Here is a 144,179-nt window from a genome sequence, read left to right as displayed (position 1 = left end):
AAAGAGAAAATTGTTTAATGATCTGGACAAACGATAAATTGGGGTCCCAAATAAAGGCCATTATTGCAATTTGATTACCGCCCAATTGAGTGCAATCACTGTTTCTATATATCATTACATTGCAACATTATACAGCCGTATTCTATGCTCCCAGCTATAAGTGACAAACATGGTTTCTATGAAAGGTAGTTCAGTAAATCTGAGAGGGGAGGGGCGATGGGTTTCATTTAGGATCCTAAACTGCCAAGTCTCCCAGAAGTACAATGCCAAATCTGTATGTAAATGTTACTGAGCAGGAGTTTTTCTTACAGTCGTCTTACGTTGCCATACCTCCAAAATCACGTCGCTGTCAAGAAATCTGGAGAATTTTTGTATCGCAAAAATGGTGCTATGCTTTATGTTCGTCACTGTTTTCAGACCAGGAAGGACACATTTTCCAGAGATTTGTTTTTCCGAACACTAGTTTGCAACATTGCAGAAAACCTGAAGGAAAAACAGAATTCTGTTTTGCCAGAAGTGTGCTCTATACACAGAATCGATATACATCAACATACAGTATTTTGATGGGGTTTAAACCTGCAATTTCCCGGCTAACCTCACCCACTGTTGCACCTACGACACTAATCTAGTGAGCACTACAACCAGGGCGTTTGATTGGTTTGACGTGTTGCGAGGTGACCCTGATTTACACCGGGTGCCAACAGAGCTATTTTTACAGCGGTGACTGCTCTACGTCCGAGGTAACTGTAATATACCTCAAAACGCTCATACGGTTTAGAATTGGTAAGGGAACAGAAGGCATGACAAAAGTTTGAATGAGCTTTCTGTTTAATGCAGAGGAGTTGTTTCACACTGGCTAAGGTATTAGGCAGAACGACTGATTTTGACCTTGTCAGCTCAGGGATTTGATCTTGCAACCTTTCGGTTACAAGCCCATAGCTCTAACCACTAGGCTACCTGCCAACGCCACATTACATCATGTAGCGGTAAGGGTATAGGTCTATCCCAGGGTATCTCGTTAAAGCTGTTCTGAAACGATGGAGTTAAACAAGCTTACATTTTGGGTTCTGATGGCGTAGGACGGTTGAACTAAGCCGATGAGACATTTATAAGTTCTATTCTTCAAGACTCAATGGGTACACATCATTCATTCCTAAGTTCAAAAATGTATGTAGCGACTAACGATTCTAGCTTTAACAAAATAGGCCCCAGTCATAGATTTGAATACGTAAATATCTATGTAGCCCTTTTCTAACTGGTTCTTCTGAAGGCTAGCAAAGAGCTGTGGGTGCTCTTAGTCTATAATATACCTCAAAACGCTCATATGGTTTACAACTGGTAACAGAACAGAAGGCATGACAAACGTGTGAATGAGCTTTCCCTTTAATGCCTCTCTCAAAAGTACCTGTGGACATGAAATGGCATGCAACACTCCACTCATTGCTACGTGCACTAGTAACAACACACTTGTCACCAAAGAGAGACTTTTTCTTCTCATTTCCCTGAGGCCTCCTGGGATTCGTCATCGTTCGGCGTTCATCTACCGTGACATCCATGACAATCGTCCAGATGTCTTAGCTGAGAGATGACAGGGAGGACTGGAGTGTCCCCTCATTTGATGAGTGCTGGGCATCTCATGAGCGGGGGATCCTGGAGTAACTGTGTTGTTAATGTTGGTAAGCGGCGTTCCAGTACAGTCCATGGTTCTAGGGACGGGAGGATGGATGTTGGAGTTACCAACACCCCGTAAAGACAGCAGATGTGAGGGTTTGTATTAGCCACACGTACAGTAAAGACACGGATCATGTGGAACTAACACTGGTCAATTTGCTGTTGCTCACCATTCCATGTTTGTTGTAAACATGCCATAAAGCTTCTTAGTACCAGATGCTGCTGAAACTTCACCTTTCAAGTAGATGGAAGAAGCCTAACTACCACCACACTCAAGAGCTTCTTAACCTTAGGACTACTGCCAACAAGCTAAAGGTGAACTATTCATTCATCCATGTTGACGTCATTATAGTCAATGCACTTATTGTCAATGCACTTCTCCAGCTCATTTGTGGCCATGGCGGTGGCGGGCATGGATCCAGCTGGCTTTAAAAGTGTCAGGCTGTTTTCTTAAGAGCAGTGGAAGTGCGAGAGCCTACTGTACCAATCAGACTGCTGATTGACTCAATTGGCTAATTAAGGCTCATTTGGAGCAACCTCCTGACACCTGTGTGCCCTTCCAAAACCAGTGGGGAGGAGCCTTGTTGTTGTGGAGGACTGGGGGGCCCTGGCCCAGAGTACACTGCAGAGTACACTGCTGTTCTCTTGTTGTCTGAGGCCTATAGATTTGTCTGACAATGGACACACATATACATAATAATCTTTTGAATAAGATGCAGAATCAACAGTGGCCAGCTGAATGAATATGTCATATATGATCAAGTATCAGGGACATAAAGTTCTAGATACAGTTGAAGTCGGAAAATGTACATACACCTTAGCCAAATACATTTAAACTCAGTTTTTCACAATTCCTGACATTTAATCAGAGTAAAAAATCCCTGTCTTAGGTCAGTTAGGATCACCAATTTATTTTAAGAATGTGAAATGTCAGAATAATAGTAGAGAGAATGATTTATTTCAGCTTTTTTCACATTCCCAGTGGATCAGAAGTTTACATACACTCAATTAGTATTTGGTAGCATTGCGTTTAAATTGTTTAACTTGGGTCAAATGTTTCGAGGAGCTTCCACAAGCTTCCCACAATAAGTTGGGGGAATTTTGGCCCATTCCTCCTGACAGAGCTGGTGTAACTGAGTCAGGTTTGTAGGCCTCCTTGCTCGCACACAATTTTTCAGTTCTGCCCACACATATTCTATGGGATTGAGGTCAGGGCTTTGTGATGGCCGCACCAATACCTTGACTTTGTTGTCCTTAAGCCATTTTGCCACAACTTTGGAAGTATGTTTGGGGTCATTGTCCATTTGGAAGACCCATTTGCAACCAATCTTTAACTTCCTGACTGATGTCTTGAGATGTTGCTTCAATATATCCACATCATTTTCCTCCCTCATGAAGCCATCTATTTGGTGAAGTGCACCAGTCCCTCCTGTAGCAAAGCACAACCACAACATGATGCTGCCACCCCCATGCTTCACGGTTGGGATGGTGTTCTTTGGCTTGCAAGCCTCCCACTTTTTCCTCCAAACATAACAATGGACATTATGGCCAAACAGTTCTATTTTTGTTTCATCAGACCAGAGGACATTTCTCCAAAAAGTGCAATCTTTGTCCCCATGTGCAGTTGCAAACCTTAGCTGGGTTTTTTATGGTGGTTTTGGAGCAGTGGCTTCTTCCTTGCTGAGCGGCCTTTCAGGTTATGTCGATATAGGACTCGTTTTACTGTGGATATAGATACTTCTGTACCTGTTTCCTCCAGCATCTTCACAAGGTCCTTTGCTGTTGTTCTGGGATTGAGTTGCACTTTTCCCACCAAAGTACGTTCATCTCTAGGAGACAGAACTCATCTCCTTCCGGAGCGGTATGACGGCTGCGTGGTCCCATGGTGTTCATACTTTTGTACTATTGTTTGTACAGATGAATGTGGTACCTTCAGGTGTTTGGAAATTACTCCCAAGGATGAACCAGACTTGTGGAAGTTTACAATTTTTTTCTGAGGTCTTGGCTGATTTCTTTTGATTTTCCCATGATGTCAAGCAAAGAGACACTGAGTTTGAAGGTAGACCTTGAAATACATCCACATGTACTCCCCCAATTGACTCAAATGATGTCAATTTGCCTGACATAATTTTCTGGAATTTCCCAAGCTGTTTAAAGGCACAGTCAACTTAATGTGTGTAAACTTCTGACCCACTGAAATTGTGATACAGTGAATTATAATTGAAATAATCTGACTGTAAACAATTGTTGGAAAAATGACTTGTGTCATGCACAAGGTAGATGTCCTAACCGACTTTCCAAAACTATAGTTTGTTAACAAGACATTTGTGGAGTGGTTGAAAAACGAGTTTTAATAACTCTAAGTGTATGTAAACTTCCGACTTCAACTGTAGGTATGTCTTGCTGAGACAAATAATGCCTTATACATTGTTTTTTAAGAAATGAAACCTCAAAAATGCTGCACAATACTGTCTAACCACGCTACCAGAGCCACTCGGCAGCTACAGTGCTCAGGCCATAGGTGTTACCTTTGAAGAAAGTTAATGTCACTCTCCCTAAAAATCTATCCACAGTATCAGTTGCTTTGCCTATGATGACACTATAATACATATTTCAAGAGCAGCAACGATACAAAACAAAACAGGAAAATAAACACTGAGTTCTGTAAACCTCCTGCATTGGGGATAAGGCCCAAAATATGTTTAGGAAAAATAAACATCAGCATAACACACCAACGAGCTGTTTACATTGTGGCCGTGTCGCAGCTACCCGCATCCAACAAACAAGAGGATGGAAAAAACAGGAAATATCTTTTGCATATTATTTTAAGTAACTGTTCAAATTTCATTTCAGAATGGTAATCCACAAAACAAATATGTAGCGGCATATTTTAAAAAGGGAGGCTCCGCTTCAATTTCCTATTGTGGCGCGCCGCGTGTGTTTGCTCTTTGTGTCGGGTTTGAATTGATTTGCCCGGCTCGGCAGACAGAGGCTGAATGCTCAGACCAAGAAGCCATCATTTCATATGATCTGATAGTTCTGCAGTATTAGCTAGATTTTTTTTCTTCTCCCTTCTCCAATGCCGATGTCAACAAACAAGCTGACGTACCTGCACCCGCCACGTATCCAAAAGGAGAGCAAAATAGTTGTTTCATACTTGCTAAGATAATAACCTGGTAGGCTCTTGTGGAGAAGGGAGGATGCTGTGTGGTTCTGATGAGATGTTGACCATCTCGCCAGCAGGTCTTCTCTGATATGTGACAATGCATGATGTCGGTCAATACAGGCATGTGTGAAAAAGACCACAGTATGTCAGCACACACAGCAGAGGCCGGAAATAAGGAGAGGGATTTCCTGAAGGGGTAAGCTACACAGTGTGCCCACGTAAGAGGTGAACGTCCATTTCACATCCCATAATGCATTACATCATGTAGTGATAAGGGTTCTAGGTCTATTCCATGGTATCTCGTTAAAGCCATCCTGAAAACACACGTTCTCCAACATTGAAGGATAGGATAAAAAGGACTAGTATTGTTTTGTACATTTTCAGAAATGTAACTGACAAAAAGAACATTGTAATACAGTGTACTGCAACAAACCAGGTTTCACCCTCTACTGAGAAAACCAATGCTGTTACAAGGCATGCAGTGAGTATGCACGCTTCAGTACATAGTATTTGACACCACATTAACAAAATAAGCCACAAAGTCGTAGATGTGAATACAAAATACCTACGCAGCCTTTTTCAAACCCTAACACACGTCTCATTTCGGATTTCATTTGATTGGTGTGTTACCGTTAAGTGGTGGTAAACCCAAGTTGAGAGGCGGCTTACTCTCAAGACACCCACCACCTCCTTCTCCGAGATCCACAATCTCCCATCTCCTCGCTTAAACTCCCTCTCTCGTCGTCGGGGAAGCCACGTTTCAAACACCTGTCACAGATTCAAAGAAATACTTAGCAGTAGCCGGGCAGGCAATCACCTCCATGGCAGGACTACGGGTAGGAGAGAGTAAGAGAAGAATCTAAAACCTGTAAGATCCTCTAAGCGTTCTTTCCCTCAGCATCAGCAGAGCAAAGAGAAACCCAGGTATTAGCCCCACTCTGCCGTACCTGGGACTTCTATTTTAAGCCATCCCTTCAACGCTGCATGTCAGACAAGCCTGAAATCCCTGCTAATACTAGTTACCCCTGAAACATAGATCTTACTGTTTGGCTTTTAGCTTAGACAAGTTATTTTCTACTCCCTTTGAAAAAAAAAAAAAAAGTAAAGTGTTCTGACACTGACTTTACATTTTGAGCTCATTAAAGCTGGTGATCTGTCTCAATGCTACCTGGATTTTTATACTACAGATAAGCCAAATGAATATGAACTCGCCAGGGCCAGTTTAAAACGCTTCTTGTTATCCAGAGCCTTGAGCTCTCGCAACTTATCAAGCGGCCACTGATAGCCTTTAAACTACCTAGGTGCATCGCTTTAATTAAAACTTGTAACATTCCCAGAGAAAAGCAGGAGAAATAGAGAGAGTAGGGCTCAATAATTCATCAAACGGGGCCTTTCTGCCAACGGCTAAGGGAAGCACACAGCTAAATGTCCCTAAATACATGCATTAAAATTGGAAAGAGATATGCAGGCAGAAACAACACAACATGAAGACACCAATGACGTGATGTAGTGTTTTCTCTGAGACAGGACACATACTGTATATCACATGGTTTCTTTTCATATGGTGTATTTTGTATTGAGCCTTTCCAACCATCGTTACTCTTAAAAGTGACTCAAAATGAAAAGGAATGTGCATTCTTCTTTTGTGAATTTGAACACAGAGATATAATAATACCGTACATATATTATTGACAATAAAAAGCAGACCCCTCCCACCACACTTCCAATGGAACATTTAACGTGAGGTAGAAACTGCCAGGCCAGCCACGTAAATCAATCCGAGTGATATTGCTTTAAACTTTATGCAATATACCCTCAGCTTTCATAGCTACTAGAATGCACATTTACATACTTTCTACACAAACACGCACATGCATATGCACACATACACACACACACACACACACACACACACACATTCCAAAAATCTATTCAGTGTATTTCCCTTGCCAAGGATTTTTTTGGGGGGAGTCAAAGATAATACAATTCCCTTTTTTCTTATTTCCTTACAATATATCATTCAGTTCTGCCTGTTGCCTGCATGAAATTCATTTTCTAATGGAAATATTTGTTTTGTAAATCAAATATGTATTATGCACAGAATGCAAAGCACAAATTAAATTATGTTAATGAAATGAAAGAGATATGAAATGCATATTTCATGGACAAAACATAACCCCAGCGAACAGCCATTTCTTGATAAAAATCTTTCAACACAATCTCATTCGGAGAAAGACATATTGCTAAGGCAGATAGCACCTCATTAAACTGGTCTCCTTTAATATCAGTGCTTAGTATATATAGGATTGTAAATAACCACTGGGGGACGAGGAACCAATAATGAAATACTGTCTTTAATAGCTTGCCATTGATGTCAGCATAAAAAGTGTAGTCGAGGAATATTGGATATTGGGTGTGCACACACATATAGTCAAATGCTGTAAATGATTGCATATTTAAATAGAGCTGACTAAGGCAAAGATGATATAGATATTAGTAATAGGCATAAAATTATGCTGACCTTACATCATTTGACAACAAAAAAACACTGTTTTAAATGTTATATTGGTTACATTTGATGAATAATAGATTCTGCGGCTGTTGTTGTGCAGAACCGTGATGCTAATCAAAGGCTAAGAATAGGAGGCCTCTCTGCCCAACTGACTAGCAAATGAACTAGACTGGCTTTTCAGCAGAAATAAACACAGCAACAAATAGAAAAAGGATAGTGAGGAAGAGAGAGCCAGAGAGACAGAGGGGTGGGGGGGTGGAGAAAGAGAGAGGAAAATAGCAGCCAGGCTGATTTGATGGTGATGGGAGAGGCTTGGAGGGCTTGACCTGGCTTACACTGCTCGATGCTAAATATCTTAATTGTCCCGTAATATGCAATTAACAGCTGTTCCATATAAAGCAAGGACTTAGCTCTAAATATTGTCCAATTGAAAAGGACTCGTCCAATCTATAACAATTTACTCATTGTAGGCGCCTTCTGCATTCTTGGTAGAACTTTATTACCACTTAAGTTTGCCTATAGAGTAAAGTGCATCATGGTCCTTGGGATGTCACGTTGCAAAATATAACTTCTGATGGAGAAAGCAGTCAGTCCAACAAACTATCATCATTGGTCCTACTGAATTGTTATTTATGTTCTGACAAGGGCATGGATTTTTCTAAACACCTTTCACTGTCATTCAAGTGCTTTATCCTGTAGAAACAATCAGATTAACGTGTTTTAATTGTGTTTTAGATAATTGTCATTCCATGTCTCTCCAGCCAGAGGGTGTGGGGTGGGTGACACACGGGCAGAGAGAGAGAGAGAGAGAGAGAGAGAGAGAGAGAGAGAGAGAGAGAGAGAGAGAGAGAGAGAGAGAGACGAGAGAGAGAGAGACGGAGAGAGAGAGAGAGAGAGAGAGAGAGAGAGAGAGAGAGAGAGAGAGAGAGAGAGAGAGAGAGAGAGAGAGAGAGAGAGAGAGACGGAGAGAGAGAAAGAGAGAGAGAGTGAGAGAGAGAGAGAGAGAGAGAGAGAGAGAGAGAGAGAGAGAGAGAGAGAGAGAGAGAGACAGAGAGACAGAGAGACAGAGAGACAGAGAGAGAATGAGAATGAGGGTGAAAGAGAGAAAGAAGGAGAAAGAGAGAAAGAGACAGAGAGAAAGAGAGAGAGAGATGCTAGTTGCCATGTCTAGGCCCATGCTAAAGCCATGGTGTTTGGAGGAGAAGACAGATACCTGACAGGAGGTCACCACACTCAATCTCTACCCATCAACCTCACATTACACACCTAATTTACCCCTCAGGTTTCCTCCCCTCTCCTCCTACAGGCTGGCCACTCCTCCCCCATACACCTCACCACCACACAGTCAGACCTGGTACATTCTAATACATATTGTCACACCCTGATCTGTTTCACCTGTCTTTGTGATTGTCTCCACCACCCTCCAGGTGTTGCCCATCTTCCCCATTATCCCCTGTGTATTTGTACCTGTGCTCTCTGTTTGTCTGTTGCCAGTTCGTTTTGTTCGTGCAAACCTACCAGCGTTTTCTCCCTTGCTCCTGTCTTTGCTATAGTTCTTCTTTCCTAGTTTCCCTGTTTTGGCCATTCCTGCCTGCAATGACCCTGACCCTTCCCGCCGTCCTGTACCTTCACCCCACCTATCTGGATTACTGACCTCTGCCTGACCTGACCCTGACCCTGCCTGCCGTCCTGTACCTTTTCCCCACCTATCTGGATTACTGACCTCTGCCTGACCTGATCCTGACCCTGCCTGCCGTCCTGTACCTTTTCCCCAACTATCTGGATTACTGACCTCTGCCTGACCTGACCCTGACCCTGCCTGCTGTCCTGTACCTTTTCCCCACCTATCTGGATTACTGACCTCTGCCTGACCTGACCCTGACCCTGCGTGCCGTCCTGTACCTTTCCCCAACTATCTGGATTCTGACCTCTGCCTGACCTGACCCTGACCCTGCCTGCCGTCCTGTACCTTCACCCCAACTATCTGGATTCTGACCTCTGCCTGACCTGACCCTGACCCTGCCTGCCGTCCTGTACCTTCACCCCAACTATCTGGATTCTGACCTCTGCCTGACCTGACCCTGACCCTGCCTGCCGTCCTGTACCTTCACCCCAACTATCTGGATTACTGACCTCTGCCTGACCTGGCCCTGACCCTGCCTGCCGTCCTGTACCTTTTCCCCACCTATCTGGATTACTGACCTCTGCCTGACCTGACCCTGACCCTGCCTGCCGTCCTGTACCTTTTCCCCAACTATCTGGATTACTGACCTCTGCCTGACCTGACCCTGACCCTGCCTGCCATCCTGTACCTTTTCCCCAACTATCTGGATTCTGACCTCTGCCTGCCCTTGACCTGTCTTTTTGCCTGCCCCTGTTCGAGTAATAAAAGTTGTTACTTCGACACCTGGGTTTTCCCTTAAACCTGATATATACATAACTTCCAGAATGTTGTACCCTCTGAAAGTTACATTGAAGGCCAAATTCTGGTCAAGGCCCTTTGATGACACATGCTTATATAGCCTACTATGGTTATACAGAAGACACCGAGGTTAAGTCATAAAAACGAATGTAAAGTTCACTCCAGAAAGCCAAGTAATGTACTGTACTCTGTGCATAAAAGGTCCAAACAATAAAGTCTTCGTCTTCATAGATTAAACCCATTATGGATGGAAATCGTTGTCACTGATTCATGATCCATAGCTGTTCCCTTTTTAAAAAGATGAGCAATTGCCATTTGTCCTCCTCTCCTGCAGTATGTGAAACTTTGTGAGCTTTAACAAAGGCATATTGTGATGACTTGACACATCGTCTGTGAGGAGAGGACAAGGAAGGGTAGAACAATGACACAATAAGACTCCATTTGCCAGCTATATATGCCAACTCCTGCAGCAGAATAAGACACAAAGTTAAAATGGGATCTGGAATAGGCAATTAACACTATTCTTCAACTTTCTTTTTGAATCTGTGATAAATAGGAATAACAGTATATGAGACCAACAGTAAATTTGGTGGTAGAAAGAGGTGACCTTGTTAGGTAATTAACATCTTCTTCGGAGTTTAATTAGAAAGCTAAATCAATTCAAAATAAGTATAAAGGAAAGCATGCTATCACAAATGAAGGGGAAATGAAAATAAAATCTCTTTTAATTGTATGGAAGCATTAAAAATGCACCTGTTCCGTGAGTAAATTGCTTCACTCTCGGAAATCCACAGAGGCCCAGCGCTTTTCAAAATAGCGTCAAGTGTTAAGATAGCTATTTATGTACTTGGTTACAGAGAAAGAAAATGAGAATAAATCCAAATTATTTTCCTTGTTTCAGTCCCCTTGTTACGATTCAAAACAACGCCTCTAAACTTCTCAGATTTAGTGCTTCGTGTCTCTGTTGGCTCGTCTTTGCCAGCCAAACCCTGTCTTAAGCCCCTTTGGTGTTCAGCGAACATCCTCAACCTAACCATAATCACTTCCTGATGTTCTCATTTTTTCCTGCCCTTGAATCCCTGAGCCACATTTGCATCTCATCCAAAAATAAAAGCGCGGGTCTCGTCACCGCGTGAATGACAGCCGAGTGACAGTGCCTGCAGATGAATCATATATCCATCAGAGATTTAATTGAGATTGGGTACATAGGTCACAGAGTTAACGTAGCGGGGATGCGGCAGGATTCGTAATGATGATTGACGGCATGACAAGGCTAGGTTGACACTGGTCCTCACGTGGACATGTAGACGACTTCCTTCACCAAGCTACCTGTGGACATCTCAGCCACCTAGCAGACAAGTCGGTCCAACACATACAGATCTGGAGACTGTGTAGGCGGAGCATTGACCATCATATCGGTTCATTTAGTTTGACATTGAACAAAACAACACTCACCGGAAGCCTAGAATAGACGGAATGGCAGTTCTGAGAAAAAGAACTGTCAGTTCAAACAATTAGCAGAAGAGAAGAGGCCAAGAGGGTGAAGTCAAGTGGTGGTAATAGTAGGTGGAGATGTAAAGACTACCTTTAAAACATTCGGCCAGACACTTGTAGCTTCAGGACTCTTCACGTTGCAGCAGCAGACTGGCTGCAGAGCAGGATAAGAAGGGAAACAAGCCATGTAGACAGTTAGTCACTCAGTTGAACACAGATAAGGTTATCTATCTCCAGTAAGTAGCTAAGTACACAAACAACATCATACAGAGGTATCCTCACTCAATAGCAAAACCACGGTGCCTGGAAAAGGCTCTGGTCATGTCTATACTTGTCCCTCATAGACTATCATCCAGCAGGTACAGAGGATGTGGAGGGTCTTGTAATTGCCTAGAAGTGATGCTCTAATAACACGCCTGTAACCTCCAGACCTCTCGAGAGGGCCTTTTCTCTCGTTTTCAGAAAAAGGAAGAGTGAGAGAGAGAGAAAACCACCAATGAAAGAAGAAGAGAATAACACCACTCCACCTTGCATGAGACTGGCAGCGCTTCATCCGGCTGCAATTATATAGACTAATTAGAGTTTCACAATTTCTTGTTTGAAGTATAAAGAAACGACAATGGAGGGCATGTGAAAGGCTATAAAGCATAGCGTCTCGGCGTTAAAAATCCAGCCTAATCCAGCACTACCATGTGCCCCCATGATAACATACAGCAGTAGACGACAGTCCTCCATTCCATTTTTTAAATTATTTTATGCATTTTTTTTATTTTTTACCATCTGGCCCTCTCATCTCCAACATAAAAAAAAAGAAAACTAATTCATGTTCCGAGTCATCCGCATGATGAATAGTCTAGGTCCAGGTGCTACCAGAGTAAAAAAGAAAGAGAAATGGAGAGGGAAGAGGAATTATATATGTATATCATCTCCCATTGTAAACAAGGCCGCTTTTAAACTCCTCCAATGATTAGAGCAGAGGCCTTTACTACAATACATCCCTCTCCACAATGTTAATAATTAGATATTTAATTAGTTATTCTACATAGCCTTGTGATGCACAAGAAAGACAGAATCGGTGGCAGGAATATGAAGGGGAGGGCTGGAAATGAAGGATGGCGGGAGGGAGAGCGAGAGGGAAGGGGAAAAAAGAGAAAGCTTTCTTTATGGCTTCCTCTTTTTTTTGTATCATATGAAGGTCACAATGCGATGTGATTGTTTGGCTCAGCGGCAGTGAATTATGCCACCCAGACAAGCTTTTAACCCATGTTGCCTTCAGTTTCAGGGAGAGCAGAGCAAGACGAGATGTGCCGGCAGACTCTCTCTCTCTCTTTCTCTCTCTCTCCCTCTCTCTTGCTCTCTCTCTCTCTATCGCTCTCTCTCTCTCTCTTTCTCTCTCTCTCTCTCCCTCTCTCTTGCTCTCTCTCTATCGCTCTCTCTTTCTCTCTCTCTCCCTCTCTCTTGCTCTCTCTCTCTCTCTTTCTCTCTCTCTCCCTCTCTCTTGCTCTCTCTCTCTCTCTCTCTCTCTCTCTCTCTCTCTCTCTCTCTCTCTCTCTCTCTCTCTCTCTCTCTCTCTCTCTCCCTCTCTCTTGCTCTCTCTCTATCGCTCTCTACTCCCCCCCCTCTCTCTTTAAACAGTTTTCTATTGAAGAGGATTCAATCACCATAATGAATCTGAGGCCATGCGGCAATCTTCTCCACAAAAATAATTTCTAAAAGGTTATAGAATTTGTAAAATGAACAGCTTGGAGGAAGTAAATGGCCATGTGTGTGTTTGTGTGTGAGTGCGTGCGTGCGTGTGCTATGTGTGTGTGTGTGCATGCATGCTTGCATGGGGAGGAGGAATCAATTATCCCAGGACATAAGACAGTCATAATATTTAGTGCACATCATTCACTGTCGTCAGGTAGGCTTGTGGGAAGGCAATGTTTATTTTTGGGGGTCAGCATGTGCTATTACACCTCATGAAGGGAGAGGTGAGCGGAATGAAGTGTGAGGTGTTCTGCATGTAGGGACGTGACAAATGGAACAAAATTCTTAGCGTTTCAACAGCTCTTTTTGAATCAGTTTCCGGATAAAATGCTAAGAAAAAGTCATAAAATTCCACATGAATTCCAAAATGCAGATGGTCTACATCGCGCTTCCCGCGGAGAGATAGATTGCATTGTTGTGTTGCTGCTTGACCTTGCTTTTCACTAGAGTGGCACGTGTAGCTTGTTGTTGTTGTAATCCAATCACAAGTCATCAAACCAGCACAAGGATACAGTCATAGAGCTACAGCCTCCGTGTGACAAGTTATTAGGCGATATCTAGACCAATCAATGGAAGATGGAATTCAAAATGAAAGTATTAGAAGTTAAATGAGAACGACAGGCTAAAACACCAAGAGCCAACGGGTAGGCTGCTACTTAATAATCTGAATCGTGTTCTTATTTACTGTAGGAACGGGAGAAAGGGCACAGTTATAGTTATTTATTCGCAATTACCCTCGCTAACGTTAGCTAACTAGCTAGCTTAACTTTCTTCTATTGGTTTGACACAGTCATGATGGGTACTACACTGAACAAAAATATGAATGCAACACAACAATTTCAAAGATTTTACTGAGTTACAGTTCATACAAGGAGATCAGTCAATTGAAATAGATTCATTAGGCCCTTATCTATGGATTTCACATGACTTGGAATACAGATATGCATCTGTTGGTCACAGACACCGTAAAAAAAAGTTTACTTACGTGGATCAGAAAACCAGCCAGCATATGATTTGAACACCATTTACCTCAGGCCTTCATGGTCATCAGGCCTTCATCAGGCCTTCATGGTCGGATTTGCTGCAAAGAAACTACTACTAAAGGACACCAATAAGAACTTGCTTGGGCCAAGAAACATGAGCAATGGGCATTAGACCGGTGGAAATCTGTCCTTTGGTCTGAGTCCAAATTTGAGATTTTTGGTTTCAACCTCTGTGTATTTATGAGACGCAGAGTAGGTGAACGGATGATCTCCGAAAGTGTGGTTCCCACCGTGAAGCATGGAGGAGGAGGTGTGATGGTGTGGGTGTGCTTTGCTGGTCACACCGTCTGTGATTTATCTAGAATCCAAGGCACACTTAACCAGCATGCCTACTACAGCATTCTGCAGTGATACGCCTTCCCATCTGGTATGCGCTTAGTGGGACTTTCATTTGTTTTTCAACAGGTCAATGAACCAAAACACACCTACAGGCTGTGTAAGGGCTATTTGAACAAGAAGGAAAGGGATGGAGTGCTCCATCAGATGACCTGGCCTCCTAAATCACCTGATCTCAACCCAAATGAGATGGTTTGGGATGAGTTGGACCACAGAGTGAAGGAAAAGCAGCCAACAAGTGCTAAGCATATGTGGGAACTCCTTCAATACTTTTGGAAAAGCATTCTTCATGAAGCTGGTTGAGATAATACCAAGAGTGTGCAAAGCTGTTATCAAGGCAAAGGGTTGCTACTTTGAAGAAATATATTTTGATTTGTTTAACATGCTTTTGGTTACTACATGATTCCATGTGTTATTTCATAGTTTTGATGTCTTAAAAATAGTAAAAATAAAGAAAAAACCTTGAATAAGTAGGTGTTTCCAAACTTTTGACTTGTACAGTACATATCTTGATTACATAAGCATTCAAACCCCTGAGTCAGAAACCCCTTTGGCAGTGATTACAGCTGTGAGTCATTCTTAGTAAGTCACTAAGAGCTTTCCACACGTGGATTGTGAAACATTTACCGATTATTATTTTCAGAATTCTTCAAGCTCAGTCAAATTGGTTGTTGACCATTGCTAGACAATACTTTTTAGGTCTTGCCATAGATTTTCAAGCGGATTTAACTCGGCCACTCAGGACAATCCACTCTCTTCTAGGTAAGCAACTCCAGTGTAGATTTTGCCTTGTGTTTTAGGATATTGAAAGGCGAATTCATCTCCAATGTCTAGTGTCTAGTGGAAAGCAGACTAAATCTGGTTTTCCTCTAGGATTTTGCCTGCACTTAGCTTCATTCCGTTTTTTTTTATCCTGAAAAACTCCCCAGTACTTAAAGACTACAAGCATACCCATAACATGATGCAGCCCACCACTATGCTTGAAAATATGGACAGTGGTACTCAGTAATGTGTTGTATTGGATTTTCCCCAAACATAATACTTTGTATTCAGGACAAAAAGTGAATAGCTTTTTTACAGTATTACTTTAGGTGCCTTGTTGCAAACAGGATGCATGTTTTGGAATATTTTTATTCTGTAGAGTCTTCCTTCTTTTCACTCTGTCAATTGCGTAGAGTAACTACAATGTTGTTGATCCATCCGCAGTTTTCTCCTATCACAGCCATTAAACATTGTAACTGTTTTAAAGTCATTGGCTTCATGGAGAAATCACTGAGCGGTTTCCATCCTCTCCGGCAACTGAGTTAGGAAGGACGCCTGTATCTTTGTAGTGGTTGGGTGTATTGATACACCATCCAAAGTGTAATTAATAACTTGCTCAAAGAGATTCAATGCTTTTTTTATATACCCATCTACCAATATGTGCCCTCTTTTGCGAGGCATTGGAAAACCTCCCTGGTATTTTGGGTTGAATCTGTGTTAGAGATTCACTGCTCAATTGAGGGACCTTACAGATAATTGTACAATCTTTAAAAAAGGATTCCAAAGGGGTTCTTTGTCGGTTCCCTTGTAGGTTCCAGGTAGAACCAAATTGTTCTCCCATGGGGAAAGCCGCAGAACCCGTTTAGTTCTAAATAGCACCTTTTTTCCCCCAAAGAGTGTACAGTATGTGTGGGGTACAGATATGAGGTAGTCATTCAAAAAATCATTTTAAACACTGTTATTGCACACAGAGTCAGCCCATGCAATTTATTATGTGACTTGTTAAGCAAATGTTTACTCCTGAACTTATTTAGGCTTACCATAACACAGGGGTTGAAAACGTATTGGCTGAAGACATTTCAGTTTTTAATTATCAATAGATTTATTTCCTGTTCAACAAAAGTGGGGCTTGAAATGACTGAAATGCTTTTGAAATATAGTAACAATCAAATCATAAACAACTTACTGTAAGATTTCACCTTTCTTATAACGGTAAAATAATCATGATCACACTTAGTGACAGTATAATATTAGCACCATTTCATATAACTGATGACAGAGAATTTTCTCCTAAATATCCACTAAGTGGCGCAGAGACATCATCGAAATTCGAGCAGATTCGTTACAACTTCAGCTTTAAGCACAACGTGATTTCGTCCAACTGTGACCAAGAGAAAGTGGTATTGTTTAAATGTTTTGTCTGGATAGGCCAGCAAATGTGACACGTCACTCCCTATGCAAATGTAGGGTCTGAAACCTGACACTTGTGTAGCACATTTGCGCAATGGATCCTATTACTATAAAATATTTATGCCATGAGGCTGAGAGAAAATGTGTCACGACTTCCGCCGAGGTTGGCTCTCCTGCCCGTTCGGGCTGTGCTCGGTGGTCGTCGTCACCGTCCTATTAGCCACTACCGATCCCTTTTCGGTTATCTGTTGGTTTTGTCTGATTGTTTTCACCTGTGTGTTAGTTAATTAGTATCTGTATATAATGTAGGTTGTCCCGCCCTTGTTTTGTGCGGGATTGTTTGTTTTTGACATTTTCGTTTCGGCTGTCGGTGTTTTTGTGTTTTATTTCTCCGGTTTGTCTGTTAATTCCTGTTTTGGATATTTTTCACCCTGTTTGTATTTTGGGTTGTCCGTGTTTATTGTTGTTCACCGGAGAATAAACCTTTATTCATTATTTGCTCTCTGCGCCTGATTCCACCCACCTTGACTAGTCGTGACAAAATGTTCCTGTTCTAGAGTTCAGGGATTCATAAAAGACGGGACAATCAACTGTTTTCCACAAACGTTTGTCTTAATATTAGCAAAATTTGTAATATATATATTTTGATGTACAGAATATATATATATTTTTTTTGTTGGTAAAATGCAACTAACCGTACCTTACGCCATAAAAAGGCATTTAATTTTTACAAGTATTGTCTAACAAGTGTTTAAATACCTTGATTGTTTAATTCTAACATTAGATTATTCTAATATGCAATACAAATATCAACATTTATTTTTGTTTTGTTTCATAGCACTATTAAAAGCTACAAGGCTAATTTCACCAGCATTTTGGCATGTTTTTCTAGATTTTGAACATAAAACTACATTTATAAAGCAAACATTACCCTTGAGGTCTAGCACAGCAAAAGCTTAGCACATGTTACAAAACAATGATACAAATATTGGGTAACACTTTACCTGACACCTAGCATCACAACATGTTGTGATACAGTCATAACCATGTCATAATATGCAATAACAGTAGACATAACTCGTCATAATACACCTGTCATAATACAGTCATAACCATGTCATAATATGCAATAACAGTAGACATAACTCGTCATAATACAGACATAACATAATACAGTCATAACCATGTCATAATACACCTGTCATAATACAGTCATAACCATGTCATAATATGCAATAACAGTAGACATAACTCGTCATAATACACCTGTCATAATACAGTCATAACCATGTCATAATATGCAATAACAGTAGACATAACTCGTCATAATACACCTGTCATAATACAGTCATAACCATGTCATAATATGCAATAACAGTAGACATAAATGACTTAAATGTAAATGTAAATAATACACCTGTCATAATACAGTCATAACCATGTCATAATATGCAATAACAGTAGAATAATACACCTGTCATAATACAGTCAAATTACTGTCATGACCCATATATTTACACCTGTTGTGACATATAAGTGTGTTATTTTATGGCTGGTTATGACACGTCGTGGGCCCCCTCGCCTTGCGGGGGCTGTGCGGGTGTGTGCTACGCCGGTGCATTGCACTAAAATGTCATTCGGAACTGGTCCAGAACAGCTCAAAGTCCCCCATATAGGGGATTTAACATAATAAACAATACTCTTTCCTTTTGAGCATGGCGCTTGTAACGCCAGGGTAGTGGGTTCGATCCCCGGGACCACCCATACGTAGAATGTATGCACACATGACTGTAAGTCGCTTTGGATAAAAGCGTCTGCTAAATGGCATATATTATTATTATTATTATTTTTTCTCCTCTTACTAAAATTATAGCATTTTTGCATTAGGTATGGTGCGGCAGGTAGCCTAGTGGTTAGAGTGATTGTCACGACTTCCGCCGAAGTCGGTCCTTCTCCTTGTACGGGCTGCGTTCAACGTCACCGGCTTTCTAGCCACCGCCGATCCAGTTTTCATTTTCCATTTGTTCTGTCTTTGTCTTATCACACCTGGCTTCACTCAACCAATTACTTGTTTATTATTTAACCCTCTGTTCCCCACGTTGTATTTGTGAGTGATTGTTATTTATTACGTGGATATTTGTCAGGTGCCGCTGTTTTAGACCGTGCTTTGGCACTAGCATGTGTTATGTGCAGTCATTTGTTAACCGGTATTAAAGTGCGCCTGTTAATTATACTCCGCTCTCCTGCACTTGACTTTGCCTCCCATATACACGCCTTACAGTGTTGGACTAGTAACCGAAAGGTTGCAAGATCGAATCCCCAAGCTGACAAGGTAAAAATCTGTCGTTCTGCCCCTGAACAAAGCAGTTAACTCACTGTTCTTAGGCCGTCATTAAAAATAAGAATTTGTTCTTTAACTGAGTTGCCTAGTTAAATTAAGGTCAAATGTAAATGTTTCCCTTTATGATGATGATCGGGACCTGTTCGTGGTAGTTTTGTGATAACTGCACTGTGATTTAAATTTTGTGAAGAAGGGATTTGATTCTTTACGTTACCAATCTCAATTAAACGTTTAAACATTCACACTAGCTGCATCGTCTCCTCCCCTCCTCTCTTCCTGTGCCACACCTGGCAGGCGTGTTGGCGATGGTGCGTGAGAGGGAGCCGCCCCTCACTGAGACTTATAATCATATGCTAAATTAGGTAAAATTGTGCACAAACCCTTCAGTGATTCTGCTCAAAATCTCCATGGGAAACGGATTCATCCCTCTCTCAGTCCATGCTGCTGTTAAAGATGTACAAACACACACAACACAAGGCTGACTTTACATATGTCTTGATTGGCATCAATTCACTGTCGTTAATGAACTACCACAATTTAAACGTGGGGAAATGCATGGTATGGGATATTTATATTTTAGAAATAACGTTGTTTGTATCGTGGATGCTGATTGGTTGATAGCAGGGAGTTATCGCAATCCCAGCATTCCACAGCCCAGCCAGTTAAAAGTGTCAAAACAATATTTCCCCTTGCTACTAGCTTAGCATAATATAAGCCTTGCTGTGTGTCTATCCGACCTTTTGCTTTTTTTTGCAATCTCCACCATGCCATACATATGATCGTGATGAGCCTGACAGATTCCCTGACCCAGGCAAATGAATTGATCAAAATCATTATAATGAATATACGCAAAAATTGGCAATAGAAACAAAGGTAAATCAAACAAAAATGGTTTGTTGTCATTTGTTGTCATGGGTAGCTAGCAAGCAAAGGAGAAGTAACATTAGCCTAGCTATTATCTTATTGACTCAGCTCGTTGCTGTTATTTCTACATTATTTATTAAATCAATATTTAGTGAAGTTCTTGTCTCTAGTCATCATTGAACCTCTGCTAGCTAGCTCGATGCAAATGATTTGTTTAACTTCAGAACGTAGGAACTAACAACTGGATTTTGTCCGGACTATATTGTCTGGTGGAAGAATGAAATAAAACTAATTTACTCAATGAAATAACATTTTAAATGAAAGGCAACAAGGCCCTCGAACTCAGGAATTTGGGGTGTGAACTCCCTCCTAGGGGCTGTTTCCCTAGTCGGGAGTCAGGAGTTATAACACAATAATCCCGGGTTCTCAAGCCGTATTGCTTAACTATACTAATTCCTTCTACATTGGATGATCTTCGACTGAGCATCATTTCCTGATGAGGGCTACCTTGCCATCCATTGGGTCACCAGACATCTATTATGAGCGCACTCCCCTCTATAACCTGGTCACTGTAGCAAGGCCATTGACCAGTTGTCTTGAGTCTACTGGATGCATTACATGAGTAATAGATGACAGTCCATCCCACAAGGCACTATCAGACACATACAGAGACCATCATACATAATCACACATTGAATCATAGAGACGGCACTCAAAAGTACAGTAGGCCCACAGTAGACTAACACACCATCCAGGGTTTAGATTGATCTGTGTGGCTGTGTGAGTCATTTCTGTCTGACACTTCAGCTCATGTAGAACCTTCAGAAATCATAGGCACAACATTCTGACAACATCCTCCATTCTTTCATACCAAGCCATATGAAAGCCAGCTGTGGCAGGCCCATTATCTTACAACAATAAGTGACCTGAAACCTGAACATTCGGGGTCGATAAAATTGACGTTTTGAGGCGGGAGTAGGAATGCCTCCACTGTGAGTGTACTGTGGGGGGGATCCCCGTGGCCTGTATTTTAGGGAGCGAAGCTCCATTGGTTGTAATAAACTCTTAAAAACAGCAAGTAGTGTGGAGTGGCCTGCGTGTGGAGAGCAGAGATGGGCCCTGCAGCTCATCAGTGTCAGTCTTGAAAAGGTTCGGGGATGAATGAGTGCGGAGAATCAAAGGGAGATTACACGTCTGACCATGTATCATCCTCGATATATTGAACTCAGTCTTTGTGGAGACGGAGCGCTTATAAAAAGTGTCATTGTGCTCGGCTGAAAGACTGTGTGGGTTCTCTGCATGACTAATCTGTCCCCCGCATTATTTTATTCAATCTCCTCCGACTTTATGTCTTTGACATTTTTGTTACACTCGGTAACTTTGAGTTGAACGGACAATTTGAAAGATTTTTTAAAGGCATTTGCCAAGGCCCATGTGCAGGAGAACAAACAAAAAAAAGAGACCATCTATTTGTTTCAATGCATCATTTATGCCAAAAATGGTTTTCTGACAAATTCCAGTCCTCATTCCAATTCGAGTCTTGAGCGCTCTCTTTTTACACACAATATTGAAGAGAGCGTTGAATTTCTAATGGGAAACATTTGATAGCGCTTCAAAGTCTCTTCTTTCCGAACTCCCTTTACCTCCACACGCAAACAAACACAAACACACACACCTCACTTTACCTTCAGATGCTAGGGAATGGGATTCACCATGAATAAATACTATAAGTATGATATTTATATTCCTGCTTAACCAAACTGCTAACAAGAACAGTTCAGAGTCAATGAGCTACTTTTGCATTCATGAGGATTACTGACTGTCGCTTTGCATTCAATGCCAATCACAAATCACACACAAACAAAACACACACACACACACACACTTAAGTCTGATTATAATAAATGTGCTGCAGAACCTCATCATTCTCTCAGAGAAACCTTAAAATGAACACTGAGCACACACACACTGTTTGACACATGAGGATATAAAGACAGTGAAATATGATTACCCTACCCGCTTTTAGAGGTCAGTGGTATTAAGAGATTACTTAAAGTCGATAAGCAATCATCATTTGAATATTTGATTATGAAACGATCCTGTTAAATTGATTATAGTGGTGCTCGGGGCAGGCAGGGGTGAGACCAGCACCTGGCGACATATGGAGGTGTGTGGCATGGTTCTAACGGGACGCACCTGTCCTCCTCCGTCCTCCCCTCTGGACTCTGGAACATCACAACAGGCGTGGGGACCTGCCTGCCCCCTGCCTCTCTCTAGGCTAATCATCCCAGGTGTGAGCTCTGCTCCAACCCCCCCTCCACATCTCCACTACCCACCACCTCCCCTGCCTGCCTCCCAGCAGACCACAGGTCTACTCTGGAGCCCTGGATTCAGGTTCGAGTTTGAGCCACAGTGGTGCTCTTTGAAACACGCCACTAGTGCACATACAGTGGACCTAAAACCTACAACAGCCAGAGAGGTGCTGTAGAATCCATATGACTAAATGGTTGATCCTGTGGCCTGAAATCGACTTCAACTGTGCATTATAAAACATCTGTGTACTGTGAAAGACCATGTCTGTTTTACAAATGTGTAGGGATCCTAGGCAGTCCTCAACATTGTTTGTACAATGTGTTAAAGGGTCTCCTAGGGTCCTCTGTGCTGAGTGTTCCAACAACCAGGCATGAGATGCAGGGAAATGAAAACAGACCCTCAAGTCTTCAATGAAAACAAGACTTTTACCATCAGGCCATCCGTCCCTACTTTGTCTGACACGTGTTTAATAATGAGGCGGTGTAAAGTGACTAGTCAGAATACTGTGCACATCCAGAACTATTTCCCAAATCTCCACATTAGAAGCTCTGCCCTGATCCCAACACCCCCTGTCCTGTGTTCATAACCAGGCTCCTCATAGGCTCTGACTGAGTGATAGAGTGGGCTGACGGGGGGAGGGTGGGAGAGGGAGGACTCCTGTGTCAGGTAGAACGGGGAGTTGATGAGCTTGTCATAACTAATTATGTCACTGTGAGGGTGGCCTTCAGAGCTGACGCATGGTGTACAGGGACCCACTCACTTCTGTCAACACGGAGACTAGGAGAGAGCACAAACAGGGGGACTCCCTGGTGAAGAATGCATTAACCAGAGCCTGGCGTATAGGTAGAGTCTAGGCCTGTACTGTACTGCTGCATAGTGCGTACCGTTTCAGGGTCTTAATAAGATAGTGTATGAAAGGAACGGGGTGAATGCCTATGGACATACAAACAGAGGAGACTCTAATCACCCAGTGATCTTTTAAACACACTGTGCTATGTTCAACAGCAGCTTGAGAACTCATTTAGGGCCTCCAAGGAGTGAGGGAAAAAATGTACTGAAATTACCCAGAGCTAAACTGCTAAAGGAAGACTAAAACGCAGATTTATTCAACAGAAGCCAAAGACCAAGGGAGTTTTTTTAAGAGATTCATATCACCGCGAGAGATTCCTCGGAGGACCCGACGTGTGAACGTGTGTATGTGTGTGTACGTGTACGTGTGTGTGTGTGTGTGTGTGTGTGTGTGTGAGAGAGAGAGTTCGGGATTGAACACCCCACCTGCTTTTAAAACAGAATCTCCCAGGACTTTTATCCACATTAAACAGTGCTTTGAAAACAATAGAGCCGGGCTCAGCTGATCAAGCCCCCCGTTCCTCTCAGCGCATACATTATCAAAGGCTTTTTCACCATTAGTATCCTTATACAGTATGTATTATTATTATTTTGAAAATGCATCGCTGAGAGCACCATGAGACAGAGCTCCGTAAACAAATCTATTATTGGTGATGAATTGCATAATAACGTGGGCATAATGCCTTTCTCTCACAAAACTGTTTGAGGTGCTGAACTGGAAAAAGCACCCTGTCGGTAAAATTGGAATAAACACAAGCAAGAGACAGGAAGAATATCATCAGTAGCAGTAGGGTTTATTTGGCTCGAAAACCGAAGATGGTGACATTTTTTCCCCCTCTCTTTTAGCCAATAGTTAATGAAACACTTCCCATGACCCATCAATCATCCTTAGCCGCTCCCTCTCCACAGCACAGCACCAGAGTAGTTTACTCAATCTGGGTGGGCCACAACATTATTTAAGTCAGCTTGAGATGTGGACTAGAGTATAGTACAACCATCATTCAATGTTATCAAGTGCAGTTAACAAGAGGACATTTGCAACCCTTTTTCAATGTTATCCGAGCTGTGGAATGGATCTCACCAAGCAGATCTCTGCAGGGGGTCTGAACACACAAGCACATCCAGCCATGGGTTATCCCCCATGTCACTGAATATCGCTGTGATACACATCATGTTGATCCATCTCAGACCCAATATCACACCAGAGAGTTGTACTCTCGTCTCCGCGTCAGACAGCTGAAATATCGCTCATCTTTCCTTCTACAAACATGTCACCAAGCAGCACTGGCCTTCTGGGGAGGTCTTTAAATGGATAGGCCAAATCCATGTTCTCACCCACTCCCAGTCTGTGCAGACACTGTTTAGCTATGGTAATTTGAATATATTTTTGGGTCAATTGTGCGATCACGAGAGACGCCTCTATGTGCCGAACAATTTACATTTTTAATATGCCATTTAAATATATGGGCCACCTCTGAGGCAATTTCACAATGCCAAAAGCCCCTTGATTTATGTGCATGAAACAAAGGCCTTGCAGAACGTACCTCATATCTCCTCTTACCTCCCCCCTGCTATTGTTATCTTTAAACCATTTCACCTTAAGAAATAATCAATAAAAACAATTATAAGATCCCAACCAAGGACTGCATGATGCTAACAGTGTTTTTTCTCTCTCTGTCTCCTCTGTCTCATTCTCTCTCTTATTCTCTCCCGCTGTCTCTGTCTGTCTGTCTTCTTCTTCTCTCTGTCTCCTCTGTCTCATTCTCTCTCTTATTCTCTCCCACTGTCTCTGTCTGTCTGTCTGTCTGTCTTCTTCTCTCCTCGGCGACTCACAGGGTATAATATTTAATTACGCTTTATAATTTATGCAGGTTATCAAAACTCTGAGAGCATCATTTTATGTACATTGTGTAAATTGCTTTTCTTTTCTCCTCCTCTCTTTTTCTTGGAGGGGAAATTCTCTGCAGGCATAGACAAAGATATTGAAGCCGGGTGCAAATGTGAAATGAATAAACAGGCTGGATCTCTTCTTCAAGGGCCTAAATGAGATCTGTACGAAATCATTTAAACCAGCGATAGGACCATTCATCACAGGGAGGAGAGAGGAGAAGAGGGTGTGTGAGTGAGGCGCCCCTGGTCCTGGCTGCAGCATCCTGCCACCACACTGTGGGAGTGCCATTATAGAGGGAAAGTTTGGCAGCACGTTCCTGGGCAACGACAGATGTGGAGGGAGCCACTTAATACACAGCTACACTGGAAGTCATTAAAACACACACACACACACAAAAAAAAACACACACACACACACACACAGGTAAATAGGATGTTACACAGTAGCAGACTAGCACACAAATACATTTAAAAGAGTAGGCTACAAATGCTGTACATAGGGTGCAAGAAAGAAATCTGTAAACAGTAGCTAACCCAATGCTGGCAGAATTATACGCACAATCGGTTGCATTTAATAATCAACTCAAAGCACCTACATAGGGTTTGGTAGTAGTCAACACAGTTCATAGGTGGGATGAGGAATATTTTATACAATCCTATTTTTGAGCCCTGAGCCTAAGTGTCTGTGGGACTACTATGTTCCAGGCAGCACAGGCACAGGCACAGGCACACTCCTCAGGGCTTTAAATGTCAATGACCTGGGGGCACAGCCACCGCATCCCAAACGCATATCAGTCATTCAACAAAACACCTCCCTCTCAGTGACAACATTACCATAGGCCCTCCCAAAAACAAATCTGTTTTGGGCCGTAAATGATGTTGTCGTATAATTGTAATTCTGGTACTGCTCTGTGAGCTGGCTGCTGTCATGTGGAAGACTCGTGTTAGATGATGTCCATATGACAGTATTCAGCTCCTTGTCAGGACAATGTGAGAACGACAGTGAGAGGCTATTTCTATGTATTTCTGTCTTTCTCTACCTTTATCTGCCTGTCTGGGATCCATTTGTGCAGGAAATGCCACATGTCCTCAAAAGGAGCCTGAACCTTCTGTGAAACTTAATGATGTGAAATTTAAAAATAAGAATAAAATGAGACGAGGCCTTGCAAATTAGGAGGGGAGAGACATGAAACAGCATGTTCGCTCTGTCGGTGACGACATCATAGCAGGGCTTAAACAGCCCCCGTTCACCTTGATTTATAATCCTACACCTTCCCAGAGCTAAAGGGCTGCCTCAGAGAGCGAGAGCGAGAGGGAGAGAGGGAGAGAGGGAGAGAGAGAGAGAGAGAGAGAGAGAGAGAGAGAGAGAGAGAGAGAGAGAGAGAGAGAGAGAGAGAGAGAGAGAGAGAGGGGGAGAGAGAGAGGGGGAGAGAGAGGGGGAGAGAGGGGGAGAGAGAGAGAGGGGGAGAGAGGGGAGAGAGAGACAGAGAAACAGAGAAACAGAGAGAGACAGAGAGAGAGAGAGAGAAAGAGAGAGAGGGAGAGAGAGAGGGAGAGAGAGGGAGAGAGAGAGAGGGAGAGAGAGAGAAATAGAGAAACAGAGAGACAGAGAGGGAGAGAGAGAGAGGGGGAGAGAGAGAGAGGGAGAGAGAGAGAGGGGGGGAGAGAGAGAGAGGGAGAGAGAAGAGAGAGGGAGAGAGAGAGGGAGAGGGAGACAGAGAAATAGAGACACAGAGAGAGAGAGAGAGAGAGAGAGAGAGAGAGAGAGAGAGAGAGAGAGAGAGAGAGAGAGAGAGAGAGAGAGGTGGGGGGTGTTGAGGGAGAACGACAGAGGGAAAGTGACAGAGACAGATAGAAAGACACATAGAGATGGTTAAAACAAAACAAAAAAGTGTCAAACAAAGGAACAGAAAAGATGGCCAGATGAATGTAGAGGTGAGCTGCCAATACAAAGAGGAGACGTAGTGGATGGGACAGACAGATAAAAACATTCCATCTTGAAAACAGAGCAGTGACATAAAATGGGGTGAAGGAAGTCACAGAGGGGCTGGCCTGTCCCTGTCTCTGTCCCATCTCTGGTGTGTCTGTGTGAGAGGAAAGCAGACACAGTCCAGTTAGCCTGAGGGGGGTTCTGTCTGTGTCCATTCTCCCAGGCGGAGGGGAGCGAGGCAGAGGCCCAAATTCCTCATGTCTTCGACAGAACAGGCCGGCATTCCTCCACCCGCCCAGTACTGTGGCACCGTACCGCCACCACACAAAGGAACCATTCAGCCGGCTCTGGTTTAAAAGTTGAAGAGTATGTCTAATTTTGGTCAAAGTTCATTAGGGAACACAAAAGTGGGAGCTTGCTCAGAACATGAGGACAGTGACAGAGGCAAGTGCTTCATGGCAGAGCTGATAAGGAGAGGCAGAGACTACAAAAGCGCTCCTTAAGAAGGAGACCAAGAAGACAGAGAATATGAGGAAAGGGGAAAAAATGTAAAGAGAGCCAGAATTCTTAGATTGGAATGTGCCATGGTTTTAATGCATTCATGTCAATGTTTATTAATGTGCTGGCTAACCTTGCAGAGAGCAATATTTGAATTTAATATTGAGCTGCCCCCAAAAAAACTAATAGAGTAAAATAATGAATAAGAAATAATTGCACTGCATGTATTCTTTTGAAGTGTTAAGTTCTCATTGGGACTGATGTGTAAGAAAGCCTATACTACTATGTGACTTTGTGTCAATGTACAGGTTCTATCATGCGTCCTATTTTCAAAATGTTCTTATAATAGAAAATCAACAGAATCTTTAGTGAAAGTGTTTCAGAATCATTTCTTCAGGGTATAAAGGAAAACGTGCTGGTGGTACTGGCCTATAATTGCTAAAGCGTGCCCCAATGTTGTAAATGGATATTGGAGATTAGATCTCCCAACTGGAGAGGCATGTCATTTTCCTATTTTTCCCTCATATTGATTTTGCATCCTTTTATTCAGTCATGACCAAACCAGTTAACCCATTCCTACCAGTGGCCCATTATATCAACACCACGCCTAGCCTGAATATGTGACCCGTTTCAGGAAACTAGGCATATGCCGCATGTCACTACTTCACATGAGACGCATTTTTATGTTTTTTTTGGGGGGGGGAGCAGAAATGGCTTCTGGAACATATGAACTTTCATGTGCCTCGATAACAAACTTGTATGCCATCTGTAAGTACACATAAAATTGTTAAAGACTAGTTGGTTTCGCCAAGGAAAATGACAGAAACCTTCCCGCTAGCCATGATTGGATGAGATTATGGATGGGCTGGACATGCGAAGAGATAAATTATGGTCTGCCATATAGCACGCTTCTGTCTATGGCATGAGCTGCTCGGTATGAATAGATAATCTTGCTACCATGGCTATCGTAGCCATAGAGAATTGCAAAAGTACTGCTACTGCTCTCAACGTATTGCTACTGCTCTCAACGTATTGCTACTGCTCTCAACAACATTACTGCCCTGAATTTAGCAGGCACTATCAACAAAGATCAGTGGAAAATGAATCAGACATCAAGGAAATTCCGGACTTTTGTAAAAAAAAAACATTTGAATTGAACAAGACATTGTAGAGTCTCCTGATGACAGTGATGGGGAAGAAACAGCGATCAACGGTGTTGTTGTCACGGACAACGTTGACAGAGTTTTGACATCGGTGGAATGCCCATTGGAAGCAGAGTATGAGAAGGAGAAAAACATGGCGCATGATTGCATCCGTGACAGAGAGGAAGAAAGATCTGATGCATCTCAAATAGAATTACAAAGGTGTTGTCGGATATAATTTATCGTGATCAGACAGTTTTTTTTACATGGAAGATACATTGGAGATAATATAAGACAAGTAATTGAAACAATAGAAGACTATGAAAAATCTAGGAAACTAGGTCTGGTATTCACATCAGATTTAGATATACATTTAGATATAAATGCCTAAACGATTTTAATTTTGGAAAATCTCTAATACAATGGGTTAAAGTTATGTATAGTAACCCCAGTAGTAAAATAGTAAATAATGGCTACATCTCAGAAAGTATTAAACAGTCAAGAGGAGTAAAACAAAGTTGTCCACTGTCGGCATATTTTTTTATTATGGCCATCGAAACGTTAGCTATTAAAATCAGATGCAACAATAATATACAGTTGAAGTTGGAAGTTTAGCCAAATACATTTAAACTCATTTTTTTCACAATTCCTGACATTTAATCCTAGTAAATATTCCATATTTTAGGTCAGTTAGGATCACCACTGTATTTTAAGAATGTGAAAACTTGGGTCAGCTGTTTCGGGTAGCTTTCCACAAGCTTCCCACAATATGTTGGGTGAATTTTGGCTCATTCCTCCAGACAGAGCTGGTGTAACTGAGTCAGGTTTGTAGACCTCCTTGCTCACACATGCTTTTTCAGTTCTGCCCACACATTTTCTATAGGTTTGAGGTCAGAGCTTTGTGATGGCCACTCCAATACCTTGACGTTGTTGTCCTTAAGCCATTTTGCCACAACTTTGGAAGTATGCTTGGGGTCATTGTCCATTTGGAAGACCCATTTGCGACCAAGCTTTAACTTCCTGAAGTGAAATAATCTGTCTGTAAACAATTGTCAGAAAAATTACTTGTGTCATGCACAAAGGTAGATGTCCTAACCGACTTTCCAAATTTATATGAACAAGAACTGCTAGTTATAACCTAATGTTAGCTAGCTAACTAAAATTGAACCTAGTTGATTAGCTTTAGCTACCTGCAGATTCATACCACAGAATTTCATTGATGGTGGCTAGTGATGACAATTCGTTTGTTTTTCTAGTACTGTATGGGTTGGGATTTTTAAAAAATTATTTAGCTAGCTAGCTACCTACATGTCTAAAGAAAAGACTCCACTTCACCAGATGATGAAATGACTCATCAAGCTAGCCAGTTGTATCTGGGGGTGATTACAGCCATCTTTTGTATTTCATGGACATGTGAACTACACCACCTTACTCACTCTGTTTAGCACATGGCCTTACATGTGAATCCTTAAAGAGATGGGTGGGGCTTAAGAGGTGTGAACAATGCTGAAAGGGTATAGACAAAGAAGAGCTCCCCAGTAGCTGTACCAAAACATTCAAGCGCCATTTTCTCAAGTGGTGCAAAAAGCAGAATTACTTTCCCATTGTTCCTTAACTGCAGTGTATGAAATACCATTTATAGCTCTGCGTCTGTACTTTCATCCAATGTAAAAAAAAATATTTAAAAAACACAATTTCAAATTTTGCAACATAAGACTGAAAAGAGGTGAAAAGAGGTGGTCAGTCACATATATCATTCCTAATAAGCTCTCAAATATTCCCTGAGACCATTATACTGTATCTAAAGACAATTGACCCACTCGTCATTATCATAATCATCCTCATACAATAGATCCCTCATAGTGCCTTCTCTAGGAGAGCTACCAGATACAGTAGAGTAGGCCTAATCATATATCCTAATCCACAGTGAAAGCCACCAATTAGACAGGCCCTAGAAGTCTCCTATGGTCTACATGGTCCTGAGGCTCTGGATCCACAGCTCTAGCCCCATCTCCATCCTCAGCTCCTTCTGTCTCACTATGTCCTACAGCTCACACACTCATATTGTTTAGGCTACTCACAGTCTCTAGCCCTTTATTCAAGTGACTGAGTACCACAGGCTCATCTTGAATAGATATAGATATCTCACCCTAGAGTTCTGTAATGGGGTACATTAGTCTGGTGTCAGAGGATGGTGGCTGTCACTACTGTGTTTGGGTTGGATGGGAAAGAAGGAAACTGTACTGACTTCAACACCACAGAGAAAGGGGTTATCCTCCCATGGGAGCCGTGTAGAAATGCCTCACCCAATGATATCCCTAACAACACACCACCAGCCAAATTCTTTCAGGAGCAACAGATGCTGAGGTAAAGGTATGGTACTGAACTCACACAATGACTGCACTTAAACATTGCCTTGTGCTCCAAGACACTGACACCCAGACAGTGGTGAAAGTTCGGAGCCATACCAGTTTACCTATGCTCTTCCGGGGCATAAACACTGCAGACACCGCATAGAGAGGTAGATTATCCCATGATAAGCTGTAGACCACACTATCTACCTAGAGAGTTTTCACCTGTATTTTTCGTAGCTGTATACATACCACGACAGACCAATGCTGGCACTAAGACTGCACTCAATGAGCTGTACACCGCCATAAGCAAACAGGAAAACACTCATCCAGAGATGGCGGTCCTAGTGGCCAGGGACAATAATAAAGGGAAACTTAAATCCGTTTTACCTCATTTCCACCAGTATGTTAAATGTGCAACCAGAGGGGAAAATACTCTAGACCACCTTTACTCCCCACACAGAGATGCGTCCAAAGCTCTCCATTGACCTCCATTTGGCAAATCTGACCATAATTCTATCCTCCTTATTCCTGTTTACAAGCAAAAATTAAATCAGGAAGCACCAGTGACTCAGTCAATAAGCTACAGGACTGTTTTGCTAGCACAGACTGGAATATGCTCCCGGGATTCTTCAAATGGCATTGGGGAGTACACCACATCAGTCACTGGCTTCATCAATAAGTGCGTCGATGATGTCGTCCCCACAGTGACTGTACGTACAGTACATACCCCAATCAGAAGCCATGGATTACAAGCAACATCCACACTGAGCTAAAGGGTAGAGCTGCCGCTTTCAAGGAGCGGGACTCTAACCAGGAAGTTTATAAGAAATCCTGCAATGCCCAATGACAAACCATCAAACAGGCAAAGCGTCAATACAGGACTAAGATCGAATCGTATTACACCATCTCTGACGTTCGTCGGTTGTGGCAGGGCTTGCAAACTATTATGGACACAAAGGGAAGCACAGCCAAGAGATGCCCAGTGACAAGAGACTACCAGATGAGCTAAATTACTTCTATGCTTGCTTCGAGGCAAGTAACACTGAAACATGCATGAGAGCATCAGCTGTTCCGGACGACTGTGTGATCACGCTCTCCACAGCCGATGTAAGTAAGACCATTAAACAAGGTCAACATTCACAAGGCCGCAGGGTCAGACGGATTACCAGGACGTGTACTCCGAGCATGCGCTGACCAACTGGCAAGTGTCTTCACTGACATGTTCAACCTCTCCCTGTCTGAGTCTGCAATACCAACATATTTCAAGCAGACCACCATAGTCCCTGTGACCAAGGACACTAAGGTAACCTGCCTAAATGACTACCGACCTGTAGCACTCATGTCTGTAGCCATGAAGTGCTTTGAAAGGCTGGTCATGGATCACATCAACATCATTATCCCAGAAACCCTAGACCCTCTCCAATTTGCATACTGCCCCAACACATCCACAGATGAACCAATCTCTATTTTACTCCACACTACCCTTTCACACCTGGACAAAAGAAACACCTATGTGAGAATGCTATTCATTGACAACAGCTCAGCATTCGACACCATAGTGCCCTAAAAGGTCATCACTAAGCTAATGACCCTGGGACTAAACACCTCCTCTGCAACTGGATCGTGGACATTCTGACGGGCCATACCCAGGTGGTAATGATAGGTAACAACACATCCGCCACCGTGAACCTCAACATGGGGGCCCCTCAGGGGTGCGTGCTTAGTCTCCTCCTGTACTCCCTGTTCACTCATGACAGCATGGCGAGGCACGACTTCAACACCATCATGAAGTTTGTTGGTGACACAACAGTGGTAGGCCTGATCACGGACAATGACGAGACAGCCTATAGGGAGGAGGTCAGAGACCTGGCCATGTAGTGCCAGGACAACTACCACTCCCACAATGTGATCAAGACAAATGAGATGATTGTGGACTACGGGAAAAGGAGGATCGAGCATGCCCCCATTTTCATCGACGGGGCTGCAGTGGAGCAGGTTGAGAGCTTCAAGTTCCTCGGTGTCCACATCAGCAACAAACTATCATGGTTCAAGCACACCAAGGCAGTCGTGAAGAGGGCACAACAAAACCTATTCCCCCTCAAGAGACTGAAAAGATTTGGCATGGGTCCTCATATCCTCATTAGGTTCCACAGCTGCACCATCGTGAGCATCCTGACTGGTTGCATCTCACTGCCTGGTATGGCAACTGCTCTGCCTCCGACCGCATGGCACTACAGAGGGTAGTGCGTACGGCCCAGTACATCACTGGGGGCAAGCTTCCTGCCATCCAGGACCTCTATACCAGGCGGTGTCAGAGGAAGGCCCTAAAAATTGTTAAAGACTCCAGCCACCCTAGTCATAGACTGTTCTCTCTGCTACCGCATGGCAAGCGGTACCGGAGTGCTAAGTCTAGGTCCAAGAGGCTCCTAAACAGCTTCTACCCCAAACCATAAAACTCCTGAACATCTAATCAAATGGCTACCCAGACTATTTGCATTGCCCCCCCCCCTCTTTTACACTACTGCTACTCTAAGTTATTATCTATGCATATCCACTTTAATAACTCTACCTACATGTACATATTACCTCAATTACCTCGACTAACGGTTCCCCCAGACATTGACTCTGTACCGGTACCCCCTGTATATAGCCTCACTATTGTCATTTTACTGCTGCTCATTAATTATTTGTTACTTTTATTTCTTATTCTTCATTTTTGACTGCATTGTTGGTTATGACTTGTCAGTAAGCATTTCACTGTAAGGTCTACCACCACCTGTTGTATTCGGCGCATGTGACAAATACAATTTGATTTGATTTGATCTCTGGAAAAGGGTGTCAAACTCACATCCCACCTCCCCTCCTCCACACTGCGTTATTTCTACATCTCCGTTGCACTCTGAGATAACGCGTTGTCAATATTTAATGGACATGCTCCAATGAGAGCAGAGCGGCGACACAGAGTGAATGATATTTGAATGTCACCCTGTGTCTCTCCAAGGCCTGTCTGATTCACCTCTGGACCCAGGAGGAAGGCCACCGGGGAGTTAGAGAAGCCAGGATAAGGATGCTATGCTAATTCTGTTAGCAGGCCCATCTCTCGGCCCCCTACACCCAGCTACCCACCCCATTTCCCCTCTGACGACTTAGGCTAGCATCAGGCTAATGAAAACAAATGGCTTATCAACCTCCAGACAAACCTATTTCAAACATTCATCATCGGCCTCATAGATTTCTGAAATCCCATCAAGTCTGTCCCTATTCTATTCTCACACCAGCTCTGGATCCCACACTGCAGCTGCAAACTATGCTCTGGTTCCAGACATCGTTTATTCAAACCCCATGAAGAGTTCGCCATATGACAGTTATCCATATGTCAACACACTAATGACAGATAGATGTGGACAATACAATGCAATCTCCGCTAGATGGAATGGATGGGATTTTGCCGCTAACCCCCCCCCAATAAACATTATTTCAGCACAGCCCCGGGGAATCGCCTTGTTATACCAAACAATGAATACAATCTCATTTGAAATGAACATTGACCTCAGATACTGCAGTATATGAAGCCTTCACTATAAATACATAAAACAATGCTGTTTTAAGTCCAGTAGTTACGCCGCATCGTATATCTCAGAAGTGGAGCGGTGGTTGCCGTGGAGGCAGATTGAGTGACGGGTGAGAGGACGTGTAGCGGGGGTGTGCGCCCCCTCTGAAGTCATCATCCAGTGTCAGTCCTCATCAGGGGTGGTGGATCTCTGCCAGGTTCCGGGTGGTCAGGCCTAACAGATGCATCGTCATCGATGGAGATTGACATGGCAACGCCACCATTCAGCCCAGGGTAGTCACAGTGATGGAACATGACAGGCAGATAAACAGGTGCATCCAGCGGAGGTAGAGGAGGGGGTGGGGTGTATCTATGACAGATAGTGGCAGCACCGACACACACACACACACACACACACACACACACACACACACACACACACACACACACACACACACACACACACACACACACACACACACACACACACACACACACACACACACACACACACACACACACACACACACACACACACAAGAGAAGGTTCATCTTGACACACAGCTGTGTACAACCACACATCACAAGAAAATACAGAGAGCAGGAGAAAAAAAAACAAATAAGACTTAGACAGCCTCCCCCTTGATATCTCTCTTTGAAAACTAAGGCAATAACAGTCAACGTGTCGGAGGACTTCTCTTATTATTTATCTCCACTACTCCTCTAAACCCAAAGGCTGCTTGCTGCTGTCGCTGGATGTGGATGTGACATCCTCGTTTTCTAGGTCAGCCGTACCCAGAACTCGAGAAAGTTCCTGGCCCGAGAGAGACTGGGAAAAGTAGGGTGCTCTCTCTCTCTCATCCGTCATCATTAATACAAGAGGACTGCCATGCTGCCACTGGATCTCACAGGCTGGTGAATAGGAACCTAAGGGAGTTACTGGGCCAGGGTCTGCCATCATGAGCCTAACTATCCTCCACACACCCACTCTGCTGCCACACCTTGGACCCACCAAGCCACCACACAGCCCCGAACATAAGCTACACTCCCCAAAGACAACAGATACATCTGGCATCCTAAGCAGCCCTGAATTTGACACTCATCCTTCCCATAAAATGCTGCAATTTGTTTTAAAAACAGACCCGATATGTTCTGATGGGGTGTTAGAGCGTTGCACTTGTAACCGACAGGTTGCGAGATCAAATCCCCGAGCTGACAAGGTACAAATCTGTCGTTCTGCCCCTGAACAAGGCAGTTAACCCACTGTTCCTAGGCCGTCATTGTAAATAAGAATTTCTTCTTAACTGACTTGCCTAGTTAAATAAAGGTCAAATAAAAATAAAAGCATATGTTACAAAGCGGTGAGAAAGTGGTGCTAATGGGAAGCATGCTGGTGGTTATCATTATGGTTACCATTTTATCCACAGAGCCAGACTGGGCAGCGTAGAGGAGGGAAGCAGGGGAGAGAGGGACTGTCACTACACCACTGATCTAGTGGTGTGTATGGGAAGTAGGTTGGAGTGGTGGGATAGGACTCCAAGCCAGAAAGCCAGACTGGGAAGAGGAGAGGAGGGAAGCAGGGGAGACAGGGACTGTGTCACTATGGGGCGATGCTGGGAAGGAGCCCCAGTCTAAATGGTGTTCCACCTCCTGGTGGCATGGCCAGAGTGTTAGGAGGAAACAAAGACTAATTACAGAATAAGGTTAGTGAGAATGGGACGTCTGGGACCCCCCCTTCTCTCCTCTTAATGAGCTCTGGGTCTGACCTTGTGAAGCTTTTCTAACACGTCTCTCTCTCTCTCTCTCTCTCTCTCTCTCTCTCTCTCTCTCTCTCTCTCTCTCTCTCTCTCTCTCTCTCTCTCTCTCTCTCTCTCTCTCTCTCTCTCTCTCTCTCTCTCTCTCAGCAGTGCAGTGAGCAGCACACACACAACTATATCCACAGGGAAAAGCACATGCAGGATATCAAAGTTACATACTTTGTATTTTCATTTATTTAGAGCCAGCACATAATTATACACACACACACACACACACACACACACACACACACACACACACACACACACACACACACACACACACACACACACACACACACACACACACACACACACACACACACACACACACACACACACACACACACACACACACACACACACACCCTCTAAACAAGCTTAGGGATCATATGGACCCCATCACTCCAGACACAGCAGGGTGGGGGGTCAAAGACAACTGTCTGTCCAAATGCCTGGGAAGACCAACCTCTAGACTGTTACTGTTAACCAGTTTGAAAAATCTGTATTGTCGTCATATGTTGATACACCTTGCAAAAGGATGTGTGAACTGATAAGTCATACTACACAGAAAGGACAGGTCATCATTCAGTTAATTGGTTCATTCATGCTGCATCAACCTGATTGATTCGCCTTGATCAATCACATGATGTATTGGATTAAACCAGATGGATCACCTGCTTTGATATCAGTGCACAGGGCCATACAGTCATGGGTAAAATTTTTCACCACTAGCCAATCGTAAACTATCATATTCCGAGAGAGCAATGGTGTAGAGCTACGGTTGTACAAATTAAATTGTTTCTCTTCCTACAACATAATCTATACCAGGCCTTAAGAAATGACTACGCTGAGGATTCAAACATGTTAGGGGAGAGAGTAGGGTATGTTAAAAGACATTTCTTTTTTTACATTCTGCATGACTACCTCAAGGTAAATATAGTACTATTTTAACAAAGACATCTACACATACTTTATTTCAGGATGTTGTGTTTCCCTGGAAATAATATGAATTCCTGTAAACACAACCGTTTTGAAAACATAGCTTTGTGCAACGACAAAAAAAAGTGGTATCTTGGCACAACTTACCCCCGGTATGGGGTAAATTAAGTAAAGGGACAGGGTAAGTTGAGTCGCCTTGGGGTAATTGGGTGGGGGTGTCCTGTGACAGTAGGTGATGGTGCTGGTCGATCAAAGTTGAATTCATGGAATGTGGGTGTGGTATATATATCTTAAATGTCTTAGATGAAACCTTGTGTGCCTCTGCTACTCTGTCATAGCTTCTCTATCGCGCAGGTGCACGTTTTGTTTCCCCCTTTTTGTCAGCGTACCTCTTCAGTGTCATAAGGGTGATTTTTGTTCATACCTTGCTGCTGCTCGAACGGACTTCTTCCCTTCTCTCACTTCCTTGGCTGGTCTCGCAAGAAGACGGGCCGAGACCAATGACTGTACATATGAATGTACATAGCCATCGATCACGTCACACCATTCATTCCTATGTGAAGACTCAATTGAAGCCAAATGAAGCCGGTTAAGGTGGCGCCTGATGGAGACAAAGCATGCGTAGTTTGAGTTACTCCAGGAAATGACGTTGTAGGCCAACTCAGTGCTGCCCCCTCTCATTGAGTAACTCAAGTTGAAGGCTGAGCGTCCTAAATTATCTTCCTAACTTATTTTGTGTGCTATTTTAAAATAACCGGTTCAAGGACATAGACTGAGCGTACAAAACATTAGAAACACATTTTTAATGTTGAGTTGCACCCACTTTTGACCTCAGAACAGCCTCAATCCGTTGGGGCATCATGGAATTGAAAAGTTGACAAAGGTGTTCCACAGGGATGCTGGCCCACATTGACTCCAATGCTTCCCGAAAGTTGTGTCAAGTTGGCTGGATGTCCTTTGGATGGTGGACCATTCTTGATTCACACGGGAAACTATTGAGTGTGAAAAACCCAGCAGCGTAGCAGTTCTTGACACTCAACCTGGTGCACCTGGCACTTACTACCATACCCCGTTCAAAGACAATTAAATATTGTGTCTTGCCCTTTCACCCTCTGAATGCCACGTATACACAATCCATGTCTCAATTGTCTCAAGGCTTAAAAATCCATCTTTAACATGTCTCCTTCCCTTTGTCTACACTGATTGAAGCGACCTCAATAAGGGATCATAGCTTTCACCTGGATTCACCTAGTCAGTCTATGTCATGGAAAGAGCACTCAGTGTAAATATGGTTTATTATAAGCAATTATTGGTACCAGGATTGTCTTCAAAAATATATACATATATATTTACAGGAAGATTGACCACATTGGATTGTCATTTTTCCATTTACTATAATGGGGGATTCTGTTTTCTGCAAACAATGCCTGCAGTACCGCAGGCAGCCTTGAACTTCCATGGCCTCAATGAGAGGGGGCAGTCATTCTCCCCTGGGCGAGACCCCTGCTCTTTTTACATTTGTATACATGGGGCATGATGATGTCTTCTATGTAACAATAAAAATGCACTATATTGAGTTCATATGTCTGACACGTTGCAAAAACACTATGCATATTATGCATACAATGGACTAAATGTAATCATCATTTGTATGGGTTATGGTGGCCAGTGATGCACGGGTTGACTCATAACCCGCAGTCCCCGCGGTTATGTCCGCAGGGCGGGCGGGTTTAGGGTCATGAAATATTGTGTGGATGAAGGGCGGGTTGGTGGGGGGGCGGGATGAATAAAGAGAAAACAAAGCATTAAAAACCCATCCCTTTGTAATCATTGTGCAATTCATACCTAAGTTGGTTAAACCCGGAAGACACATTTCAGTTGAATGCATTCAGTTGTACAACTGACTGGGTATCCCCCTTTATAGGCCACATTGAGGTTTTTCTTTCATTGTTTTTGTCTGCCGTTAGCGCGTAGCCTAAGCATATAGGCTTCAGGGCCTAACTGTACACTCACCAAATACTGTACACACAAATTGCCAAAAGCGTTTGGGAACTTGGGCAGAAACAGTTAACGTCGATCCCCACTGAGGCAAAAAAAGGACAAAGTCAGAGTTGAATTCAAGAAGAGAAAAGCTGCGAAATGGAGAGTTGAAAATAAAGAGAAGGGATGGTCAGAACAGTAGCTTAATGTTTGGGAAAGATTTGGTGAAGTGAGGCACTATACAAACGTGACCGTCACAAGACGGGGATTTCAAAATGCAGGCTGGACGGGCTGGGCTGTCAAAATGGCACGTCAAGGGAACTGTAGGCTACTTCCTGTTCAGATGGGTTAAATGGTATAGCAGCCTGAAATCTGGACAACGACTGTAGGATTACCTCTAGCCTAATATAATATTAACTCCTGCAGAATTAAGCATTTCTCGCAGTAAACATAGACCAATCTAAAGAGGCCTGTCAAAAAAAATCGCTCCACCATCTCTGAGTGTACAGCACTTTTTCTATATTCGCGGGTTAGGGTCAGGATGGGCCTCAGATTTTCACTGTATCACATATAGTTGGGCAGTTGCGGATGGGTTATATTTATTGCGGAAGGTGCGGATGAACAAACAACTGCCCCGCTTACCCCATGACCATTGGCTCAACTTACCCCATGACCATTGGCTCAACTTACATTTACATTTAAGTCATTTAGCAGACGCTCTTATCCAGAGCGACTTACAAATGACCATTGGCTCAACTTACCCCATGACCATTGGCTCAACTTACCCCATGACCATTGGCTCAACTTACCCCATGACCATTGGCTCAACTTACCCCATGACCATTGGCTCAACTTACCCCATGACCATTGGCTCAACTTACCCCATGACCATTGGCTCAACTTACCCCATGACCATTGGCTCAACTTACCCCATGACCATTGGCTCAACTTACCCCATGACCATTGGCTCAACTTACCCCATGACCATTGGCTCAACTTACCCCATGACCATTGGCTCAACTTACACCATGACCATTGGCTCAACTTACCCCAAGTCAAACATTTTGACTATAGGATTCACTTTCATGCTAGGTTTAGGACCTCGTATTGTAGCTTACAGAGACCCCAATCTTAAAACTATCTAGTTTGGTTTCGATACAAGCATTGTGAAACCTAAAACACAATAAACTAATTTGACTTTGTGAAAAAAAAAAACATTTTGGGACATAACTTGCTTAATACTTTTTCTATGTGGTTTCTTCTCCTTCACAGACTGCATGAAATTGATGACCTCTTTCTAAATATTTGGTCACATGATTCATTTTGTGTACAGTTTCCTAGTAACAAGAGGCGGCTCTTCTAACCCTTTGGCTCAACTAACCCCACTACCACCATAAATATTTTAAAAAACACCACAGAAAATACAAATCAAAATAGCAATTTTATACTTAAATTAATCCGTTTTCTCTGTATCAAATCAGTGATGTGTTCAATTTGCTGTTTTCTTTTTTCTCTGTCGGTGCCTGGTGTATAGAGGTAAAAACCTCAGCGGAACTGGCAAACAGTTAATAGTAGCACTGCAATAACAATAAAATGTCATCAATCTGCGGTGCCTCCTGCTTCTGTCACACCAAGTTTGTACAGATTAATGACATTAGGCCCGAGTAGCAGGCAGCGCTCTTAAAGGCACAGTGTCCCTCACAAACAAACAATGCTCACGGACGGTACATAGGGAGGGAGGGGATGGAAGGGAGGGAGGGAGGAGGAGGGAAGGGAGAGAGGGATGGCAAGGAGAGAGGGATGGCAAGGCCCTCACCAGCCCCAGCACTACAAGCAGATGGCAGCGTGGAAGAAGAGGGAGAGGGCTGAAGCCATCGGATGGACGCTTCCCCGGATATAAGGGAGGGGTGTGGGGAGAAAAACAGCCGACAGATGACTGTTCAATTAAAGAGTGCACTTCCATTGTTGAAGAGAGAGAGCGAGAAAAGGAGGTAGAGTGAAAAACAGAGAGATGGACAGAGAGGGGGAGTGAGACAGAGAGGCAGAAAAGGAGACACTTGAGGATTCCGTGTGACACATTAGTGGAAGAATATCCCGGCAACACACAGCACAAACATCCAGAAGCCCTGACATTGCAACCTGAAACACTACCAAACACAGACACACACGTTAGCCTTCCGCCGGGTGCCAAAGGTGCTCATTGCAGTGTGTTTACTTGCATCCATCTGTGTGCCTGTTGGTGACAGATCAGCCAAGTGCCTCAATCAATGACAGACTCTAGGGGGGACGGCTCGACGGAGAGAAAGAGCACCCCAGCAGGTTTTAACCCTGTGTGGCACGAGGAGAGCAGAGCAGAGCTATGGATCCAGTTTCTAATTCAATCCAAGGGCCACTAATGCCAGCCACTACCAGCGCCACACAATCTGCTCTGCTCTGGGAGACACTCCCACGGCTTCTCATCTGCACCATTCATCGACTGAGTGCATTGGTGTTACTTACTACCAGCCTCTAATGTGCATGAACACAAGTCATGGGCATTGTGGGTTTTGTACTGCTTATAGGTACATCTATTCAAATCAAATCAAATCAAATCAAATTTTATTTGTCACATACACATGGTTAGCAGATGTTAATGCGAGTGTAGCGAAATGCTTGTGCTTCTAGTTCCGACAATGCAGTGATAACCAACAAGTAATCTAACTAACAATTCCAAAAAAAAACTACTGTCTTATACACAGTGTAAGGGGATAAGGAACATGTACATAAGGATATATGAATGAGTGATGGTACAGAGCAGCATACAGTAGATGGTATCGAGTACAGTATATACATATGAGATGAGTGTGTAGACAAAGTAAACAAAGTGGCATAGTTAAAGTGATATTGTACAGGCCAATGACAGTGGGTTCTGTAATGTATCAAGACGGTCTGTTCGGGGGGGAATTGTTTAGCGTTCAATAGTGAAAAGATTCCTTCTTTCCCCATTTGTCTCCTGTGAATAGGCCACAGTGTGTATTGTTTTCTTTCTCCCAACACAAGTAGACAGTGGTTTAGACGGGTAAAGAAGGAGATGTGAACTTGAATTCTCTCCTCCTGCTCTTACATTTTCCTATTGCTCTTCATTTCCTCCCTCGCCTTGATCCCTCCATTTTGTGCAGCCACAAAAAAAAAGAGAATTAACGAACACTTGAGCGCTAGCCTGCTGGGTTTAATGGCACACACAGTACAGTGTTTCCCCCTTTGTTTAGCCTCAACATGCCTATTGCTCCAACGGAAAGGCCATTAGATTTTTATGATAAGAAATTAGGGCTGTCTTATAATTGCAGCTGGGGGTTTATGCAAGGCCCAAGAGGATGTCAGGGTGGAGGTGAAAAGCGGGGGAACGTCCAATGCTGTTCCACCAGACGAACAGACAATAATAAACTGGCAAATCACCTTCAAAACCAACAATTGGTAGGCTACACGTTTTTTGGAGTGTTCCTTGGTGGTACAACATCAGTGTAGGCCTATGAGGCAATGCTGACAGTTTCAGTCTATGCGTGCTCATAGGCCAGCCGTAGTCTTCTACCATATGAAGCCAGTGCTAAAGCTAATCTGCCTCCCAGAGCAGCAGTGGCAACAGTAACAGAGACCTATGCTCCCCTGATCCAGCCATGTCATGCCACACAGACACTCTCCCCGCGAGAGCTTCAATGGGGAGAAAAATGCTGGTTGCCTTGGAAACACTTCAGTCCTGATAATTATTACTGTAACTATCTCTGCACACCCCACCTATAATAGAAATGGATCATAAATTATAATCACTGACTGGCAGCCTTCTGTTGATGATGCTGCTCACTGCTGCCACCTCCTGGTTGCTTGTCTTGTTACTGTAGAATTCACACTGCTGGCTTTTGGGGCTGCTATTTCATTTCTGTCTCCTTGTCTGAACTGCCTCATAAATGCAGTTCTCTTTTTAGTCATTTTCAGTCTGAATTCTGAGACTAATAATAATAATTTAAAAACAATAATGGGAAACGGAAATATGGCATCATTCTAAATCTCTTTAAATATTTATGACAGCAAATTCCCCTGGTCATATCCTAAGTAATCAAAAAACAATTAAATATTCTTCCAGTCTAACTAAAGTCGCTTTTTTGTTTGTTTATTTAAAAAAAAAAATTCAGCGCCTTTAAAAAAAAAAAAGTTGTTTGGGGTTGAGTAATAATTGCTTAGTGAGCGCCCTACTTTTAATTCTTCCCAAGGAAGTCAAAGGCAAGTAACAACGAAGAAGAAAAAAAAGAGAGGAAAAAACAAATAAACAAATAAAAACCATCATTAAGTACACACACTACCATCCACAGGAAGTAAAATAATTACCAGAGTGGGTATCAACTTCTTTGTTTACAAACATTCCACAAACTTCAGAATTTCTGCCTCTGACTGTGATAGATAAGGGGAGGAACATCTGACTGACTAGAAGACAGTCAAACATTCAGACTTTCACAATGATTCAGTGAAAGAGACTTGGAGAGCAAACTGGGCCTGGCAAACAGACGCTCGACTTGAGGTTAAAGCCATCTTATATGGGACTCAATGTAACAGAAGAACCGCCTTAAATCAACTACATACAGCTGATTTCAATTCCGCTTTCTTCTCTGAAGTGGAAATGCGTTTTTGAGTGTGCAACAAAGATCTTAACCGCCGTGCCAGCTTTCCCAATTACTAGCAAACCGCAACGTCTTAAACCGGCTATCACATGTAAACATTTTTCACCGCCACCCCCCTCCCTATCTGTGCCTTACCAGAGCTGTGAGTCTGGGTTCTGGCGAGCTCTACATTATGTTAAATGCTGGTCAAAACCATCTGATCTAGAGGTCTAACCTCAGCAGAGATGGTTGGGAAGTCGAAAACTCCACTAACCTCACATATTCACTGGAGGAAGTGAACCACGGCACTCTACACTTGCCTCAATAAAGTTTTCACTGTTAGAATGACGCTAATGTCACCATTAGAAATCTGTCAAACTCTAAGGACGGAAGCTTTTATCAAAACATTTGGTTCATCTCAATCTCAGTCCATGTCAATATCAAGGCAGACTGCAGCATCTAGACTTTCAGAAGTCATTGTTATTATCTTTATCATCTTTCTATTTTCTCCACCGTGCAACTTTCATTTTCAACATTTCATGACTTTCAAATATAATATGTACGCCTTTCAGGAGGCAGCCTTTTGAAAAAGTTGACATCATGTGAGAACTATATGGAGTCCATACAAGACAATGCAAAATTCTCATTAGTTGCTATTGACAAGCCACATTAAACAGGTTCTTCTTCCTCTGCCAGCGACTCAACACAACACCGTCTAGCCACCTCGCCTCTCCTCTCCAGCTCCTCCCTTCCTCCACTGTGCATATTTCAGATCAGGATGACAGACAGTGGAAATTATTTATCCCAGGTTCTGAACTTGTGGCGAGCTGTTTAAGTATTCACACTAACAAAGAGCAGCAGAGCCACGAATAGGCTGACAAGGCCTCTCTTTCCATCTCTCTCTCTCTCTCTGCAACACACACACACACACAGACACACAGACAGACACACAGACAGACAGACAGACAGACACACAGACAGACAGACAGACAGACACACACACAGACAGACAGACAGACAGACAGACAGACAGACAGACAGACAGACAGACAGACAGACAGACAGACAGACAGACAGACAGACAGACACAGCACTTTTTTCCCTCTGACCTTTGAAGCAGCTTAGGTTCACAAAACACTTCCAAACAGTTCTCTCTAATGGCCCCCTACTCAAACAATCGGCAGAATGCTCTGACGAAGATGATTGATCTCCGACAAGTGGCTCGATGCAGCCCCGTGAATCATTAGATCAGCTCGGATGGAGAAGAGAGAGAGAAACAGGCCAGACGGGTGGGCAAAGGCAACATTAAAACAGGGAGAGACCTATTGGAGAAATCCTACGATTGTGCTTACACCCGATCAGGCATTTATCTAAAGTCCAAGATGTGCAGACAACCTTTGATGTTGGAACTACTATGGAATGACAACCACACTCATACACAGACCCAACCAGAAAAGCACACACAACTAGCCTTCATATAGGATAACCCCATGCACTAATGCTCAATATACACGCACAAACAAGGGTAGTTCAGTGGTACACAGAAAACGCTATGCTTTTGAGATAGTCTTGCTGTGGAGGATTAAGCAGGGCAGGGCTCTAAGCTGAGACATACTAACATGCTGTTCAAATCAAAGTTTATTGGTGGCATACACAGTTTAGCAGATGTTCTAGCGGGTGCAGAGAAATGCGTATGTTACTAGCTCCTAATAGTGCAGCAAAAATGTCAAACAAGTACACAAATAATAATCAAAAACTAGAAACAAGAAATCACAAATGTCAGAACGAATCCAGTTACCAACCTAATAATCCAAATGCAATCTATGCATATACACCAAAAATATATACTTAGAATGATATGTACATCAGTAGATACAGGTAACTGCCAAAATAATGGAAACACTTACGTCAACGAGGGATACAAAGTATATTGAAAGCATGTGCTCCCACACAGGTGTGGTTCCTGAGTTAATTATTCAATTAACATCCCATAATACTTAGGGTCATAAAAAAAACACTGAGAATGCCATTATTTTGGCTACCATGGCTATGCCTCCATAGGAAAACAATGTCCGTATCCACAGGGCACGAGTGGTCACTGGTCACGCAGTTACCTGTATATTACAGTGAGCTATATGAAGCATCTTGTATATAAATATGCAGTGTGTATAACAGTGTAAGAAAATGCAATGTACAGTCGTAGATACAGTACCACTCAAAAGTCTGGACACACCTACTCATTCAGGTTTTTTTTTAAACTATTTTATACATTGTAGAATAATAGTGAAGATATCAAAAATATGAAATAACACATATGGAATCATGTAGTAACCAAAAAATATGTTAAACAAATTTTTGATCCTCCAAAGTAGCCACCCTATGCCTTGATGACAGCTTTGCGCATGCATGGCATTATCTCAAAGCTTCACCTGGAATGCTTTTCCAACAGCCTTGAACGAGTTCCCACATATGCTGAGCACTTGTTGGGTGCATTTCCTTCACTCTGTGGTCCGACTCATCCCGAACCATCTCAATTGGGTTGAGGTTGGGTGATTGTGGAGGCCAGGTCATCTGATGCAGCACTCCATTACTCTCCTTACACAGCCTGGAGGTGTGTTGGGTTATTGTCCTGTTGAAAAAAAAATGATAGTCCCACTAAGCACAAACCAGATGAGATGGTGTTTCACTGTAAAATGCTGTGGTAGCCATGCTGGTTAAGTGTGCCTTGAATTCTTAATAAGGGTAGCCTAGTGGTTAGAGTGTTGGACTAATAACTGAAAGGTTGCAAGTTCAAATCCCAGAGCTGACAAGGTACAAATCTGTCATTCTGCCCCTGGACAGGCAGTTAACCCACTGTTCCTAGGCCGTCATTGAAAATAAGAATTTGTTCTTAACTGACTTGCCTAGTTAAATAAAGGTAAAAAATATATATATAAATAAATCACTGACAGTGTCACCAACACAGGATCCTGCTTCACGGTGGGAACCAAACATGCGGATATCATCCATTCACCAAGATCTCATCTCTTTAGACTAAAGGAGAAATTTCCACCCAACTAATGTCCATTGCTCGTGTTTCTTGGCCCAAGCAAGTTTCTTCTTCTTATTTATTTTCTTTGCAGCAATTTATTTGTATTTTATTTTTTTATTCACTTTTATTTAACCAGGTAGGCTAGTTGAGAACAAGTTCCCATTTACAACTGCGACCTTGCCAAGATAAAGCAAAGCAGTTCGACACATACAACAACACAGAGTTGCACATGGAATAAACAAACATACAGTCGATAATACATAAAAAAATAAATACGAATATACAGTGTAAAGGAAAGAATGAATGGGGCCATGTATCATGAGATTTTGAGTGAAAACCTCCTTCCATCAGCAAGGGCATTGAAGATGAAACGTTGCTGGGTCTTTCAGCATGACAATGATCCCAAACACACCGCCCGGGCAATGAAGGAGTGGCTTCGTAAGAAGCATTTCAAGGTCCTGGAGTGGCCTAACCAGTCTCCAGATCTCAACCCCATAGAAAATCTTTGGAGGGAGTTGAAAGTCTGTGTTGCCCAGCAACAGCCCCAAAACATCACTGCTCTAGAGGAGATCTGCATGGAAGAATGGGCCAAAATACCAGCAACAGTGTGTGAAAACCTTGTAAAGACTTACAGAAAACGTTTGACCCCTGTCATTGACAACAAAGGGTATATAACAAAGTATTGAGATAAACTTTTGTTATTGACCAAATACTTATTTTCCACCATAATTTGCAAATAAATTCATTAAAAATCCTACAATGTGATATTCTGTATTTTTTTCTTCTCATTTTGTCTGTCATAGTTGAAGTGTACCTATGATGAAAATTACAGGCCTCTCATCTTTTTAAGTGGGAGAACTTGCACAATTGGTGGCTGACTAAATACTTTTTTGCCCCACTGTATATACAGTGTGTGAAAATGAGGTAAGAAAAGGGAGGTATGTCAATAAAATAGGCCATAGTGGCGAGGTAATTACAATATAGCAATTAAACACTGGAGTGATAGATGTGCAGAAGATGAATGTGCAAGTAGAGATACTGGGGTGCAAAGGAGCAAGATAAATAAATACAGTACAGTATGGGGATGAAGTAGTTGGATGGTCCTGTAGCTCAGTTGGTAGAGCATGGCGCTTGTAACGCCAGGGAAGTGGGTTCAATCCCCGGGACCACCCATACGTAGAATGTATGCACACATGACTGTAAGTCGCTTTGGATAAAAGCGTCTGCTAAATGGCATATATTATTATTATTATTATTATATATTATTATATATTATTATATATTACTTACAGATGGGCTATGTACAGGTGCAATGATCTGTGAGCTGCTCTGACAGCTGGTGCTTGAAGTTAGTGAGGGAGATAAGAGTCTCCAGTTTCAGCGATTTTTGCAGTTCGTTCCAGTCATTGGCAGCAGAGAACTGTAAGGAAGGTGGCGAAAGTAGGAATTGGCTTTGGGGGAGACCAGTGAAATATACCTGCTGGAGCGCGTGCTTCGGGTGGGTGCTGCTATGGTGACCAGTGAACTAAGATAAGGCAGGGTTTTACCTAGCAAAGACTTGTAGATGACCTGGAGCCAGTGGGTTTGGCGACGAGTATGAGGGCCAGCCAACGAGAGCATACAGGATGCAGTGGTGGGTAGTGTATGGGGCTTTTGTGACAAAACGGATGGCACTGTGATAGACTGCATCCAATTTGTTGAGGAGGGTGTTGGAGGCTATTTTGTAAATGACATCGCTGAAGTCGAGGATCGGTAAACTAGTCAGTTTCACCAGGGTATGTTTGGCAGCATGAGTGAAGGATGCTTTTTTTGCGAAATAGGAAGCAGATTCTAGATTAAATTGTGGATTGGAGATGCTTAATGTAGGTCTGGAAGGAGAGTTTACAGTCTAACCAGACACCTAGGTATTTGTAGCTGTCCACATTTTCTAGGTCAGAACGTCTAGAGTAGTGATGCTGGACGGGTGGGTAGGTGCGGGTAGGTGAGGGCAGCGATCGGCTGAAGAGCATGCATTTAGTTTTACTTGCATTTAAGAGCAGTTGGAGGCCATGGAAGGAGAGATGTATGGCATTGAAGCTCGTCTGGAAGTTAGTTAGCACAGTATCCAAAGAAGGGCCAGAAGTATACAGAATGGTGTCGTCTTCGTAGAGGTGGATCAGAGAATCACCAGCAGCAAGAGTGACATTATTGATGTATACAGAGAAGAGAGTCGGCCTGAGAATTGAACACTGTGGCACCCCCATAGAGACTGCCTGAGGTCCGGACAACAGGCCCTGGAATTTGACACACTGAATCCTATCAGAGAAGTAGTTGGTGAACCAGGCGAGTCAGTCATTTGAGAAACCAAGGCTGTTGAGTCTGCCGATAAGAATGTGGTGATTAACAGACTCGAAAGCTTTGGCCAGCTCGATGAATACAGCTGCACAGTATTGTCTCTTATCGATGGCAGTTATGATATCGTTTAGGACCATGAGTGTGGCTGAGATGCACCCATGACCAGCTCATAGCCAGACTGCATTGCGTAGAAGGTATGGTGGGATTCGAAATGGTCGGTGATCTGTTTGTTAACTTGGCTTTCGAAGACCTTAGAAAGGCAGGGTTTGATAGATATAGGTCTGTAGTAGTTTGGGTCTAGAGTGTCTCCCCGTTTGAAGAGGGGGATGACCGCGGCAGCTTTCCAATCTTTGGGGATCTCAGACAATACGAAAGAGAGGTTGAATTCAACCATGAAGGCCTGATTCACGCAGTCTCCTCTGAACAGTTGATTTTGAGATATGTCTGTTACTTGAAATCCTTGAATCATTTATTTGGGCTGCAATCTGAGGTGCAGTTAATGCTACTGAATTTATTCTTTGCATCAGAGGTAACTCTGGGTCTTCCTTCCTGTGGCGGTCCTCATGAGAGCCAGTTTCATCATAGCGCTTGATGGTTATTGCAAATGCACTTGGAGAAACTTTCAAAGTTCTTGAAGTTTTCCAGATTGACTGACATTCATGTCTTGAAGTAAGGATGGACTGTCATTTCTCTTTGCTTATTTGAGCTGTTCTTGCCATAATATGGACTTGGTCTTTAACCAAATAGGGCTATCTTTCTTATACCAACCCTACCTTGTTACTACACAACTGATTGGCTCAAATGTATTAAGAAGGAAAGAAATTCCACAAATCAACTTTTAACAAGGCACACCTGTTAATTGAAATGCATTCCAGGTGTGTGACTACCTCATGAAGCTGGTTGATAGAATTCCAAGAGTGCGCAAAACTATCATCAAGGCAAAGGGTGATTTCTTTGAAGAATCACTACATGATTCCGCATGTGTTATTTCATAGTTTTGATGTCTTCACTATTATTCTACAATGTAGAAAATAGTAAAGATAAAGAAAAACCCTGGAATGAATAGGTGTGTCCAAACTTTGACTGGTACTGTATGTGTGTGTGTTTTGTGTGAGTGAGTCTGTCTTTATCTCTTGCTACAGGAGATGGCGTGATGGCTATTGAACATGAAGAAAGCACCAGGACGGCTGTCCCAGTCCCAGTCCACTCACCACTGAGAGATAGGGGACAGACAGATGTGTGGGCTGGGTGTACTTCAGAATCTCACACAGCCACTGTCTTACATCCAACAGAGAGACAATGGGAGGGATATACTGTAAAAAAAAATAGTATAGAGAGAGAGAGAGAGAGAGAGAGAGAGAGAGAGAGAGAGAGAGAGAGAGAGAGAGAGAGAGAGAGAGAGAGAGAGAGAGAGAGAGAGAGAGAGAGAGAGGGAGAGGGAGAGGGAGAGTGTGTGAGAGAGAGAGGGAGAGGGAGAGAGAGTGTGAGAGTGTTAGTCAGTGATAACACTTCTCCTTGGTTCCTTTACTCCAGCAGTATCGGACACCATCTTCTCTGAAGCACTACCCTGTGTAGCTCTCATGCCAACAAGGTCCACCTTCCCATAATGTGCCACCCTGGTGTGACCACACGTCATAAAGGACATGGACAATAGGAAATGTAAAGGACAACATAGCCATTTTCTGATCATATAGGCCTATGGGACAAATGCACCACACAATTAGACAAAGCAAGTGATCTCTGGCGTGTTCCATATGTCACCATCCCCCCCCCCCCCCCCCCCCCCCAGCCTAACTGGATCTGAAAGGGATGTCGAAGCCAAAACATGACGACACAGTTGAGGTCTTGTCTAGTACAAGCAGATGCATGGGACCAGAAAGTGAACAAAAGCTGGCCTTGTCCCTGACGGTGTAGCGGCACCACCACATCGCACCGCCTGCCTTCATAATAACCATGCTTCACCCAGGCAGATACGATGAGGGCGTTACACATGTCATTTTACAGACTAAGGCCTGATACAGATGGACAGAGCGTATCGTGGCTTTTGGTCCCGGTCCAGTCACTTTCCCCATGCGTTCACTCTTTCCGATGGCGGTTATCAGCGGGACTCGAGGGCGTTTAAAAAAAAAATCACTTTATGGCCGTCTGTCTCTCATTAAGCTCAAGTTAAGGCTTGAAACAGAACCGGACAGATGAAAACACAAAGAACGCAAAAAATGATTTTAGATCTGGAGCATGCGAGTGATTTCAGGGATAGAACGTTCGCCCTTCAGAGGATGGGCAGGTGCATGGAGGCAAAGCCAGGACAGACTACCTCCTATGTCACCGATGATGTCACCAAGGCCATTCCTCCCTGGTCAATGCCTGCCCTGTGCTGCAGACTCCTCTCCCTGTACAGTAGCCACATGGTGGTAACTCCACGACCCAGAACATCAAATCCTACACATACCCACAATTCCCCCAACTACACACACACACACACACACACACACACACACACACACACACACACACACACACACACACACACACACACACACACACACACACACACACACACACACACACACACACACACACACACACACACACCATTGGAGCGAGGTAGAGAATTCAGAGGTCACCAAATCATGTTCCAGCTCATTTCCTGAGTGCTTGAGTTTCACCCTCTCCTTTGATATGTCACCCATCCACACCATTGTGGTTTAGACAGGCTAAATAGTCTGTTTAAAAGCTTTCCCTGGAATGAGAAGGAACTTGAATCCCTAGCACATTTAGTGGAAAAGGGCATCCTGCAAAACTGTTCAAATCTCACACTTTAACAAATATCCTGTGAAGAAAATGAGAAATAAATCAAATAAAGACACTACAGAGGAAGCATCTGTAGGACAAGCAAGTCTCTACAGGGTGGGCGGTACAGGACTGATATAATCGGCTACTCTGAGGGGGGAGAAAGAAAGTGAGAGAGAGAGAGTAGAAAAACAGAGAGTAGAAAAACAGAGAGTAGAAAAACAGAAAAGAGGGTGGTGCAGGGAGAGGAAGACGAAGGAGACAGAAGGGAAATGAAACTGATAGAGGAGAAAGAGGAGAGAGAAAGACAGTGGATAAATGAGGGTGAGCAGGCGAGTAAATAATGGTGTGAGAGGGAGAGAATGGGGTGAAAAGAGGAGGAGAAGGGGGACTGAGGGAAGGGGAAGAGAGCAACTCGGAGGCAGTTTCCCAGTGTGCTGTGTGATGAGGCTTTGCCTTGACAGTGGGTGGGTCCCCTTTAAGACCTGACGAGAAGGGGTGTTGGAGATGCGGGGGGGTGAACATCTCCTACCCCCCTCCAGCTGAGAGCCAAGGCAGCACAGATGCAAACTCCCCCCTGACCAAACGCTTGCCAAGACGCGCTTCCGAGCCCTCACCAGCTGGGAGCCTGCTGATGAGGCCAACACATCCATTTCCGTGGTAACCGTGTAGCCCCCCACACACTATCCCATCTAACCTCCAAACTGCCCCCCTCCTCCTCGCCCATTTGCCAGCCTTATTATCACGCTACAGGGTCTGTACCACAACAGCACAAAGCTAACCACACCACTCTCACAGGTAAGACATACATAGCTAATATTAGCTAGCCGGCCACATTTAATAACATCTAGTAACAACTTATAAATGTTCCATATGTAACTACCTTTACTTGACTTAGATAAACTAGAATTTTAAATTCCATCATACTCGTACTCTGCCTAGCCAATGATACTTAACACCAAATGTCTCTGTCAACAGTCGACTGAACATATTCATATCACGCTGAACTTTCGCAGAAGTTGAATCTATTCAAACCCTCTGCAAGTTCACCCCATCAAAGCCCAGTGATTGGAACCTACTGACCCTGCAATGGTATAAACACGCACACACCAAAAACTATGGGTGTGTGTTAGTCAAAGCTGTTCACAGCCTCTGGCTCATCCATCCACAGTGTAATCCAGTAGAGGAGAGGAACAGAGAGAGACTGAATAATGGTGCTTTGTAGTGGAAGAGAGAGAGAGACAAGACAGTGCTTATCCAGAGGAGCTGGTAAATATATAATCTCCACAAACAGCCAAGGTCAGAAAAACAGCACCTGTTTCAGGCATGCAGGCGAGGAATGGCATGGCATGGAATGAGATGTAACCGAGAGGAATGCAGCTCCTGGAACAGGATCAGTGACTCCCTGGTAACCTTGGGGTCTTTGTATTGGAGACAGAGGGCACTCAGCTACTCTCACACATTTACACACAAAGAGCCAAGGGTCTGTGCTTGCAGCCCCTCTCAGAAAGAGTTCGGCGATGTTAATGTCGCCAGCGCCTCAAAGCTTTTTGATGTTCCATGTCTTTTGAGTACACCACAGAAAGCTGAGAGCGGGCGGGCGAGTTTGAATGCGGTGCCAAAAACAACAAGCAAGAAAGCAGCTGTGTGCAAGAGAGGCGGATCACCCGAGGAATCAAAGATGGCCGACGAAGAAAGGAAAATAGCATATCAAAGAAGGGTCCTACGTAATTTGAGTTACTCAATGTCTTTAAATAAATTAGCTTGGGTGGAGGCCGTGAAGAGTGTTACCACATTACCATTTTAGCCCATGTAACCACGACTTAAATGTTTTCTCATTAATTCCAAGGCAAACATTGTTTGTACATTTCAAATCATTTCAAATGCACATAAATAAATGGACTTGCAATCGGGCGAAGTAAGGTTTGAGACGAATGTAATGTTTTCCCGTTCATGGACTATCGTACTGTACTGGAGGAAATTGGTACTAAATATATACAGAATTGAAGTGGGGGGGTGCAGGTTTTTTTTCAAAGGTTAAATGACAAAGAGCTGCTTTCTACCGTGGCCATGAGAAAATGGCTGTGGGTCTTCATCCAATCGCCTCTCAATCTCTGTCTCTACTGCAGAACCAATCCACTAAAGTAAACTGAATGTGAAGAGTACTTAGTGCAGCAAACAATGCAGTTTTCTGTGTTCTACAACTCCATTACTGCAGGAGGGAGAGGCCTCTTAAGAGCAATCCAGACATTTCCTGAGGCTTCACCCCTAGGGCTTCCCTCTCCCTATCATGCAGGAATCAACAACCAAAGATATCACAATTATCTTTCCCCCCAGCTACCCAGACAATACATGCCTATTGCCTGGGAATCGCATTTCCTCCATCACTTTACACCATCAATTGTTAAAAGCATTTTTTCACCAACTTTAAGAGAAATAAAAAGATAAAGACAATGGGGAAAAGACTAAAATCATTTAGTCAAGACTCCTTATAGTGCTCCATCCTGGGAAAAGAAATACAATCATCTACCTCTGTTTGCCCATGTCTGTATGAGGCAAGTGGTAGAAATAGGTACTGAGGCAAAGTTAGTGTGTATGTGCCTCAGTGTGTCTGTCTCACACACTAGGGAAGGGTTTGGCCTCCAAAACCAGTAGAGAGAAGGGAGGGATGGCAGTTATCAGAGCATCTGTCTGCTCCCCAGCCCTCTGAGGGGACAGAGTGAGGGGAGAGGGCGCCCAGGCCATGCCACGCCGCAGCACCCCTCTCTGATCAGCCTGCAACAGGCCGTCGCCACGGGGGCCAGGGCAGCACCTTGGCTCTCATCTCCTTTTACCACAGGACAAAAGGAGTCCTCAACTCCCCTCCACCCTACCAATTACTGGGCCCTGGGGATCCGCTCTCAGTCGTCCCCGACACTCTGACTCGTTTTATCTCACTCCTCTGTGACGTGGTGGTGTAGGAGAAGAATGATGAAACTCCTGATGCTACTGATGCTACTTTTACTGCTTTAATTAATGGTACTGGTACTGCTTTTATTAATGGTACTGCTTTTATTAATGGTACTGCTTTTACTAATGGTACTGCTTTTACTAATGGTACTGGTACTGCTTTTACTAATGGTACTGGTACTGCTTTTATTAATGTTACTTCTTTTATTAATGTTACTGCTTTTACTACTGGTTCTGCTTTTATTAATGGTACTGCTTTTACTAATGGTACTGGTACTGCTTTTACTAATGGTCCTGTTTTTACTAATGGTACTGGTACTGCTTTTATTAATGGTACTGGTACTGCTTTTACTAATGGTACTGCTTTTATTAATGGTACTGGTACTGCTTTTACTAATGGTACTGCTTTTACTAATGGTACTGGTACTGCTTTTACTAATGGTACTGCTTTTACTAATGGTACTGGTACTGCTTTTATTAATGGTACTGCTTTTACTAATGGTACTGCTTTTACTAATGGTACTGGTACTGCTTTTATTAATGGTACTGCTTTTACTAATGGTACTGGTACTGCTTTTATTAATGGTACTGCTTTTACTAATGGTACTGCTTTTACTAATGCTACTGGTACTGTTTTTATTAATGGTACTGCTTTTACTAATGGTATTGCTTTTACTAATGGTACTGGTACTGCTTTTATTAATGGCACTGCTTTTACTAATGGTACTGCTTTTACTAATGGTACTGCTTTTATTAATGGTACTGGTACTGCTTTTATTAATGGTACTGCTTTTACTGCTGGTACTGCTTTTACTACTGGTATTGCTTTTACTACTGGTATTGCTTTTACTACTGGTATTGCTTTTATTAATGGTACTGGTACTGCTTTTATTAATGGTACTGCTTTTACTGCTGGTACTGCTTTTACTACTGGTATTGCTTTTACTACTGGTATTGCTTTTACTACTGGTATTGCTTTTATTAATGGTACTGGTACTGCTTTTATTAATGGTACTGCTTTTACTGCTGGTACTGCTTTTACTACTGGTATTGCTTTTACTACTGGTATTGCTTTTACTACTGGTATTGCTTTTATTAATGGTACTGGTACTGCTTTTATTAATGGTACTGTTTTTACTACTGGTATTGCTTTTACTACTGGTATTGCTTTTACTACTGGTACTGCTTTTACTACTTGTACTGCTGGTACTGGTAGTACTGCACTGGTACTGCTCTGGTACTACTGACTGGTGCTGTTTTTACTACTGATACTGATTTTACTGCTGGTACTGCTTTTACTACTGTTGCAGCTTTTATTAATGGTACTGCTTTTACTACTAGTACTGCTTTCATTAATGGTACTGCTTTTACTACTAGTACTGCTTTTACTACTAGTACTTATTTTACTACTGATACTTATTTTACTGATGGTACTTATTGTACTGCTGGTACTTATAGTACTGCACTGGTACTGCTCTAGTACTACTGACTGGTATTGCTTTTTCTTCTGATACTGATTTTACTGCTGGTACTGCTTTTACATCTGATACTGATTTTACTACTGGTACTGATTTGACTGCTTTTACTGCTGGTACTGATTTGACTGCTTTTACTTCTGATACTGATTTTACTACTGGTACTGATTTGACTGCTTTTACTTCTGATACTGATTTTACTGCTGGTACTGCTTTTACATCTGATACTGATTTTACTGCTGGTACTGCTTTTACTGATTTTACTACTGGTACTGATTTGACTGCTGGTACTGCTCTAGTACTACTGACTGGTATTGCTTTTACATCTGATACTGATTTTACTGCTGGTACTGATTTTACTTCTGATACTGCTTTTACTGCTGGTACTGATTTTACTACTGGTACTGATTTTACTACTGGTACTGATTTTACTGCTGGTATTGCTTTTACTTCTGATACTGATTTTACTGCTGGTATTGCTTTTACTTCTGATACTGATTTTACTGCTGATACTGCTTTTACATCTGATACTGATTTTACTACTGGTACTGATTTGACTGCTTTTACTGCTGGTACTGATTTGACTGCTGGTACTGCTCTAGTACTACTGACTGGTATTGCTTTTACATCTGATACTGATTTTACTGCTGGTACTGATTTTACTTCTGATACTGCGTTTACTGCTGGTACTGATTTTACTACTGGTACTGATTTTACTACTGGTACTGATTTTACTGCTGGTATTGCTTTTACTTCTGATACTGATTTTACTGCTGGTATTGCTTTTACTTCTGATACTGATTTTACTGCTGATACTGCTTTTACATCTGATACTGATTTTACTACTGGTACTGATTTGACTGCTTTTACTGCTGGTACTGATTTTACTGCTAGCACTGCTTTTACTACTAGTACTGCTTTTACTGCTGATACTGATAGTACTGCACTGGTACTGCTCTGGTACTACTGACTGGTTCTGCCTTTACTGCTGGTACTGCTTTTACTGCTGGTACTGCTTTTATTAATGGTACTGCTTTTACTACTGGTAGTGATTTTACTACTGGTACTGCTTTTATAAATGGTACTGATTTGACTGTTTTTACTACTGGTACTGCTTTTATTAATGGTACTGCTTTTACTACTGGTAGTGATTTTACTACTGGTACTGTTTTTATTAATGGTACTGATTTGACTGTTTTTACTACTGGTACTGCTTTTATTAATGGTACTGTTTTTACTTCTGATACTGATTTTACTACTGGTACTGATTTGACTGTTTTTACTACTGGTACTGCTTTTATTAATGGTACTGCTTTTACTTCTGATACTGAACCTCGGACAGGAGGTTCAGCACAGTCCAGGGTTTTGACTGGTGACAGACAAACTACTCACTCATTTGACACCTGTTCAGCTTAGAAAGTGAGGTAGCGACTTTGAGAGCACGAGTACAGCTCTTTGGAGACTCAAGTTCAAATATACACTTGCATTAGCATCTGGCACAGTTTGGAGAGAAAGTGTATTAGTTAAACACTTCTTGACTAAAGAGAGGAGATGATGTAATGAAAAGGGGATAGGGAATGGACAGGTAGGGGCAGGGGGATTTGGGCATTGCATATTGATTATGGGCCTAATGCCAGAGAAAGAACACGGCCATTAAAGTGTTTATAATACATCCATTATGAAGTCCTTCACTCATCATCACGTGTGCTGAATTTAAAATGATTTGCAAGTAGAAAGAACTAGGCACAAACTGTTTGAGCACTTTTTATGCTTACAAAGGCCTGATAAAGAATGAAATGGAGAGAGTATACAAAAGTGATAATGAGTCCTTTTCAGTGATGAGAACTCATTTGAAATCGCCCAGATTTCCTCTACAAAGACGACACTAGGCTGCATGTCCACGCAGTCTCTGAAGAATGTGCTTTCACAGTATCCTCTCGCATCATTCCCAGAATTAGTCATTTCTTCTCTGTAATTCTTACTGCTGTGTCCACCAGTAAGGCTCCAACTGAAGCCTGTTCAATCACAGCCTAGCGGCCTTCATGGAGGATCTCACAGAATCGTCATACAGACCATCGGTCTGTTCAAATGACAGTCAGCAGTGTGGTGTTGCGATGTGACGCATTTTCACACCAAAAATCCCATTTGAAATAAAAAATCTGTCGGTTGCTTGTCGTAAACACTGTCGTTTTGAAAAAGAGTTAAACCCTACAAGGCTTTTCCGCCTAAAGGCTCCACTTAAAGCAAATTATCATTTACCTTTCGAGGCGTGCCAGATCATTAGGCAGGGACATTAAAACCAGCCACCACAGCATCAGAGGGGGCCCAAGTGAACCAGTGCCCGGTACATAGCTGCATATGAGTGTGTGCCTGTGTGCATGTGTGTGTTCAATGACATCAAAGAGCCCGGCAGCCCAGAGTTTGCCATGTGTCCAGAATCATTTGACATGAGCAGATGCATCATTAAAACACTGCCACACTTGCTGGCTGGGCGAGAGACGAGGCAGGCTTTCACACTCCCGCTATTTGCATCCCCCCTATAAACAGTTACAAATTCTACAAATATGTGAAAATCCAAAAAGGTGAGAAAACCACAAGGGTATATACTCTTTTCCATTTTCAATTTTCAGCTGCGACTTTTCCGGGGTCATGTGACTTTCCACACATCCTTGTAAGGTTGGCTGGGTTTGGATGGGTGTGATGGAAGCGCTGAATAGGCTGGGCGTGTGAGGGACTCTCTGCCGTCTCTGGCCATTGGCACCCCAGCTCTACTCATTAAATCAAGCAGAGCAGCTCGGGTCGGGCTGGACGCGGCAGGGCCAACGGAGGCTTTCTGATGTGGGGCCAGAGGGGATGTGGACAGACCTCACCTTCTTCTGCTTCACTGTGTGAGGCAAGCAGATGGCTAGAACACAACTGCCTTTCTCCTCCTCCTCCTCTGGGTCTCTATCACGGTTACACTGAGACTTCAGACAACACCTCAAAACACACAAACACACACGTCCTGGCAGACCCTGGGTGAGACAGGGGGCCATGCAGTTAGACATCCATGCGGTCACCATGATCTTTCTCTTCGTCGGAGGAAGAGGATGTTGTGTCTTTACAGTCATGTCTGCACTCTGAATGGCTAAAAATAATAGCCTAGACATTTCCAGGTGAAAGCACAGAGCAAACACCACATAGTCGAAAGTAAATGAACATAAAAAGTCATTCAGTGCAACAATGTGGCTATAAAAATGTACGGCAGTAGGCTTCAACAATGCTGTAGGAAGAGCTTCGGGTAAATACTGCCTGGGAGAGAGGACTTGGCTTCATCATCAAAGCTCTGGCACATACACAGCATTGTCTTTAAATTCACAGCATTGTCTTTAAACACAACACATATGCCTCAATACGTCGGAGGAGATGATGAAGCTGGATATTTTGGGCTAAAACTTTTTGTTTTATCACTTAGGCTTCAGACACTGCCGGTGAAGCATTGACGCAGGCAGCCCTGTCGATCTGCTTTATCTAGATATTGGGTAAAATGTCAAAAGTGAATTAGAGTTTCCTATCAATGTCTGCTGAAATGTAATCAGTCCTTCTAGTCTGACTGGAGGATGAATGAGTAGCCATTGAACAGAAGCCATTGTGATACAGGGCCAAACAGGACGAAATGTAATGACTGCAACAAAGATCATCCTAGTTAAAGTTGACTTAGTCTCTGTGTATAGTAACATTTTACTGCTGACTGGTAAACTGCTAGATTCAGGATCATCTCAAGGCAAATGGTCAAGCCCCTGCTGTAGATCAATCCATCCGCATATCCACCAGTCGTGATGATGTGGCTCTACTGAGGAACAACGCCAGAGGAGCAACACGGTCTCTGCAACAAAGACTCTTCAAAAGTTAAGTGTGCAGGCCACCCTTCTTGAGATTTGTCAATTGAAGAGATGAACTTTCAAGTTCCAAATGCAACTAATAAGCACAATGACTCTCTCAGCAGCAAAACAAGACACATTGAGACATTGAGATTTTTTCCAACCATGCAGAATGTTCACAACATACTTAACGTGACACATGAGCCTCTGTAGCGCATCTTTCAATTGCACTGGTAATAAAGCACAGATTTATAGGGAATGTTTACATCACATTGCTTCTATCAATGTGCTGGCTTCAAATTAATTATTGATTCATCACTTTCTTTTCAAGCAAAAATGCAGACCAGCAATATCAAACTATCACAGGGGGAAAAAAAGATTAGGGCCCCAATTCATGTTTATCTGAATCATTCATTACTATTGTATTGACAAGTCCCAATTTGCTAATCACTGAGCTAAAGAAATGAAAACGGTCAGCATTTCCCCTGATTGTACTAAAGCTGAAATATACGGGATGTCTGTTAATGGATAGATCAAACCCAGGCCCAGTGATGGGGACATTAACTGACTAGTAATCGGGGAGAGGTGGGTGGGTTTCTCTATGCCTAATCCTCAGTTTGCTTAAGTGTTAACTCCAGAGTCGAGCAGTCAGACAGCGTCAGGAACACAGTGTGTATCTACAAAAGAACACACAGCACCATGCTAGTAGACCCAGCCAGTGGGAAAAGGTCAAGGCAAAGTTTAGAGCACATGTGCAGGGCCATAAGATATTCACGGCCAGTTTTTAACCACAAACCGGTGCTCAAAAAGTAATGAGATGGAACTGGTAAATATTTGCTGATGGCCTGAAAAATTCCCATGCTGCGGAACCTATTTTGAATACAAAAGATGTTGGGGAGGATGATAAGGGCGGCACCTGCTAGCTAATTAGTACATTTGCCCAAATAATTAGAATGAACGCTCATGACTGATATCACACAGGACACTGTGTACGGCATTCCGAATAGGACAATTTGCATTTAAGAGGCCGTTCGCTGGTTAATCCCTCCCTCTGCGGCCACTAATGGACATATTTACCTCTGTTCCATTCCAGTTAGCCCTGATTAAGACTGGCAGGCCGACGGACCAATCACAGTGCACCTATTATCCGTATACCAACACTCCCTGGTGTCTACCTTTATCTGAGAAATAACTAGACAGCACTGAGGGAAGGCTACAAATGTGTTTGTAAAAGACTGATATAACAGGCTGAAGATAGATACAGTACATTAAGGCTGATATACCTGCACAGCTCTCCTTTGAGCACTGTAATGCAAATCCAGTCTTTTCTCTCCTGTTCAGACTATCCTGCTGGAGGAGAATGTCTACTAGAAGACGTTTGAGTCTCTTAGTGCTGGCTGGAACACACACATTACGCTGTGCAAATAGATATTCCGTCTCATTATCCTGTCTTTTAACGAAAGGGAGAGGCAAGGTGCTCATGGTGCCCGCGCATAATTTCCCCTTCACTTATAATTCAAATATGGACAGTCAGGCAATAGAGAGACGGAGAGAAGCAGAGAAAGGGGATAGAGTTGATTGCTCTATCGGTTGCTATAGCAGGCAGTCAGACGGAGGTGGGGCTGGGGTTTCTTATGAAAGGGTTATTATTGAGTTACTGTAACTTACACCTGAAAGTTTTTCAAGGTCTTCTGCGAATCCGACTCTGGCTTCGAAATTCTTCACCACTTTGTACAAGTCATCAAGAACGTTTTTATTTTTTAACATCTGCGAGCCAAGACCAGTAGAGAGGAGGGAGCAGAAGGATACAGAGGGAGGTGGGGGTGAAGTCAACATACTGTAACTGAAATAGAAATCTGAATTAAAAGAGGAAAAGATCCTAACGTAATCCTTCTTAGGGACATGCTTTAGAGGGCAAGATTACGCAATACCTACCATATCTTTACAATTCGTTTCTGCCGGCGCACTTCACATTCACATTGAACAACTCCTTAACAGGGTCAAGGAAAATACGATTTAAACGTCTACATTTCTGTGAGGGCTAAAACAACATTGTGCAATTTGTCTCCGTCTCACTGTATTTTAGCAACATCTGGCGCAGGGAGATTTAGGTGAGACAAGTAATTAGTGCCACACATTTGTCCGAAAGACGGGGGTGTATTTTCATTCAACAATCACTTCATCACTTTTCTGGATGTAAAGCCTGTTTGTTGCACACACTGCAGATGCAGGCAGGTGCATTTTCGGTGGGTCTACTTTCAATGTCAAACATTATAGGAACCTTGGGTCAGCGACAATGTTCTACTTTGTTACCAAATGACTCGTGTAACATGATGTCTGAACTCGTTGGCTGAGAAATATGGCGACATGACAACGTCAAAGGGATGTTGTATTGCTCGTGTACACTAGCAAAAAAAAAAAACATTTCCCTCATAAAACCCTCGCGTGATTGCAAAGTTTGGCCTTGAGTGCTCCAAATGTTTCCCCCCTTAAATCTGCCATCTTACATACTGTATGTTAAGAACTGCACCCAGGATTAAATATTAAACATCAATGTCCCTTCTACAAACACAGTCCCCCTCTCTCTCTCTCTCTCTCTCTCTTCTCTCCCTAGTCTCTACACCTGGCCTATTTCACAACTCATCTATGTCAGTCTGGGTCTCCTCTGCTCTAGCTTTGGTTGCGTCCCCTCCCCTCTTCTCCTCTGGCTGAGTTGTTTTCGGCTTCTTACCTTTTCCAGATAGAGCTGTATAGTCTTTTAAAATGGAAATGCACTTCATCATGGTCATTTGGCACACGGCGCTAATAAATCAAGGCCTGGCCACTACTCCAGCAACTTAACGCAAAACAAACAGAGCTGGACGGCTCTACTTTCCCTGGACCTAATGGGGGTCACATTCAGAGAGACTCGTTTACCCAACACACACACACATGATTGAATATATTCTCAGGCAGGAAAGGGGGACAAAACCCTTCTCTTTTGTTCAAAGACAGATATGGATTAGGAGAGAACATAATACGTTTTTAGGACCGCCTGACTATATTTGGAAAATTCTGATTGATGTATATGAGGATGTGACGTGTGCATGAACCAAAACTTGAGAGTGATTTCATTTTCAAGTGAATCAAACAGTTATCAAATATGTGCATACTGTATAAACCTATAACAGCCTGGCCATGCAAAATATGTTATTTCACATTTGATTGTGAGAGAAAAAAAGAAAACAATGAGATCAATTGTGATTCAACTCATTCCTCTGAATGGAATTATCTGCACACAGAAAGAAAATTCAAAATGTCTTCGCTGTATGGGCTCAATCAAAAATATTCTGATCCATGTTACCAAGTCTGAATATGTATGAACATCTCAAATATGCTGAATTTATTTTGAATATTTAATGAGATATAAAATATAAGTCTATTTAGGCAAATCATAAAACCAGTCTTGTATGAATGTGCCAAAGATTGAAAATGAATGGTGAGCGGAAGAGAGACGAAGGGCAAGGGAGGGAGGAGGGGAAAATAACACAGGGTGTCTGAGGTTCATCAACATTCTATAACAGAATGCCACAGCCATATTTTCCAGCATCACACACAGTCAAAATACCAATGTGCAAATCTAAGCAGCTCCAAACGCCCCCTCCATCTCTATCCCCCTCTCTCTCTCCCGCTCTGTCCAATCACACACCAGTCCTTCTCAATAAAACAAATTAACTGATTAGACATTTTAATCTCAGTTGTCTTTGACCTTGTAGAATATATTACTGATGTCTACATCGCTGAGGCGATAATGTTGCTGGTTTTTCTTAAAGACAGAAGTGCCCTTTTTTTTAAAGGCGCCAGACATGCAAACAGGTTGAGGCAGATTGCTCACACAGACAGCAGCAGCAGCAGAGAGCCCCCTCTCCTCCCTTCAGGCATCCAGCAGGGAAAGGGTTAAACTGGAATGCATTAACAAAATAAAATTATAGCGTAAACAGTTCATAAAATCTCACAGCCCCTGATGTCGCGCTAGATCATTAAATTTCTGCAACAATTAGACCTTTTCTCACAGCGGCAAATTGGACCCGTTGCCATGGCAAATCTGAGCCCTTAAGTCATATATCTTTGATTGCGGAAAGGTCAGATGCAGACAGCCTAATAACTCAGGGAGCTGTTTGACAGATTTCATCCAAGCATGATCACATAACAGTGCAAAACTATGTCGGCAGTTGTTAAAAGCAGGGAGGGGTCAGGGAGAAGGTTGAGGTTATGGAATGTTTTTGCTTCACTGAGCCCAGCCTGATAATGTGCCTGACTGAGTTTAAATCTGGTGGAATAGCATTTTTAAGGGCATTTTTTAAACTCAGATCAATGGGGGGTGGGTCTTTTGGTTGAACAAATCTGGATTAGCCTATATAATATTTTTAAGGATGGGTAATTTAATACACACATGCTAAAATACATATTCATTACACAACAATAGACTGAAAGGAATGGCAGTGTTTTGAGACCACAATTATTTATGTCGATGATGCCTTACCCCCTGATCAAACACATACAGTATGTTCAGAGAATTGAGATGAACGTCTAATCAGGTCTTACATTTTTTTATCCTTTATTTAACTAGGCAAGTCAGTTAAGAACATTTTTTAAATTTACAATGACAACCTACCGGGGAACAGTGGGTTAACTGCCTTGTTCAGGGGGTAGAACTGCAGATTTTTACCTTGTCAGCTCAGGGATTCAACCAGCAACCTTTCGGTTAATGGCCCAACACTCTAACCTCTAGGCTACCTGCCACCCAGTTACAATGGCAACACAATGAAATCTCATCGTTTGACTCACTAATGACCTTGACATCACAAGTTTGAACAACAATAATCTTTCTTCACTCCGTTAATACCAAATGTCTGATGTGTTTTTGTGTGTGCCTTCTTTCCCCCTTCTCTACACTGTATTGGCATTTCAACTCTCTATCCCACAGGTGCTTGGTAAACCAGTTGCAACACCACCCCCTGCTGGACAAAGCAGGAATCGTTCTGATAGGAGGGACACTGACAAGTCCTCTCCGCCATATGAGACATTATCAGTAATGTAGCCCCGTGGGAAAGTGTGAGAGTATGACAGTGAGTGTGATAGACAGGCTTTCTACTTCTCCCCTACAGCAGAGAGACACTGAAGACGCAAAGCCTCTTGGGAGTTACTGTATGACAATGAGGGGGTGCGCTGGAGGCTGAAGGGGAGTAGACAAGGCTCAGCTGGACAGCAGACGCCTACTTTCTAGTCTCCTATACCCTCCCCATCTCAGACTGCCTCAGTGATCTGCCCCCTAAGTCTCTGCTAATGACACAGTCAAAGTCTCTCTCAATAACCCCCATCTTTGAAGGCCGGATTCTTAACTTAGTTAAGTGAAGGACTTATGACGTGCTATATATCAAATAGAGGTGTAGGCCCTCACTAACAGTCTCCCTCTATGAGTGCCTCCTGCTCCTCTGACCTCCTGTTTTCCTCTCATGGCTATGGCCAAACCCCTGGATCTAACACCATCTACCTTCATGGAGTAAGAGGGACATTTACACCTTAAAATCACCAGCCTTTTGGCCCTTGTAACATTGTGGATGTATAAGGAGTGCCCATGGGGCAGCCATAACAAAGTCAAAAGTCGGTAAGAACTAAAACTGCTGAACTGGAACATTACAGGACTAAAGAGCCATGATTCAAGAACAACAAAGTAAAGTGACACGGTGTACAACAGGGAGCTAGTGGGGGTGGGGGGTTGGGGGGGTTAATTAATACAAAGCATTTTAAAGCAAACCCACCGCTTCCCCACTCGGAAACAGCAGGAATCCATGATAAGCGGCTCATCACACACACAAGGAGAAGGGTTTCCAACGGCAACACTCTCAGATTAATAGTGCCTCGGGTTCTGTGGCCTCCCGCTGCTCCCCAGCACTCCAGACTTCTTAACCAAGATAATTCACTGACACAATGTCACTTCTGATAATTGGGGCGCGTCACTGAGCTCACTCACCTGTCTCCGCACAGGTGCAAAAGGTGTCATCGCTGGAGGAGCAGGATATCTAGTCTTTCACTCCTACCCTCTGGGCAAAGAACAGCTGCTGCAGGGCCAGGAGGAAGAAGAACATCCTCAAACAGTAGGACAGTGTTATATACTGTCATAATGACACCCTAAAAGGTGTCAGAAAGGACAGAATCGAGGAAATAAAGAGAAGTAAATGGAGGGAAAGAAATGAAAGAGGTAGAAAAGCACATCACTTAGGATTAATTGCCTCGGAGCCTAAATATTTCCGCTGTGGCTCATGAACACTAAAGGCCGGGGGTCTCACTTGTTGTTGGGGCGGGGGTCATGAGCGGGTCGGTTATAATGGCGTCGCCCGGCACGATCGCGATTCCACATTCATTACACAATTTACAATTACTGCTACCTATTTCCCCGAGAGGGGTGGGCGAACCATTACCACGGCGACTCAAATGAAGTGGATAATTGTATCTCTCTGCGGCATATTGGGAGACAAGAGAAAGTGGGAGAAAGAGACACAGACCAAAGAGAAACAGAGTGTGAGGGGGACAGTGATGTCATTGGACAAACGCACACCAGACAGGGATCCTGCAACCTTGACGGACAGGAGGACTGAGTTATCTGGCCTGTTACTTCCCCCTGCAGGTTGACTCGGTTTAGACACAGTCAAAGCAGAAATAAAAAGAGATGGGATCTAAACAGGCCACAAACTGCTATCCAACTCCAAATGTAGGAACGAGCAGTCGAGCACTGGAAAGGCTCGATTTCAGAATCTAAGGACATTTATATGTTTGCATGAAAGTCGGAAAACAAAAAACAGAATGCATAAATGGAAAACGAACAAAAATAGAGATTCGCCATTGACGTCTCTTGAATGCTAAATGTATGATGAAGGCCAATGATTTTAGAGCAAGCCGACACAGACTTGTCAAACTTTGTGCCATTACTATCCTTTGTCTTAGTACAGTTGTCATGTAAGGCTTGTACCCATATGAAATATTCATTCTGCATAATAACGTTCAAAGGGAAATAAAGTATGGAGTTAATTATTAATAACATGTATATTCAAGGCATCTCTTTTTTCAGATGCACAAAAATAATCCCAGACAGTTGCCACTCGAGGAAGAGAAAGTATCCCCCTTACACTAAACCCAAGGAAGGATGTTAACTAAGTACTGAGTGGAGCTGCGGTCTAAGGCACTGCATCTCAGTGCTAGAGGCATGGCTACAGACCCTGGTTCGATTCCAGGCTGTATCACAACCGACCGTGATTGGGAGTCCCCATAGGGCTGCGCACAATTGTCCCAGCGTCATCCGGGTTTAGGGGGTAGGCGGTCTTTATAAAAAATCATTTCTTCTCAACTGACTTGCCTTGTTAAATAAATATATATATATATTTCAAATACTTCTAGAAAACGTACCTACTTACAACATAATTTCACAGGAATGAGGGTCTATGTGGTTCAAACAATGTGCCTGAGTACAGAAAATGCTGGCAAACCCACATTAAACCCATAGTTTTGTCAAACAACACAACGTAGACCAGTCCGAGAGGACAGTGCAACAAGGTCAGCTAATTGGCCGACGTCATAACCCATCAACGGCAGCAGGGGAATAAAGCAACACTGATGAGGAGAAGTGCTCATCACGGAGACGATGGATATCTCATTTACTGCATTCTGTCCCATTTCAACACAATTTGCGATGAGCCAGTTAATATGCATGTTATCCGTTTGAGAGGTCATTTGAGCGGGTGCGAGACGAAGCATTTCAGTGTCAATTTACAGCAATCCTCATCGTCAAATAGAGGGAAAGTGAGTACTTCCCAGTCCCATTCTTCAGAGCCCTTTAGTTTAATTCAATTTTACCTTGCAATACCTTATGACATGCAGGAAGTCTTCCCCATATCGCATTATGAGAGTGAAAAGACATCAAGCTGATTCTGTAGGCTCTAGTATGCTTTTATGCATGTAAAAAAAGAACGTTCATTTGCCATCTTGTTCTTTAAGTGTGGAGTAGTGAAGATGATCCTTTCTGAGTGATTCAAACAACTCTCAACCCTGTCTGAGAGGTCACTCCCAGCTATTGAATACACCAGATAGACGTTACTTGGTCTTGCTTGCCAGCCTTGTGCGTCTTGGAGACAATCTTATAGATAAAAGATTTGCAAGCAACTCCAGACAGAACTGAACTTAGCCTAGTAGGAGAGTTCTGTGTTCTCATTTACGGAGAAAACCCACCGCAAATATTGAGAGACTACATTATCTACAAGTCTGTAAGTCCACTGAAACCCTGGGAATGATAGCAAAATATGTCTGTGGAGACAATAAGGCAAATGATGACATTGACCTAGAAGTAAATACCATAGGCCGGAAGACGTGGGCCGCTGGCCCACACCGCGATGAACCTCGTTTACTTCAGCCATTTCTTACGGTGTGTGTGTGTGTGTGGGGGGGGGTCTAGCTCACAAGAAATACAACTTTTCTACAACACATTATGGGTAACAACAGGTTAAACAAAAGACTAATAAAGGGAGAGAAATCATTCTGGAACAGACACTGGTAACATATTTCTCCTGCCTTTGAGACAGAGCAATAAAACAAAGAGACATGGCCACCCACTGCTAGTGTTTGGTGGAGCATATGGAGCTATGAATCAGAGTCATCCTGCATCGTGCTAAAATACCCATTCTCTAATTCCCTCAAATCTTATACTTTATGTGTTAGCCATGCAGGATCACTGTCTCTGATATCAACTGTGCTCCTTTCTGACGGACACAGATGCTTGCTTTGTCCCAACAGGCCCTTTAACAGAAGAAAACAACGAATGGAAGAAACACTTGGCTAAATGTTCCAAAAGGAAGTTCCTCAACCAATAAAACCAGCAGTCTTCTCTCCATTCTAAGATCACAAAAACGCAAGTCTTGAAAAATCATTCACACGCTTCCCATGGTGATATTTGGAGACTGTTGATGAGTGATCCATGAGACACGAGGAACACGACTAAAGCAACAACTCCGTCCTTCTCCCGATTATGTTCAAACTTCTTTCCCCTCTCCACCCCCCTCGCCCCCCTCTTCTTTTACCACATGAATAATAGGTCAGATGTGATCGAACTGACTAGCGTTTACACCAGACAGCTCTTCCCGGATTCACAATCAACACCGGTCAATAATGTCTGAGACGCTTGATTCCATATTTAAATAACAGGGAACGTGATGGCATTGCGGCACGTATCATGTCCCCAAAGTCATATACGATTAGACACGACTATTTCATCCACTGCCGAGCAGAGGGTGGGGGGTACATTCAACTAATTAACAGGGGCTCTAACCATTGCACTGCACGTCTTATGAAATGTTTAAAGCACATAACACATGCAGGCACACCAGATACATATAGAACTGGAAAAGACACTGCATGGGAGTTGACAGATATAGAATAATAAAATGAAACCGTTTCTGAACAGATTTCCTTGCTCAGTACATTATGATGGCTGCAGGCGCCACCTTTGTCTCCATCCCAGCATTGACTGAAACGGTGTATTGTAACACGACACCCCTGATTTCATGCAATATGGAGGATTATGGAATTGAATTGAACGCTCCGCTTTTTTTTTTTGTTCACATTTCTAAATTAGGATTTTCTGCCTCCATAATGACATAGAGGAGTCTCTTTTCTGTCAAATCAATGGCAGCTATTTATATGAGCAATAATCCCTCGCCCAGCACTGAACTGCCAAAAGAGTGACGGTTTAAAGTAATGCCTTAAAACAAAACAAAAAAAAGGCAGTAAATGAATGCAAATTGGTTTCTCTCCATTTCGAAGGTCCGTCTTTGAGAACATACCCAGTGGAAACAAATCATAGCACTCGAAATAATTCAAAGGGAAAGAAGCCCACTTTGATTTGCGAAAGCAGAGAATGGACCCCTGTTCGGAAACAGTAACGTTGCGATAGAACGTTCAGAAACCCTCGCGTTTCAACAGAACATGAACGCCTGACAAGTAGGCTATCATCCAAGAGATCATTAAGCAAAAGGGTTGAAGTGCCATCTCCAACGTGTGGGGGATGCCATGGCAACAGGGTTCGCCCTGCTTGAGAGACAAGATAAAAACAATGAGGCCGGGTGCAGGCAGGGCGCTGAACGATCGGCACTGATCGATGGATCCTCTCCTCTCTGTTATCCCCCCTTCAGAGAGGAGGGAGGAGAGGGGGAGGGAAGGAGGCAGGAGGGAGGGAGGGAAGAAGGGAAAGGCCAACCTGTTTTAGGCTTAATAGGTGCAGCAGGAATAGTGGGAACCTTCTTCAAAGCCCTAATTGTTTCCTCACAAGGGTCCAATTGAACATGCTATACAGTGGATTTGCATACAAGCAATTTCACACCATTACTTCATACAATGGCTAGAGAGCAGCATGTAAACAAAACTGGACTGGACGACCTGGGATGGAGGCTTCCTGCTAATTTTACATTCGGCAATCATCCTGCTGCTTTGACTACAGGAAAAAAGAATATTATGCAAACATACTGTATACTACTGTGTAGTTACTGCACTTTGAGTCTGAGTGAGGTGAGCCTTGAGTCTCTTTTCTGCATTATCCTCTGCAGATGTCAGCACAGTTAGAGTGTTGTGCTAAACCCCAGCAGGATGCCAGCTAAATGCCATCGTGTTACGGCTGTGGTTGTTTGCTTCTTTTAATTTTCAGAATGATAAGCACTCCATGCCCCCCCCCCCCCTCTCTCAGAGGCGCTCGTGCACACACACAGGCACACACACACAGACACAGTTCACTTACTAACAACATGTGCTAATCAATCTGGTGAAAGCAATCTGTCAGGAAATCTTTAGCATTAAGAAACCCTCCTTGAATAAGGATAAGGCCCATCCACAGGGCAGGGCACGGCTGGGACTTAGGAATAGCTGCCTTTACGCATCCCTCTTGTCAATAAGGATTATGAGCACGCTTTTATCTATTCAACCACACAGACCAGTCACTCATTTAAATGGATGAATAGTTTAGTTCTCTTCAAATACTCACATAAATACATTCAAATCCTAACCCAATTCAAATTCCAACACCATATGCCTAATGTGAGATCTAATCTTTCTTTTTATTCCTCGGAAATTCACTGAAGGCAATCTTTTAACATACTTACTTAAGACCTCAAAGGATAAACATAGCCCACCTATTGTTGACGGCACAGCACCTTTATTCTCAATTTAAGACCGACAATTCCTTTGAGAATATGCCATTCAGCGACCGAAAGAAGCCGCATGCAAAGCAGGAGTATTGAAGAAGGATGCTGAACAAAAGAGACATTGTTGTGTTTTATGATCTACCAAAATACTGCTGAATATTTTAAAAAACGAACTGTGTTTACAGATACTTCAATGGAGCAGGAATGGCCTCATTTATATCTACGCCATCAAATGAATAGTACAAAAGAACAAATAGTAAAGAACAAATAAAAGCTCATTTTGACATTTTGCATTCAACGCCTTCATTTATAGGTCAGAGGGAACACCAGCCGACCTCACATTGTTTCTAAATGCCATTCGGTTAAACAGGGACACTGGAATTAATTCATGCGCGGGTATCTGCCACTGTCAAGAGGCGCGCATTAAAATCAATGATTAATAAATTCAAAACAGACAACAAACTCAGAGGGGAGATGAAAATAGTATTGTGCTCCCTAAAGCAGCCCCAGTGTGGGTCCTCCAACCAACGAGGCGGCCACTCAGATGCCTAATGGAAAGTAGCCGGTGCCAGCTGTGTGCCTGTGAATAAAATCACTTTAATTAAAGGAATTACAATGGAAAGGAGCCGGGAATATGTGGAACAGAATTGACAGGAAGCGGCCCTTGTGTTCGACACACACTCCCTCCAAAAACCTAAAGACTTAGAGGAACAAGAGGGTCTTTGTGTTGCCCTTTTCAAATAAGCCTATAATTCCCTCATGCTTTATTATACACAGCACTGTACAGTCTAGTTTGAGATTTGATCATATCTGTCTTTTTAAAACACTAGGCCAAAGACTGGTACTGTGGCAACTACAGATGTTAAAATAAGACAAATGAAATGTATTATTATTAACAAGGATGATGCCATGGATAACCCTGCTGGTTTGTTTGAGCAATGACAGCAAATAAGAATCAAAGGGTCGTGGGAGGGTTTTTGTTCTGACATTGACTCAACACTTCGTTAGGTTACACATCAAAGCAACCTTTCAAATCACAAATCACACTACCGGCAGTTCTGAGAGCTATTGTCGTCCAAACACCATGGAGGCGGAATACTGCAGCTGGAGCAAAGAATAGCCAAAATAGTCACAATTTGTAGAAAGCCATAGCTTCACTGACCCTGCAGTTAATGTCAGAGGCCACAAGGGGGTGGCAGATGCACACTAAAACAGCATAACAAAACCTGAGTGATGTTCAATTTCTCTGCTCCACTGTCTGTTCAACAGAGATTTCACGTAATGGAAGAGCACTAGATGAACTCGATCAGATTTCTAGTGCTCACAGCTGTTGATCACCACCATGAGAGCTTAATCGTGGCCATAAGGATATTCAGAACTAGATGTACCAAATGCAAAACATCAGATTTGTTCCTGAATATAGTCCATATTAATCCATATTGTCTTACTCTAGAAAAACACATTAATAGGGAGTAATACAATAGACGTATACACTCAAACTAATACAGTTGCAGCACTGCAATTCTACTATTGTATTATGAAACTGAGCCTTCACTGACATATCACTTTGCGTTAATCTCCTTTATCAACTCAGTTGTTATTATCATTAATAACAATTACCGCTACCATAAGGTTCATTTTACCATGCCATGATCCTTAATGTTTCCTCAGTATTACAGTGAGATAAGCCTTCACAAGACGTACAGCAACATCCTCATCAAATCAAGACGTGTGTCCTGACAAACATTATTTTTGACGCCATTCTGTATTATGTTGATGTTCAAATGTTATCATAGGTCTGACTACATTATTTGAGGGAGAAGTGAAGTAAACTGATTATAATGAACCAAATTAACAAATTAGCAACAATGAAGTGTTATTATACTGTAATTTAGTTGCAATAAGCTGCCGTGGCTTTGATGAAAATAGCACACAGGGAACTTGTAGAAAAAGCTTGTGTTCAAGTAGTAGTAACCATGCATGGCTCAGAGCATTCCACTTCCATAGCCCAAATATAAGCTGAACAGTTGGCTAGCTGAGGCGTTACATTTATTGAAAATATCTTCATGAGCATTGCTTTATATCATAATTATGAATATAGTTAATAAAATATTGAAGTGTAAGAGAAGATACTAAGTCAGTGACATCAAAGCGTATATACACACTGTAGCAACGTGTTTACAAGAGCTAATGTGTCCCTGAAGGGAATAGCCTGGTTATTAGCAAACAAAAACAAGTGCTGTGAACAGCCTCTCGCTGTGGGAAGTATGAAATACCAGCAGAGAAAACGGCAGTGTTTTCTAGGGCGTATCATACCCACCTCCACCCTCAACCTACTTCTGACAGTTCCGGGCAACATGTAATATAGCAGTAAAAAAAAAAGAAAAAAAAAGAAGGTTGTAGACACTTGTAGTTGCCATTCAGAATAGTGGAAGATGGATAAAGACTATATGGTAAAAAATGCATTGAGTTATGAGAGATACTGAAGCCAGTTTATGTAAATAAGTGTCAAAAGATTATGCTCAGAATATTTTGAGGGGATATCATTGGCACGGTCACAATAATACTGTATCTAAAATCGGTTGGTTTTCCATGATCAGTTTGACCTAATATTCCCATCCTAACATAGCATGTAAATGTATAGTAGAATATCTTCAAATGGTAATATTTTCACAGTGTAATCTATCACTACTAACCTCTTATCCGATGGGTAGTGCTTCATCAGGTGTCTTTGATGAATGCTTCAAGGTCACCTGTATTCACACACCAAACACAAGTTTAGTTCACTGTCTTTGCATGAGGTGGAAAATACAACAACAACTTTTGTTGACAGTACTTCCACGTCATAAGGCCTATGGGCCTACAATTAGACCATTTCAATTATATATTTTTAATCATCCACAACATATTGTAAGTGAACAAAAACCGGTCCGTAGGAATATAGGCTAATTTGAATTATAAAGTGGTTTATAAATAGATAGTTTGCACATCTATGTGTAGATAAAACAAAATACACTTCCCTGCATATTTAATTGGACAGTGAAGCTAAAACTTTTAATTTGGCTGCAAACTTCAGCATTTTGGATGTTTCAAATGTTTCATATAAATGCCACCTCTTCAAAGAGAATGTTATATAAGAAGTCTCAGTCAGTCCACCCCTCCCCCCCTCGACCCCCCACAAAAATAAATAGCACTTGTTTCTTACTTATAGCACTAACTTTGCTGATAACTTCTTTATTTAGGAAAAAATGACTTCCCATGACTGTGATGTGTGGTTGTCTCACCTAGCTATGTTAAGATGAGTGCACGAACTGTATGTCGCTGTGGATAAGAGCGTCTGCTAAATGACTAACATGTCAAATGTAAACGGGACAGTACAGAATGCCATATTTTATTTTAGGGTATTTTCATACATTTCTGTTTTACCTTTTAGAAATTAAAGCACTTTATGTATCTAGTCCCCCAATTAAACTGTTGACTACTTTAATACACACACAGTATTAAGTGAATTTGTCCAAATACTTGACACCTTCAAATGAGCATACTAGATACATAAAGTGTTTTAATTTGTAAACGGTAAAACAGAAATGTATGAAAACACCCTCAATTAAAAGGTGACATTCTGTACTGTTGCCTCATAGACACATTTGATCTCAAATCCAAGATGCTTAAGTAGAGACAAATTAAACGTTTTAGCTTCACTGTCCAAATAAATATGTAGGAGAGTGTGGATGTATGTATATCTATAGATCTACATACTATATCTAGTTTGAACAAGATTGAAATTGTGTGTTGGTCAGCAGTCTACCGGTATACTGTTTGTGGGCCTACATAGGCTCTGACTGTGTTTATTTGTCACTTGCAGTGCAGCCAACAATTTATAAACCGACTGTATGTACCGTCTTGATACATACATACATACATACATACATACATACATACATACATACATACATACATACATACATACATACATACATACATACATACATACATACATACATACATACATACATACATACATACATACATACATACATACATACATACATACATAACGGGTACAAAGGACTTGATGAATACTTTTAAAAAATGTTAAAGTTCATGCACTACCTTGGCAAATAACTTCCTGCTCGCTATGCTGTCTCAATAATGACTCCACTTTCCTCTCTCAACTTCTGCCGTTCTGGAAATGGCACTATTGCCGTTCAGTACGTATAATAAAAGGTGGCAAATGCATTGACTTTACATTTAACGCGTGACACAACTCTATCTGAAATTGTAATCGACTACTGGACACAACACCGTTTCTAAATTAAATGGAAAAGGACAGCGTCAACCCACGCTTTCGTTCTGCTCAGTCCTCAGGTACATGTTGCTCATTCAAAGTTGGGGCGTGGTTTATACAAATAGTTTCCCCGCACCTCCCTTTGTGGGCGTGAGGAGAAATAGGGGGAGTGTTTCGTGTCGTCGCATACGTAAACACCGGCATGCCGTCTCAAAGCCACGTGGTCCCTCATTGACAGCTCCTTTGACAGTGACAGATACTGCACCTCTCTCTCATCTATTTATTTTGCTTGATTATCAGCCCCCCCCCTCTTTTTTCCATTGTCTTTTTCCATACTTTCTTCTCTTTTCATATTTTTGTAGGAGTTGATTATTTAAAGCTACAATCCTTTATTGAAACAATAAAGCTTTATACCTGAAAAGTAACCACCTGCAAATGCATAGACAGAGCTATGGATGCAAGGACTGACCAATCATGATATAAAATGTATGTTGAGGCTATACAGTGTTTGTTTCCATTTATGTTGTTTACAAACATTGGAGCTTATATTTTGGGTTCTGATGGGGTATGAGAGTTGAGCTAAACTCTTCAGCTATTTCTAAGTTATATTCTTCAAGAATCAATGGGTATATATGATTAATTCATAAGGCAAAACATGTACATAGCAACTAAGGACTCTTGCTTTAAACTGTGGTATCTTAGAATAAGCGTATCTAGTGAATGAATATACTATTATAGGCTGAAATGTAAATACTGGCCTTAAGGTCAGAAGTGCAGCTCTCGTCTTTGTAGTTAATTGATCGACTAATATTACTGATTGGCCAATGGGGTCCCAGGACCCAATCAGTCCTAGAGGGGAAGGAGGAAAATCAGCAGTGCTGCAAACCTTGACGCCTGGATTTGAATACATCATTAAAATTTGCATCGAATCCCTTCTATAGCCTATTACATTTTGTCCCAAATTAGTATAACATTGCACAACATTACCGTAATAACAATATCATTTTTGTTTCATTTGCATGAGAGTAGGACAACACATAGTGTATAGGCCTATTTGAACAGCTTGACAGGTCAGCCCCAGAGACCGCTCACGGCACTTTATTTCAGTGTTCACTAAAGGGTCATGGAAGGGAGCCTGAAATTCCCCAGTGCTCTGACTGAATGAACGTTCCTGTGGAATGTGGTTCATTAGCATCCCCTCCTAAAAAGACAGCAAGGGGGCTTTGGTGAGGTTGGCCTGCAAACAACAGCCTGATCTTAGGGCATGCCCTATAAGGGTACAATGAAGTGGAGCTACTGTATAAATCAATCTTCCCCTCACCCTTCTGTGCTGTTAACTTTCTAAAATCTATCGCAAAATGAATTGAGTGCACATAGATAGAATACGTCCATATCTTTCTCTTCATGTTTCCCTCTCTCAAACGCACAGTGCACCTATGTTGACTTAAAGTACCAGTCAACAGTTTGGACACACCTACTCATTCCAGGGTTTTTTCTTTATTTGTACTATTTTCTACATTGTAGAATAATAGTGAAAACATCAAAACAATGAAATAACACATATGGAATCATGTAGTAACCACAAGTGTTAAGGAAATCTAAATATATGTTATATTTGAGATTCTTCAAAGTAGCCACCCTTTGCCTTGATGTCAGCTCTGCACACTCTTGACATTCTCTCAACCAGCATCATGAGGTAGTCACCTGGAATGCATTTCAATTAACAGGTGTGCCTTGTTCAAAGTTAATTTGTGGAATTTCTTTCCTTCTAAATGTGTTTGAGCCAATCAGTTGTGTTGTGACAAGGTAGGGTTGGTATAAGAAAGATAGCCCTATTTGGTAAAAGACCAAGTCCATATTATGGCAAGAACAGCTCAAATAAGCAAAGAGAAATGACAGTCGATCCTTACTTTAAGACATGAAGGTCAGTCAATCTGGAATACTTCAAGAACTTTGAAAGTTTCTTCAAGTGCAGTCGCAAAAACCATCAAGCGCTATGATAACACAGTCTCTCGTGAGGACCGCCACAGGAGAGGAAGATTTAGAGTTACCTCTTCTGCAGTGGATAAGTTCATTAGAGTTACCACCCTCAGAAATTGCAGACCAAATAAATTATTCACAGAGTTCAAGTAACAGACACATCTCAACATCAAATGTTCAGTGGAGACTGAGTGAATCAGGCCTTCATGGTTGAATTGCTGCAAAAAACACCACTAAAGGACATCAATAATAAGAAGAGACTTGCTTGGGCCAAGAAAAACAAACAATGGACATTAGACTGGTGTAAATCTGTGGTCTGATGAGTCCAAATTTGAGATTTTTGGTTCCAACCACTGTGTCTTTATGAGACACGGAGAAGGTGAACGGATTATCTCCGCATGTGTGGTTCCCATCGTGAAGCATGGAGGAGGAGGTGTGATGGTGTTTTGCTGGTGACACTGTCAGTGATTATTTAGAATTCAAGGCACACTTAACCAGCATGGCTACCACAGCATTCAACAGCAATACGCCATCCCATCTGGTTCGCGCTTAGTGGAAATATATATATATATATATTTTTTGGCCTATTTTTGTTTATTCCCTCCGGCTCCTTGAAGACCGGAAACTCACCATGCACTCCAGATAGGCAACATTGATATGGATGTTTGTAGTCTGTGGTAGTCTGTGCGAGTCCTTTTGAAGGTCTTCATGGCTGAACTGCCCACTTCTCTAATGGACATAGCAAGGGGAACCATCCACTTCACACACTCCTCAACGTTGGACCACGTCAGAGCTGCACAGATCAAGAGGGTCTGGTTCGGGAACAAACACTGACTAAGCAACCTAAACAACAAGCATTGCAAACCAATAGTGCTCAACTAATAGACTCATTGAATATGTTGATTGATATTAATAATTTCAAAAATGCAATACTGCATGTGGGACTATGGGAAACCTGAATACGTGATGAATATCAGTGCTGTTTTACTGCTACCCCCCTGCCTTGTCTCAGGGATGAAAATGTGTCATCAAGTGGCTTATTTGACATGACAAAACACATTTCTATTGACCCTAAAGTGTCACAGTCAGCCTCTCAATTGAAAAATGTGACCAAATTTTAAGAGTACATGCACCTTTTTCTTGATCAAAGCAGGATTATTACAACAATTTAGTCATTCCAATGTTGACACACGCTGCCATTTTAATTGCAATGTTTGAATGATATAAAACACATACGCTGGTCTAAGACTGTTACCATATGTAGTAGGAATCCCTTCAGCATTTTCAGTGACTGGTGTCTACTGTACCCCCTATCTAGGTGTGAACTCTTGTGCGGCTGGTGGCTTAGCCAATGGGCACCTGCTGCTGCCACAAGCGTCTGAGCTGCGAGAACAAAGGGGCCATTGAGCGCATAACAGCTGTTGTGCTGTTTCCTGCCTGGCTGCCTGAGGGTCCCATGCCCCAAGAGCCTGTCTGATGGGTGAAGTCCCCCCCCCTCTTTAAAGAAACAGCAAGGGCCCCTGCTGCTTTAATGCAGCGTTAATCACTGAACATTGATGCAGAACAGTCGATGTTTGTGAAGAGCACCAGAGCAGAAAAGGAACAGTCCATATTTTTTCAACAATCGTTGGAAATGGTTGAAAAATAAAACAGGGGATAACTTCAGATGGCATGGTTCATTCACATTTTTGCCATTAGTAAAATAAAACGAGTGAAGAATTGATGTAGACTGAATATCCAAATGATTTAGTAAGACAATGCTATCAATCCATTTGATAAATGCATCTGATAAATTCAGCTGGCCAAAGAAAAACAAACCCTTAGGTGACCCAATCTGGTTTGTGACAAAGTGAAGGACCAGAGAATTAGACAAGTACAAGAATTACTCCCAGCAGCATCTGTCGAGTCGTCCCCGGCAAGTCTCACAAGAGAGCAGCTTTGACAGTGAAAGCGTCATACTGACATCTAGTGGATTAGTCCTGTGCATCTTTAAGCACACACTCCTTGACTGCAAGCAGAGGGCACTGTCTGTCAGTGAACGCATGAAAGAGACAGCCATTAGAGGCCATCCATATGCTCCATTTTGTTTTCATTCAGATCACTTTCCTTTTTGTCCCCTTTGATTCCAAATTGTGGCAAGTGACAGTGAATAAGAATACAAACAAAACGACACGGAAGATGTCTACATCTACACCTTTCACACACCTCCTCTGTTTTCTGTACTTTACATTAGCCCAGTGCACCACCTCAGATGTCATCTTTGTGACCAATCCATGAAACTTTCTACAATATTCTGTGAGTTTAAAGAAAAGCAGATGTTTCTAGTGATTTATATTTTACAGAAACATGCATTTACCGCACTCTTCTCTTCAACAGTTTAAATCTTATGTTATGAACTTCAATAACCTTCAGCATAAACTTTAGTTTAGCGAGAGGCACGTATAAAAATGGTACGGCTTTAAAAGGAGCATCTAAGCAGCCACATTGAGAAGCATGAACACTAATGAAATGGTATAGTACCAGTCAAAAGTTTGGACACCTCATTCAGGGCTTTTTCTTTCTTTTTACTATTGTCTACATTGTAGAATAATAGTGAAGACATCAAAACTATGAAATAACACATAAAAAATAAAAAGTTAAAATCAATGTATATTTTAGATTCTTCAACGTAGCCACCCTTTTCCTTGATGGCAGTTTTGCACATGCTTGGCATTCTTTCAACCAGCATCACCTGGAATGCTTTCCTAAAAGTTTTGAATGAGTTCCCACATATTCTGAGCACTTGTTGGCTGCTTTTCCTTCACTCTGCGGTCCAACTCATCCCAAACCATCTCAATTGAGTTGAGGTTGGGTGATTGTGGAGGCCAGGTGATCTGATGCAGCACTCCATCACTCTCCATTTTGGTCAAACGGGACTTACACAACCTGGAGTTGTGTTGGGTCATTGTCCTGTTGAAAAACAAATGAGTCACACTAAGCGCAAACCAGGCGGGATGTCGTATTGCTGCAGAATGCTGTGGTAGACATGCTGGTTAAGAGTGCCTTGTCTTCTAAATAAATCACTGACAGTATCACCAGCAAAGCACACCCACACTATCACACCTCCTCCATGCTTCACGGTGGGAACCACACATACAGAGATCTGTTCACCTACTCTGCGTCTCACAAAGACACGGTGGTTGGAACTAAAACAAATCTCATATTTGGACTCAGAACAAAGGACCAATTTCCACCTGTCTAATGTTCACCGCTTGTGTTTCTTGGCCCAAGCAAGTCTTGGTTTCCTTCAGTGTTTTATTTGGTAGCAATTTGACCATGAAGGCCTGATTCTCGCAGTCTCCACTGAACAGTTGATGTTGATGTTGAGATGTGTCTGTTACTTGAACTTTGAAGCATTCATTTGGCCTTTCATTTCTGAGGCTGGTGACTAAGGAACTTATCCACTGCAGCAGATGTAACTCTGGGTCTTCCTCTCCTGTGGCGGTCCTCACAAGAGACTTATAGCGCTTGATTTTTTTGCGACTGTACTTGAAGAAACTTTCAAAGTTCTTTATGATTTCCAGATTGACTGACCTTCCGGTCTCAAAGTAATGGACTGTAATTTCTCTTTGCTTATTTAAACTGTTCTTGCCATGATATGGACTTGGTCCTTCACCAAATAGGGCTATTCTCTGTGTATCCCCTACCTTATCACAATAACTGATTAGCTCAAAAGAAGAGGAAAGAAATTCCACAAATTAAGGCACACCTGTTAATTGAAATGCATTCCAGGTGACTACCTCATGATGCTGGTTGAGAGCTTACAAATCTGTCAAGGCAAAGGGTTGCTATTTTGAAGAATCACAAATATATCGATTTGTTTAACACTTTGTTACATGATTATATATATATATATAGCAAAGTTTGTGCCACTGGCAACGATGTGCCGTACCAGTTTGTACACTAAGTCATTCCAGGTTTTAAATATTTTTTTTACTGTTTCCATGAAAAATTTGTCAAAACAACTATGAAATGACGCATAGAATCATGTAACAAAGTGTTAAACAAATCAATATATATGTACAATATGGCTTTTGTAGTTATGTATCAAAAAAAAAAATATATATAGTACATTTTTCATTAATCCAACAAAGATGTTTTGACAATTTCAAAATACAACCACATGCATAACGCATTTAAAACTGACAAGTTGATTTCCATTGTGGGCCTATTAAAATGGTTAAAAAAAGGCTAGGTCTACTGTAGCATAGGCCTACACATACAGCGTAACACAAATTATAGGACGGCGTCTAAAACTACAGCAGGATTTCATCAGTAGATTAGCAAGCTCAGGCTCCTAAACTGAATTAGATGGTGGTGCCAGATGGTGATGCTGTTGGCTAAAAAGCTGTTATCATTGGCCTCTCCATGATGATGAATCATTGGCTCCATCCAGAATATCCAGACAAATCTCAAATGTGGCAACACCCTAAAGTACAAAGCAGACCAACACAGCCAACCAGCCAATGATCTACTGTGCACAGCCGGCATGCATGTTGGTCCGTCTTGTCCTTAAGACCCATCCCTGGCATGGCCAGGCACGACTCCAACACCATCATTAAGTTTGCCGACGACAACAGTGTTAGGCCTGATCACCGACAAGACAGCCTATAGGGAGGTCAGAGATCTGGCCGTGTGGCGCAAGGACAACAACCTTCCGACGCGATCAAGACCGAGGATCGTCGACCACAGGAAGAGGAAAGAGCACGCCCACATTTTCGTCGATGGGGCTATAGTGGCGCAGGTTAAGAGATTCAAGTTCCTTTGTCCACATCAAACTACCATAGTACAAACACACCAAGACAGTCATGAAGTGGGCATAAAGCCTATTCCCCCCCAACCCCAGGAGCTTGAAAAGATTTGACATGGGTCCTGAGATAAATCAAAAAGTTCTACAGCTACACCATTGAGTCCCGACTGGTATGGCAACTGCTCGTCCTCCGACCGCAAGGCACTCGAGGCTAGTGCGTCCAGCCCAGTACATCACTTCAGCTCTGCCTTACCTCGATACCAGGCGGTGCCAGAGGAAGGACCTAAAAATTGTCAAAGACTCCAGCCACCCTAGTAATAAACGGTTCTCTGCTACCACACGACAAGCTGTACCGGAGCACCAAGTCTAGGTTCAAAAAGGCTTCTTAACTTCTACCCCCCAAGCCTTAAGACCCCTGAACAGCTAAGCAAATTGCTACCCAGACTAGTTACATTGCCCTCCCCCTTCACACTGCTGCTACCGTTTATCATCTATGCATAGTCACTTTAAATCTAGTACGTACATATTACCCAGACTAACTGGTGCCCCCGCACTCTGTACCGGCCTGGTAGAACCAGCCTGATCATTGAGTTCGCCAAGCTATTTCACACGCAGTAAAACAGAATAGTGAACACAGCAGTCAGGGTGCTTCAACCAGGCTACAATCCCTGGACAAGGAAAAGACCCACAACATTGTAAAACATAAAAGCTGTCTGCGACAGTGACTTTATTTAAAAAATAAGTAGCAGCATCTCATTTCAAAACAAATATCATACATTTTGGTAAAAACTCAAATGCAAGAGAGAAAGTTGCAGAGTTAATATCTTAAAATACAATCCATGTTTCTGCTTCTGAAGCAGGCTGTTCCACTTGTCCATTTTGGCAGCAGAGCTACTGGTCCCCAAACCTGGCAGTATCATCTTTCTCAAAATGGCAAGCGTGAGCTACACACACACATTCATCCACTGTTCCATCAATCCAAGTCCACCTTCTTTAGCAGCACTCAGAGCCGGTGACAGCTCTGGGTTTTTGGCAGGTGGTCCAGCTTGGCAACACTCCAATTAAAAATTGTCAATCCCTCAAAAAAAGGCAGAGACATCCAAAAATATCCATTCACCTTAGCACAATAAACACCTGCACGCATGTAGAAAAAGCATTTGAGCACATGTTGGTGTAATGCCACGGATTTCTCCCAGTCCTACAATATCTTGGTCCCCATACTAACCCAATGGAAATCAAGAGACGGTGCCCTCTGGTTTCTCGCTGCTAGGGGGCGGAGTGAGCACACCGGACGGTATTGGGGAACTCTGGCTGCGATCTACATCCACTTGTGGGTAGGAGCATGCCTTCGCCTAAAGAAACCAACAGAACTCTCAATACAGGCTGCAACTCAGCTGTGATTATTCACTCTAAACAGCCTGATACAATGTCCAACCTCAATGTCAAACATTGGCATAGAAAACCATACAAACGATGCCCTCACCATCCAGTCCAGATAGGCAGCATGGGTCTGGATGTTATGCATGTCATCTGCTGGGATTCCTTTGAAGGGCCTCAGGGCTGAGCTGCCAACTTCTCTGATGGACATGGCAAAGGGGACCATCCACCTCACACACGCCTCAACGTCTAACCACTTCAGAGCTGCACAGATCAAGACAAAAGGGGTCTGGTTAGGGCTTAAAACACCCATGGCAAGTCCACTGAACCAATACAACTCAGTGGTTGGATTGAAGATGTTGATTGAGCTGAACAGCTTCAGAATGAAACTCCCTACCTGAGACTTTCTCAACCAGCTCCAGCGAGGAGAAATGGAACAGGGCAGAGGCAGCCAGCACTCCATAGCAGAACTCCATAGATTTCACATCCAACACACACAGGTCCAGGAGCTAGAGAAAACAAAATGAGGAGATAACGTGAGCACAACACCGACTTGAGGCAACGAGCCATTCTGAGGAAATGTGAAAACATTTCCTTACAACACCATCGTGTATAAGCAAAAGCGGTGTCGTCTGTGAGGACATATTTTGCCTTGTTGAGCTTCTTAGCATCTTACAACAAAATATACCTATGAATCACATGCAGTGTTGGGAAATCAGTTGTAACCTTACCTCAGCAATCTGTACAAACGTAGTTTGTGGGTACTGTGGGATGAGAACCTCCTCGGACTCTTTCAGGTAGGCAATCTGCATGTAGATGTTTAGCCAGGACACAGATGTCAGGGGACTCAAACGCCACTTCAGCTCCTGAGCAAAAGGGGACACAGTAGGGAAGAGCCACACGAGTTCATTCCACAGAAAAGAGTCCCCCAGCTCAGATCGTAGGAGACTCAGTACACACGTTTCTTCTATCAAGTTAAACAGGAACTACCATTAGTGACAGAGCATCATGGTCATGTTTTAACAGTAAATGGCTAAACGTTGATCATGTCTCAACGAGCTTCAGACAACAATAAGGATGTGTGACCCATCCGTACTGAGAAACACTGGGACGTAAAGCATTTGAGGCATACCTTCATAATGATTAGCTCCATACATAAGATATCATCCTCAGTGCAGGCACCATCAGTAACATAGGCAAATTGATGCACCTTTGGAGGGTAGATTTCCTGAAAAGGAAAAGGGGTAGTGAACATGTTAAAAATCTCACTGATATACAAAATGGAGAAAACGACTTAACAGGTTTGTAGAAGAGGCTTCATCCTACCTCCATTTTGGCAGCTATAAACAGAGAAGAGATGCCGATGAGCTGTAGTGTTGACTTGAAAACATTTGTCTGCGTGGCCATGAACCTATCAAAGTAATCCTGAGCAAGGTAGAAGGTTTCTCTGTGTAGCTTGTACACCTCGCACACCTGAGAGAGAAAACAAGGTGTAGGAAATGTCACAGAGTAGCTAAGGAAGAGATCCCCCACATAAAAGCATTGATCATGGTTCTCTACACCATAGGTCTAACGACCCAACTTTAAAGATCAATGCTGATTCAGAAGAATTGGGTTAAAGGCAGACGACATTACGGTTTAATGTATTCAGTTGTGCCACCGACGAGGCTTCCCCTTAGAATATGTTAGAGCTTAGCCAATACGCATCTTCTGTCTAGCATCTTCTGTCTAGCCGCATCTTCTGTCTAGCCGCATCTTCTGTCTAGCCGCATCTTCTGTCTAGCCGCATCTTCTGTCTAGCCGCATCTTCTGTCTAGCCGCATCTTCTGTCTAGCCGCATCTTCTGTCTAGCCGCATCTTCTGTCTAGCCACATCTTCTGTCTAGCCACATCTTCTGTCTAGCCACATCTTCTGTCTAGCCACATCTTCTGTCTAGCCACATCTTCTGTCTAGCCGCAGTCCACATCTTCTGTCTAGCCACATCTTCTGTCTAGCCACATCTTCTGTCTAGCCACATCTTCTGTCTAGCCACATCTTCTGTCTAGCCACATCTTCTGTCTAGCCACATCTTCTGTCTAGCCACATCTTCTGTCTAGCCACATCTTCTGTCTAGCCACATCTTCTGTCTAGCCACATCTTCTGTCTAGCCACATCTTCTGTCTAGCCACATCTTCTGTCTAGCCACATCTTCTGTCTAGCCACATCTTCTGTCTAGCCACATCTTCTGTCTAGCCACAGTTGACCTAGATAAACTGGGGCCATACATCTATTGGTAAAACTAAAATACACTCACCACCTTAAGATAAACATGGATGACACTGATCAAGTAACATGAGGGTTTTGATCAAAGTAGTAGATACACTGTGGGAGACAAATTTAGGCGGTTGCTACAGAGAGAGGAACAAACCTCTATTAGCCAGTCCAGAAGAATAGCCCTCATCTTGGGTTGGAGGTGCGGGTGTTTGGCCATGATGTGGATGTCTCGAGAATACGCCTCCTCTTTCCGCAACAGGTTGTTCCATACATCGTCCCTGCTTGCCCAGCTACAAAGAGAAACACATCTATTTCAAATGTGTAATTATCAATCTAAAAAAAATGGGGACCAACGAAGAACTCCTCAACTTGATTCAGAGTGCAAACAGAGCTGTGAGGTTTAGTATACAGGTACACATAATGAGTGTCAAGGAGGGAACTGTTCTTATAACAGCAGACTGTACTCTTAGAGAGACGATAGCAGTGAGACTACATGGGCTGTTACATTCAAATAAAACAGGTGAACACATTGGTTAATGCTTGGCCTTGGACAGTGTAAGTGCAGAGCTTAAGGTAACGAGGCCGTGCAATCTCCTAGTGAATAAAAAATCATACGTTACTTATCAAACATGTCAAGTAACCACGCCTGCTCTTTAGCAAAGTCACTGCATCTGGCCCATGTTGTCCCAGGTACCAGAAGTGACTCACCATAGCACAGGAAGAGGGGAAGACCTGGTGGGGGTGACAAATATGTTTTTGAAGGTGTACCGAGCGGAAAAGCCAGTGGTATTCAAGGCAACTGGTTGATCGACTTCATTGTCAGGCGCGGGGATCCGCCTGCACGGGCTTGTGAAAACCGACTCAGGATTCCAGCATACCTGCACAGGAGAGGGATAAGAAAAGAGAAGAAAGTCCACCGACCGATAAAAACAAAACGAAGAGGATTCCGAGACCGACACCGATAGCAACCGATTAAACACAATTGTCTCATTTATTGAACAGCCCTGATTAACCTGTGTAGGTCACTGACTGGTGTGTGTTGCTAGCTAAAGCCAACAAGTGCATGGTCTGCAAGGGAACGCATGTAGTTACCGGAGTTCCACACTGTTTCTTTTTGATCATCTCTGCCACTTCATCTGGGTCTTGCAAATACTGAGGATTGAATAAGGAAAAATGTTCATTCTGATAAAGCATATTAAAAAGACATGGCCAGGTAACCATCTCGCTACAGTAGCAATAACTTACAATGGCAACATCTGCTTTTCTTTTCCTGGACCTCACTGTAGTTTCCTTGGGCATCTCATGGTCAATAGACCTGGATTCCACATTTGTCCTGAAATGACACAGTAAACATTGAATTCTAATATGCATCCTGCTGAAAAGCTAAGAAAAGTGTTCGTTATTGCTCGCTAACTACCTAAGCCGCGGCTAGTTAGTTAGCAAGCCAGCTAATGTTACCTAGCGTCAACTTTTTTTCCGCACCTACCTACATTGACTGACAAGACTAGGTCAAACTGCAAAACTGAAACTTACCCCTTTCTTAGCATTATAGCCCACGTGTATCACTCCAATATAGAGGACCTGCAAACATTAAACATTTTATTTGTTCAGATTTTTTTAGGTAATAACACCACAACCCAACCCCCCACGTAAGACCCACAAAGCCAAGTCGTCAAAAGCTCTGGGCGCGGGCAAATGGAAGTGGGACAATGTTAAAGGACGACAAACCATATGAAATACTGCAACAATTGTCACAAAAACCACGAATACATCGACAGCAGATTCCACACTATGGCATAAACCGAACAGTTTGACATACAGTCGATGGAAACTAGTTCATTTATTCTAAATGAGAGAGAGAAGCTGGACAGAAAATGGCCGAGCCATCAAGTTTGCCATTTTCCATTCACCCGCTCTAACAAGCTCTCACAACAACAAAAACTATCCATCCAATGTTGTCCATCGCCTAACCAATTCAGGATATTTACAATCGTATCACTTATTTCGAATCACGTTGAGGGAGTTCGATTGAAAAGTTGCAAGACTACTAGCTAACAAGAGATGTTTCAATTATTTGCCAGCTTAACGTTACCTACAAATACTCCCCTGCGATGAAGTCCACACTTGGCTGAAAGGATCAGACAAAATATAGCTACGGTTACTAGCTAGCTATTTCAATTATTGTTCGATTCGTGGCCTCTGTCATCAAAAGGGAGCTGTGGACTTTACTAGCTACTTGTTCTTCGCTAGTACTGTGAGTTTTGCGCCTTGGCTTATAAACTGCTTGCTGTCATAAGGGGCGGTCGGAGCGGGTGATTTAAATACTTGGTGCTGTTCAGTAATCATTCGCCGTTACATTTCAATGAACATTATTATTAGTCATTAATTGTTCAGAAGTGAAGAGTGAAATCACCTGAAATCGTATGTTGTGTGAGAAATGTACATTATAATGGTGTTCCAAATATTGCATATTTATCCGGCAAAAGGGAGGCGTGGCTTGTGCGGGGGCGGTGCTTAGAATCCGGAACCACAAAGTACCGCGTGGCTAAGGAAGACGGATGTAAACAAAGACTGTGTCCTTCTCAAAAACCTGCAAATTCGGACGTTATGCTGATTCTTCCTGACATTTTTGAAAATGTTTCTTTGTCAAGCCGACAGAATGGACCTTCGCTGTCCATAATCCAAGAGGTATGTCATTATTTTAAATCAAATTAATGCCGCGCAATTTGTTAAACGAGAATGGTAATGGCGCCCTGCACTAGTGCATTAGCTACGTTTAGTGGCTTCCTCTTGTCTACACTAATGATTTGTTGGAAATGAACAGTGCAGGTTTAGTAAAATACATTTTAAGCACCATCTTATGCTTTCATATATAATTCATACGTGTGTGTTTTCTTATCAGAAGAGGAGGCTATCTGCACATGTGCCTTTTCTCAGTCATAACTGTTTTTTTAATATGTTTCTGTCCATCTCTGTTCAGATCCTGTCTGCAGCAACCTTTTTGTAAAGCCTCAAATTATTGAGGAAGCACGGCCAATGCAAATTAAGTATAAGCAAAGACAGAAGAGGAAGCACGCCACTGAAATGAATGATCTTTCACATCATTGCTGACCCCAGATTGTTTGAGGGGGAATCTCTGCAAAGCAAACAGCCCTTGATGTTGCACTGGCTTCAGGTTGATATAGCTGGCTTTGCTTATTACTGATTAATACATTTACATTTGCATTTAAGTCATTTAGCAGACGCTCTTATCCAGAGCGACTTACAAATTGGTGCATTCACCTTATGACATCCAGTGGTGTCAGGCAAGAGTGCTTCAGGCTAGCCTGGAATTTTAGTTTAGTAGAAAGATCCGTATTAAGAGGTTGGGAAAATCAAATGTTTAGCTACCTATTTTGTTGTCTATTTCCAAGGTATGGATTTTATCAGGGCAGAGGGATATGTCTTCTCACGTGTTGCTGATGAAGGCCTTTTGAATGCATGTGTCGGAGTCCTTTTGCGATACGGCAAGCAAATAAAGGCTGAACATGTACAGATCTTCACTGATAATAAAAAGAAGCACAGGTGAGCAATCGTTCAAAAAGATTCCAGTCAGACAACCCCACTGGCTAGCCTAATGTCCTGATATGGTATTTCAGAAGGTTTTCAACATGCAAGTATTGCAGCTAATATTATCCGTACTGCAAGGAGATGAAAGGTACCATTTCTGACTTTTTTGTAGTAAGTGTAATTGGATGTTTTATGGTTTGTGTTCCAAGCTCCCATGTCCTGACTTCAGATGTGAGCATAGTGGAGACGGCCAGAGCAACTGAGTTTTTTCCCTCTCTGACGGGGATCATTATCACTGGAACAGCCACAGGGGTTCAGGCAGATCCAGTGGAACTCAGAGGTGTGTCCTGTCTCTGAATGCTTTGACACATACAGACATGTATGTACGGTATGACACATACACACATGTATGGTATGACGCACAAACATACTGACACATACAGTAATATGAAAAGACCCCCAACTCGTTATAATGAATACCAAAACAACAAATAAGGCATAGGCTATTACTGTGTAATCACTATTTTACCACTTGGATCGAAGGGCAGCCGATACTCACATACACACATACATTATATATCTGGGGCATAATGCTAGGTGTATCATTTTAGGAATGCTCAGCGTGCACCTTAGTACAAACAGTTTTCACATCTCTAGATAGTTTACTTTCCCTTTTTAATTTTCTCTCAAACATGCCTGTAGTCTTGGTTAATAAGGGAGTGCCCTTTTTCTAAATGTCAAGCATTCTCCCTAACCATAACACACACCCTAACAAAAGTATGTTCAGTCACCTCACTCAATTCCATACCACTCCCACTGCATACGAGTCTATGGCATACTTCCTACATTTGAAAGGGCAGATAGTTCCTGGCGTTAGTTTTTCATGTAGCCCAGAGGTTAAGCTTCCCTAAAGCCCATGGAGCCTCTGAGCCTCGCTGCTGGCCTTATAAAGAGCAGACTCGTCTGGGGAGAGGATGGCGGCCTCACAGTCCCCCCAGTCTGGATCATGCTGACCATGGGCACACAGCCCGGTCCTGCCCTTGCCTGCCACAGCCCTGCTTGGCTAATATAGACACCAACATCGTCTGCTATTTTTAAGCACAGCCTACAGATGGCTGACTTAGACAGAAGGCGGTAAACACAGGCAGGCTCTGGCCAGACTGCCGCACAACCCTGCTGCCTAGTTCGGAGGTGCTCCTACAGTCTCCCAGTACGATTTCATTGGGCTGGCTCTGTTGTCAGATTGGTATATGGAGCTGCCAGAGTCTGGATTGATCTCTTTCCTCATGTGTTTTTCTCATATCATCTCTGAACATACTTTTACCATTTACTTATTAGAGATGATGCATGACACTTGCAATGCATTCCTAAATCTAACCATTTGGGTATTTGTTTCATATAAGCTCTTGCACAGCTTTCCAATATAATGAACTCAGTAAACTTAATGTAACATCTCAAAATATTTACTCAACAACGTTTTATTTTCTATTTGCAGATGTTGCAGAGTCTGTAAGACTCCTAGTTCTTATTGGCTCAGGAGTAACCCATGACAACTTTGGAACAATACCTTGATTCTATTGCAATGACAATTGGCTCTCATTTCAAGAGGGGAAGCGTTTGGGCAAATGCTATTGATCCGGAAAGCGTTAAGAAGTTCATGGGGAAGGTGCGTTTTCTTCGAAAATGAAATCCACTAAATGTGCTACTAAAATAATTTAATGCAGACCAATGAAATACATTTGGTGGTAATAATACATGTAATTACTGAAGTTGTCTCATGCTATTTAATAAAACACAAATAATACCCAAACAAAACAGACTTGTTTAACAATTTTTAACATTTAAATATACACCAAAATAGCAAAAGAAAATCTGAATATATTTACAAACAGGTCTTGTAGCAGTACAGCAAACATAAGAACACACTGGGAATAAATGTATGAGAACAAAGTGAATCACTCCGTACAAAACATACATTAGAAACAGTGTCCATCATTATTTGCTAATCCTTCCATATATTGTATTTGTTCCGAGGTCCAATTACTCAAGAGTGATGTTTTCTATCGTAACATATCATAATACAAAATAGCTTTTCATAGCTATGAAACTTAACAACTTTTCCTTCAAGCTTTTCCTTCAAGCAATATACCCACAACGTATCTCAATCTAAGGCACAAAAAAAATAGCAAAAAGAATACCATATCCAATAAAATTCACATTTGCAAGTGCTATAAATCTTTTGCATTACATACACTAAATAAAAGTTTATCAGAGCCATAAGACTTAACAGTAACAAGCCAGTTATAATACTTTTCACATGCGCACACACATCTACTCAAGGCTATTTCACTCTCAAACTGGGCTCAGCATGTTAATAACATACTCAGCAAAGGGGGGGGTTCCTTGATCAGGGTAAAGAAATTGACACCTGTAATATGTCTACGGTCTGTATGTTAAGTGGCTTCAGACAGTGACGTTACTCAGTAGAGTACCGTAGAGTTACTCAGTAGAGTTACTCAGTAGAGTTACTCAGTAGAATTACTCAGTAGAGTACCGTGCGGCTACTCAGTAGACACTCAGTAGTTGTACAGGCGCTGGCAGGGTTGTTTGAAGTGACCAAAGCGTCTGTCAGAGGGGGAGAATCGCATCTTGGCAAGGTTCTGTCTCTGGAGAGCATTCCTGGTCAGCTCCTTGCACTCCATGTGAGTCCTGGCTCGCTGTATGGCAAGCAGTTGGATGTTGCATGGAAGCGGGCTGCCCCAGGCAGCTAACCTCCAGGACACGTGCTGTTTCACTGGCACAGGCCTGCAGGGGGGGGGGGGATCAGAATATGTGTCAAATGTGGCGCTCCTTTCTCTAGGATAATGTCTGTGTTATCACACTGACTAAGTAGATGGATCCCCTGGATGAAAACTGACCTGGGAGAAGCATCCTCTTCATCTGAGTCTTCCTCATCACTGGTCTGGTGTCTGATCTGGTATACAGACATACTGGGATGCTCAATTAGCAGGTTCTCCAAAGGGTCTTCCTCAGGCGGGGTCAAGGAGTTGTTCTCTGGAAACAGACCACAAATGTATTAAACCGAAACCAAAGAGGAAAAACACTAGTGAGACCTCTAATAGTGACCATTAGATCTACTATCCAAATAACTACAATGCTACCATTTACCAAAAAAAGTAACAGCAGACAACAATGCCCATACCAGTTTAACAACTAACTTGTGATTTCAACTTTCAGTGAGCATAATTATCGGCTTACCTTGAATGTTGATAATGACCCATCCTCCCTCCTCAAATTCAATGAGCTCCTCATAGGTTTCATTGTCATCTGTGGAAAAATCATCATCTGTGCTACCAAGGAAATGGGCAAATATCTTTCCAATCATTGTGTATATGTTTTGCCTCCCTTGGCCCTCTTATTGCAGTCTGCAAAGAAAATGAGTTAACATAGTGTTACAGTATGTCAACCCCATAAGGTAAACAATTGCATAACGGATGCACTTATTGCTAAACTGGTAAAATTGCAAAACTGATCGTGGTAAAACATTGCATCAAATGCAAGAATACAGCACAACCTGAAATGGCATGTGTAGTTTAATGGCATGTGTAGTTTAATATCCACATTGACAGAAAATAGATCGGACACTATTCCCGGGAAGCAGACTCTGAACAACACCTTACATGATGACCTTTAGTTTTTAACATTGGGTCCTGGGTTAATGACCCTGCCAGCACAGCAGAATGAGGAACAGCATTCCCCTTGGAAGCTATCTGCAGACTGGAGGACATGGTATCCTTTCCGACCAGCAATCTAATTTCAAGACAGAATCTGAATCTTAAGATATGTTCTGAGTAAACTAATAAACTAGTGAATATGAAGCCAATTGACCAAACTATGGTGAAAACAGCTGGTTTGTAAAGAAAATAATATATATATATATATACATTTTAGTGTATATCATTTGATTCAAAGGGCTTACATTTCTAGTCAAATAGGCCTATTAAAAACATAATCAGGTATAAACAGTATGTGTATGTCTTTCAGGCTTGATGTGTCATAGACTAGACAGAATACCACAACTGTCCACTTTTAGACCTTGGGATGTCCAGACAAAAATGGTCTTTGAATGCCTTGGTGTACTTGTCAACCTATATTGTCAATAAACAGCTACACCCCAGCCTGCCAGCAAGGAAAGATCCAATGGTGCCCAGACAGAATTAACTCATAAGGTGCTAAATGTATTGCATATCTTTTCTGGTGTGCCATCAAAAAGTCTGTAAATCGGAAGTTTAAAGACATGTAAGACAATCCTTACATTAGACCCTATTCAAGATATATACATGTGTGATAGAAACTATTACATCATGAAAAAAACAAACATAGGAGAGTAGTTTGGGTGAACTTGATATGGCATTAATTGCATTTAGACTTCTTCAATAAATAAGTAAATAATTAAGAACTGCATTTACTATATGTAATTCACTGACAATCAAACAAATAAACCTACATACAAAATTACACATGACATGATTACAATTACATGGTAGTCTACCAAACTGAAAAGTTGGTTTAATAGGACACTTTGGGAATGTAGAAATCAATACATTCACGCAATGGATTGATAAATTAGTAGGCTAAAGAAAAGTTTCGAGACAACACATTAGCAAAGGCTGCTAGACAGATACAACCTCTCGCACAATGTTGAAGGCTACGATGTATTATGTTTCTTACCTGACAAGTGTATATTTAACGGGTGGTGGCCGACGGCTAGCTCGAAACTATAACTGATCTGTAATTGTTTTGATACAGACTTGTTTATGAACACCAACTGCTTCCCTTTGCTTTGGTGGGTGGTAAACAAAAATCCCAACTCGAAGGCGGAGCTTCAGTTGATTGCGCACTTACTAACCTTTGCCATCATATTTTGGCAACTAGCTGTCAACTTAACAAAAGTGTCCTTCTTTGAAACATACCTAGATACATGGCTTCAACCTATGTCCAATCTTTCAAATAGTCTAGGCGTGTGGTCTATAATAACAAGTCAAAATACATAAGAGTGGAAGATTTATTTTTTGTACAGCTGTCTGCAGTCCGCCACAGTGGTCGTCTTCGTTTTGCATGGCCCGGTGCCCCGTAAGCGCGGAGTTGGTTATTTTAGATTATTCCATTGATTCTTAAGAGGAGTCTCCGCCAACCTTGAGCACTGGGCCTTGCAAAACGAACCCCACCAATATGACGAAAAGGGGGGAATTGTATCAATTACTTTTCGTGCAACTTTGTTGCAAATATTTGTCGCGTAAACGACATTTATGCCAGGTTGCCCTACTGAGACCTATTCATTTGGCTGTGTGTTGTTTTGTGCTTCTAACAAACCACAGCGAATCGTTTTAACAGATGTGGGCTTGTCCTAAACGAATGTCCCGTCATTCACCGCGGTCCTATTTGTTTTTTTACCAACGCTCATTATACACAAACAGTTACACATCATCGAAGTGCGAGATCTGACGGTAGGGATTCACCACCAATGTTTACTTTAAGCTATTTTCATGTAGGACAACGTGAGAGTCCGTCCTGTGTGATGGGGACAACTATGTCGTTATGTAAAGGTTATTGCCGCACTTTTAACGGAGAGAGAAAGCTGATGGCCACATGAAGACACACACTAACAATATGTCGTCTTAACGCCATTATAAAAGGCCTACATATCAGAAGTGAAGTAGAATTATTGTTATCTGCGGTCGTTATTATTGTGGTTATAACATCAATCCGAGGGAAGCATGTCGAATATCTTGTGTGAGAAGTTTTTGACTCATGGCAATGGTCTGCATTAAGTCATCCGTTATTTTCTCAGTCTCTGTATGCTAAATATGATTACTGAATTGATTACAATAATATAGCTGCCTGGTTTCGTCAACATTTGGAGTGAAAAAGGCCTATACCATTCATGAACAATTAGTTTATTTTACTTTCGGTATAGGCTACTCTCAGCAGTGTAATGCAGTTCATTACCAGAAGATGGCATACTCCTAGTCTTAAGGGCATTTCACAGAAATCAAGTCATACATCTCTTCCAGTGTAGTGGCTATTTTTACTCGTATACTAGAGACAAATGAGTTGGCTTGGTTGCATGTTGATTTTCAGTGTCCCTCTTGCCATAACATCAGGGAGAGAAGCTACAATGGCTCCACGTATGGATGATGTCATGCAACTATGCTGTGACCTGTCTGCAAATCAGCAGATAAAAGCAGCAGTGAAGAATTCTGGGAAAGGATCAGCAGTGGCAGGAGGGACTGCATTTTTAGGAGGTCTTCTAGGTGGTCCCCCAGGGATTGCTGTTGGTAAGGATCCTATCAATTAAGTAGCCATATTTATAATTGTCTGCATTTCCATACTTCAACCACAAGGTGGAGCCATACCCTTTCTCAAACCAATTGTATTGAGTGCAGCTATGAGATTTTCAGTGTATATGCAGTAGGCCTATAAAGTATGGCATTAGGGTAGAATAATTCTCAGGCAATGTTGTCTTATGATTGGTGAGGTAGATTTGGATAAATATGGGTGTTTATTTTTATTTAAGGCAGCAGCCACACTTCCTAGGGTCCAGCAAAATGTAACTCTCCTTCCAGACTCACAATTAAGCATCTCCAATCCAAAATTAAATCTAGAATCGGCTTCCTATATCGCAACAAAGCATCCTTCACTCATGCTGCCAAACATTCCCTCGTAAAACTGACCATCCTACCGATCCTCGACTTCGGTGATGTCATCTATAAAATAGCCTCCAACACTCTACTCAACAAACTGGATGCAGTTTATCACAGGGCCATCCGTTTTGTCACCAAAGCCCCATACACTACCCACCATTGCGACCTGTACGCTCTCGTTGGTTGGTACTCGCTTCATACTCGTCGCCAAATCCACTGGCTACAGGTTATCTACAAGTCTGCTAGGTAAAGCCCTGCCTTATCTCAGCTCACTGGTCACCATAGCAGCACACACTCGTAGCACGCGCTCCAGCAGATATATCTCACTGGTCACCCCCAAAGCCAATTCCTCCTTTGGTCGTCTTTCCTTCCAGTTCTCTGCTGCCCATGACTGGAACGAATGAAGCTGGAGACTCACATCTCCCTCACTAGCTTTAAGCACCAGCTGTCAGAGCAGCTTACAGATCACTGCACCTGTACATAGCCCATCTGTAAACAGCCCATCTATCTACCTACCTCATCCCCATACTGGTATTTATTCATGTATTTATTTTGCTCCTTTGCACCCCAGTATCTCTACCTGCACATTCATCTTCTGCCAATCTACCATTCCAGTGTTTAATTGCTATAATGTAATTACCTCACCACCACGGCCTATTTATTTCCTTAACTTACCTCATTTGAACTCACTGTATATAGACTTTTTGTTTTCTTTTGTTCTACTGTATTATTGACTGTATGTTTTGTTTATTCCATGTGTAACTCTGTGTTGTATGTGTCGAATTGCTACGCTTTATCTTGACCAGATCGCAGTTGCAAATGAGAACTTGTTCTCAACTAGCCTACCTGGTTAAATAAAGGTTAAATAAAAAAAAGGCAGTTATACATTACAATACATTCATAACCGATTTCACAACATATTAAGTGTGTGCCCTCAGGCTTCTACTCTACTACCACATATCTATAACACAAAATGCACGTGTACATGTGTGTATAGTGCGTATATTATTGTGTGTTTCTATGCATGTCTATGTTTCCTTGCTGTTCCATAAGGTGTATTTTATCTGTTTTTTAAATCTAATTTTACTGCTGGCATGAGTTACTTGATGTGGAATAGAGTTCCATGTAATCATGGCACTATGTAGTACTGTGCGCCTCCAATAGTATGTTCTGTACTGCATGGGTGTCCGAGCTGTGTGCCAGTAGTTGAAACAGACAGCTTGGTAAATCATCAAATCAAATTGTATTAGTCACATTCACCTTACAGTGAAATGCTTACTTACGAGTCACTAGCCAACAATGCAGTTTAAAAAAATATGGATAAGAAATAAAAGTAACAAGTAATTAAAGAGCAGCAGTAAAATAACAATATCGAGACTATATACAGGGGGGTACCAGTACAAGATCAATGTGCGCACAGTTGAGGTAGTATGTACATGTAGGTAGAGTTATTTAGCAAGCAGATGCCATACCAGTCAGTGATGCAACCAGTCAGGATGCTCTCCATGGTGCAGCTGTAGAACCTTTTGAGGATCTGAGGACCCATGCCAAGTCGTTTCAGTCTCCTAAGAGGGAATAGATTTTGTCGTGCCCTCTTCACGACTTCACGACTGTCTTGGTGTGCTTGGACCATGTTAGTTTGTTGGTGATGTGGACACCAAGGAACTTGAAGCTCTCAACCTGCTTCACTGCAGCCCCGTCGATGAGAATTGGAGCGTGCTCTGTCCTCTTTTTTTTTCCTTGTTGTCCACAATCATGTCAATACCTCTCACAAATACAAGTAGTGATGAAGCCAATCTCTCCTCCACTTTGAGTGTGCAGCTATGAGATTTTCAGGGTATATGCAGTCTGCTTATAAAGTATAGCATTCGGGTAGAAATGTTCTGTCCATCCAAGGGACAGCCGTGCTGCCCTGTTCTGAGCCAATTAAAATGTTCCATCTTTTTAAAAAGTCCCTCTTTGTGGCAGCTGACCGCATGACTGAACAGTAGTCCAGGTGCGACAACTTGGGCCTGCAGGACCTGCTGTGTTGATAGTGCTGATAAGAATGCAGAGCAGCGCTTTATTACAGACAGACTTCTCCCCATCCTAGCTACTGTAGTATCAATATGTTTTGACCTTGACCATGACCGTCCGCAACTTGCTCAATTTCCACGTTATTCATTACAAGATTTAGTGTAGGTTTAGGGTTTAGTGAATGATTTGTCCGAAATACAATACTTTTATTTTTATTTTTTTATATTTAGGACTAACCTATTCCTTGCCACCCATTCTGAAACTAACGGCAGCTCTTTGTTAAAGTGTTGCTGTCATTTCAGTCGCTGTGGTAGCTGACGTGTATAGTGTTGAGGCATCCGCATTCATAGACGCACTGGCTTTACTCAATGCCCTGGGGAATTCCTGATTCTACCGGTATTTTGTTGGGGAGGCTTCTATTGAGGAACACCCTCTATGTTCTGTTAGACAGGTAACTCTTTTTTTTTTTTTTTTAAGAGGGTGGATCAGCTTAATATTGCGGAAAGAATGTTGCTTCCAATGTAATTGTCTGCATCATTTCCAATCCCCCATATTTTTTGGGTAAATATATATATCCATACACGCATGCATACATATACACATATATACATACACATATAGACATACATACTTTTTTAAAGAATATACCTTTATTATTATTCCCCGCAAACCCTACCGCCGATCCCCCCCAATTGGAGTAAACAAATAAACACTTCTGCTTTTACCTTCAATCTATACATCTTATACACATTTTACAGACACAGTCTACTTTACAATAGTTCTCTCTTGTTTGTTCTTAGTCCTTCCTCTATTTCTGATGTCCATCCAGTTTGATTTCTATTTGTAACTATGCTATTTCACAAAAGTTCCGAACATATATATATTTTACAGATCCCGTATGTTTTACATTGTTTGTTTTGTTATTAGTCCCACCCTTCAGCTCCATTCAACCCCTCCCATCCATCTCTCAACAGCATCCATTTCGGATTTCTATTTGCCATATATTTTTCAACTGTGCTGTGATGCTTCACAAAATAATTGAACCTTCCTATTCTCATAGATTCTACAGATTGTAAATTAAAAATAAACATTTTTGCTAAAATAATTATTATATTATTGATTGATTGACTATGGCTTTTCAAATCACCCAGTATTGCTATCTGTAGTGTTAGTTCTAGGCAAATGTTGCAATTCTTCAGTCATTCCAGGATATGTGACCAAAAACGAGCTACATATGGACAATACCAAAATAAATGATCTAATGACTCTGCCTCCTCACAGCAGAATCTGCAGAGCTGGGAAGATTGTATCCCCTATATATATAACATTCTATTAGTTGCAAGAATTTTGTACAGTAATTTATATTGAAAAATGTGAAGTTTTGAATCCGGCGTTGTTTTGCATATTAATTCAGAAGCCATGTGCCATGGAATGGGTACATCGAAAATCTCTTCCCAACTATTTTGCCATTTATATGGCACCACTGTCAGTTTTTTGGTCCTTAAATGAAATTGGTATATGTTTTTATTTATCACACTTTTCTTTAACCATTTATGTTCTTTAATACATGGCCGACATACGACATACATAATTTTGGGTCGCGCAATACTGAATTAACACTTATTTTAACTTAATATAATACATCAATAAAATCAATTTAGCCTCAAATAAAATGAAACCTGTTCAATTTGGTTTAAATAATGCAAAAACAAAGTGTTGTGGAGAAGAAAGTAAAAGTGCAATATGTGCCATGTAAAAAAAGCTAACGTTTAAGTTCCTTGCTCAGAACATGAGAACATATGAAAGCTGTTGGTTCCTTTTAACAGGAATCTTCAATATTCCCAGGTAAGAAGTTTTAGGTTGTAGTTATTATAGGACATATAGGACAATTTCTCTCTATACGATTTGTATTTCATATACCTTTGACAATTGGATGTTCTCATAGGCACTTTAGTATTGCCAGTGTAACAGTATCGCTTCTGTCCCTCTCCTCGCCCCTACCTGGGCTCGAACCAGCAACACATCGACAACAGCCACCCTCGAAGTAGCGTTACCCATCGCTCCACAAAAGCCACGGTTCTTGCAGAGCAACGGGAACAACCACTCCATGTCTCAGAGTGAGTGACGTTTGAAACGCTATTAGCGCGCACCCCGCTAACTAGCTAGCCATTTCACACCGGTTACACCAGCGTAATCTCTGGAGTTGATAGGCTTGAAGTCTTAAACGGCTCAATGCTTGAAGCACAGCGACGAGCTGCTGGCAAAACGCACAAAAGTGCTGTTTGAATAAATGCTTACGAGCCTGCTGGTGCCTACCATCGCTCAGTCAGACTGCTCTATCAAATCATAGACTTAATTATAACATAGTCCCACACAGAAATACGATCCGTAGGTCATTAATATGGTAGAATCCGGAAACTATCATCTCGAAAACAAGACGTTTATTCTTTCAGTGAAATACGGAACCGTTCCGTATTTTATCTAACGGGTGGCATCCATAAGTCTAAATATTCCTGTTACATTGCACAACCTTCAATGTTATGTCATAATTACGTAAAGTTCTATCAAATTAGGCGGCCCAAACTGTTGCATATATACTGACTCTACGTGCAATGAACGCAAGAGAAGTGACACAATTTCACCTGGTTAATATTGCCTGCTAACCTGGATTTATTTTAGCAAAATATGCAGGTTTAAAAATATGTACTTCTGTGTATTGATTTTAAGAAAGGCATTGATGTTCATGGTTAGGTTCACATTGGAGCAACGACGGTCCTTTTTTGCGAATATGCACCTCATCGATTATATGCAACACAGGACACGCTAGATAACTACACATGGTTGATGATATTACTAGTTTAACTAGTGATTATGATTGATTGTTTTTTATAAGATAAATTTAATGCTAGCTCACAACTTACCTTGGCTTCTTACTGCATTCACGTAACAGGCAGTCTCCTTGTGAGGCAGGTGGTTAGAGCGTTGGACAAGTTAACCGTAAGGTTGCAAGATTGAATCCCCGAGCTGACACGGTAAAAATCATTTTCGTTCTGCCCCTGAACAAGGCAGTTAACCCACCGTTCCTAGGCCGCCATTTAAAATAAGAATGATTTCTTAACTGACTTGCCTAGTTAAATAAAGGTGTAAAAAAATATAAAAAATAATCAGTGTCCAAAAATACCGATTTCCGATTGTTATGAAAACTTGAAATCGGCCCTAATTAATTGGCCATTCCTATTAATCGGTCGACCTCTAATGTGTAGTGTCAGCATTTGTGGATGGCATGTCATACCTAAGTTTGCTAATCTTGCCAAAGAAAAAATCATTAAAGCAGTTGGCATTATCAGATGGTTTTATGATGGACTGATTCAATCTGATTCAATGAATGATGGCGCGGGGTTTGCCTTTTTGTCTGAAATTTCATTTAAGGTTCTCCAAAGCTTTTTACTATCATTTTTTGTAATTTATCTTTGTTTTATAGTGTAGTTTCTTCTTCTTTTCTATTGAGTTCAGTCACATGATTTCTCAATTTGCAGTACATTTGCCAATTGGTTGTACAGCCAGACATATTTGCCATCTTTTTGGCCTCATCCCCCTCAACTATAACATTTTTTAAAATTCCTCATCAATCCATGGGGATTTAACATTTTCCTAATGGGTGAATGCTTATTATTAACTGGGATAAGCAATTTCATAAATGTGTCAAGTGCAGCGTCTGGTTGTTTGTCATTACACACCACGTACCAACAAATATTCTTCACATCAACAACCTAGGAATCACTACAAAACATATTGTATGACCTCTTACACACTATATTAGGACCAGCCTTTGGAACTTTGGTTTTCTGAGATATGCCTGCTATATTGTGATCACTACATCCGATGGATTTGGATACTGCTTTCAAGTTAATTTCTGCAGCATTAGCAAAGATTTAATAGATACATGTTGATGATTTCATTTCTGTACTGTTTGTAGCTAGGTTGACTTATAACCTTAACCAGGTTGCAGGCACTTGTTACAATTTTAAGCTTTCTCTTGAGTGGGCAGCCTAATGAAATCCAGTCAATATTTAAATCACCCAGAAAGTATACCTCTCTATAGATATCACATACATAATCAAGCATTTCACACGTTATCCAGATACTGACTGTTAGCACTTGATGGTCTTTAACAGCTTCCCACCAGAATGGGCTTTATTTGAGGCAGATGAACCTGTAGCCATATTACTTCAACAGTATTTCACATGAGATCCTCTCTAAGCGTTATATTCAGAATGTGGTTCTGAATATAAACAGCCACACCTCCACCATTGGTATTTCTGTCTTCTCTGTAGATCTTAAAACCGTGAGTGTTTAACCATCTGTGGGCTGCAGCTCTTCTCCCCTCTTGATCTTCTAACACAGATCTCGTTTGTGTGGCTCTTTAGGTGGTGCAGTAGGTGGCCTGTTGGGATGGTGGATGACCAGTGGACAGTTCAGACCTCTCCCTCAGATCATCATGGAGCTGCCTCCCCACCAGCAGCAGAGGCTCTATGCTGATATCATGGCCGTTTTGGGCTCACTGGACTGGACAGACCTGGCCCAGCTGACCGCTCTGGTCATAGGGAATGCTACTCTCCAGCAGCAGGTCACTGCTGCCCTACTCAGTTATATCACAAAGGAACTGAGAGCAGAGGTGAGATATGGGGACTGATCTACACAGACGGAATATCTGGAGGAACTTAGAACACACATTTGCTGCCTTTTGAATGAAACAACTTTTTGTACTCAAATTCAACTCCAGCTTATTTTTGGAGACTGAAATAACCTTCACTGGAAGAGGCCTTATGGAGTTAATACATTGAGGCTCATGTCAGACCTGTCATGTCATCCAATATCTGATCACATCCTTTGATAAAGCACTTAATGGACAATTCCACCACTTTTTCACATGATTTTCATTATCTCCAGAACAATACCAGTGTACATATGTGAAAATGGCACATTTCTACGTTTTGCAGAAACAAATATGAAGTTAAAGGTTCTACCCAATGACATCATCCAAAGTTAGAACATATTTAAAAACAGTGATTTTCAAACACTTTGAGACTCGCAGAGACGTGAGGAGCAAGAAAATACTCCTAGCCTGTTATGTCATAGAGAAGCATTTGTTTTATGACCTTATCTTTTTCACCACAGATCATAAAAACACGCTGTTTTTACATACTGCATGTAGACACTGGTATGGCGCTGGAGATGATGAATGTGAGGTGGAAAAGTGGTGGAATTGCCCTTTAATGTACACATTTGTTTGGTTTTAGTTGAGAGCGTTTTACCTCTGAATGTAGCGGTATGATTGAAACTTCTCTTGTAAGAACAGTCCAGCGGTTAATCAATATGGTGCACTTTATTTGTACCGTAGTGCATCATTTGTTGCCAATATTCTGCACTGAAATGTACACGTTGAATATTGCTGTGCATTTATAATTGACATTTATTTGCAACAAAGACAATGACAAAATAACCCTGATCACTCCTCTTGTAAGTGTGCCTGGGATCTCAAGCGACTCATGTGTTGTGAACATGGTAAGAGATGAGTACTTCTGAGAAACCGGCCTTGATACTTCTGGCGCATAATGGTGATAAGTCCCACCTAGTCCTAGAATTAACTAATTGGGAAAATCTTGGACACTTTTTGTAATGCTCTGTACTGGAGTGTTTATATGAAAATCATGATAAATTAAGTAAAGGTCAAAGATGACTTGTATGATCACCACAAGCTTTTAGTATGACATCATTAAGCCAGAAATCATGTTGTTTCAGTGAATCAACTGACAGTTTTGTAAAGGGAAATTCAACCACTTAACACGATATTTGTAAGAAAAGGAAGACAATGCTACACAATGTAATCTCTCCTGGACAGATGCATGCACGTAACAGAATGGTATCTCATCTGACGCAATTACACAGTATTTTTGTTCTGGCTTTCTGAAATGGTACGCAATGTGACAGTTCCTCTTTTTCAATGTTTCAAATGTAGACTTTTGAATAATACTAGAATCTTAAGGTATCAAAGCACTTTTTGAAGTATGTGCAAAAGTTGTTTGTTATGATGCCTCTGTGCATTTTTTTATTTTCATTTTATTTTCCTAGACGTTTCCTTGTTCCTTCTTTGCAAGCAAATGTAGTCATGGAGGTTGTCATAACATCATACAGAGAAAGGTATGAAATTTCTCCTCGAGATTAATAATCTAAGAAGCTATGTCATTCGTTTCTCTGAGAGATGGTTGTTAGTCTTGTAGGAGTGGCTTACTAATAAACAGTTTAGTCGCAGCTTTTCCAAATTCCAATGGTTTGAAGTCTCACGATATCATATTACATCACCACTTTATTGGTAGTCTGGGATGTGAGAGCAGTCTTACATCTTTGTTGAAAAACCTTTTAGACAGTAGACAATTTAAACGCCTTTGAAGTGTTATTTTGTAGTTTTTATTTTATTTCACCTTTATTTTACCAAGTAGGCCAGTTGAGAACGAGTTCTCATTTACAACTGTGACCTGGCCAAGATAAAGCAAAGCAGTGCGACAAAAAAAAAAAAAACACAGTTACACATGGAATAAACAAACATACAGTCAGTAACACAATATAAAAATATATATAGAGTGTGTGCAAATGTCATAAGGAGGTAAGGCAATAAATAGGCCATAGTAGCAGAGTAATTACAATTTAGCAAATTAACACTGGAGTGATAGATGTGCAGATGATGCTGATGATGATGTACAAGTAGAAAAACAATATGGGGATGAGGTAGGTAGTTGGATGGGCTATTTACAGATGAGCTGTGTAAACTGCTCAGATAGATGATGCTTAAAGTGAGTGAGGGAGATATGTCTCCAATTTCAACCAAAGAAAATCATTTTTCCTACTGGTGGGTGTTGTTATGGTGACCAGTGAACTAAGGCGGAGCTTTACCTAGCAAAGACTTCTAGATAAAGTGTTCATGATAGACATGTTGCATTTGAATGTTCTTTCCAAAATGTCATTGGCAGTTGGCCTGAGTATTGCCAATGACAACACTAGAGTTAGGAAAATCAAGTGACGGAAGAACTTTCTCTGAAGGCTTATTTACTGCACCTGTTGCCCCAGGACTGTTTCATGTGTCTGCTGGACTTTTGTAACACTAAGCACTTAATAGTTTGATTACAGCTGTTTGGAGGTCAACAAAGCAGTCTTACCAGGTGTTCGGGACAAGGATGACAAAAGGTTACTATCAAAATATTTTTTATTTTATAGGTAAATGGTTGATGTGAATGTGATAAACGAGTACAGGTATTGTCATTTAGAGTTATAATTGCAGGTACACATAATATGGGCACGTTATCTTAGTCAACATGCCTTTTTTTAGAGAAGATAAGTATAGGATGAATATAAAAGTATTCAGTGCAAAATATTTCATGTAAACAAAGATACTGCGTGTGTGTATAATGGACAGTCAACAATGCATAATACAGGTTAACATTTATCAAACGGATCACACAAATAAGCCCCCCCCCCCAATACACTCAAAGGTATATTAACAGGAATATATTGATCCAGTAGTGTTCATATTTGCACAATATTTCTGATTACATGTGATCATGTAACGTCTTGATTTGACACTTCTTCACCACATACTCATTCAGTAAATACTTTTCAGTGTCCTCTCACATTGTTCAAAAGTCCAAGTCAAGTCAAGTGGCTTGACAAGCCAGTATGATTGGGACTTTGATGGTGCGGTTTTAAATAGTTATACGGGGACCAAGAGTTGATCTGAGACTCAACCCACTTGTGTGGTGCGTGGTCATCTACCCGCTCATCTACCTCATTGTCGATAGTCGCCTCGTACTCAGGCATGACCAGTTCGTATTCATCAGAGCAGTTCCTCCCATCACTGTCCCCCCGTGAACGCACCTTGTCCTGGGTCAGCGCCCCATGGTCCTGGAGACTGAGGTGACACAGTCGACATACCCTCACAGGCTTAGTAGAGATGTGGCAGATTACGGCCCGGTTCTTGGAGCAGGTGTTGCAGACGACGAAGCCGCAGCGACGACAGTGGTGGCGACGTTTGTTGACCCGAAATGTTTTAGAGCAGCGCATGCAGATGGCGGACGCCCGGTCAGGGATCCAGGTGGTGGCGAAGGTGCATCCGGGCTGGCAGCCGGCATGCTGCAGCTGTTTGAACTTGCAGTCTTCGATGTGCTTCATCCAGGCATGCTTCTCCTCAGCAGAGGCAGCTGACACGTAAAATGACTTCCGTGGGGTGCGGATCAGCCACTGGTTCTCCATGCTGACCCCGTCTTCCAGGTCCTCTAGCTGGATATCCTCCAGGGAGATTATCTGCTGGTTCTTGTGCCAGTGTCCATGAAGGATGATGCTACCGTAGACCAAAATGTCATTAAACAAGTAAAATACTTTGGGCTGTGGGCGGCGTCGACACAGCTTCATCAGCCGCCCCTCGCCTATCAAGACCCGGCCAGGTCTGAACAGGGACTTCCCAGAGGGGCTAAAGGAGTTCTCCACTGCCTGGATCCTCTCTCTGTTCTCTTGCGTGAAAGCCAGCTGGTCCACCATGATGAGCTGGATTACAACACTACAGGAAATTCACAAAACATTCACAAATTGTAAATACAATGTAAATAACAATAAAATGACATTAAGTTTACACATGAGACAAAATGGTAGGCCTATGTCACTAATGATCGAATAAATGTATAGTGAAAAATAGTAAATTACCTTTTACTCTCTGTTTTGTGATTAATATCTTGTTTACGCTGCAGCAGTCTGTGTCTCGGTAGTAAATTGCTTAGTTCCCGTTTCACCACCATACAGTAGGTTTTGTCAGTGTCAAGTAGTAGTTTCTGTAATGAAGAGTGAGTTGTCACAAGAGGTCCTTTATATGTGAAACTCACATTTCCTGTTGAGTCGCACAGCATGGGGAGTTCCAAAACAAGTTGACGGGGAGAGAGAGGGAGAGAGCAATTAGAAAGAAGGAAAACAGGCAAGACCAGATTCCAAAACATGACGGGATGTGACTCGGGGCATAGAGATCCTGTTAAATTACAGTAAATACAAGTATTGTAAATGCAAATTCTCGACTAGGACTATGAATACAGGAAAACCCCTGTTGGACAGCATTAGAGCAAGCATCCTTAATTGAAACAATAATAAAGCTGTCTTCCCGCCAGTGTTTTGGTAAAAAGCTGAGGGATGGGCCTGGGAGAAATGTAAACACTCTCACATTCATAGAGAGAGCTATGGATGCAAGGACTGATCTTCCATGATATCAACATGTCTTTGAACCAGGTGAAAGCTAGGATCCTTTACTGATGTCACTTGTTCAATCCACTTCAATCAGTCTAGGTCCAAAAGTATTAACAGCTTCTACCCCCAAGTCATATGACTCCTGAACGGCTAATCAAATGGCTACCCAGACTATTTGCATAGAACTGCAATGCTGCTGGGTTTTTCAGAATCAACCGTTTTCCGTGTGTATCAAGAATGGTCCACCACCCAAAGGACATCCAGTCAACTTGACACAACTGTGGGAAGCATTGGAGTCAACATGGGCCAGCATCCCTGTGGAACACTTGACACCTTGTCGAGTCCATGCCCCGCTGAATTGAGGTGTACAAAACATTTGGAACACATTCCCAATACTGAGTTACACCCTTTTTTGATGGACCATTCTTGATAAAACACAGGAAACTGTGGAGTGAAAACACAGCAGTGTGCAGTACTTGATACACTTAAACCGGTGCACCTGGCACCATAACCCGTTCAGTTTATCATCCATTTATAGGTCCAAAAATGTACGTAGCAACCAAGGATTCCAGCTTTAAGCAGAAATATGAATAACAATATAATGATAGGAAAAAAGTCACACGGCTATAAATTATAGGAATATAATGACGGTTAGTGATACTAGCTAATGGTTGCAGCTGAAAAACAAAACAATGCACTTGCTATAATTGAAAAGCAGCATTGAATGGAAAATCACAAATGATTCTGCTGCATGTTGATCAGACACTCGCTCTGGGGAAAACCACAAATATTCGGTAGTATGAGAAAGTGTTCTCTTGTTGGATCACTCTTATGGAATGTTGTTTAAACTAGGACATAGGCCTCCACAAAGACCAACTTCTGATAGGGAAGCATTGAAAACATGTAATGACTTCACAATCACAAGTGATCTTCTCAGGCCACCTTATGATGGAACACGCAGATTAAAAAAGCAAATGCACAAAGTGCCATTTTCAGAGGCCATATCTTCTTTAAACACAACTAAGAATGAGTAAACAATGTAATTGTGTTGTGTTAGCTCAAACGTGTGTATCATTGAACTAGGTGCAAGAGTTGTTACAGCTAACAAGGTTGGCCTTTTTTCAGTAGAAAAACACTACATGAAAGTACAGTTTAACTGTGCCTGATGTTTACCAAAAAGGTATCATTCTATTTTTAAAACAGACCATCATCAACTGACTGTCAACAACCAACATTTAAAGAACAACCCCAATTTTGTCTGTCTGGTTGAGCAGAATACAGCAAAGACTGTACAGGTGGAGAAAAAGATTAAGACATTGTTTCGAGGAATACTCTTACCGGCCATTATACCATGACAAATATGACCGATTTCCAACAAGCTCTACGCTTTACAAGAATACAGAAGTAGAACAAAAGAATTGTGAAATCTGGTTAATGTGCATCATGTGTGTTTTTTATGAGGGAACACAATATGCCCCAGTATGGCTATTTAGCATGGAATGCCAAGTCACCAGGGCTGAACAAATAAACATAGCACATGCATGCTAGAAACAGTGGACTTGAATATTACACATACAAGGTTGAATAAAAATGTATGCTTTTTGCAGCATCAAATGAGGTCATAGACGCATGTGTTGCATTGCACGGACTGATTCACCAGCCCTCTTACACCCTGTGAAAAGAAAGTAGAAAGCATATTTGAAGTCCCAGTGAAGAAGGAAGTGATGACATTAAGTGGTTCCCTTCCAGTCAGTCTCATACACACCACCTGCCCAAAAAACAAAATATCTCATGCATCAGCACACTACTTAGAACAGGGATAGGCTTTTTACTGGGAAATGAGGGAAATAAAATGTTACAATATTTTACAAAACAGACAGCAAATGCTTTGTCTATTAAATTAAAAAATATATATAAATTAAATTACTCAGTTGGTATTATTGTAATAGCATAAAAAGTTGACAAAATGACACTCATGGTTAAGAAACAAATATGAGCAATCCAAACGCCAACAGAGATACCTACTTGTCAATGCAACTCAACTACCAAATGAAAATTTCAGGTCAGCAATGTTTAGTATCTACGCCACTTCAATTGACAAACCAACATCGAAACCAACAATATACAACAGGTACCTCATAAAAAGTTGAGCAACTAGGAAATTCCCAAATTATCAGGAAATTAAGCATCTTGCATACCAAAGACAGGCACATTTTCAGGTTCCACATAGTAGTATCATTGTATTGTAACTCATTGTGTTACTTCAAACTAGGTGATCAAGGAAATGTAATCTGTCATTTGACAACAATTTATAGAGATAGATATGTTTATTGTACATACATTGAAGCAGATTGATTTAGTGCCACCATGTGGACATAGGTAGTGTTGCTCAAAACATATCAATGTATTTACAATTAAATCATTGACCAATCAATGGACACGTTTACAAAAAAAAAAAAAAATACCAACACAAATGCTCTCTAATCACAACTATGTTCTGATTGCTTTGAGTTTGTCAGGTCTTCTGTCTTTGCCACAGTATAAAATGCTATAGAACAGGACTTGCATCCAAAACAGAAGCCGAGGTTCCCGTATGACTTGAAAAATAAAATTGAAGATGGTGATAGTCCTTATTATAGATCCTGACAGGAGTTGTTTACTTCTCTGTCCAAAGAGCCTCTGAGCTCAGTCTCATTACTACACTCCAACAGGATCACAGGTCTATGGTTCCTTTGACTTTAAATTTCTTTGCGGATCGCTCGCTTGAGCGGAGTTCAAACTTGCTACCGTAGATATGGGAGACAAAGCCATCGATCTCCACAGCAAACACACTGTTTCGCTTCGGTATGACTGCAGAAGGAGGAGGGATAAGGAAGAAAATAGAATGTCAGTTTGGCAGTTGAAAAACAGTTCAATAACAGCAGACTTAACGAGTACCTAAACAAAAAGGTACTGAAATGTGGCGCACAAACCTTTCAGTTTGTCCTCCTTTGTGATGATTTTGAAGACATGTTTCATCTCCTGCACTAGGATTCCTGTGGTGCCTACATACGAGGGGCATTTGGACCTGGCCACTGTTTCACACACGCAAAAACATTGGTGATCATTCCATACACATGAATATATATACACAATGTGCCATAGATGTGCTAATTAAGATCCTGAAGACTGGCATCGATTAGTGACAGTAACAGCAAACGTTTTTGGACCAAATAAACAAACTCTCACCTGTAAGAATGGCACCATGAAAATCAGCCTTCAACAGCCTCTGCTGAATTGTCTGTGGGTTGCTTCAACATAGATGTCATGTTATTAGGATTTAACATTCTAGCCATACAAAAAAGCTTTGTCCTACATGAACCAAACAAAATGCTTTTCTTACCTCTCTGGTTTCAATCCGTTGCACAGATCTCTGATGTACTGTTCCCATAGCTCATGCAAGGGCAAGAAAAGCTCATATCTGCAGAGATAAAAAATAATAATAAGCGTGTAAAAAAATGAATACGCCTTATTAGGACGTAAACCTCTAACATGTCAGAGAAGTATAAACAACATATTTAGTCCTACTACAAGGAAAAAGCATGTACAAACTTTTGATGCTCTGGTTTCAGCTGAAAGACCTTCATCTCTCTCCTTTGTTTAGCATTGAGACCCTTGGCTCTCTTTTTGTTCTTCTTTTTCTTCTCCTTTTTCGCATACTTTAGAACCACAGCCTTGTGAAGCATGAAGTCGCCGATTTCCTTCTTGCTCATACCCGGTAAACTGTTCTTCAGAAAGCCATTTGTGAACATCTCCGCCTGCTTATCACTCTGAGACTGTATGGGCACCAGAACAGACATATCCCATCACGAGACAACTATAACTAACAGGCTAGTTAGGCTATGTAGCTAGCTTGTCTGCACAACTGAAAACAGTTAGGCTATGTGACAACATATTTAAGCGATAATGCCTGAGAAGCTGGTGTTTGAAGGATATATTAGTAGAAGGCCCGGCAAACCATGCCATTATATCCTCCAAACACTGGCTTTGAAATATCACTTTTATACAACGGGTTACCAACATATTCAAATAATGACTGACATAGTATGAATTTACTCATACTATTCCATCCTGCCACAAGATATAGTTCCAACACAAATAAATCTAGGGCTGCTACCCAAGCCGGCTGGTCGTTCATTCTGTTGGTTCGTTTGCGAACCACCCAGTTTATAATGGTGAATATGTTAAAGAGTGTCTGTGATTAGATCCTAACAGCAGACTACCTTAGTTGCAGTGGAAGGCTTTCTATAAATGCCTGTCTCAGGTTGTGTCCAACCTAATTCCTGGCTACATAATGATAGCGAACACGACAATATCACAACAGCACCGTAGGATACCCACCACTATACCCAGAATGTGTCCCTGATCAGGAGGTAGGCTAGCCTGCACGAGTCCTAGAAGATAAGAGAACAAATGTTACGTTATCAGTTAGCATTTTAGCTAATGTTGTGAGATGTAGCGAGGAACAACACGTATGCTAACGTTCGTAAACGTGTAGCTAGCTAATCTGTAAATAATGAACAACGAATGGATTTATGTGAGTAATAGTTCGTTTAAAAAAGACAGGTTAGGATACTCACTCTCCATATTTCAACTGGTACGCAAGTATGTCTGTAGAAGCCACAGCTCCAGTTGTAAAATAGCTAACGAGCACTCAACTTTGACAATGCATGTATTCACAACACATGGGACTACCGTACGCAGGCGCACAGCTGCAACACTGACTCAGGCCGGCGAGAGGTCATGGCTATTGCTATATGGGATCCTTGAGACGTTCCCACGGTAAACCTAGCCCTTGATCATTACTATTTGTTTCATTACATTACACAGTCATTGGAGGAAGGCGTCTTCTGTATGGGGGTGTTTTGTTAAAGAACCCTAATGCTTGGTCTGAACATTAACACGCACCGCTTACGGTCATAGCCGCGTGAAGTAGGGGTGCTACAGCACCACCCCGGAAAATTATGAAGAATTTCTATACACTACGTTCAAACGTTTGGGGTCACTTAGAAATGTCCTTGTTTTTGAAAGGAAAACTTTTTTTTGTCAATTAAAATAACATCAAATTGATCAGAAATACAGTGTAGACATTGTTAATGTCGTAAAGGACTATTGTAGCTAGAAACAACAATTTTGTTATGGAATATCTACATAGGCGAACAGAGGCCCATTATCAGCAACCCTCACTCCTGTGTTCCAATGGCACATTGTGTTAGCTAATCCAGGTTTATCATTTTAAAAGGCTAATTGATCATTAGAAAACCCCTTTGCAATTATGTAAGCACAGCTGAAAACTGCTGTACTTATTAAATAAGCATTAAAACTGGCCTTTAGACTTGTTGAGTATCTGGAGCATCAGCATTTGTGGGTTCGATTACAGGCTCAAAATGGCCAGAAACAAAGAACTTTCTTCTGAAACTCATCATTCTATTCTTGTTCTGAGAAATGAAGGCTATTCCATGTGAGAAATTGCCAAGAAACTGGAGATCTCGTGCAATGCTGTGTACTACTCCCTTCACAGAACAGAGCAAACTGGCAGCTTCATTAAATAGTACCCTCAAAACACCAGGTCTCTGACCACTTCCCTATAGGCTGTCTCATCGTTGTTGGTGATCAGGTCTACCACTATTGTGTCATCAGCAAACTTGAGAATGGTGTTGGAGTCATGCCTGGCCATGCAGTCATGAGTGAACAGAGAGTACAGGAGAGGACTGAGCATGCACCCCCGTGTTGAGGATCAGCGTGGCAGATGTGTTGTTCCCTACCCTTTGCACCTGGGGGCGGCCCATCAGGAAGTCCAGGATCCAGTTTCAGAGTGAGGTGTTTAGTCCCAGGGTTCTTAGCTTTGTGATGGGCTTTGAGGACACTATGGTGTTGAACGCTGAGCTGTAGTCAATGAATAGCATTCTCACATAGGTGTTCCTTTTGTTCAGGTGGGAAATGGCAGTGTTGAGTGTAATAGAGTTTGCATCAGCTGTGGATCTGTTGGGGCGGTATGCAAATTGGAGTGGGTCGAGGGTTTCTGGGATAGTGGTGTTGATGTGAGCCATGACCAACCTTTCAAAGCACTTCATGGCTACAGACATAGCATAGCGGGATTTCTTATAAGCTTCCGGGTTACAGTCCCGCTCCTTGAAGCGGCGGCTCTACCCTTTAGCTGAGTGCGGATGTTTCCTGTAATCCATGGCTTCTGGTTGAGGTATGTACGATCGATCACAGTGATGACAACATCATCAATGCACTTATTGATGACGCCAGGGACTGATGTGGTATACTCCTCAATGCCATCAGTGGAATCCCAGAACATATTCCAGTCTGTGCTAGCAAAACAGTCCTGTAGTTTAGCATCTGCCTCGTCTGACCACTATCTTATTGACCGAGTCAATGGTGCTTCCAGTTGTTTTCCATCTGGTTTCACATAGTGTGGTCTTCAGCTTATCATGATATACTCTACCTCAGGTGAGCAAAACCTCGAGACTTCCTTAGATTTTGTGCATCAGCTGTTGTTTACAAATATGCATAGGCCGTCAATCAAAGCTACTGTACATACAACTTGATTTGACTTCATTTTATCTGTGGCCAATGGCACTTCTAATGTAACTCTATGGCAGCACCCAAGGGGCTAGAATTTTCTGGCTCTACCCATAGACTTGGCGGTGACGTAGTGTCCCAATGAGTGACAGAACACTGAGCCAATCACGGCGCAACGCTCCATATTTTCTGCTGGCTTGCCCCACCACCACAGAATACACTGAGTTAAGGTGGAACACCTGCATTTTGGAGATGCCTTACTCAAGAAACCAAAAAAGAGACCACGTTTGTTTGTGGCTTTATTAATGCAATGGTATATATTTCTTTTTACATTGTTTGCAAGCTGATATATCACATTTTCAAAAGTACCCAAAATGATAAGACAAGATGCTTGCATGGGGATGTCCACGTCTCCTAGAGCTATGCTCATGCTGTAGAGATACACCTAGTGGACTCAAACTTCACTGTTGTAGGCATAATACGGCTAGTGCTATCTAGTCTTGCGCTGGCAAACAAATCCATTACATTTGCTATCTAAATGTAAAGTAAACCAACTGAGAGGCAATAGAGAATGGAGACTTTTTTTGTTTTGTTTTTTTGTTTGTTTTAATTTTACTCCGTTTTCGTGGTATCCAATTGTTTAGTAGCTACTATCTTGTCTCATCGCTACAACTCCCGTACTGGTTCGGGGGAGATGAAGGTTGCAAGTCATGCGTCCTCCAATACACAATCCAACCAAGCCGCACTGCTTCTTAACACAGCGCGCATCCAATCCGGAAGCCAGCCGCACCAATGTGTCGGAGGAAACACCGTGCACCTGGCAACCTTGGTTAGCAGTCACTGCACCCGGCCCGCCACAGGAGTCGCTGGTGCGCGATGAGACAAGGATATCCATACCGGGCCAACCCCTCCCTAACCCGGACGACGCTAGGCCAATTGTGCGTCGCCCCACGGACCTCCCGGTCGCGGCCGGTTACGACAGAGCCTGGGCGCGAACCCAGAGTCTCTGGTGGCACAGATGGCGCTGTAATACGCAAAAAATGGAAGAAATGGATTTTCTTGCGATCCTAACGATATGTATGGTCAACCTTTTGGCAGGTATCTTGCTCCATACAACGTGGCTGTGCCACGATCAGGACAGTGCAGAGCTGGCGCCAGATATGGCTCCGTAAACGTACCTCAATCCAGGGATGGGAGATGGCAGTGTACTGCTAATTGTCCCATTATCCCAATTGACAAATCGAGAAGATTGAAATACTGCTAGTGTTTTATGATTGCTAGTTGTTCCGTCAGCCTGATAACTGGGCCAAAAATCTGTCTTCTCCAGCAGGTGGCGTTGTTTAGTTTCTTTCGCTCACCAAGTGAGGAGTTTTTGTATGGAGGTCAATGAGAGTGTTGAATTTGGTCAACAAAAAATGTAATTGCTTATTCGCTACGTAAAGTTTTTTTTAAATCTAATAGAAGTTTAGCAATGCTTAGGTTGTTACGAGTGTACTGGTATGAGTAGGACGCGTGACATAAAACTTCATATCGGAGTTGTCTCGATGAATACAGGCTGTTGACTTCAACACCCCACATCAACACCCCACATTGAATATTAAAAAAGTTTTATCCACCAATCCAAAGAGAGGAATAGGCAAGCTTGACAGCCCGCTGCTCCACTCTGTGTACAACAAATCCCATTGTTAGGGTGGAGACATAGGTATCTTGTCTTTATTACCAAATCTCTGATCCAATGGACTACTTGACCATTAGCTAGCCTAGCATGCTGACGAAAAACTAGCAGTTATTAAAAACGAGCAGTATTTCAATCTTCTAGATTTTTGAAATAAAACGACTGATTTCAGCACTCAAAGAATAGACTGCAATTACACACGCCGTTGTTATGCGTAATTTGGGTGCTGAAATCAGTTTATTTTTATTTTTATAAAAACTTAATTTTATGTGACATCGGAGCTCCAGTCCACTCATACTAGCAGCAGCTCACCTTCATCGTAAATCGAGGAGTTGTGTAGTTGCCTACCCTACAACTAGACTAATGCGTGAAGAGGCTTAATATGAAGGGTTGTCACAATATTTAGGAAGCTGATACTTGAGTGAGTCATATTTTGAATGTTTAGCTAGCTAGTTATTCTCCATAAGACATGAACATGCATCCTGCTCCTAAAATAGCATATATGTATAGCATTTTCAAATAAATCTAAATGGCATCCACACAAATTATACCAGACAGATATTCTACAATTATAGTCTTTTTTTTTTTTGCTGGCGGGAGAGTCTCTTTGTAGTCTTATGCCCCAACAGTGATAATCCCCCCTCCTCAACAAGCATGCTGTTTTAGTTTCAGAGTGACAGAACAATTTAGAAAAGCTAGATTACTTTTTATTTTAAAAGACTCAATTTCAGTGAAGCATCAATAGGCTGTTGTTGTGCAATGAAGTGCACTAAGCCTATGTTATGCCCACCAGCTTTCTGCTCCCCTGATACCTGTTCTCCTGCACTTGTGTGTTTCTTCTAGTTTCGGTAGTCTCAATGTACTCCAGCAAATATTATGAAGGAGGCCGTCAAAAGATGTTCAGCATCTTTACTCAACCCCTGTTGCGCTTATCTAGCTGACTGACTTTGTATTCTTGTGTCTGTTTCTTTTCACCTTAAAGACTAAATGATTGGCCTCTGGCTTATGCCCTAGGACGTGAGAATGAAGTCATGATTTGACTATTGATTTCAACTGTTCTTAAAATTCATATTGGCACTTGGTAGGAGGGGATTCTCACGTGGGCCTTTTTGACTAGACGGATACCTGGGAGGTTAGAGCTGTCCTCCACTGTTGTGCTCTCATGTGTTATTGTGAAGGTCAGTTTTAATTCACCTCAGCCTCTGCAGCTCTGCTGGGCTTCACTGACCTTTACTCTTCTTTACACTTAGTTGTTCTCTCCTCCAGGTTTTTACACTTGCTTAGAAGCGAGGTAGCTCAGTTGAGTAGAACAGACGGCTAATAATACCACTGTTGGGGTTTGGTCATTGAATGGGAAATACATTGCTGTAGGGACTGCAAATCTATCGGAGTAATTGTGTCTACTAAATAAAAAAGGAACGTGTGCGCACATACACTCTTTAAATTTTTTTTTCTATTTAGAACCTAAAAGGGTTCTTTCTACCTGGAACCAAAAAGGGTTCTCCAATTGGGACAGCTGAAGAACCATTTTGGAACCCTTTTTTTCTAAGAGTATACTGTATGTTCCCCTACAAAAGAAAAGCACATAGCCATAGGCTTCCAGACAGTATCCCAAGAACTATGGTAGAACTAAGAGCAGAATGTAATTGGAAGCTAAAAAAAAACTAAAATCTCGGCATATTGGATAGGGCCGTAATTGACACTATTAATCACATGTAAAAATGTCTAAATCATTTAAAACTTGATATCCAAGGTCCTCAATGATTTAGGAGGACTCAAATGTCTGTCACAATGAATGAGCCGAACAAATCTCCCTGACAAGCAAAATAAAAATGTATAACCATGTGTCTGGCTATAAAAGTCAGTGGTTTTGTCTTTGAGGAATTCTTCAAATGTAGCACCAAGTAGAGGGTGTTTTGTTAACTACCTGCTCACATAAGAATTCCCATTGGTTCATTTTAGAGCCCTGCATTTCTGTGACAGCAATACCGATGGAGAAGTGATGCAAGATGCAGGGCCTTCAAAAAGTTTTCATACCCCTTGACTTATTCCACATTTTCTTGTGTTACAGAATTCAAAATGGATAAAAAACATAATTTATCCGACCCATTTACACACAATACCCCATAATGACAACGTGAAAACGTGGTTGTAGAAATATATTCAACTTTTATAGAAAATGAAATACAGAAACGTCTCATTACACAAGTCTTGAGCCAATGCTTTGTAGAAGAACCTTTGGCGGCGATGACAGATTTGAGTCGTCTAGGGTATGTCTGTATCAGCTTTGCAGATCGGGATTTGTTTTGTTTTTTCCCATTATTCCTTGCAGATTTTCTCAAGCTCTGTTAAGTTATGAAGCAAAGATCAATGATATAAAGAATTATTGAATTTTAAATGAAACGATGGGCAAAAAGCCAAATTCAACTCTATCTTTCATTGAATCAGATGGCTTATTCATCACAAAACCATTTGATGTTGCCAAATATTTGAATGATTACTTCATTGGCAAAGTGGGCAAACTTAGAAAGGAATTGCCAACAACGAACAGTGAGCCATTGTACTCATGCATTAAAAAACTAATAATAGAGGCATTGTACATTTGACTTTTGTAAAGTTAGTGTGGGAGAAGTGGAAAAATGATTGTTATCGATCACTAATGACAATTCTCCTGGGATTGACAATTAAGAGGGAAAGGTACTGAGGATGGTAGATGACTCTATAGCCACTCCTATCTGTCAAATCTTTAATCTGAGCCTAGAGGAAATTCTTTGTCCTCAGGCCTGGAGAGAAGCCAAAGTCATTCCACTACCCAAGAGTGGTTTAGCGGCCTTTGCTGGTTCTAACAGCAGACCTATCAGCTTGCTGCCAACTTTTAGCAAACTGTTATTTTTTTGTTATTTGTTGTATTTGTTGACCAAATATAATGCCATTTATCTGTAAACAAATTAACAGCAGACTTTCAGCATGCTTATAGAGAAGGGCTGTCACGTTGTGACCTTAGTTCCTTTGTTATGTCTTTGTTTTAGTTTGGTCAGGGCGTGAGTTGGGGTGGGTAGTCTATGTTCTTTTTTCTATGTTGTGTTTATGTGTTTGGCCTGGTATGGTTCTCAATCCGAGGCAGGTGTCGTTCGTTCGCCGGCGCTGCGTGCTGTGTCTCCAGGGCGCTGGGAGGGTGCAGTGCGTCTTATGCCTGCGCTCCGCCCATGCCGGGTGAATGTAGGTATTGAGCCTAAGGGAGAGGTGCGAGTGGTATGCACCAGATCTCCAGTGCTCACCCACAGCCCGGTTCAACCTGTGCCTGCACTCTGGATGGTCCGGGTGAAAATGGTCATCCAGCCTGGAGGAGTAGGGCCAAGGCTGCGCACCAGAGCTCCAGTGCTCCTCCACAGCCCGGTCCATCCGGTGCCTCCTCCAAGCACCAGGCCTCCTGTAGGTCTCCCTAACCTGGTGGGTCCTGTGGCAGCCCCACACACCAGGCTGTATCTCCGTCTCCTCCCTTCAGGTCCGCCTGTCTGTCCTGAGCTGCCAGAGCCGCCCGTCTGTCCTGAGCTGCCAGAGCCGCCCGTCTGTCAGGAGCTGCCAGAGCCGCCCGTCAGTCAGGAGCTGCCAGAGCCGCCCGTCAGTCAGGAGCTGCCAGAGTCACCCGTCAGTCAGGAGCTGCCAGAGTTGCCCATCAGTCAGGAGCTGCCAGAGCCGCCCGTCACTCCGGAGCTGCCGGAATCGCCCTTCACTCCGGCGCTGCCGGAATCACTCTTCACTCCGGCGCTGCCGGAGTCTCCTGCCTGTCCGGTGCTGCCGGAATCTCCCGTCCATTCGGGACCCATGGCAAGGGTCACCAGTCAGAGGTCGGCGGCGAGGGTCGCCTCTCCCAAGGCGCCAATTAAGTGGGCCGAGACTATGGTTGAGTGGGGTCCACATCCCGCGCCAGAGCCGCCACCGCGGACAGACGCCCACCCAGAACCTCCCCTATAGGTTCAGGTTTTGCGTCCGGAGTCCGCACCTTTGGGAGGGGGGTAATGTCACGTTCTGACCTTAGTTCCTTTGTTATGTCTTTGTGTTAGTTTGGTCAGGGCGTGAGTTGGGGTGGGTAGTCTATGTTCTTTTTTCGATGTTGTGTTTATGTGTTTGGCCTGGTATGGTTCTCAATCAGAGGCAGGTGTCGTTCGCTGTCTCTGATTGAGAATCATACTTAGGTAGCCTTTTCCCACCTGTGTTTTGTGGGTGATTATTTTCTGTTTAGTGTTTTTTCATCACCGTTCAGGACTGTTCGTTTGTCGTTTTGTTGTTTTGTTCAGTGTTCAGTTATTTTATTATAAAATATGGACACTTATCACACTGCACATTGGTCGTGACAAGGGCGACGATCGTGACAAGGGCACTCAACATGTTCTGCACTGACACAAATGACTGATGATTGGTTGAAAGAAATTGATAATAAGAAGATTGTGTGAGCTGCACTGTTAGATTTCAGTGCAGCCTTTGATATTATTGACCATTACCTGTTGTTGAGAAAAAGTATGTATTATGGCTTTTCAACCTCTGTCATATCGTTGATTCAGTGCTAACTGTCTAATATAACTTAAAGGTTTTCTTTAGTGGAAGCTTTTCTAATGTCAAACATGTAAAGTGTGGTATACAACAGGGCAGCTCTCTAGGCATTCTACTTTTACCAATGATGTGCCACTGGCATTAAACAAAGCATGTCTGTTCATGTATGCTGATGATTCAACCATATACGCATCAGCAAGCACAGGAAAGGAAGTCACTGAAATCCTTGCAGTCAGTTTTGGAATGGGTGGCCAGTCATAAACTGGTCCTGAACATCTCTAAAACTAAGAGCGTTGTACTTGGTACAAATCATTTCCTAAATTCTAGACCTCAGCTGAATCTGGTTATGAATGGTGTGGCTGTTGAACAGTTCAGGAGATTCAATTGGTGTTACCTTAGATTGTAAACTGTCATGGTCAAACCATGTAGAGTCAATAGTTTCCCAAAAGATTGGGAGAGGTCTGTAATAAATGCAATAGATGCTCTGCTTTTTTGACACCACACTTAACAAAGCAAGTCCTGCAGCCTTCAGTTTTATCTTATCTTGATTACTGTCCAATCATATGTGACCGACTGCCTTGATTCGGTCTTATGTTACAAAATTTGAAATTGTGTTTTTTATGTAATTATGCTTTGAAAGTTGATAAACTTTTGAGAAAATGGCCTTTGAATGTTTTGGTACATAGTGGAGAGCTCTTCTTTGTCTACATCTATTCAGCATCTGTTCACACCCTCTTAAGCTTTAGACCCTACCCAAACTCGGACCATTTTACTCGCCCTTGCAGAGCTGGTTAGGCTGTTTTTATGTTATCCAGAGTGTTGTTGACTGTAACTGTGCTGCCGGCAACAATTTAATTACACTTTTTTGCCAACGTTTACAGACACTGGCCATATTCAACGGGTGATGAGCATTTTTATATTCATCAGTTATTCTGCGCTCTGGCATACTCCGACGAGAGTACTCTGAAATCTGAGTAGATGGCCAGACTGAATTTATGAACGCACCCGAAATGGTTACTTGCATAGTGGAGTCTTTTGTTAACTTCTTGGCGCACCAATCCCTTTAGTGGGATCCTTTTTGTCAACATCCGCTGAATTGCAGAGCGCCAAATTCAAATTAAATTACTAAAAATATTTAATTTTCATGAAATCACAAGTGCAATATAGCAAAACACAGCGTATCTTATTAATCCACCTGGCGTGTCAGATTTCAAAAAAAGCTTTTCAGGCGAAAGCTAACCAAGCGTTTATGTAAGAACATCTCTCTCAGCAGACAAAAAATTACAAACAGCTAGCAGCAAAGTAGATTGGTCACGAAAGTCAGAAAAGCAATAAAATTAATCACTTACCCTTGATGATCTTTGAATGTTTGCACTCCCAGTTACACAATAAAATGTTCCTTTTGTTCCATAAAGATTATTTTTATATCCAAAATACCTCCATTTGGTTGGCGCATTATGTTCAGAAATCCACAGGCTCAAGCGGTCACGATGGGGCAGACGAAAATTCAAAATAGTATCCGTAAAGTTCGTAGAAACATGTCAAACGTTTTTTATAATCAATCCTCAGGTTGTTTTTACAATAAATAATTGATAATATTTCAACTATACTGTAGCATTTTCAATAGGAGAGAGAAAATGTCTGCTCCAAGCTGCTCGCGCATGCAAAACACTGCTGGCACCCAGCCATCCACTGATGCGATGTGATCTTTCTCGCCCCGGTTTCAGAATAAAAGCCTGAATCTATGTCTAAAGAAGCCATAGGGAAAGGAATCTGGTTGATATCCCTTTAAATGGAGGGAAGGCATGCAATGGAACAGGGAGCTTTCAAAATAGAAGGCCCTTCTTCAGGTTTTCGCCTGCAATATCAGTTCTGTTATACTCACAGACAATATTTTCACAGTTTTGGAAACTTTAGAGTGTTTTCTATCATAATCTGACAATTATATGCATATTCTAGATTCTGGGCCTGAGAAATAGGCAGTTTCATTTGGGTACATTTTTCATCCAAACATCAAAATACTGCACCCTACACTCAAGAGGTTAAGACAAGACATAGCTAGCTAGGTAAACAATGAACCATAATCCCAACTCCTGATGTTACTACACTGCATGAATCTGCAGGTAGCTAACCAAAATGTAGCTAGCTAGACTTTCTTACCCATATGCATCATGGATGGATGTGTCTCCCTGTCACGGGTGCCATGGTTGCACTTAGTTTGAAGATGTAATCTGGAGACATGTGTTTTCTCCATCTCCTTAGCTATCATACTCGAATTCCACTGATTTCAAATCTCGGTCCACCAGAAAGTGGAGCGTGACACTTATGCAGTTTTACTAGGCAATATATATTTTTAAAAGCCGTGTTAAACAAGATTACCTACACATACTGACCAGCTTAAATAGACAGAAGCGTGGTATATGGCAGACGAATCCAAACTCATCTCTTCGACATGTCCAGCACACTCATTATCCCAGTCAATTATGGCTAGCGGGAAGATTGCTGGCTTTTTCTGTGGCTAAACCAACTAGGTTCGTAATTTAACAATTTAATTCCTATTTACAGATGGCATACAAGTTTGTTTTTAAGGCACATGAAAGTTCACATGATCGGGATGGCATTTCTGCCAAAAAACACATTTTGATTTAAAAAACAGTTTACATTCATAAGGCTCTCCTGTGAAGTAGTGACCCGCGACACATGCCTAAATTCCTGTCACGACGCACATATGGTAAAGTGCTGCAAATAAAGACATTGTTAAGCTGCAACTGGCCCAGAACAGAGCAGCACATCTTCCTCTTCTTTTTAATCAGGGATAATATCAGTCAACATTATTTATAAAGCCCTTCTTGGCCTCCCGGGTGGCGCAGTGGTCTAGGGCACTGCATCACAGTGCTAGCTGTGCCACCAGAGACTCTTGGTTCGAGCCCAGGCTCTGTCGCAGCTGGCCGCGACTGGGAGGTCCATGGGGTGACTCAAGTGATGCACCCCTCCTAGGGACGGCATGGAAGAGCACCAGTAAGCCAGTGACTCAGCCCCTTTAATAGGGTTTGAGGCAGAGAATCTCAGTGGAGAGAGGGGACCCGCAAAGCAAAGACAGCAAGGGCGGTTCGTTGCTCCAGTGCCTTTCCGTTCACCTTCACACTCCTGGGCCAGACTACACTCAATCATAAGGAACTACTGAAGAGATGAGTCTTCAATAAAGACTTAAAGGTTGAAGCTGGATCTGCGTCTCTCATATGGATAGGCAGACCATTCCAGAATAATTGAGCTCTATAGGAGAAAGCCCTGCCTCCAGTTGTTTGTTTAGAAATTCTAGGGACAGTAAGGAGGCCTTGTGACTGTAGCGTACGTGTAGGTATGTACGGCAAGACCAAATTGTAAAGATAGATAGGAGCAAGCCCATGTAATGCTTTGTAGGTTTGTCATGTATTGTCATGTTATGTCTTGTTCCTGTTCTTTCTCTTCACTTCATTTCCCCCTGCTGGTCGTATTAGGTTACCTTCTCTTCCTTTCCTTCCCCCAGCTGTTCCTCATCTCCTCTAACTACCTCGTTTACCCTCTCCCACCTGTTCCCTTTTCCCCTCTGATTAGGTCTCTATTTCTCTCTCTGTTTCTGCTTCTGTCTTTGTCAGATTCTCGTTTGCTTCACCCTTGTCCCGTCCTGTCGTAATCTGCCTCTTCATCAGATGCTACGTGTGATCAGGTACCTCTGTCCTCTACAACCCGCGCCTACCCGGAGAGACCAGCAGTCTGTTGCCGCTAACCCTGCTATTCTCCTCTGCTGCTAGAAGGGGACTCTCCTGTAAAGATCAGAGGACTTTATTATTTATTTGTCGCCCTCTCTGCGGGTTGTCTATTTTGTCAATCGATACATCTGTAGAGGATCTATGTCTTCCCTGTGTTTGGACATTAAAAGACTCTGTTTCTGTTAAACCGCTTTTGGGTCCTCATTCACCTGCATAACAAGGTTAGCAGTAAAACCTTGAAATCAGCCATAGCCTTAACAGGAAGCCATTATAGAGAGTCTAGTACTGGGGTAATATGATCACATTTTTTGGTTATAGTCAAGATTCTAGCAGCTGTGTTTAGCACTAACTGACGTTTATTTTAGTGCTTTATCCGGGTAGCTGGAAAGTAAAGCATTGCAGTTGTCTAACGGTAATAAAAGCATGGATACATTTTTCTGCATCATTTTTGGACATAAAGTTTCTGATTTTTGCAATGTTAGGTCGACGGAAAAAAGCTGTCATTGAAACAGTCTTGATAATATAGTCAAATATTAATACTTTGCATGCCAGTCTCCCTTGGCTAAGAGTTGTTTTTGTAAGAAACATTCATTCATGTGTTGGAAATTCCAAATGGTTTGCATAGTCAACTCATACACAACACTGACACACACACTACATTTACATTTACATTTAAGTCATTTCCCCACCAGACTTGCCACCCGGGGTATTTTCACAGTCCCCAGGTCCAGAACAAATTCAAGGAAACGTACAGTATTATACAGAGCCATGAGTTCATGGAACTCCCTTCCATCTTATATAGCGCAACACCTTCATGGGACAAAGCCTCTCCCCCATGTGACCTACTTGTTGTGTGTATGTACTGACATGCATGTGTAACTGACAGATGCTGTCACGCCCTGGCCATAGAGAGGTTTTTATTCTCTATTTTGGTTAGGCCAGGGTGTGACTTGTGTGGGCATTCTAGTTTCTTTATTTCTATGTTTTATGGCCGGTGTGCTTCTCAATCAGAGGCAGCTGTCTATCGTTGTCTCTGATTGAGAACCATACTTAGGTAGCTCTTTTTTCCACCTGTGTTTGTTGGAAGTTGACTTTGTTTAGGGCACATAGCCTTTGAGCTTCACAGTTTTGATTGTTGTAGTGTTTATTGTTTTGTTCTGCATAATTTTTTATTTAAATAAAGAAAATGTATGCTCACCACGCTGCGTCTTGCTCCTCATCTTTCAAAAGCCGTGACAGATGCATACTACATGTTAATGTTATTAAATGTATGTAAAATGTAAAGTATGTTGTCTGTAATGTCTTTTTCGTTATGTGTCAGACCCCAGTGAGACTAGCTGTTGCCATTGGCGTCGGCTAATGGGGATCCTAATAAATGTATTCCAAATCAAATCAAATGGGGAGCGGCGGTGAACAGCAATCTTGGGTGTTGGTGAGACGGTGGGTTGGGTGTTGGTGAGAGGGGCCAGAGAGGTGATGAACCAGACTGGGGAGATGATGAATCAAGGGGTGAAGAACCACCTGTACATGGGCCCTCTTTGGACTGTCCAAAACACCACCACCTCCAACACTTACAAGCAGATGGCTCCTGAGTGGCGCAGCGGTCTAAGGCACTGCATCTCAGTGCTAGGGCCATCATTACAGACACCCAAGTTCAATTCAGGCTGTATCAAAATTGGCCCAGCGTTGTCTAGGTTTGGCTGGTGTAGGCCGTCATTATTAACTGACTTGTCTAGTTAAACAAAGGTTAAATATTTAAAAAATACATTAGAATGGAATGCAATCTTAAAACATATCCATGGGGTCCTTTGAGTTACAATGTTTTTCCAAAGGAAAAGATTTCATAAATATCTCAATCTTATTGACACAACACACTGTTTTTTGATGTTTAAACTAGCCCTGCTAATCGTTATGATAACACAGGCACGGACTATTTCCCACTCAATCTCTACCATCCACGAAAGAGTTCACATGGTCTATCTAGGTCTGCTAAACATAAGATAACAAACTGACTGTACAAAAGGGCTCGGCTGCATGACCAGTACATACCATATCATGCATACAGTGCATTCAATGTATTCAGACCCCTTTACTTTTTCCACATTTGATTACGTTACAGCCTTATTCTAAAATGGATTAAGTTGTTTTTTTCCCCCTCATTAATTTAATTAATCTACACACAATACCCCACAATGACAAAGCAAAAACCGTTTTTTAGAAATGTTAGCAAATTTATAAAAATAAAATTTATAATAATAATAATTAATAAAATAAATAAAATATCACATTTATGTAAGTAATCAGACCCTTTACTCAGTACTTTGTTGAAGCACATTTGGCAGCGATTTCAGCCTTGAGTTTTCTTGGGTATGACGCTACAAGCTTGGCACACCTGTAATTGGGGAGTTTCTCCCATTCTTCTCTGCAGATCCTCTCAAGCTCTGTCAGGTTGGATGGGGAGCGTCTCTGCACAGGTATTTTCAGGTCTCTCCAGAGATGTTTGACTGGGTTCAAGTCCTGGCTCTGGCTGGGCCACTCAAGGACATTCAGAGACTTGTCCAGAAGCCACTCTTGTGTTGTCTTGGCTGTGTACTTAGGGTCGTTGTCCTGTAGGAAGATGAACCTTCACCCAGTCTGAGGTCCTCAGTGCTCTGGAGCAGGTTTTCATCAAGGATCTCTCTGTACTTTGCTCTGTTCATCTTTCCCTCAATCCCTGACTAGTCTCTCAGTCCCTGCTGCTGAAAAACATCTCCACAGCATGATGCTGCCACCACCATCCTTCGCCGTAGGGATGGTGCCAGGTTTCGTCCAGACGTGACACTTGCCATTCAGGCAAAAGAGTTCAATCTTGGTTTCATCAGACCAGAGAATCTTGTCTCTCATGGTCTGAGAGCCTTTTGGCAAACTCCTAGTGTGCTGTCATGTACCTTTTACTGAGGAGTGGATTCAGTCTAGCCACTCTACCATAAAAGCCTGATTAGTGCAGAGATGATTGTTCTTCTGGAAGGTTTTCCTACCTCCACAGAGGAGCTCTGGAGCTCTTTCAGAGTGGCAATTCGGTTCTTGGTCGCCTCCCTGACCAAGACCCTTCTCGCCCAATTGCTCAGTTTGGTGGTCCCAAACTTCTTCAATTTAAGAATGATGATGGCCACTGTTCTTGGGGATCTTCAATGCTGCAGAAATGTGTTGGTACCCTTCTCCAGATCTGTGCCTCAACACAATCCTGTCTCGGAGCTCTACGGCTAATTCCTTCGACCTTGTGGATAGATTTTTGCTCTGACATGCACCGTTAACTGTGGGACCTTATATAGACAGGTGTGTGCCTTTCCAAATAATGTCCAATCATTTTATTTTACCACAGGTGCACTCCATTCAAGTTGTAGAAACCTCTCAAGGATGATCAATGGAAACAGGATGCGCCTGAGCTCAATTTCGAGTCTCATAAAAAATGGTCTGAATATTTATGTAATTAAGGTATTTCTGTTTTTATTCTGCATAAAACTTTTTTAATAGAAACTGTTTTTGCTTTGTCATTAAGCGGTATTGTGTGTAGATTGATGATAAAAAAATATTGAGTCAATTTTAGAATAAAGATGTAACGTAACAAAATGTGGAAAAAGCCAAGGGATCTGAATACTTTCTGAATATACTGTATGTGACCGACCGCCTCAATTTGGTCTTATGTAGCAAAATGTGAAATTGTTTTTTTTTTTTACATTGGATAAAAGTAGCTAGAAAATAGTATATCATACCCTGCAGTTGAGGAACAATGGGAAAGTAATTATGCTTTGAAAGTTGATAAAATTGTAAGCCCACATTTGAGAAAATGGTCCTTGAATTTTTTTGTAAACCTACTGGAGAGCTCTTCTTTGTCTACCCCCATTCATTATCGTTTACACCCTCTTAAGCCTTAGCCCCACCTATCTCTTTAACATTTTCATGCCTGAGTTCCAAATATCTCTAACGGTCACCCAAGTGTGAGTTTTTTTATGCATCTGATGTTAGAATGTTCTCTCCATTCCAGAATGTGATTGTTACGCAACAGTACATTTAATCTGCGCTGCCCTCAAACCAAGGCACGCAGCCTGTTTTTATTTATAGGCTGTTTTCAACTTGTCACTTTCAAATTAATTTCTAAGAACAGTTTGAATTGAGGTGTGTTCCGCCTCATTCATTCACATAAAAGTAGTAATTTTTACTTTTGCGGACCAATACATTTTTTTCACATTTCTAACCCGGACAAATTTACCCAAACACTTCCCAATTGTTTGTGTAGTTCAAGTCTGCAGACATTTGCTCATCTCCCGTCCTGCACACAAGTGTTCACATTCTCCGTCTGTTGCCTGCATCACAGTCATAGTTGTTTTCGTTACCAATAATAACTTTGGAAATGTGTGCGTTTCTATCAAAGTTGTGCCTTATTACGTTATAATAGTTTCTGCATGTCGTGTTGTGTCGTTTCTACTGAAACATAATATTTTTGTGTATATTCCTTCTAACCGCGGACACACGAGGTAACGTTGCTCATTTCATAACCTTTATGGTGTTATATTCAATCCTGCTTATGTAGCTAGCTACATTCATATAAAGCAATACTAATTGCATCAGAAGTATTGACTTGTTGTACTTTGAAGCTAGCCCAGAAAAATAGAAAAATATCTTCTTGTACCACTTGGTCGTTTTCCGAGAGCATTCCACAAAGCTGTTTATCATGTCCGCCTTATCCACTGCCCCCATTTTTAAGTTATAGTCAAGCACACAGTCTGGTTTGACCTTTCTCTCCCGTCAGGTGGTCCACCTTCTCTGTGACTGACATGGTTGCTGTATGGACAGTGAAGAGGACATGGATGTCTCCTTTGTCATGCCACTTTACTGCCAGCTGTTGACATTTCTTATTTTGTATAACGGGTCATTTAGGATGGCAGTAGCATTGTTGATGAAGTGTAGGCATCGCAGCAGAACTAGGAAGCGGTCTTGGGAAAAGAGGTTGGCGAAGAAGGGAGTTGTAAACATTGGATCTGTGCTCCAGTATTCTCCTATGGAGTTCTTCTTTACTATCAACATGAGGACTGTCACCAGGAAGGTATAAATCTCACTAATTGTGGTTGTCCCCCCCACTCCTGGCTCTCTCCTCTCCTGTAGCTCCAAGGCATAGCGATGGGTCTCTACTATGTCTTCCACCAGCTTCTCTGTCAGAAACATCTTGAAGCACTCTGTCTCAGTTGTAAACAGCAAGGGGCGTAGTACTCCAGATTGGGACTCAAGTCCAGGAGGGGTGAAATGGCTGACGGCCTTCCAGCTACCACAGAACTCCTGTACTTCGTCCACTGTCGGTCTGCCTCCATCACCACCAGCGTCTTCAAAGGGAACTGGGACTTTGTCAGTGTACAAGGGGTCCTCAGATTCAGGGTTCTCAATGGCTGGGGGGCAGCTCCTCACTGTCACTGTCAGAATCTGATTCCTGACTTTCTGACTTTCGTACTCAATGTCAGAGTTTTTAAAAATATCCAGAATTGTCGTGTTTGTGAGTTGTCTCCTTTTGAAAGATATTGCTAATGCTACAGCTTATCTCAATAGCTACATACATAAACAATAACACTGAATGGCTCAGAGTGGGAGTGAGAGGAAATGTGATTGAAAGCCGGCGCGCGCCATTTGTATCAATAAATCACTTTCAGAAAATGCTTTGTGTGGTAATTATTGATATATTTACTGTTTATTCACGTTTTCAAGTAACGGTGATAAATCATGCATTCCGATTCTTGCATAGATTGTAATGGGCACATGTTATGTGTGTAAAATACTTTTTTGAGGGTTCTACTGATTCTGATGAGCTAAGCTTATTCCAGCTATGTGTGTGGAGCCATGTTTGTTGACATACAATGAATTGTGGGTTTCACGTAATCGTCTGTCGGACCAAAGATGCTAAAACAAAATGAGGTGAGTAAGGGTTCACAAATTCAGGAAATGAACTTCAGGAAATGAATGGGGAGATGTGAACAATGGTAGATGACACACCCCTTCAAAATGCATACTGTAATGACCTGACTAGATCATAAAGGAACAATGGTCCAGACAGAGGATTGAGTTTACGAATTGACGGTTTATTAAACCAACTTCACACAGGCTACTGTTTGGCCGTAGCCCACGCCAAATAAACAAAAGATAACCCACAAGCCAATCGTGACCTTCTCTTGTGAAGCCCAGATGTAAGAGAGAGAACAAAGGCTAAACCTGGTCTTAACTTCCAATGCTCCATCCCCTGCCCAACCCCCTCCACGCCACTCCGCCAACCGCCAGGATGCCCGGCATCAGAACATTCCAGGCATTCCCGTGATTAGCAGATAGCAGGTTGATTGGCATGTCGGACACCACGAGCACTGGGTACTGGTAAGTACAACACAACCACCTACTAGCCTAACACATAACACACAGTTGTCTGTGCGGGTCGCTACACAGCCCCCCCCCCCACCACAAAGTCCCTCGTCTCCGCGGGAACAAACAAAGTCTTTGAAGCAACCCGGAGGTCTCCTTTGCCTGCGTGGCCGTGATGGTCGTGATGGTGCCCCTCTGGGAACCAGGGGATGAAGGCAGGGATATGGGGGACAAGGAAGCAGGAACGGGTAATACAGTCCCTGGCTCTGGGGAACCACGTGGTGACACAGGGGGGGGGGGGAGTGGGCTGTCTGGAGCCTTGTCTGCGGCACCTGGGGGTGGGTGCCTGGAGAATATCATTGCCAGAGAGGGGAATTGTGGGGGTTCCTGGGGTTTGGGGAGAAGAGGCCCCTCTTTATGGGGCTAACCTGTCCCGGTGCAGTGTCACCTTTCTCCCCCTAGTTAGCTAGGTAGCTAGCTAGCTAAGCAATGAACCGGCATAATCCCAACTCATACTACTACCAGTACAAACAATGTCATAGCTGTAGTATGAATCTGCAGGTAGCTAAAGCTAAAACTAGGTTCAATGTTAGCTAGCTAACATTGAAGGCAATGGATTTCTGATACAAATAATATTACTACACAGATCGTACATGTAATGTTAGCAGTGGTGGAAAAAGTTCACAACTGTCATACTTGAGTAAAAGTAAAGATACCTTAATAGAAAATGACTCTAGTAAAAGTGAAAGTCCCCCAGTAAGAATCTACTTGAGTAAAAGTAAAAAGGTATTTGGTTTTAAATATAGTTCAGTATCAAAAGTAAATTGTAATTGCTAAAATATACTTAAGCATTAAAAGTAAAAGCAAAAGTATGAATTATTTCAAACTCTTTATATTAAGCAAACCAGGTGGCATAATTTTCTTGTTTTTTAAATTTACAGATAGCCAGGGGTACACTCCCACACTCAGACAAAATTTACAAACAAAGTATTTGTGTTTTGTGTGTCCACCAGATTAGATACAGCATGGATGACAGAGGATTTTCTCTTTAAGTGGATGAATTAGACCATTTCCCTGTCAAAAATGTAAATAGTAAATTAAAGTACAGATACCCCTAAAATACTTAAGTAGAACTTTAAAGTATTTTTACTTAATTACTTTACACCACTGAACGTTAGCTAACGGGCCAGCAAGATAACACTTGCTAGCTAGCTAACAGTATGTTTTAACTTTTAACTACCAGATATTAGTCAGCAAACCATTGCCAGCGGTCATCAGCTAACCTTCAGTTCGGAAAGCTCTCGTCAGTCCGAACAACGTGACTCCAACCAGAGCATAACGGACCTGTTATTTTTACCCCCGGATTCCTACCGCAAACTGAACATTTTCATCTGGATCTTCCCAACTAGCTAACCGCAATCCCGGATGACTACTCCTGGCTAGCGTTTCCATCCCAGAGCAAGCACCAATTTAGCTTGAAGCTAGCCCGGCCAGGGTTCCTGTCCTACCACCGAAGCATACTCCTGGGCTACAATATCGGCCTGTTAGCTACCTAGAGCTACTTGGAACCCTACTAATTCCACGACTGGTCTATCAACGTCACCGCATGAAGAGGCAAAAACAGACTTACCCCCATCGCGACACCCCCCCCCCAAAGGCTAACTTTCTAGTCCCTGCTATCTGCTTGCTTGCTAACCCGGTCTGCTAACTGCTAAACTGCCGGGCCCTGGTCTGCTAACTGCTAGCTTGCCTGCCCGGTCTGCTAACTGCTAGCCCTTGCTAACTGCTTGCTTGCTAACCCGGTCTGCTAACTTCTAGCTTGCCTGCCTGGTCTGCTAACTGCTAGCTCTTGCTAACTGCTTGCTTGCTAACCCGTTCTGTTAACTGCTAGCTTGCCCTGGTCTACTAACTGCTAGCCCATGCTAACTGCTTGCTTGCTAACCCGGCCTGCTAACTGCTAGCTTGCCCTGGTCTACTAGGTGCTAACTTGTTTACCTCCGGCCTACTAACTGTTAGCTTGTTAGCCTGCTAACTGTCTGAATCGCCGTGTACCCAGCCAGCCCAACCACTCACTGGACCCATATGTTCACTTGGCTACGCATACCTCTCTCTAATATCAATATGCCTTGTCCATTACTGTCCTGGTTAGTGATTACTGTCTTATTTCACTGTAGAGCCTCTAACTTCTGTAAATGTAAAAGCCTTGGTTTCATGCATGTTAACATTAGAAGTCTACTCCCCAAGTTTGTTTTACTCAATGCTTTAGCACACTCTGCCAACCCAGATGTCTTTGCCGTGTCTGAATCCTGGCTTAGGAAAACCACCAAAAACCCTGAAATCTCCATTGCTAACTATAACATTTTCCGCCAAGATAGAACTGCCAAAGGGGGCAGTGTTGCAATCTACTGCAAAGATAGCCTCCAGAGTTCTGTATTACTTTCTAAGTCTGTACCCAAACAATTTGAGCTTCTACTTCTAAAAATTCACCTTTCCAGAAACAAGTCTCTCACTGTTGCCGCTTGCTATAGACCTCCCTCTGCCCCCAGCTGTGCCCTCGATACTATATGTGAAGTGATTTCCCCCATCTATCTTCTGAGCTCGTGCTACTAGGTGACCTAAACTGGGACATGCTTAACACCCCGGCCATCCTACAAACTAAGCTTGATACCCTCAATCTCACACAAATTATCAATGAACCTACCAGGTACAACCCCAAATCAGTAAACACAGGCACCCTCATATATGTCATCCTAACTAATTAACCCTCCAAATACCACTCTGCTGTTTTCAATCAAGATCTCAGCGATCACTGCCTCATTGCCTGCATCTGTAATGGGTCTGCGACCAAACGACCACCCCTCATCACTGTCAAACACTCCCTGAAACACTTCTGCGAGCAGGCCTTTCTAATCGACCTGGCCGGGGTATCCTGGAATGACATTGACCTCATCCCGTCAGTAGATGATGCCTGGCTATTCTTGAAAAGTGCCTTCCTCACCATCTTAAAGAAGCATGCCCCTCTCAAAAAATGTAGAACTAGGAATAGATATAGTCCTTGGTTCACTCCAGACCTGTCTACCCTTGACCAGCACAAAAACATCCTGTGGCATTCTGCATTAGCATTGAATAGCCCCCGTGATATGTAACTTTTCAGGGAAGTTAGGAACAAATATACACAGGCAGTTAGAAAAGCTAAGGCAAGCTTTTTCAAACAGAAATTTGCATCCTGTAGTACTAACTCAAAAAAGTTCTGGAACACTGTAAAGTTCATGGAGAATAAGAGCACCTCCTCCCAGCTGCCCACTGCTCTGAGGCTAGGAAACATTGTCACCACCGATAAATCCGCTATAATTGAGAATTACAAAAAGCATTTCTCTACGGCTGGCCATGCTTTCCACATCGCTACCCCGGTCAACTGCCCGGCACCCTCCACAGCAACCCGCCAAGCCCCCACCATTTCCCTTTTACCCAAATCCAGATAGCCAATGTTCTGAAAGAGTTGCAAAATCTGGACCCCTACAAATCAGCCGGACGAGACAATCTGGACCCTCTCTTTCTAAAATGATCTGCCGAAATTGTTACAACCCCTATTTACCAGCCTGTTCAACCTCTCTTTCTCATCGTCTGAGATTCCCAAAGATTGGAAAGCTGCCGCGGTCATCCCCCTCTTCAAAGGGGGTGACACTCTAGACCCAAACTGCTACAGACCTATATCTATCCTACCTTGTCTTTCTAAGGTCTTCAAAAGCCAAGTTAACAAAAACATTACTGACCATTTCGAATCACACCATACCTTCTCCGCTATGCAATCTGGTTTCAGAGCTGGTCATGGGTGCACCTCAGCTATGCTCAAGGTTCTAAACGACATCATAACCGCCATCGATAAGAGACATTACTGTGCAGCCGTATTCATCGACCTGGCCAAGGCTTTTGACTCTGTCAATCACAACATTCTTATTGGCAGACTCGACAGCCTTGGTTTCTCAAATGATTGCCTCGCCTGGTTTACCAACTACGTCTCTGATAGAGTTCAGTGTGTCAAATCGGAGGGCCTGTTGTCTGGACCTCTGACAGTCTCCATGGGTGTGCCACAGGGTTCACTTCTTGGGCCGACTCTCTTTTCTGTATACATCAATGATATTGCTCTTGCTGCTGGTGATTCTCTGATCCACCTCTACGCAGACAACACCATTCTGTATACTTCTGGCCCCTCCTTGGACACTGTGTTAACTAACCTCCAGACGAGCTTCAATGCCATACAAATCTCCTTCCATGGCCTCCAACTGCTCTTAAACGCAAGTAAAACTAAATGCATGCTTTTAATTGATCGCTGCCCGCACCTGCTCGCCCGTCCAGCATCACTACTCTGGAAGGCTCTGACTTAGAATACGTGGACAACTACAAATACCTGGGTGTCTGGTTAGACTGTAAACTCTCCTTCCAGACTCACATTAAGCATCTCCAATCCAAAATTAAATCTAGAATTGGCTTCCTATATCGCAACAAAGCATCCTTCACTCATGCTGCCAAACATACCCTCGTAAAACGGACCATCCTACCTATCCTCGACTTCGGTGATGTCATCTATAAAATAGCCTCCAAGACTCTACTCAACAAACTGGATGCAGTCTATCACAGCGCCATCCGTTTTGTCGCCAAACCCACTGACTACAAGTTATCTATCTTAGTCTGCTCGGTAAAGCCCCGCCTTATCTCAGCTCACTGGTCACCATAGCAGCACCCACTCGTAGCACGCTCTCCAGCAGGTATATCTCACTGGTCACCCCCAAAGCCAATTCCTCCTTTGGGCATCTTTCCTTCCAGTTCTCTGCTGCCCATGACTGGAATGAATTGCAAAAATCTCTGAAGATGGAGACTCACATCTCCCTCACTAGCTTTAAGCACCAGCTGTCAGAGCATTTTCAGATCACTGCACCTGTACTTAGCCTATCTGTAAACAGCCCATCTATCTACCTACCTCATCCCCATACTGGTATTTATTCATTTATTTTGCTCCTTTTCACCCCAGTATCTCTACCTGCACATTCATCTTCTGCCAATCTACCATTCCAGTGTTTAATTGCTATATTGTAATTACTTCGCCACCATGGCCTATATATTTCCTTAACTTACCTCATTTGCACTTTTTGTTTTCTTTTGTTCTACTGTATTATTGACTGTATGTTGTGTTGAATTTCTATGCTTTATCTTGGCCAGGTCGCAGTTGCAAATGAGAACTTGTTCTCAACTAGCCTACCTGGTTAAATAAAGGTGAATTTAAAAAAAATAAAAAAACTTGCAAAAGAAAACGACCTTCTGACAAAATTACAAAGTTATATCTGAAAATGTAGCTAGACTCATACCTGTATACATGGATCAACGCTTCACAAAGACTGGAACCATTTAACTCAATTTTGTTTGTAGCTCCATCTTGTTTGGCCAGCGTTGTGTAAAATCACTCCAGTTCACACTGACCTTGGCATGTGCAGAAAGTAGCCCATCACTTTTTCCAACTGATCTGTTGATAGCAGGGCATCAATGTTGTTGAGAAAATTAGCAAAACTTTTGTAGTTCTCCATGGCTAAGGTTATATCTTTCAAAAACGGCACGGTAGAAAGGACTATCAATACATACAGGTCACGTTATCGACATAAGCATGCTACATGGCAGACCAATCCAAACTCATAAACCCGGCATGGCCAGCCCATCCATTATCTCAGCCAATCATTGCTAGTGGGAAGGTTCCTGTCTTTTTCTGTAGCTAAACCAGCTAGGCTGGAATACAAGTTTGTTATTAAGGCACATGAAAGTTCACATGTTGCGGAAGGCATTTCTGCCAAATAACGCATTTTGTTTACTTTCCAATGCCGCTCCTGTGAAGTAGTGACGTGTGACATATGCCTAGTTTTCTGAAGCGAGTCACATATTGGTGTCTGTCTGACAATGTTTCACGTGAACACAAAGTCAATCCAGTTGTCTGACAATCGGTGGGACACACACTAGTGGCAGCCCCACTTCTTGTCTCCTTCACCCTTTTCAGAATGTGAACAATAATATCAGTATTGGTTTTCAAATTCCATGATTTCTCCCTACAGCTGTTATCTTTGTTCCGGAGTTCTAAATTGAGCAGCTGCTGAAAAATGAGCTCCTGTATATATTGAGATTTAAATGTTTTTTTAGAGTGAAGTACATCAAAAAAATCAAGAGAAAACTGCAAGACTCAATAGAAGACAAAACAAGGAACAAACCAAAAAGACAGGCTTTTGAAAAATTAACTATTTTTCATAAAATTGTACAGTTATCTTAGCTAGCTGAATTGCTAGCAGAATTGTTTACTTGTTGCTAAGCAGTTGCTAGGGACTCTCCTGGAAGAAGCTAGCTAGCTTACAAAGAATAACAACAAAAAATATCTAGTTAACAGAAGAAAGGAAGACAAAATAAGGACAAAAGAAGGACAGAAGAAAAAGGAAAAGAAAGAGGACAACATAGTGAAACAGTCAGCACTTCTATTGCAACTTGTATTTCGTCGTCCTAACGTAGTCTACACTGCTATCTGCCCAGCAGCTAGCCAGCTAGCATACGTCCACCGTCTACCGAATAGCAGCACTGTAGAAACTATTACACTCAACTGAACGACTTGATTAGTGTAGTGTTAGCTAGCTACATAGTTGTCTTTGCTGTCTTCGTATCCAAGATAATTGTGTAGTTTAGAGCGTGTAGTCTTAGAGTGATTATCTTAATTTACTGAGGTTAGCTAGCCAGCTATTTGTCGTCCTTAACGTAGGAGACACTGCTAGCTAGCCAACAGCTAGCCAACGTCTACTGAATAGAACTTCTGCACTCAACAACCCGGTCGCATTCCGCTTCGCTCCACAGGTAGTATCACATTTTTCATTTCATTTCATTACAGCACAACTGTTTGATTTGTTTGATCGTAGCTAGCTACATAGCTAGCTACATAGCCGTCTGTGTATCAAAGATAATTGTTGTCGTTCTTTTAACGCAACGTAACGTAATCAACACTGCTAGCTAGCCAGCTAGCCCCCGAATAGCAGCACTGTAGAAACTATTACACTCAACGGAACAACTTGATTAGTGTAGTGTCAACAACGCAGCCACTGCCAGCTAGCCTACAAAGTCAACAACGCAGCCACTGCCAGCTAGCCTACTTCAGCAGTACTGTATCATTTTAATCATTTTAGTCAATAAGATTCTTGCTACGTAAGCTTAACTTTCTGAACATTTGAGACGTGTAGTCCACTTGTCATTCCAATCTCCTTGCATTAGCGTAGCCTCTTCTGTAGCCTGTCAACTATGTGTCTGTCTATCCCTGTTCTCTCCTCTCTGCACAGACCATACAAACGCTCCACACCGCGTGGCCGCTGCCACCCTAATCTGGTGATCCCAGCGCGCACGACCCACGTGGAGTACCAGGTCTCCGGTAGCCTCTGGAACTGCCGATCTGCAGCCAACAAGGCAGAGTTCATCTCAGCCTATGCCTCCCTCCAGTCCCTCGACTTCTTGGCACTGACAGAAACATGGATCACCACAGATAACACTGCTACTCCTACTGCTCTCTCTTCGTCCGCCCACGTGTTCTCGCACACCCCGAGAGCTTCTGGTCAGCGGGGTGGTGGCATCGGGATCCTTATCTCTCCCAAGTGGTCATTCTCTCTTTCTCCCCTTACCCATCTGTCTATCGCCTCCTTTGAATTTCATGCTGTCACAGTTACCAGCCCTTTCAAGCTTAACATCCTTATCATTTATCGCCCTCCAGGTCCCCTCGGAGAGTTCATCAATGAGCTTGATGCCTTGATAAGCTCCTTTCCTGAGGATGGCTCACCTCTCACAGTTCTGGGCGACTTTAACCTCCCCACGTCTACCTTTGACTCATTCTTCTCTGCCTCCTTCTTTCCACTCCTCTCCTCTTTTGACCTCACCCTCTCACCTTCCCCCCCTACTCACAAGGCAGGCAATACGCTCGACCTCATCTTTACTAGATGCTGTTTTTCCACTAACCTCATTGCAACTCCCTCCAAGTCTCCGACCACTACCTTGTATCCTTTTCCCTCTCGCTCTCATCCAACACTTCCCACACTGCCCCTACTCGGATGGTATCGCGCCGTCCCAACCTTCGCTCTCTCTCCCCCGCTACTCTCTCCTCTTCCATCCTATCATCTCTTCCCTCTGCTCAAACCTTCTCCAACCTATCTCCTGATTCTGCCTCCTCAACCCTCCTCTCCTCCCTTTCTGCATCCTTTGACTCTCTATGTCCCCTATCTTCCAGGCCGGCTCGGTCCTCCCCTCCCGCTCCGTGGCTTGACGACTCATTGCGAGCTCACAGAACAGGGCTCCGGGCAGCCGAGCGGAAATGGAGGAAAACTCGCCTCCCTGCGGACCTGGCATCCTTTCACTCCCTCCTCTCTACATTTTCCTCCTCTGTCTCTGCTGCTAAAGCCACTTTCTACCACTCTAAATTCCAAGCATCTGCCTCTAACCCTAGGAAGCTCTTTGCCACCTTCTCCTCCCTCCTGAATCCTCCTCCCCTCCCCCCTCCTCCCTCTCTGCAGATGACTTCGTCAACCATTTTGAAAAGAAGGTCGACGACATCCGATCCTCGTTTGCTAAGTCAAACGACACCGCTGGTTCTGCTCACAGTGCCCTACCCTGTGCTCTGACCTCTTTCTCCCCTCTCTCTCCAGATGAAATCTCGCGTCTTGTGACGGCCGGCCGCCCAACAACCTGCCCGCTTGACCCTATCCCCTCCTCTCTTCTCCAGACCATTTCCGGAGACCTTCTCCCTTACCTCACCTCGCTCATCAACTTATCCCTGACCGCTGGCTACGTCCCTTCCGTCTTCAAGAGAGCGAGAGTTGCACCCCTTCTGAAAAAACCTACACTCGATCCCTCCGATGTCAACAACTACAGACCAGTATCCCTTCTTTCTTTTCTCTCCAAAACTCTTGAACGTGCCGTCCTTGGTCAGCTCTCCCGCTATCTCTCTCAGAATGACCTTCTTGATCCAAATCAGTCAGGTTTCAAGACTAGTCATTCAACTGAGACTGCTCTTCTCTGTATCACGGAGGCGCTCCGCACCGCTAAAGCTAACTCTCTCTCCTCTGCTCTCATCCTTCTAGACCTATCGGCTGCCTTCGATACTGTGAACCATCAGATCCTCCTCTCCACCCTCTCCGAGTTGGGCATCTCCGGCGTGGCCCACGCTTGGATTGCGTCCTACCTGACAGGTCGCTCCTACCAGGTGGCGTGGCGAGAATCTGTCTCCTCACCATGCGCTCTCACCACTGGTGTCCCCCAGGGCTCTGTTCTAGGCCCTCTCCTATTCTCGCTATACACCAAGTCACTTGGCTCTGTCATAACCTCACATGGTCTCTCCTATCATTGCTATGCAGACGACACACAATTAATCTTCTCCTTTCCCCCTTCTGATGACCAGGTGGCGAATCGCATCTCTGCATGTCTGGCAGACATATCAGTGTGGATGACGGATCACCACCTCAAGCTGAACTTCGGCAAGACGGAGCTGCTCTTCCTCCCGGGGAAGGACTGCCCGTTCCATGATCTCTCCATCACGGTTGACAACTCCATTGTGTCCTCCTCCCAGAGCGCTAAGAACCTTGGCGTGATCCTGGACAACACCCTGTCGTTCTCAACTAACATCAAGGCGGTGGCCCGTTCCTGTAGGTTCATGCTCTACAACATCCGCAGAGTACGACCCTGCCTCACACAGGAAGCGGCACAGGTCCTAATCCAGGCACTTGTCATCTCCCGTCTGGATTACTGCAACTCGCTGTTGGCTGGGCTCCCTGCCTGTGCCATTAAACCCCTACAACTCATCCAGAACGCCGCAGCCCGTCTGGTGTTCAACCTTCCCAAGTTCTCTCACGTCACCCCGCTCCTCCGCTCTCTCCACTGGCTTCCAGTTGAAGCTCGCATCCGCTACAAGACCATGGTGCTTGCCTACGGAGCTGTGAGGGGAACGGCACCTCAGTACCTCCAGGCTCTGATCAGGCCCTACACCCAAATAAGGGCACTGCGTTCATCCACCTCTGGCCTGCTCGCCTCCCTACCACTGAGGAAGTACAGTTCCCGCTCAGCCCAGTCAAAACTGTTCGCTGCTCTGGCTCCCCAATGGTGGAACAAACTCCCTCACGACGCCAGGACAGCGGAGTCAATCACCACCTTCCGGAGACACCTGAAACCCCACCTCTTTAAGGAATACCTAGGATAGGATAAAGTAATCCTTCTCACCCCCCCCCCTTAAAATATGTAGATGCACTATTGTAAAGTGGCTGTTCCACTGGATGTCATAAGGTGAATGCACCAATTTGTAAGTCGCTCTGGATAAGAGCGTCTGCTAAATGACTTAAATGTAATGTAATGTAAATGTATCTTTTGCTTGCTTGTCCGAATACAACTCCATCAAAGGGTTGCAAAGGTTCTTGTATTGTCTCACCAGCTCGCACAGACACTCCTCCAAACTTGATAGAGACATAATTGCGCAAGCAGTAGAAGCGAAGTAGCAGAATGTCCATCTCTTCTGTGTTTTTACCAGAAGGGATACCAGAAAAGATGTGATGTAGACACAGGGGCGGGACTTCCATTGCAAAACTCACTCAGTCTTCGCAAGGAATGATACATCGGGTCTCAATTTCCAGTTAGGAAAAAACAGCGTTGAATGACAGGAGCGTATTACTGTTGTCCTTCTGGCAAGTTCTGCCATCTCAGCCAAGGGACAGTGTAGTTCTGTCAGAGTGGTCATTGGGTTCTTGGTCTCCTCCCTGACCAATGTCCTTCTTACCCAGTTGCTCGGTTTTGTCAGACGGACAGCTCTAGGCTGAGTAGTTCCATATTTTTTCAATTTCCCAATGATGGAGACCACTGCGCTCTTGGAAACTTTCAACATTCTAGAAATTGTTTTATACCCGTCCCCAGATGTATACCTCATCACAATTCTATCTCGGAGATCTACGGACAGTTCCTTGGACTTCATGGTTATAGTCTCTGCTCTGACATGCCCCAGATAACAATCTAATATGTTTAGATGCTTGCCTTTTCTTCCCTCTTGCTTGTTGCTCTCTCTTTCTCTCTCTCTGTGTGTGAAAGAAACCACCTAGTTTGTATTTATTCTTGATTGTCCTCCAGGGGGCAGTCTGACATCACATTTGATAGACTGTCTAGCCTTGTAGGAATGCCGTAATGTCTGAAATACGCATAGTACTGCCTGATTTATTTTGATAGGCAAACAGAGGCCAAAAAATAAACAACATCTTTATCGCTTCATTGTTAAAGGCTTACACACAAAATCGTAGTGATTGATTTATAGATAGAACCCACATTGTTTGCAATATTGTTTTTGATGATATGAATTTGTAACTGTAAACACTTCATGCGATTTTTTGGCAACAAACACCTCTCTTGCAGATGTCAAGAATCAATTAATCATTGGATTTTATTTTGCTTTCATTTTTAAATGTAGCCTCATGTACTTACCTCCTATTCTACATTATGTCTCTGACACTGCTTCTGAGCCTTAGCCAAATGACACACACACACACACACGCGCACACGCGCACACGCGCACACGCACACACGCACACACACACACACACACACACACACACACACACACACACACACACACACACACACACACACACACACACACACACACACACACACACACACACACAGTGGGGGCTGGCTGATAATGACTCTTGTGCTTGTAGCCGACAGCCCGACAGCCTCTGCTTAGTGGAAACAAATTTAGACTCAGTAGGGCAGTAAACACATACAGGAATATGCCCTCCGCCTACTTTTAAAAGAGCACATGCATATCCAACCCACATGCATACACAAACAGCCAATATATCAACACACATTAGCCTGACGAGCCACGCACTTATACACAGCACCACACTCAAGATAACAACACCTTACACCAGCACACATTAACTTTGAAAGCAATTGAAAGCAGCTTTCCACTTGATTTCAGAAATCCATGCAACTATGTATTGTAGAACCTGACAAAGGCTATCTGTAACTATGAACTTAGTAAAGAATGACATTGACCACAGTCTATGACATATGGCCAGACTGACTCACTAATGTCAACAGTGCAGTCTGAGAGCCCCAGGCACTGCAGCCATGAAAAGGAATGTTTTGGAAATTTGACTGTAGGAAAACATGCTGCTCGTATGTCAGTACACTTGTGGATCACTTGTGTGATGAAGGTCAGTAGGACCTTGTGAGTAATATGCAATGTGACCAGATACCAGCTCATGTAACGGAGATGAAAACATGAGGAGCCACTTGAGAAGTGTCTATTCCCAAACACTTGAGTAGAATGTATCTAGCTATCTGTCTCATGTTTTTTTGGGGCGTGTTTTAACAAGAGAGGGCGAGAGAGTGTGTGTTATGGAAGCTCCTAAGGTCACAGAGATGTGGTGTGCCACGGTGGGTATTTATTTATATGTGCTTGGCACTGACAGCTCCTCATGTTTGGGACTTCATGTTCCCCTCCACATGCCTGGGTTAAAGTGCCGGGTTATCCACAGGGTAGGGCACACTGAAGATAACTACCTCTGAGGTTAATCCATATACCAGCACCTAACTTAGCTAAAAGCAACTGCTCTTTCAGAGTGAACTAAATAACAGAGTAAAGATGAATACACCCAGTTTTATTACGACAGGCAGCAGCAAAGTAATACATGTTCAGCAGAAGGCTTTCCTAGGATTGGTATTACTGTCATTTCTTTTATTGTTATATACTGTATGTGTTACTTCACAGAATACTCCTTCATAGAATACTCTGCGAGCATTAGACTCTAGAACAGGGTTCTCCAACTGGCGGCCCCTCAAGTTTTCTGAGCAAAGAAAACAAACCTGGTTGGACATAAAAGACAAAAAACACCAGGAAATTAGCTCCAAGTTATTTTAATTTTGGAAATCTGTTCCCACGTATTCCCACACATACTAGAGAGACACATAATAGTATACAAATGTAAGCAAGGTTTGAAATTGTTATGTTTTAGTCAAATATTGTATCTGTTTTGGCCTTCCTGCTGTCAATTTCAAGTGTACAAATTATTTATAATTATGCCACCCCCCCCCCCCCGCCCCCCAACCATCCTCTCAAGAAAAAAATGTCCCGTCCCTGAATCTAGTTGATGATCCCTGCTCTAGAGTATGTCGTTATAATAATAGCCATTGTGCTATTTGGGATCGAGTGGCCCAGTGCTCAAAAATGACATGACTATTATTCTGTTCCTTTTAATGTAATGTCACGGGTCATGGTCAGGTCATGTGGCTTAGTGAGCACAATGTCATATTGATATTATTACATTTTTAATGTAGATAATCAACCCTCAAGCTATTTGAGGCCTAGTGTTGCTTGATACTGCATGTGTACAGTCTATACTAGACATTAGGTTATAGGCTATAGTTACTGTTTATATTGTTATAGGCTATAGTTAGTGTTTATATCAAATGTATTCACTGATTTATGAATTCTTAAATACATGGTCATTACTAAATGTACAGTAGGCACTAGTTTAATTATTGAAATGTAGCTTACCTGGTGCCAGTTCAGTAGACACATGAACTTCTACTTCCCTTTCTTTCAATATCAGGCCCCATTCTGCGGTTTGAAAAATGGGCGTATTGAAATATAATCTGCCATTGAACTTCTCAGGGGCATTTGGAAA

General features: G+C 42.5%; 5 protein-coding genes and 1 long non-coding RNA gene across 13 annotated transcripts; 1 reads left to right on the top strand and 5 right to left on the bottom strand.

The window, feature by feature from the left end:
- Positions 1-50,219: 50,219 nt before the first annotated feature.
- LOC124033442 lies at positions 50,220-75,631 on the bottom strand. The gene is made up of 3 exons (XR_006838386.1): positions 75,414-75,631; positions 73,997-74,053; positions 50,220-50,320 (listed from the first exon to the last, which is right to left on the bottom strand). It is a non-coding gene; the product is annotated as an uncharacterized LOC124033442 (long non-coding RNA).
- A 7,422-nt stretch (positions 75,632-83,053) lies between these two features.
- On the bottom strand, positions 83,054-88,265 carry LOC124033162 (G1/S-specific cyclin-E1-like). 4 transcript variants are annotated; one of them, XM_046345122.1, is made up of 13 exons: positions 88,080-88,265; positions 87,521-87,568; positions 87,233-87,320; positions 87,080-87,139; positions 86,696-86,865; positions 86,142-86,277; positions 85,061-85,207; positions 84,867-84,962; positions 84,466-84,600; positions 84,132-84,243; positions 83,841-83,998; positions 83,583-83,709; positions 83,054-83,491 (listed from the first exon to the last, which is right to left on the bottom strand). In XM_046345122.1, exons 2-12 carry the CDS (start codon positions 87,532-87,534, stop codon positions 83,593-83,595), a joined length of 1,233 nt encoding a protein of 410 aa, XP_046201078.1. In that variant the 5' UTR covers positions 87,535-87,568; positions 88,080-88,265; the 3' UTR covers positions 83,054-83,491; positions 83,583-83,592. The 4 variants fall into 4 exon arrangements, with proteins under 4 accessions (XP_046201078.1, XP_046201076.1, XP_046201077.1 ...); XM_046345120.1 differs by having other exon boundaries at positions 83,054-83,709; XM_046345121.1 differs by having other exon boundaries at positions 83,054-83,709; positions 88,084-88,265.
- Positions 88,266-88,528: 263 nt separating this feature from the next.
- LOC124033868 (protein C19orf12 homolog) lies at positions 88,529-104,573 on the top strand. Of its 5 annotated transcripts, XM_046346241.1 has the most exons (5): positions 88,955-88,978; positions 89,130-89,162; positions 89,401-89,551; positions 89,746-89,876; positions 102,684-104,573. In XM_046346241.1, the coding sequence occupies exons 3-5, from the start codon at positions 89,403-89,405 to the stop codon at positions 102,947-102,949; spliced, it is 546 nt and encodes a 181-aa protein (XP_046202197.1). In that variant the 5' UTR covers positions 88,955-88,978; positions 89,130-89,162; positions 89,401-89,402; the 3' UTR covers positions 102,950-104,573. The 5 variants fall into 5 exon arrangements, with proteins under 5 accessions (XP_046202201.1, XP_046202197.1, XP_046202200.1 ...); XM_046346242.1 differs by lacking the exons at positions 88,955-88,978; positions 89,130-89,162; positions 89,401-89,551; positions 89,746-89,876 and adding exons at positions 94,896-95,043; positions 95,701-95,874; XM_046346243.1 differs by lacking the exons at positions 88,955-88,978; positions 89,130-89,162; positions 89,401-89,551; positions 89,746-89,876 and adding exons at positions 94,931-95,043; positions 95,678-95,874.
- LOC124033869 (tumor protein p53-inducible nuclear protein 2-like) lies at positions 91,235-94,558 on the bottom strand. Its single transcript, XM_046346246.1, has 4 exons — positions 94,268-94,558; positions 92,795-92,961; positions 92,455-92,590; positions 91,235-92,341 (listed from the first exon to the last, which is right to left on the bottom strand). Exons 2-4 carry the CDS (start codon positions 92,919-92,921, stop codon positions 92,113-92,115), a joined length of 492 nt encoding a protein of 163 aa, XP_046202202.1. The 5' UTR covers positions 92,922-92,961; positions 94,268-94,558; the 3' UTR covers positions 91,235-92,112.
- A 930-nt stretch (positions 104,574-105,503) lies between the features above and the next one.
- On the bottom strand, positions 105,504-107,174 carry LOC124033161 (pleckstrin homology domain-containing family F member 2-like). The gene is made up of 2 exons (XM_046345119.1): positions 107,008-107,174; positions 105,504-106,864 (listed from the first exon to the last, which is right to left on the bottom strand). The coding sequence occupies exons 1-2, from the start codon at positions 107,097-107,099 to the stop codon at positions 105,961-105,963; spliced, it is 996 nt and encodes a 331-aa protein (XP_046201075.1). The 5' UTR covers positions 107,100-107,174; the 3' UTR covers positions 105,504-105,960.
- Positions 107,175-109,428: 2,254 nt separating this feature from the next.
- On the bottom strand, positions 109,429-112,382 carry pop4 (POP4 homolog, ribonuclease P/MRP subunit). The gene is made up of 7 exons (XM_046345118.1): positions 112,155-112,382; positions 111,916-111,968; positions 111,127-111,350; positions 110,918-110,995; positions 110,764-110,825; positions 110,508-110,609; positions 109,429-110,385 (listed from the first exon to the last, which is right to left on the bottom strand). Exons 1-7 carry the CDS (start codon positions 112,159-112,161, stop codon positions 110,249-110,251), a joined length of 663 nt encoding a protein of 220 aa, XP_046201074.1. The 5' UTR covers positions 112,162-112,382; the 3' UTR covers positions 109,429-110,248.
- Between the last annotated feature and the right edge of the window lie 31,797 nt (positions 112,383-144,179).

This window comes from Oncorhynchus gorbuscha, linkage group LG04 (genome assembly GCF_021184085.1).
Source record: "Oncorhynchus gorbuscha isolate QuinsamMale2020 ecotype Even-year linkage group LG04, OgorEven_v1.0, whole genome shotgun sequence".
Classification (NCBI taxonomy): Eukaryota; Metazoa; Chordata; class Actinopteri; order Salmoniformes; family Salmonidae; genus Oncorhynchus; species Oncorhynchus gorbuscha.
This window is presented reverse-complemented; position numbering and strand designations above follow the sequence as displayed.

What these genes read in the sequence shown, in the direction of transcription:
- LOC124033162 (XM_046345120.1), bottom strand. An exon ending in GAAAAGCAGATGTTGCCATT is followed by an intron (nt 87,140 to 87,232) that starts GTAAGTTATTGC and finishes TTCAATCCTCAG; the next exon opens with TATTTGCAAGACCCAGATGA. An exon ending in TGGAGCTAATCATTATGAAG is followed by an intron (nt 84,601 to 84,866) that starts GTATGCCTCAAA and finishes CCTTTTGCTCAG; the next exon opens with GAGCTGAAGTGGCGTTTGAG.
- LOC124033868 (XM_046346241.1), top strand. Translation starts at nt 89,403, where the DNA reads ATGGATTTTATCAGGGCAGAGGGATATGTCTTCTCACGTGTTGCTGAT. An exon ending in GATAATAAAAAGAAGCACAG is followed by an intron (nt 89,552 to 89,745) that starts GTGAGCAATCGT and finishes TTGTGTTCCAAG; the next exon opens with CTCCCATGTCCTGACTTCAG. An exon ending in AGATCCAGTGGAACTCAGAG is followed by an intron (nt 89,877 to 102,683) that starts GTGTGTCCTGTC and finishes GTGGCTCTTTAG; the next exon opens with GTGGTGCAGTAGGTGGCCTG.
- LOC124033161 (XM_046345119.1), bottom strand. Translation starts at nt 107,099, where the DNA reads ATGGTGGTGAAACGGGAACTAAGCAATTTACTACCGAGACACAGACTG. An exon ending in CACAAAACAGAGAGTAAAAG is followed by an intron (nt 106,865 to 107,007) that starts GTAATTTACTAT and finishes AATTTCCTGTAG; the next exon opens with TGTTGTAATCCAGCTCATCA.
- pop4 (XM_046345118.1), bottom strand. An exon ending in GACACATTCTGGGTATAGTG is followed by an intron (nt 111,351 to 111,915) that starts GTGGGTATCCTA and finishes GTGCCCATACAG; the next exon opens with TCTCAGAGTGATAAGCAGGC. An exon ending in CTGAAACCAGAGCATCAAAA is followed by an intron (nt 110,996 to 111,126) that starts GTTTGTACATGC and finishes TTATCTCTGCAG; the next exon opens with ATATGAGCTTTTCTTGCCCT.
- LOC124033869 (XM_046346246.1), bottom strand. Translation starts at nt 92,921, where the DNA reads ATGATTGGAAAGATATTTGCCCATTTCCTTGGTAGCACAGATGATGAT. An exon ending in GGTCATTATCAACATTCAAG is followed by an intron (nt 92,591 to 92,794) that starts GTAAGCCGATAA and finishes GTCTGTTTCCAG; the next exon opens with AGAACAACTCCTTGACCCCG. An exon ending in GAAGAGGATGCTTCTCCCAG is followed by an intron (nt 92,342 to 92,454) that starts GTCAGTTTTCAT and finishes CCCCCCCTGCAG; the next exon opens with GCCTGTGCCAGTGAAACAGC.